Consider the following 132,212-nt stretch of genomic DNA (forward strand, 5'->3'; position numbering starts at 1 on the left):
CAGGCTCTTCGCTGGCCATGGCAGAACACTGACATTCCTGTCTTGCAGGAAATCACGCACAGAACGAGCAGTATGGCTGGTGGCATTGTCATGCTGGAGGGTCATGTCAGGATGAGCCTGCAGGAAGGGTACTACATGAGGGAGGAGGATGTCTTCCCTGTAATGCACAGTGTTGAGATTGCCTGCAATGACAACATGCTCAGTCCGATGATGCTTTGACACACCGCACCAGACCATGACGGACCCTCCACCTCCAAATCGATCCCGCTCCAGAGTACAGGCCTCGGTGTAACGCTCATTCCTTCGACAATAAATGCAAATCTGACCATCACCCCTGGTGAGACAAAACTGCGACTCATCAGTGAAGAGCACTTTTTGCCAGTCCTGTCTGGTCCAGCGACGGTGGGTTTGTGCCCATAGGCGACGTTGTTGCAGGTGATGTCTGGTGAGGACCTGCCTTACAACAGGCCTACAAGTCCTCAGTCCAGCCTCTCTAAGCCTATTGCGGACAGTCTGAGCACTGATGGAGGGATTGTGCATTCCTGGTGTAACTTGGGCACTTGTTGTTGTCATCCTGTACCTGTCCCGCAGGTGTGATGTTTGGATGTACCGATCCTGTGCAGGTGTTGTTACACGTGGTCTGCCACTGCGAGGACAATCAGCTGTTCGTCCTGTCTCCCTGTAGCGCTGTCTTATGTGTCTCACAGTACGGACATTGCAATTTATTGCCCTGGCCACATCTGCAGTTCTCATGCCTCCTTGCAGCATGCCTAAGGCATGTTCACGCAGATGGGCAGGGACCCTGGGCATCTTTCTTTTGGTGTTTTTCAGAGTCAGTAGAAAGGCCTCTTTAGTGTCCTATGTTTTCCTAACTGTGACCTTAATTGCCTACCGTCTGTAAGCTGTTAGTGTCTTAACGACCGTTCCACAGGTGCATGTTCATTAATTGATTATGGTTCATTGAACAAGCTTGGGAAACAGTGTTTAAACCCTTTACAATGAAGATCTGTGAAGTTATTTGGATTTTTATGAATTATCTTTGAAAGACAGGGTCCTGAAAAAGGGACATTTCTTTTTTTGCTGAGTTTATATAGGGCAGGTAATCAAGGAGGTGATGGAGTCCAGGTGAGTGTGATTATGCGCACATGCGCGTAACGATGGTGACAGGTGTGCGCCATAACGAGAAGCCTGGTGACATAGAGGCCGGAGAGGGAGCACACGTGACAGTACCCTCTGCCCGACACGCGGCTCCAGCCGCAGGACACTGACCAAAATGACGATCCCGGAGTTCAGGAGCGAACCGGTCACCTTTGCTAAGGCACGGGCACCTGTCCATCCGGCTGAGGCGCGGAAGCATGGCAACCTAGAGCGCCGGAGAGAGAGCATACGTGACAGTACCCCCCCTCCCCGGCGCGTGGCTCCAGCCGCAGGAACCCAACCACAGGGATAATCCCGGGGATCAGGAGCAGACCAGTCGCTTCCACTGAGGCATGGCAGCTTGTCGAGCCAGCTGAGGCATGGGAGCCTATCGATCCCACTGAGGTGTGGAAACTCGTTGAGCCAGCTGAGGCAGGGTAACCTGTCGAGGCATGGGAATCCGACAAATGGCTGAAGCCTCCCAGGTAGCTCCGGTTCTGACACCCAGACCCGACATAACCTCCAACACAAAAAATATATAAAAAACACTACCTGATGCTTCCCTTTGGTGAGGCGTCATTCTGTAACATGTGCTCTGGGAGTCGGGAAGCAAGTTCAGGGAGTGAATCATTTAATAAATAAATGAAAACCATACAATCCATGAACCAGAAACAATGACACCTGGGAAGGAACCAAAGGGAGTGACATATACAGGACAGGTAATCAAGGAGGTGATGGAGTCCAGGTGAGTGTCATTATGCGCAGATATGCGTAACGATGGTGATAGGTGCGCGCCATAACGAGCAGCCTGATGACCTTGAGGCCGGCTTGGGCCAGTGGCCGATAGGTCGCTGGTTTGGGTCCCTGACATGACTTGGTGGGAGATCTGTCAACATGCCTTTGGGTGGGGCACTTGACCCTGGTTGCTCCTTCGAGTCGCTCTGGATGGGAGTCTGCTAGATGATTGATGTAATGTAAATGCTGAGTGGCTTCACTGCAGGTGAAAAAAATCTATAAAAAATGTAAACTAAATAAAAAATACATACAGTTGAAGTCAGATTTTTACATACACCTTAGCCAAATACATTTCAACTCAGTTTTTCACAATTCCTGACATTTAATCCTAGTAAAAATTCCCTGTCTTGGGTCAATTAGGATCACCATTTTATTTTAAGAATGTGAAATGTCAGAATAATAGTACACATTCCCAGTGGGCCAGAAGTTTACATACACTCAATTAGTATTTGGTAGCATTGCCTTTAAATTGTTTAACTCGGGTCAAATGTTTCAGGTAGCCTTCCACAAGCTTCCCACAACAAGTTGGGTGAATTTTGACCCATTCCTCCTGACAGAGCTGGTGTAACTGAGTCAGGTTTGTAGGCCTCCTTGCTCGCACATGCTTTTTCAGTTCTGCCCACAAATTTTCTATAGGATTGAGGTAAGAGCTTTGTGATGGCCACTCCAATACCTTGACTTTGTTGTCCTTAAGCCATTTTGACACAACTTTGGAAGCATGCTTGGGGTCAGTGTCCATTTAGAAGACCCATGTGCGACCAAGCTTTAACTTTCTGACTGATGTCTTGAGATGTTGCTTCAATATATCAACATAATTTTTCTTCCTCATGATGCCATCTATTTTGTGAAGTGCACCAGTCCCTCCTGCAGCAAAGCATCCCCACAACATGAGTTTTAATGACTCCAACCTAAGTGTATGTAAACTTCCGATTTCAACTTTATATAAAAGTAGTAGTCAATGTCAATATCTATTCAATGTTAGGATCTACACATGGTGCTATGACTATATCTCAAAATACTGATATAACATCATCTAACCAAATCCAAATAAAATATTAAATTGAACTTGAATTTTTGTCAATATCTATATTTTCAGTAATTACCTTAACCGTTTGATATTATTACATAATTGCCTTGATTTTATGTATGAGCCCTAAAACCTAGTTATCCATTCCTTGAGAAACTGTAGCATGTGGTTCTGTTACATGTGGTTTTGTAGCTAGTGTCTGTCTGTTTGTTTGTCTTAAGAATGATCCAATGGGATCATCGTTTAAACTAGACTCTCCCCTTTAATCCCTGACAGTAACGCCGTAGTTGACCTGTCCTTCATTCTATTTCTCATATCGCTCCTTTCGCCTCTCTCAGAGGTACATTACAGTACATATGAAGAATTGTTATTATGAGTCATTGTTTTTCTAATTGAAAGGCAGCATGTTTGACTAGCCTGTAGAACAAACACACTGAGGGATTAATTAAATAGATTCGGTCCCCAGCAGTGCAGCGGTCCCGCTGGTCAAATCAGCACAAAGACTCAGCAGCTTCTTAGAAGATTAATTGCTGGCAACATTAAGCCATTAAAATCTTATCTCAGAGTAATCATCTATCAAAGTCTCAGAATTCATTTATGTCCCATAAAGACTCAAGCGTAATCCTGATTAGCAGTCTTTGCCTCCGACCGTCAGATAAGGGTCCATTGTGGAAGAGAGGCTCTTAACCATTGTCAAAAACAATAACTGAATGTCATTGTCAATTGAAAAGATGATGTTGTCATACCAGCTGTGTGGCAGATCATTCATAGCGAACCTAAAAGCTAAATATAACTGGAGAACCACTACCTGATTTGCTTCATCAAGAAAAAGCAACAAGACCTCAATGTCGGGCATCACGCCCACCTACAGCCCAGAATAAACATCACATGTTGCTCTTCCCCTTACAACACACGTGTATCATCTTACTTTGCAAGTCATTGTCTCTGACAAAGGGATAAAAAGCCCTTATCTGTTTCATCTGCACATTTGGTTGTGTCACTCTCTGACGAACGAATGAGACGTGCTGTTATATCTACTGGTCTACTTCTCTAAGGTAAACGGATTCTTACATAGCCTTGCGCTCACAAAGCGTCTTTGTCATTTGAGCGTGCACATTAAAACCTTGTTATGTTACATCACTGTGGGAAGGGGGAGGGGGGAGTGGGGGGGGGGGGGGGGGGGGGGTTTGTAGGGACGAGAAGCACACCTTAACAGTCCTACTGTACGGTCGCTGATGTAGCATTGTGTTACCTCTATCTTGGCTTCCCTTTGATGCCAGATTGCTTTCACAGGCCATGGAGCGCATAATAAAAATATTCCACTGTACACCTATACAACATGTACAGTTCAACTGTAGAGAGCTTTGTTCACTGTCGAAGAAAGCCACAACGGGACACAATTGAACACTTTGTGAAGGAATGATGGGTACAAAGTCATTTGATCTTCATGGGCTATCATGATGGTTTTAACTTCCTTTAAAGAGGTGGCTCAAGTTCGAACAATAAACAATGAGGAGCTCTGTAGACGCAGATTGACGTTGCCCTGGAGGCAGAACTCGGCGATTTCCCGCTAAATGGGCCAGCTGCAAAGTCAAAATTGTCTATGGCGTAAAAATTCACGAAAACTAAAATGTGCTTTGAATTTAAGGCTAGGGTTAGGCATTAGGATTAGCAGTGTGGTTAAGATTAGGGTTAGATTGTATGACTTTGTGGCTGTGCTAGCTAGCGAGTACTCTGCAGAGCTGCCTCCAAGTCAAGATTCATGACAATAAATGCCAACCTGCTCTGTAGAGCCCAGAGGTTGGATTCCACCTGAGACGTCCGGGTATCAGATCCTTATTGCCCTAACACTGTGGTTAGTGACTAACGTGAGGACAATGTTGCTTTCCTAGAGTCATTTGTAAATGTGAGGAGAAACAGTATGAAAAATGGAAACTATATTCTCCATGATCACTATATGAAGTCAATGTTTTAATTGAATTTAATTTAATTGCTTGTATGTCCTTAAATGGCACTGTTGGTTGCCAAAAGTAACGCACTTACAAAGATTTAGATAATTTACCATTTGTGAGGTTTTTGGACAGCGAATTCTTCCATTTTCTCTCCCATCTTCCCTTACTCCTAATCTTTTACAATAACTATTATCATAGGCTCAGTCAGCCAGGAATTCCTATATCCAGATATCTGATAGGTCAACATAGATAGACCCTAAAAGAGAAACATCCAGTGAATGTTTGTTTTCACAGTATTGTCTGTGGTACTCTGGGGGGGCTCCTTTGACACTTGAGAAAAAGAGGAACCAACCAAGCAGTAAATATTGAACAGCTTGAGCTGCTTGGGCTCTCCCGTCTTGTCAGTGTGTTCTGAGGCGTTCCCTAGACTCCTCCAGTCGAGGCTTTGCACCTTCCAGACAGCATGTTACCTCAGCGTCACTGTGCACCTCTATCTAGACCTCTGTCGCTAGACTCAAGGCTTGTTTTATGCAACCAGGCACAGGGATCTAATCATTGCAGATAGTGGATTTTCTGCACTGTACTTTCAGACAACTTTGCTGAAAGTGAGCTATTTAGTCTATGTCTCTTAACTATACTCTTCCTTTTAACGTTGTGTGTGTTAGTGTCTGAGGAAGTGTGGCACACACACACACTCACACACACGCGCGCACACACACACACACACACACACACACACACACACACACACTGATAGCATACATGGTGTCTGTATCAGGTTAATGGGCCTGCGGTCCAATAGCTAATCGGCTTTATTAGTGCCACTAAAACCAATCTGTGCTGATCAGACACACCAGCTGTCTACAGCCTCATTGTCACAGGATCTCATCTCATCTCAATCACCAAACGGCGGGAATGATCATTCAATTGATCCGTTAACCTGTGTATCTGTGACAGTGACTGAGTTTAGCCAGCTGGTTAGAGTTATTATATTACTGTACTCACGCTGCAGTAGGTAGGCTACACTGCCCTCTCTGGAGGGGTATTGTGTTCACTCTGACCAATAACAGATATTCTGATACCGTTAATGTACGATTGAATGACAGTGGCTTGATAAACTGATAATGGCTTAAATGATTCATTCGCTGATTAAATAAATGATATAAGTAGACAAATAACGAATGCTTGGAACTGCAAAAGGAATGTTGATTTTGCTTCGATGGACATTGCATGACCTAAGAAGGCTCTTCCTGAAACATTTAATAATGAGTTGTCATTTGTTAGCTAGGCCTAATCTCAGTGGGATTGTGGCAGACATGACAGCGTAGAGAACTGAACATGATACACTCTACCCATCTCTTTCAAAGCAAGATACACGACCCAGAGATATCCCAACTCACTTCTGCCAAATTACATAAACATGTCACCTCACATCCCATGCCTACGCACCGCTGGAACATCCGGGAGTTCAAGTGGGGTTCAAACCAACAACAACTAACCACATGTTTAACTATGATGACAAGCATGGTTCCCTCATCAAAACGCATCAACAGTCACCATATATCAAAACCAATGTGGCTTAGAACTAACTTGTGATCCCCCATTGGAGAAAAAAATTCCTTGATCCGCATCTTCAAAGCTGCGGTCAATTTCCTGTGAACACTAGTATGTGGTGGGCACACACAGGGGAGACCCCTACCAGAGCATGCACACACACACACACACACACACACACACACACACACACACACACACACACACACACACACACACACACACACACACACACACACACACACACACACACACACACACACACACACACACACACACACACACAGAGAGAGAGAGTACAAACAGTGATGGATGGGGTAAACCCAGATCCAAGTTGTCTTGAGAACAGCTGTCCGGTTCTACAACTCTTAGAACAGGACAGACTTGTGAGCATCACAGCTGGATAGAGTTAGCTGTGCTCTCAAATGGCATTGTGGTTTCCAAAACAAAGGCAAAACCGTCACAAGTTGTTTTTTGCACTTTCATGGGGAATAAAATGGTGTTTTGTTCTGTCATAAACACTTTTTAATTCACAATTCATGTGACACACACACCCAGTGACTGAAGATTTCAGAGAAGGGGTCAACATTGATAGGGTTCGACTTACCATGATGACATAAGATGTTCCTCAAGAAATGAAGCCTGTTTTGCCCCTGGCTCTGCAAAATCCACAGCAATGATCCATCCACGCAAATTGCACATTCATCTGCAGGACATGAAGCTTAGGGACGTCAGATGGACACTCATGGCATTCCTGGTCAGGGACTGCACCACACCACCGTCATGAACTGACTACCATCTACTATCCCAACATTACAGCAGACAACAGTTGGCTGCCGTGTTCATCTTAGTTTATCTTGAAACTGTGCGACTTCATCAAATCCCCATACAGTCTGGACTCTGATGACCTATAGAGCCAGTAGTGGGTAGACCCACTGTTTCAACACATTACCCTTCTGAACTTAGAATGGATTAACACTTAAAGTAACACATCATTTAACACTTGAACTAACACGCAAAATAGCCAAATACCACAAAGTGTGTACTACGCAAAAAAAAAATGCCGTGGGGCTAATCTCAGAAACTTTTGGGGGAATGTTGAAGTGATTTTGAAGTGAACAGACAACGCTCTACTCTATGTTACCGAAACATTGATCTTAGGTAAATATATATTTGCTATACAGATCCGATATCTGTAGGTAAAAGATATCCAGTTCTATGTGTGTTCTGACAGGCCGATGGACAGATATTTCCAATCAGAAGAGACAACAGAACCCCCCCCCGACACACACACACACAGTATTAACCCCTTCTGCATCGTCGCATAAGGTCAGTTCGATAAGCCCTGTGGATTTCCACACACGCCATGGTTCTCGTGAACTTGACCTCTGTCTCTGTCAAATTCATTACCAAAATACCTTCTGCTGGGGGGGGGGGACGGGGTTGAAGGAGGGTGAGTGGCATGCGAACAAAATAAGCCCCTCACGCCCGCTTCTACTCCCTCCCTGTCGATTAGCCTAATGTACCCCATATGTCCAGTCCAGTTGAAAACTGATGGATGAGGAGTGGACTGAGGAGAGGAGGGGGTTCATGTTAATGCCAGGCGTTTTATTAGGCATGCTGTATTGTGTCCACATCCAGTACGCCAACCTTGGCCAGGCCTCTCCGTGCATTTTTGGCCCTGGCTAAGACTGGACAAGGGACTGGAGAGGGAAGAAGGTCCCCTTTTAATCAGAATACGGCCTTAGCTGGGACTCCCCTCTCGACTCCCCTCCTGGCCGGTAGTCAGCAGATGCTACTGACCACTAATCCTATGCGAGGAACTTAATTGTATCTGCTTTAAATAACAGTTTGTCCCTCCGTCCGGGCGAATAAAACTCTGACGGCCACAGACGGTAGAGCTGTGATTAAGGACTGATTGCTGTTAATGGGGAAACCGCTTCATTCACTGGCCTAATAAAAGCTGGATAAGTATCCGTCGCCTATTGACTCACTGACTTGGCTCTCATCCGATGGAATTCCTTGATGCTACACAAGTGCTTTTTTGGGGGTGTTTGATTGAGATAAGTATGAAGCTTTGCCTCTTGCCTGGGTGACTGGAAAAGTCTCAAAGGCCATTTTTCTCTTAATCACCCTCTGTGTGTTTGGTTGTATGACAGGAGGGATGATATTCAATGCACATACTGTATCATGTGAATGTGCACTTCTTGGTGACCCACATAAAGTACCCAGAGTGTACAAAACATTAGGAACACCTGCTCTTTCCACGACATAGACTGACCAGATGAATCCAGGGGAAAGCTATGATCCCATATTGATGTCACCTGTTAAATCCACTTCAATCAATGTAGATGAAGGGGTGTAGACAGGTTAAAAGAAGGATTTTTAAGCATTGAAACAATTGAGACATGGATTGTGTATGTGTGTGATTCAGAGAGTGAATGGGCAAGACAAAATATTTAAGTGTCTTTGAACAGGGTATGGTAGTAGGTGCCAGGCGCACCGGTTTGAGTGTGTCAAGAACTGCAACGCTGCAGGGTTTTTCACGCCAAACAGTTTCCCGTGTGTATCAAGAATTGTCCACCACCCAAAGGACATCCAGCCAACTTGACACAACTGTGGGAAGCATTGGAGTCAACAAGGGCCAGCATCCCTGTCGAATGCTTTCGACACCTTGTAGAGTCGAATTGAGACTGTTCTGAGGGCAGGGTGCAACTCAATATTAGAAAGGTGTCGCTAATGTTTTGTTCTCTCGGTGTAGGACTATGTTGTGTACATTTCTGAAGACTACACTATTTATATCTCAATAAATAATCCTCTCATAACAAACAGACGTTGAGGATGAGTGCCTTACACATTCTGTATTCCACATTCTGTTGTTAAGAGTAAAGCCTGAATTCAAAATTGATTAAATTGATTTTTTTTCTCTCTCACAATCTAAACACAAGGCCCCATAATGAAAAAGTGAAAACATGTTTTTAGACATTTTTGCTAATGTATTTCAAGGAATATTACACAGAAATATCTCATTTACATAAGTATTCACACCCCTAAGTCAGAATCACCTTTGGCAGCGATTAATGCCGTGAGTCTTTCTGGCTAAGTCTCTAAGAGCTTTGCACACCTGGATTGTATAATATTTGCATATTATTATTTTAAAATTCTTCAAGCTCTGTCAAATTCGTTGTTTTATCATTGCTAGACAGCCATTTTCAAGTCTTGACGTAGACTTTCAAGACAATTTATGTCTAAACTGTAACTAGGCCACTCAATTCTATCTTGGTAAGCAACTCCAGTGTATATTTGACCTTGTGTTTTAGGTTATTGTCCTGCTGAAAGTTGAATTTGTCTCCCAGTGTCTGTACAGATAGCAGACTGAGCCAGGTTTTCCTCTAGGATTTTGCCTTTGCTTAGCTCTATTCCATTTTTTTTCATTTTTTAAAAAAAAATCTCTAGTCCTTACCGATGCCAGGCATACCCATAAAATGATGCAGCTACCACCATGCTTGAAAATATGAGGAGTGTTACTCAAAGCTTTGTATTCAGGACATAAAGTTAATTTCTTTGCCATTTTCTTGTTTTTGCAGTTTTACGTAATGCCTTGTTGCAAACAGGATACATGTGCGGGAATATTTTTATTATGTGAATACTTCCTTCTTTGCACTCTGTAATTAAGATTAGTATTTTGGAGTAAGTACAATGTTGTTGATCCATCCTCATTTTTCTCCTATCACAGACATTAAACTGTGTAACTGTTTAAAAGTCATCATTGGCCTCATGGTGAAATCCCTGAGCAGTTTCCTTCTTTCCAGGCAACTAAGTTAGGAAGGATGCCTGTATCTTTGTAGTGATTGGGTGTATTGATATACCATCCCAAAGGGTAATTAATAACTTCACCATGCTCAAAGGGATATTCAATGTAGCTTTTTTTTACCCATCTACCAATAGGTGCCCTTCTTTGCGAGGCATTGGAAAACCTCCCTGATCTTTGTGGTTGAATCTGTGTTTGAAATTCACTGCTCGACTGAGGGACCTTACAGATAATTTTATGTGTGGGGTGCAGAGATGAGGTAGTCATTCAAAAATCCTGTTAAACACTTATTGCACACTGAGTCCATGCAACTTATTATGTGACTTGTTGAGCACATTTTTACTCCTGAACTTATTTAGGCTTGCCATAACAAAGGGGTTTAATACTTATTGACTCAAGACATTGCAGCTTTTCATTTTTGATTAATTAGTCAACATTTCTAAAAACATAATTCCACTGATATTATGGGGTATTGTGTGTAGGCCTGTGACCAAAAATCTCAATTTAATATATACTGAAGAAAAATATAAACACAACATGCAACAATTTCGAAGATATTACAGAGTTACAGTTCATATAAGGAAATAAGTCATTTGAAATAAATAAATTAGGCCCTAATCTATGGATTTCACATGACTGGGAATACAGATATGCATCTGTTGGTCAGCGATACCTTTAAAAAAGGTAGGGGCGTGGATCAGAAAACCAGTTAGTATCTGGTGTGACAACCATTTGTCTCATGTAGCGCGACACATCTCCTTCGCATAGAGTTGATCAGGCTGATGATTGCGCCTGTGGAATGTTGTCCTACTCGTCTTCAATGGCTGTGCGAAGTTGCTGGATATCGGCGGGAACATGAACATGTCTGGTGAGTATGCAGGAACTGGGACATTTTCAGCTTCCAGGAATTGTGTACAGATACTTGCGATATGGGGCAGTGCATTATCATGCTGAAACATGAGGTGATGGCGGAGGATGAATGGCACGACAATGGGCCTCAGGATCCCGTCATGGTATCTCTGTGCATTCATATTGCCATTGATAAAATGCCATTTCTCTTCGTTGTCCGTAGCTCATGCCTGCCCATACCATAACAAAACACGACGCCATACACATGCTCTGCAATTTCTTTCAAATTATGTTGGAGGCAGTTTATGGTAGAGAAATTAATGTTAAATGATCTGGCAACAGCTCTGATGGACATTCCTCCAGTCAGCATGCCAATTGCACGCGCCCTCAATACATCTGTGATATTGTTTTGTGTGATAAAATTGCACATTTTAGAGTGGCCTTTTATTGTCCCCCAGCAAAATGTGCACCTGTGTAATAATCATGCTGTTTAATCAGCTTATTGATATGCCATCTACCTGTTGGGTGGATGGATTATCTTGGAAAAGGAGAAATGCTCACTAACAGGGACGTAAACAAATTTATGCACACATAAGCTTTTTGTGCATATGAAACATTTCTGGGATATTTTATTTCAGCTCAGCTCAGTTTAAATTCAGGCTGTAACACTAGAAAATGTTGAAAAAGTCAAGCGATGTGAATACTTTCTGAAGGCACTGTATCTGAATGTCTTTTGGCAAAGCCTGTTTCATATGAAACATCTGTTTGTAAAGCTTACCCTGCTCTAATATCCAACATGAAGTACAAACAATCAACTCACGCCAAAACATGAAATCATCTTTTTTTAAATATACATTTCAATGACCCAAAAATATGATACCGCACATGACTTTGTTTAACATATAGAGACAAACATATGCTTAGCAATACCTACTTACTTTGATATATGATCTGTAGTATACATTAATACAGTTTGGGACTCCCAGTTCAGCTGATGTTGTGCAGCTTAGGAAGATCTATGCTTCAGTGAGCTGTAACATTTTCAGAGGATTACGCTTTGTTTACTTGCTGGATGTGGCAGCATCCGCTATAGGGTAATAAACGCTCGTGCCTGAAGATCCCCCAGTCTAGACTCCGGTATTGCTTTAATGAGATTTCTACAGATTTACAGTTTGTTAAGCCTGTGGGCACAATAAGGGCAGCAAAATAGCTAGCTTTGCGGGACCTATAGTTATCCAACTGCATAGCCTCAGCCTGCAGCAGCCAAGTGATGCTGTGCTGTTATTTACGTGTCCTCTCTGGCCACTTGGCATTGCAACTGTCTGCCCAGAGAACCGTTACACAGCTATCACGTGTTGAGCGTGACCAAGCACATCAACAAACGTCCCAGACTGACTCATACATTATGACTTTCAGTACGGTGTCCATATTATGACATATTCACATGTCAATGGAAGTTGTTTCAGAGTCATTTAGAGGTATAAATGTACAGTTGAAGTCGGAAGTTTACATACACTTAGGTTTACATAAACTTGTTTTTCAACCACTCCACAAATGTCTTGTTAACAAACCATAGTTTTGGCAAGTCAGTTAGGACATCTACTTTGTGTATGACACAAGTCATTTTTCCAACATTTGTATACAGACAGATTATTTCACTTATAATTCACTGTATCACAATTCCAGGTGGTCAGAAGTTTACATACACTAAGTTGACTGTGCCTTTAAACAGCTTGGAAAATTCCAGAAAATGATGTCATGGCTTTAGAAGCTCCTGATAGGCTAATTGACATAATTTGAGTCAACTGTAGCTGTACTTGTGGATGTATTTCAAACTCAGTGACTCTTTACATAACATCATGGGAAAATCAAAAGAAATCAGCCAAGACCTCAGAAACAAAATTGGAGACCTCCACAAGTCTGGTTCATCCATGAGAGCAATTTCCAAACGCCTGAAGGTACCACGTTCATCTGTACAAACAATAGTACGCAGATATAAACACCATGGGACCACGTAGCCGTCATACCGCTCAGGAAGGAGACGCGTTCTGTCTCCTAGAGATGAATGTACTTTGGTGCGAAAAGTGCAAATCAATCCCAGAACAACAGCAAAAGACCTTGTGAAGATGCTGGAGGAAACAGGTACAAAAGTATCTATATCTGTCACGTCCTGGCCAGTATAAGGGTTAATTAGTATTGTAGTTTGGTCAGGACGTGGCAGAGGGTATTCGTTTTATGTGGTTCGGGGTGGTGTGTTTGTTAAAAGGGTGTTTGATTTAGTATTTCCGGGTTTTGGTTTATGTTTAGGTATTTCTATGTTTAGTCTAGTGTGTCTGGTTCTATGTTGAGTTAATTGGGGTTGGACTTCCAATTGAAGGCAGCTGTTTGGTGTTGCCTTTGATTGGAAGTCCTATATTAGTTGGGTGTGTTTGTCTTGTATTTTGTGGGTGATTGTTCTGTGTTGAGCCTATGCTTTGCCAGACTGTTGGTTGTTCGTTTATTCTCGTGAGTTCGTTTCGTTTTGATGTTCATTTAGTCTGTAAATAAATACACATGATGAGCATACACATACCTGCTGCGTTTTGGTCCTCATTCACCGACGACAACCGTGACAATATCCACAGTAAAATTAGTCCTATATCAACATAACCTGAAAGGCCGCTCAGCAAGGAAGAAGCCACTGCTCCAAAATTGCCATAAAAAAGCCAGACTACGGTTTGCAACTGCACATGGGGACAAAGATCATACTTTTTGGAGAAATGTCCTCTGGTCTGATGAAACAAAAATAGAACTGTTTGGCCATAATGACCATCGTTATGTTTGGAGGAAAAAGGGGAGGCTTGCAAGCCGAAGAACACCATCCCAACTGTGAAGGACTGGTGCACTTCACAAAATAGATGGCATCATGAGGAAAGAAAACGATGTGGATATATTGAAGCAACATCTCAAGACATCAGTCAGGAAGTTAAAGCTTGGTCACAAATGGGTCTTCCAAATGGACAATGACCCCAAGCATACTTCCAAAGTTGTGGCAAAATGGCTTAAGGACAACAAAGTCAAGGTATTGGAGTGGCCATCACAAAGCTCTGACCTCAATCCTATAGAAAATTTGTGGGCAGAACTGAAAAAGCGTGTGTGAGCAAGGAGGCCTACAAACCTGACTCAGTTACACCAGCTCTGTCAGGAGGAATGGGCCAAAATTCATTTATTTGGCTAAGGTGTATGCAAACTTCCGACTTCAACTGTACCAAGCATACTCAGTTTTTAAGCTCTCCAAATAATATACAAATACGTGTTAGGAGTCTCCACAGTCTCTTTTCCACATCCACCGACTCCACAGGACACCTCTACAGTATAGCATTATCCTGATACAACACATTGCTAGGAACATTAAGCAACTACAATTTAACAAAGACCTAATCTGATCGGCCATTTTATTGTCCAGTTTAATTCCTGTTCTACTTCTGTAGGGTAATTAAAAATGATCCATGGTGTGCGTCCTGCTAGAAGCCTGTCCTGGGTATCTTTATAAAGTGCGTAGGCCTGGTTAAGTAGGGGTTGAGGCCCTGGCATGCTGCCCAGCTCCAGCCTCAGCTCCAGCCCCCTACAGCCTGTCCAGTTTAAAGAGGTGCTGGATGACACGCTGTAACGAGTGGAATGCCTGCAGCCTGCAGCTGGCGTGGCAGAGTCAGAGCAAAGAGAGGGAGAGAAAGCTCTACACACACTGTGGGACTACAGCCTCTCCTCTTCTGAACAGAGAGAGTGAGAGGCAGAGGGAGAGACAGAATAGAGTGAAAGGGGGCAGAGAGAGAGAGAGAGAGAGAGAAGAGAAAATCAGTGGCAAAAAGCAGCCTTAGTAAACCTGCACCCAGAAGGGCTCTCTCCAGGGTGTGTCCCCAGCCCCCAAGCCCCCATGGACCCCCAGGCCCCCGGGCACCAACCACCACGCCACAGCCTGCTGCTCACACCCACTCTGTTTACAGTGCAGGTTTATAACATCCACAGCCAAATACTCCACATTCTTATCTCACCCATTCATATCCTGAACTGGAGACGGGCTGAGTGCATCTGCATTTATGTATCACCTCTTCTTTTCTTAGGCCCAGACACATGTTTCCCTTTTAAAGTCACACCGGGGGAAACAATTTTCTAACTTAACATCAACATTTTGACATCTCCTTGGGAGGTTCTGACAGAACGCTTCTTCAAAAATTGGTCCAGTAGTATCAGGGAGGTTTCTATGAGGCGCCTGCTGCTCGGTAGAGAGGGAAAAAAGAGTTTGAGGAGGAAAGGTTCCCATTTCCCGAAAAAAGAGCCATAAAAATGTAATGGTATCCAAACAGTGGAGTATCTGGTGTCAAGGGCAGGTCAGAGGAAGACTCAGTATCTAGAGCTGATAGAATCTGAAACCTACAATGTGTTGTCTCACAGAACAGCAGATACTCCTAAATACATCAGCGACAGCATTATGTCTTGCAAAGGCCCTGGACAACATCAAGCCCCCTCTCAACACACACATACACACACACATGCATACACAGAGAACCCAAACCAAAGGCCACGGTCATTGAGTGCTCAGCAAACACACAAACAGTGGCACATGAGAGGGTCAGGGTCTGCCAGGGGTCAAGTAGAGTGGGCTGGAGAGGGGCCAGAGATGGACTGATAACCCCCAGAACTGCTTTGGAGAAGGCTTTACTTCCAGGCCTGATCTCCCTGTCGATATGGCCCGACGCCCAGGTCACTTCTCTCAGGTTACTCGCTGTGCGCCGTGTCCTGTTTGGTTCCCACTCCTATCATCCATCCCAACCCCCACGTCTCACACCCTCCTAGCCATGGACATGGTCCTTGGACATGGACTTGAGAGTTGAGAGATGGACTTGGTCCAGGCACCAAGACAAAGGTTGACCGTGGGCAATCCGCTGGTGGTGGTGGTGGTGTGTTGGGAGCAGATAGAGGCTTTATCTGATAGAAGGGATCTGTTTTAGCAAGACGAGGCACAGAACAGAACAACATCTCGATCACAAGAATCGCTTATACGTAGTTATTTGGGATACAAGGGGATTTGTAGATTCTAAATTCTGATGACGGTAGTCGATCTCAAACACGTGCATTGACTCTGCTGTGAGGCTAGTCAAGGCAGCTATTCCACAGCCTCTGAGAGAACAAAAACCTGGAAAAGTATGCTGCGCTTTCTTGTTTGCTGTTGTACTACTTTCCCAACAGACCTCTTTTAACAAAGCAATTCACTGAACTTTAGAGGCAAGCACTGAAGCACAAACGCTCAGTGTAGGCCTATTGTCCACATGTTCTTGCTCTTCAAAGACAATTCTACACAATATGCAAAGAACACAAACATTTCCATGACAGACTGACCAGGGGAATCCAGATGAAAGCTGTGGGGGATGCAACGAAGAAGAAAACAAAAGGGGGTGCAACTCAATATTAGGAAGGTGTCTTTACTGTGTTGTACACTCAGTGTATCCAGTGCATTCGGGAAAGTATTCAGACCGCTTGACTTTTTCCTCAATTTGTTAGGATACAGCCTTATTCTTTTTTGTAACAGTATTTTTATTGGAGTTTCACAATTTTCACCCATATTAAGAGATACAACAACAAGGACAAGGCAAAAAAAAAACGCACTCACTTACACATATCCGTATGTATGCATGCACCCACACACACACCCACACACACCCACACACATACATACACACCCACCATTTCCCTCTCCCCGCTCAGCGCTTCTCTCACCCCATCCCCCCCATTGCGTCTCTCAATACATACATTTAATCAAACATGAACAGAGAAAAAAAAAAAAAAAATTATAATAAAAATAAATAAATAAAATACAAAAAAATTAAAATACATGAAAATAAAGAGCTCAGTTTAAACCAAGAAGTTGAGTTCCCCACATGGAACGTACAGTGTAATTCTGAAATACATAGATCACCATTCTAAGAGAATCCTTGCAGCATAATAGCTGACACTTCAGGTTCTAGGTAATTTAGGTAAGGTTCCCATACTTTGTAGAACTGATCTGTCTTAGAATGCAATGTACATGTCAGATATTCCAGCGGTACCCATTCAAATAGTATCTTATGCCAATCTTTAATAGAGGGAACCTTATCACTAATCCACTGTAAAAGTATGTTTTTCCTTGCTGCGAAGGTGAGGATGTTGTAAAGCCTCCTCTTACCCACAGAAGTTACATGCCTACTAGGTAGACCTAACAGTAGAGAGACTGGGTCCAATTCTAGATCGACCCCTAGGATCTTTTCAATTTCTTGCAGAACACCAGACCAATATCTTTGTATTTTGGTACATGACCATAAACAATGTGTTAGGGTGCCTGTATCAGTTTTACATTTAAGACATTGAGGAGAGGAGGAAGAGGGGCTAAAAGCATGTCTGCGATTTGGGGATATATGCAATCTGTGTATTATTCTTAATTGAATTGCTCTAGTACGATTACATATAGATATTGTTTTTGCATATTTCCAAATGTCCTCCCACATCTCTTCATCAATAGTAACAGACAGTTCTTTCTCCCACACTTGTTTCACCCTCTGTGTATCGACAGCGGAAAAGGACCTTAAAGCATCATAAAGCAGACTTACAGACATTTTCCTTTGTGGGAAAAAAAGCATTCTTTCAATGACAGACATATCAGGGTTGCCAATTAAGGTGGTGCTCTTCAGAATATAATGCCTTACTTGTAGGAAACGGAAAAAGTCCTGCTTTGGGAGTTGATATTTCTCGACCATCTGCTCAAATGACAATAAAATCTTATCTGCAAATAAGTCATTTAGTCTGCGTATGCCCTTATTAAGCCAAACGTTAAAGCCAGCATCCAGCAATCCTGGAGCAAAATCTGGGTTGTTAAGAATTGGGGTAAGAGCAGAGGTTAGTTTGGACCTTCCCAGGAAACGTTGAACTGACTTCCATACTTTGAGTGTGTTAAGTGTAATGGGGTTGTTACAATGATCTTTTACAGACTTGAAACTTGTGAAAAACAGAAGATCCTGTAAAGGGTATTTTGAAAGAGAAGTCTCAATGTCTAACCAAATAGAGGAGTCATCGTTTGTGATCCAGTCTGAAATATAACATAGGTGGGCACACCACTGATAGAACCTGATATTGGGCAGATCCAAGCCACCCATAGAATTTGGCAGCTGCAATATTGCCATCTTAAGTCTTGGCTTGCGTTTACTCCATATAAAGGAACTTAGCCATCCATTTACATCCTTTATTACCTTATTGGAGAGTAATACTGGGATCATTTGGATTGGGTAGAGTAGCCTAGGTAAAATGTTCATTTTCAAGAGGGATATTCTACCCAACCATGAAATCGGAAGAGAGTTCCAGCGCTCCAGATCCTGTCTTATTGTGTCGAACAAGGGAACAAAATTGGCTTTGTACATTTGTTGGAATTTAGGAGTTACAGATATACCCAGATACGTAAAACCTGAGGGAGACCATTTAAAAGGGAAGGGGGGAGAAGTATTAGGCACAGAGTGAAGGTTACCAAGTGGCATAGCCTCTGATTTAGTTAGGTTAATCTTGTAGCCTGAGAATTCACTGAATAACTCAATAATATTAATAAGAGATGTGATTGAAGTCTCGGGATTAGAAATGAATATCAGGACATCATCAGCATACAAGCTTATTTTATGGTGAACATCGCCAATGAGCAGCCCCTGATACAGCCTTATTCTAAAATTGATTAAATATAATTTTTTTCTCATCAATCTACACACAATATTCCATAATGACTTAGCAAAAATAGGTTTTTATTATTCCAAATGTATTACAAATAATAAAATGAAATATTACATTTACATAAGTATTCAGACACTTTACTCACTACTTTGTTAAAACACCTTTGGCAGTGATTACAGCCTTGAGTCTTCGTGGGTATGACGCTACAAGCTTGGCACACCTGTATTTGGGGAGTTTCTCCCACTCTGCAGATCCTCTCAAGCTCTGTCAGGTTGTATTGGGGAGCGTCGCTGCACAGCTATTTTCAGGTCTCTCCAGAGATGTTCGATCGTGTTCTGGCTGGGCTACTCAAGGACATTCAGAGACTTGTACCGAAGCCACTCCTGCGTTGTCTTGGCTGTGTGTTTAGGGTCGTTGTCCTGTTGGAAGGTGAACCTTTGCCCCAGTCTGATGTCCTGAGTGCTCTGCAACAGGTTTTCATCAAGGATTTGTCTTTGCTTATTTGAGCTGTTCTTGCCATAATATGGACTTGGTCTTTTGCCAAATAGGGCTATCTTCTGTATACCCCCCTACCTTGTCACAACACAACTGATTGGCTCAAACGCATTAAGACGGAAAGAAATTCCACAAATTAACTTTTAAACAAGGCACACCTGTTAATTGAAATGCATTCCAGGTGACTACCTCATGAAGCTTGTTGAGAGAATGCCAAGAGTGTGCAAAGCTGTTATCAAGGCAAAGGGTGGCTATTTGAAGAATCTCAAATATAAAATATATTTTGATTTGTTTAACACTTTTTTGGTTAGTACATGACTCCATCTGTGTTATTTCATAGTTTTGATGTCTTCACTATTATTGTACAATGTAGAAAATAGTAAAAATAAAGAAAAACCCTTGAATGAGTAGGTGTTCTAAAACTTTTGACCGGTAGTGTCTATATATATATAATGTATTCAGAAAGTACTCAGACCTCTTACATTTTTCCACATTTTGTTACATTACAGTCTTATTCTAAAATGGATAAATTGTCATCGTCCCCCTCCCCCCCATCAATCTACACACAATACCCCATAATGACAAAGCAACAAAAAAAATGTTTCTGTAAAAGTATAAAAAAAGCAACAACTGAAATATCACATTTACATAAGTATCCAGACCCTTCCTAATATTGAGTTACACCCTCTTTTGCCCTCAGAACAGCCACAATTAATCGGGGTATGGACTCTACAAGGTGTCGAAATCGTTCCACAGGGATGCTGGCCAATGTTGACTCCAATGCTTCCCACAGTTGTGTCAAGTTGGCTGGATGTCCTTTGGGTGGTGGACAACTCTTGATACACATGGGAAACTGTTTGGCGTGAAAAACCCAGCAACGTTGTAGTTCATGACACACTCAAACCGGTGCGCCTGGCACCTACTACCATACCCTGTTCAAAGACACTTAAATATTTTGTCTTGGCCATTCACTCTCTGAATCGCACACATACACAATCCATGTCTCAATTGTTTCAATGCTTAAAAATCATTCTTTAACCTGTCTACTCCCCTTCATCTACACTGATTGAAGTGGATTTAACAGGTGACATCAATAAGGGATCATAGCTTTGACCTGGATTCACCTGGTCAGTCTATGTCATGGAAAGAGCAGGTGTTCTTAATGTTTTGTCCACTCAGTTTATGTAGTATGTGTACTGCAAACAACACTTTGCATTGACTAAATACACTTTGCAATGACTAAATACAAACGGAAACTTTGCAGACATCACCTTTGGCCTTTGAATGTTGACCTCTTGTGAATAATTTGCTGATCTATCTATGGTATGTTTCTCATTCCTAAAGTAATCCAGCCCGACAATCTCACATATTCCACCAGTCACTCCCTCATCTGATATCAGACAACATTGTCCAAAACTGTTGATGTGGAACCAAAACTTCTCATTGGCATCTTGAGAACGGAGGAGGGGTGGGCAGCCTGAGCCTGTTTATTCGACCCACACTGGCTGCCTGGCCCGGGCCAGACTTTTATGACATGTCAGAGTAGTGTTATAAACACGGGGGTGCCTCTTGTCATCAAGGGCATCCGTCTGAGAAAGAGCTCGCCCGCCGCCTGTCATGAACTTCAAAGAGGTTCCAGAGGAGAGCCAGAGGAGGGCCGTGTGAGTCTGATTCATCACCACTAACGTGCCGTGTGGGAAGAGAAGAAGAGAAAAAAACAAAAGGGACCCTGCTAACCTTTCCCTCCACTCCCTCCACCCCTCTGTCCCCAGTCCCCTCCACTCCCTCCACCCCTCTGTCCCCAGTCCCCTCCACTCCCTCCACCCCTCTGTCCCCAGTCCCCTCCACTCCCTCCACCCCTCTGTCCCCAGTCCCCTCCACTCCCTCCACCCCTCTGTCCCCAGTCCCCTCCACTCCCTCCACCCCTCTGTCCCCAGTCCCCTCCACTCCCTCCACCCCTCTGTCCCCAGTCCCCTCCACTCCCTCCACCCCTCTGTCCCCAGTCCCCTCCACTCCCTCCACCCCTCTGTCCCCAGTCCCCTCCACCTCCACTCCCTCCACCCCTCTGTCCCCAGTCCCCTCCACTCCCTCCACCCCTCTGTCCCCAGTCCCCTCCACCTCCACTCCCTCCACCCCCCTGTCCCCAGTCCCCTCCACTCCCTCCACCCCTCTGTCCCCAGTCCCCTCCACCTCCACTCCCTCCACCCCTCTGTCCCCAGTCCCCTCCACTCCCTCCACCCCTCTGTCCCCAGTCCCCTCCACTCCCTCCACCCCTCTGTCCCCAGTCCCCTCCACTCCCTCCACCCCTCTGTCCCCAGTCCCCTCCACCTCCACTCCCTCCACCCCTCTGTCCCCAGTCCCCTCCACTCCCTCCACCCCTCTGTCCCCAGTCCCCTCCACTCCCTCCACCCCTCTGTCCCCAGTCCCCTCCACCTCCACTCCCTCCACCCCTCTGTCCCCAGTCCCCTCCACTCCCTCCACCCCTCTGTCCCCAGTCCCCTCCACCTCCACTCCCTCCACCCCCAGTCCCCTCCACTCCCTCCACCCCTCTGTCCCCAGTCCCCTCCACCTCCACTCCCTCCACCCCTCTGTCCCCAGTCCCCTCCACTCCCTCCACCCCTCTGTCCCCAGTCCCCTCCACTCCCTCCACCCCTCTGTCCCCTCCAGCTCCACTCCCTCCACCCCTCTGTCCCCAGTCCCCTCCACCTCCACTCCCTCCACCCCTCTGTCCCCAGTCCCGTCCACCTCCACTCCCTCCACCCCTCTGTCCCCAGTCCCCTCCACCTCCACCACCTCCACCCCTAGAGATTGAGAGGCCAGACTGCAGATTCCTCCGAGCAAGTAGAGAAAAAGCTCTCTCTCCTCTCTCTTTCTCTCTCTCGCCTCAGCACAAAGTTCATTGCTGGCATTTGTTTTCTCTTTGTAACCCCTTTGTCTGTCTGCACCAGAGATTTGCCCGTTATTATCCCAAAACAAGAGATACAAAGCAGGAATGTAAGAGCCTCGCGGCACTCGGTGACGGTATGCATCCTTTTGTCAACTTCAAATACCACCGTCGCTTCATTTCCTTCGAAAATGAATTCTTACTGCAGAATAATTCCAGACGTGTGGTCGTACAGAGCTCCAGACAGACAGAGTAACCTTGCGGGTCTACTTTAATGCATACTACAGCAAAGAGCAACAGTGGATTTGCAACATCAAAGTTTAAGGAAAGTTGGGGTTGATGTAAATAATGTTGAAAGGAAATTCCTTGATCTAGCGAGTCTGTGGAGAATCACGGGAAGGACAAATATGTCTGGGGCCGCCGGCCACCGCCGGACAGAAAGTGACTTATTTTCCTGTCTGTGTTGTTGCTTTTACAGACATCCCGGTGGAGGATTAAGATGTTGGTATGCAGTCCACTTTATTCGATGACATTTCAGAGATGCTCCAGCAGTCTGGAATGCAGTACGAGGCCATCACATGAAGTTCAGCCTGTACCACACCTAATTCCACTGTCTGCGTTCCAAATGACACACTATTCTCTATGTAGTGCACTATATAGGTAATACGGTGCCATTTGGACCACAAACACTAAATAAGACAAACACTGGCTGGCTAGGGCGGTTCAGACTCCGATAGTAACCTTTTTCTGGTATACGTGCAAAAGTGAGTGTGTTTCATCATCGTCAATATCATCTTTATCATCCCCATCAACTGTGACATCATCACTATCCTCATCATCCTAATCATCATCATCATTAGTGCCATCATCATCCTCCAATCTTTTCAATCAGCGATGCTGTCTCTTTCTCTGTGGTGTCAGGCATCAAACTGCAGGGTGTGAAAAGTGAGGCGTGCAAATCAGAGCCAACCAAAGGTTAGACAGAGGTGAGGGAGAAGACCAGGGATTAGGGCTGCGGTTTAATCTTCCCTCTGGTCCCTCTGGTCTCTGAGGCCTCCTCCATGGTGCTGGGCCTGGCTGTGGGGGGAGGAGCCATATTACGGGACGTCCCTCCGCTCTCACCTTTCCCTTCTCTTCTCACGTTCCTCCTCCGGCCTGTTCACAGAGCTAACAAAGAGCACCGCTGCCATTGATCTCCCAAGGCCACGAATGATGCCAAGTAAACAAAGGCTGATTGAAATATCAGCATCTGAGAGGACAGCAGGCATCCATTGTCCAGTCTGGGTGTGTATGTGTGTGTGAGAGTGAGTGAGTGAGTGAGTGAGTGAGTGAGTGAGTGAGTGAGTGAGTGAGTGAGTGAGTGAGTGAGTGAGTGAGTGAGTGAGTGAGTGAGTGAGGAGGCAGTGAGTGAGAGAGGCAGTGAGTGAGAGAGGCAGTGAGATAGAGAGAGAACATGAGAGAGGGAGGCAGTGAGAGAGAGAGAGAGAGAGAGAGCATAAGAGAGAGAGCATAAGAGAGAGAGAGAGAGAGAGCATAAGAGAGAGAGAGAGAGAGAGAGAGAGAGAGAGAGAGAGAGAGAGAGAGAGAGAGAGAGAGAGAGAGAGAGAGAGAGAGAGAGAGAGAGAGAGAGAGAGAGAGAGAGAGAGAGAGAGAGAGAGAGAGAGAGAGAGAGAGAGAGAGAGAGAGAGAGAGAGAGAGAGAGAGAGAGAGAGAGAGAGAGAGAGAGAGAGAGAGAGAGAGAGAGAGAGAGCATATGAGAGAGAGAGAGAGCATATGAGAGAGAGAGAGAGCATATGAGAGAGAGAGAGCGAGCATATGAGAGAGAGAGAGGCAGTGAGAGAAGGAACAGCCAAGAATGAGAAAGAGAGAGAAAAAGAGAGGAAGGGAGAAAGAAAGAGAGTGCCCTGGGCGCTTCAGTGATAATAGGTTGTGACAGCCAGGCCACGCTGCCGTTCCATTGTGACAGACAGAGATGAGCAGCACAGTGGGATGGGAGTGTGTGTGTAGGGGAGTGTGTGTATGTGTGTAGAGGAGTGTGTGTGTCAGGGAGGGAGGTCAGGGCTCCGCTGGCTGTCAATCTACTATGCTGATGATACTATGGACAGGGGAGTGCGGGAGTGGGGGTACAGAGGGTGGGGCATGGGAGGCGCTCGTCAAACCCCCCCCCCCCCTTCCTTCCCTCAGGGCTATGCTTCCCGTCACGTACACCGAAACACAGGGGGGTTATTAGCCTGTGGGGTGGGAGTCACTCATCACCCCAACCACAGTCCACTGGTTCACACCAAGACTGATCTGGCCAAAGAAAATGTAACATGAATGTACTGTTACATGTTATCAAGTGGCTCTCTGTTCTTACTATCAGGTGATTATCTCAGCTGTTCCTAATATATCTCCTTATCTTCTTCAACAAGTATTTACCAGTGATAATTAAAAACATGCTCTCTCTCTCTCTCTCTCTTTCCCTCCCCTCTCAGTCTCTGTGTCTCCCTCCTCTCGCTCTCACCCTGTCTTCCTCTGACAAACTGTGAGATGACACAGATGGGAAACATCCTTTCATTTTCAAATACTTCCTTGGTTAGTGACGTGGTTGGTTCATGCATGTCCTCTGCTGCCAATCCCAGCCTCCCTCTTGTATTTGGCCTGGAAGGAAGGCTGTCCTCCTCTTCTCCTCCTCTCCTTTCCTCCTCTCGCCTCTTCATCCGGCACAATGCGGGAGGTCAAGGAAGGGAGGGAGTAATTTAGTCTCAGAGTGTTGGGAAATAAATCAGGCGTCTTTAGACAAGGCTGGTTGGGGGCCCTGACCACCAAGGCCAGGGGCCAGGGGAGGGGACCCATACGAGAGTTAACGGTCAAAGGTTAGACACTCTCATGTTGGAAAACCCTTCACAAAGAGGCCCAGAGAGCAGGCTGTAATGAGGAGGGTGGGGAGGGAACCCGGCTGTAATTAATACACCTGTCACAAGTAAATATGGGGGCGCTGGGGTCACAGAGCAATTTGTTTAGTCATAGGGGTCTCGAAAACATCACCCCAGAGGTGTACAATGATCCTATTTATGTCAGGGGGGTTCCCATTGGTACACAGGTACCTTGGGAAACTGTTGAGACACAGGACATTGTGCATTCATGCCCATTAATAACAAGGGGGAACTGTAGGGTTTCTTTCAGGACTGAAAGAGAAAATGCCATTCTCCGAAACAATAATGTTGTTGGATTTCAACCAGGGTGACCTCGAGAGATGAACTATCAAGTCTCTCAATAGTTACACCTGTTTTTTCCCCCCCTCTCTCACACAAATAGACACGTACACACTGAAAAGTTAGATCAATCAATTATGAAAAAGTTGTCATGAAGGATATTGTTTCCAAGTTAAAGCAATGCCCTTGCACAAGAGTGCTTTACGGGAGAGTGGGGCAAGTCAAGCGAAAGGGTTAATTGAGCCACCCCTTGTTTCTAGGAAACCATACACAAAATGAATCATGTGACCAAATATTTAGGACGAGGTCAGCATTTCATGGAGTCTGTGAAGGAAGAACCCACATGGAAAAAGTGGTAAGCAAGATAGGTCCAAAAAAAACGGATTTTCACAAAGTCAAATAAATGTATTGTGTTATGGGTTTCATGATGCTTCCCACTGGGCACACACTGGTTGAATCAACGTTGTTTCCACGTTATTTCAATGAAATTACGTTGACCCAATGTAGAATAGATGTTGAATTGACGTCTTATCTAAACCAAAGTAGATAGTTAAAAGATTGTTTTATACATCAGTTGGGGTCTCTATAAGCTACAATATGAGGTCTTAAACCTCCAGTTGCATGAAAGTGCATCCTTGTAGCTGTGTGGGCTAATGTTGTCAAAATGTTTGCCTTGGGGTAAGTTGAGCCAATAGCAATGAGGTAAATTGAGCCACTGGCCACCATACCCCATACCAATGATGATTGCATTTTGTCCGTTTTATGCATAATATGCATATTATTTTAGCAATGTGTCATGCATATGAACTTAAGATGGTGTATTTGTATTGTCACAGAGCAGACATCATCATGTCCTGTCTATCCAAATGTCAACCCCTCCCCCTTGAGGTTCTTGAAAGAGCAGCCAAGGAAGTCCGAGAAGGGAAGAAGCACATAAGAGCAGCAGCAAGGGACGAGAAAATAGACTAAATGACACTGAAAAGGTACATTGATAAAAAGGAAAACGAACATGTAGCGGTGTGAAAGAGAGTCTATGATAGAGAAGCAGAGGCGCACAAGTTCACATCTGACGACGTGGAGTCTGAGCTTGCTAAACACATCAAGAATCTCGCAGACCTGCTTCATGGGCTTAGTAGCCTCACATGTGGAGAACACATCGAAACAACATCCCTGTCGCAGACTTAAAGGCTTCAAAATCCTTCTTTAACCTGTCTTCCCCCCTTCATTTACACTGATTGAAGTGGATTTAGCAAGTGACATCAATAAGGGATCATAGCTTTCATCAGGATTCACCTGGTCAGTCTATGTCATGGAAAGAACAGGATTCACCTGGTCAGTCTGTCAAGGAAAGAGCAAGTGTTCTTAATGTTTTGTATACTCAGTGTATGTCTGAATGTCTATATATTAAAGGCATACATTTAAGATATACAATATACCACTCTCCCATTCCATCAATTAAACTTTGACCTACCAGCACCATCCCCCACTCACACAGGACACCATCGCCCACTTACCCCACCATCGCCCACTTACCCCACCATCGCCCACTTACCGAGGGTAAGTTAATGAAAGAGACCACTTTTTTTGACCAAATATGCTTTCAAAACTGTTATGTTTATATGAATTTGGATTATTTCCAGGAATAAACAACATCCTGAAATATATGTAGATATCTTTGTTAGGAAGAATAATATATTTCCCTTGACGTAGTGATGCTGAATGTAAAAAATGGCTCAACAGTGCACATACGGTGTATTCGGAAAGTATTCAGAACCCTTGACTTTTATCACATTTTGTTACGTTACAGCCTTATTCTAAAATGTATTAAATGTTTTTTTTCATCATCAATCTACACACAATACCCCATAATGACAAAGCAAAAACAGTTTTTTTTTTTATGTTTGCTAATTTATAAAATAAAAACATAGAAATGTCACATTTACATAAGTATTCAGACCCTTTACTCTGTACTTTGTTGAAGCACCTTTGGAAGCGATTACAGCCTCGAGTCTTCTTGGATATGATGCTACAAGCTTGGCACACCTGTATTTGGGTTGTTTCTCCTATTCTTCTCTGCAGATCCTCTCAAGCTCTGTCAGGTTGGATGGGTAGTGTCGCTGCACAGCTATTTTCAGGTCTCTCCAGAGATGTTTGATCGGGTTCAAGTCCGGGCTCTTGCTGAGCCACTCAAGGACATTCAAAGACTTGTCCCGAAGCCACTCCTGAGTTGTCTTGGCTGTATGCTTAGCTTCATTGTCCTGTTGGAAGGTGAACCGTCACATCAGTCTGAGGTCCAGAGCGCTCTGGAGCAGGGTTTCATCAAGGATCTCGCTGTACTTTGCTCTGTTCATCTTTCCCTTGATCCTGACTAGTCTCCCAGGCCTTGCCGCTGAAAAACATCCCCACAGCATGAGACTGCCACCACCTTCCTTCACCATAGGGATGGTGCCAGGTTTCCTCCAGACATGACGCTTAGCATTCAGGCCAAAGAGTTCAATCTTGGTTTCATCAGACCAGAGAATCTTGTTTCTCATGGTCTGAGAGTCCTTTAGGTGCCTTTTGGCAAACTCCAAGCGGGCTGTCATGTGCCTTGTATTGAGGAGTGCCTGGCCATTCTACCATAAAGGCCTGATTAGTGGAGTTCTGCAGAGATGGTTGTCCTTCTGGAAGGTTCTCCCATCTCCACAGAGGAACTCTGGAGCTCTGTCAGAGTGACCATCGAGTTCTTGATCACTTCCCTGACCATGGCCCTTCTCCCCTGATTGCTCCGTTTGGCTAGGCGGCCAGCTCTAGGAAGAGTCTTGGTGCTTCCAAACTTCTTCCATTTAAGATTGATGGAGGCCAACTGTGTTCTTGGGGACCTTCAATGCTGCAGATATTTTTTGGTACCTTTCCCGAGGTCTGTGCCTCGTCACAATCATGTCTCAGAGCTCTAAGGACAATTCCTTTGACCTCATGGCTTGGTTTTTGCTCTGACATGCACTGTCAGCTGTGGGACCTTACATAGACAGGTGTGTGCTTTTCTAAATCATTTCCAATCTATTGAATTTAACGCAGGTGGACTCCAATCAAGTTGTTGGAACATCTTAAGGATGATCAATAGAAACAGGATGCACCTGAGCTCAATTTCAAGTCTCATAGCAAAGGATCTGAATTCTAATGTAAAATAAGGTATTTCTGTTTTGTATTTTCTATACATTCGCAAAAAATTCAAAAACCTGTTTTCGATTTGTCATTATGGGGTAATGTGTGTAGATTGATAAGGATCATTTAAAAAAAATCAATTTTAGAATAAGGCTGTTACGTAACAAAATGTGGAAAAAGTCAAGGGGTCTGAATACTTTTCGAATGCACTGTATCCACTAATTTATTATAATTCTATTTCAATAACATTTCATAATGCTCCTGTAAATGGATATGAAAAACGTCTCATGAACATGATCATGTTGTGTATCTAGAAATATCATAAATAATCTGTTTCTATCATAACACAGAAGACATCAAGTTCAATGTCTTCTGGTTGCCAGTGTGCTATGGCTCGTTACTGCTCTCTAGTGTCAATAAAGTTGGCTCCAAACTGCTTTTTCCACACAGAGTATTTTTTTATTTATTTAGCCAGGCAAGTCAATTAAGAATAAATTCTTATTTACAATGATAGCCAAACCCTAACGACGCTGGGCCAATTGCGCGCCGCCGTATGGGACTCCCAATCACGGCCGGTTGTGATACAGCCTGGAATCAAACCAGGGTCTGTAGTGACGCCTCCAGCACTGAGATGTAGTGCCTTAGACCGCTGTGCCACTTGGGAGCAAATGTTTTATGTACTCAGTGTTTATGGCCAATTATAGCTACATACTAAATTATTTTGATGTATAGTAAGCCTCTCTATATTTCAATCTAGTAATCAACAAATGGTTTCTCTTTGTAAGTCCTTGCAGTTAAAGTTTCGGACTTACCTTGTGATAGCATCATTGGTGGTCATGCTATGATGGCTAGCTGTTGAATGGGCCTCAGAACTCAGACCATAACCAAAGCTAAAGCCAACTCAAATCTCCATAACTTCTCCTTAATAGAGTCAACAACGCATAACTATTAGACTATCCCTAAGGGTTGACAGATGGAAAGGCACTGACTGAAAATATTCAATTAAATACTTTCAATGTATAGTTTGTAGTTTATTGTTAGGCCTACATGATGAAACAGTTTGCTTTATATAAGCACCAGTGTGATGAGCATTTTTTGTTAGTTTGATTCTTTACTTTAAATCGCTCAGTGTAAAATACTTGTACTACACTACACTTATTGAGTTATGTCTCCCCCTACAGCTCAAAATATGCAATAACAGTGATACCTAGTGTGAAGAGACAGGTGCAATTTGGGACATTCCTGCATGTGGGCATTCCTGTATCTGCAGGAACCCCTCTTTATACTTCTATTGGTCCATTTTTAAGCTTGACTCCGGTACACAGGCGGGAGGCGGGGGCACTCCAGTACAGTAGGTGGCGGTAATGCACCATAGCGTTGGATGCCAACCCCCGATAAACCCCACCGAAGAAGAAGAAGAGGCAATGACAGGCTCTTCTTTCCCGCAGTTCTGTTAACGACTGCATATGTTCTTTGCTTCCGCCTGCCGAACACTTGGCATCGGCGTCGTTCACAGAACTGTGTTTGATAGCTAGGACTCCGGTAAACAGCAGGAGGGAGACAGGGGCGACACCGGTAGGTAGCTAGCTAGCTAGCTAGCTAGGACACGGGTAGGCAGTGTCCTTTCGCCACCGAAAAACTCAGATAATACTTTGATTTTCCTTTATAACCCACATTCTAATTGCATCGACAATCACGGGAAATCCAGAAAATCAAAAGTGCCACACAAGCGTAATGAGGTCGTGCTCGAGGGGGGGCGCTCATGCAGGAACCAATGGGATGCAAGAACGCCCCGAATTGCGGGCCGCAATCACACACTATTGCGTGTGAAGATTTTTTTTTAAACATTACAAGTTTGGACACGTTGCGGTGAAACTGCCACACAGTTTAGCTCGGGTTAGCTCGGTGAAACTGCCACACAGTTTCACCGCAGAAATGACTTCAAACAACAAACACTGTCTTACTCCCTCGGACATCATTGCACACGCCACAGAACAGAAGAGTATGTACTACCCCTATTAAAAAACAATAACGAATGTGCCTGGCGTGACCAGTGGCAACGTTTCACCTTTCACAGATCCCAGCTTTAATTATGCAGTTCTACAAAACACTACACTATACTATTACATTACACTCAGAGCACCACCAAGAAGTGCCCTACCCAATACCCTGCAGTCAGAAAATGAGGTAGACTAGTGGAGTCTGCAGCCAATCTCTAAGGGCTCACAGTGGAGTCTGACTGGATTTGGGGAGACTCATACTCACAGCAGTGTGTCTGTAGAGTGATGTCACAGGGTTAGCTCTGCCGCCGAAAGGATTCCTGATGCTGTAAGCCTCTCAGGACGTGCAACTCTCCTCTCGACAATGAGCAGCCGGAAGATCTCCCACTGCTGCGTGGAAGCCGTATCCCCACGTCGGCCCGCACAATGACCAGAGACCTGTCTTTCTCTACAGGCTTTAATCCCCTTTCTCTCCCCCGGGTCGTTCCCTCGCTGTGGACTCGCCTCGCACCATACAGGGCCTGGCCCCTCTGCCGCCACAGCCCACGATGCAGCTAGCTTCACACAATGGCGCTAATAACGCCAGCGAATTTCCCATCCCTAAAACAAGTCTCTGTCAAATGGCCTGCGGTTCAAGTTCTGTGTCCTGTGTCTGCTCAACAGAAGAGCTGCTTATTCATATCAAAGAGAGAGTGGGCTGTTGTGAATGAATGCAGGGGGAGTGGCAATTGAATAAATGAAGACAAAATGAAACAATGAGGCGTTTATTGCTTTCCTGAATGTGACAAATAAACACTTATTGAATTAGCAGCACACAGGCCTAAGCCTGGGACAGAATAGAGAGGAGGGAGTTCACTGGAAGCTCTGGGCACGCAGGCCTTTTACTGAGTGTTTATGGGGGCAGGACAAGGACTGGAGCGTCTTAGTCCACTGAGACGTGACTGGACCAAAACAAAAGGACTCATCTGGATCACTTAAGTGTGACTTTCCCTTTTCCCTGGTCCAGTGTGGTGTCTCAGACTCTCAGTCAGGATAACAACAGTGACATGGATTGTCTGGTGGTCGCTGGTTCTCACACTGAAACACGTGTATGCAGCGGGATGAGACAAGTGGTCCAACGTGTTGCCAATGCATGTGAATGAATAAACAGCCTTCTGGGGTATCACGGAGAAACAGACCCTCTGTAGTACTCGAAACAGACTCTGTCTGTAGTACCAGGAACAAAAGAGCACATAAGAGGGGCTGGGTCCATCAAGAGGTAGGCAACAGGTGAACATGATGCCATCATCAATCTATGCATGTGATCATGGTTCCTTTCTAGGTTTCTTCTTAGGTTCCTGCCTTTCTAGGGAGTTTTTCCGGGCCACTATACTTCTACATCTGCATTGCTTGCTGTTTGGGGTTTTAGACTGGGTTTCTGAATAGCACTTTGTGATATCTGCTGAGGTAAAAAAAAGTGCTTTATAAATACATTTGATTGATTGATCATTATAAAACTACTGGCTGAGAATGACATCATGACCATGGCATCATGGATATATGACAGCCACAATACTCTAAGACAGTCCACACCTCAACTATGGTGTTCAAGTATGTTTAAACAACAGAAATGCCACTGAAAATGCCTGGTGGTTGCCGTCACAGTACATACACAAGAACTAAAACGTTGTCCTACTTGGTGCTGGTCGAAGATACAGTATGAAGGACAAAGTGCCATCTCACGAGTACATCATAGAATACAACAGTTCATACAGTAGTCCCTATCTTGTCCCTGCAGACTACAGTCTCAACCTGGTCTAGCAGGCTGAAAGAGAAGACAGAAGGAGAGGAGACAGAGCGTGTGTGACAGAGCCCAGGCCAGCCAGGCTGAGTCAGTCAGTCGGTGTGTCAGCGCCTATTGTCTCTGGTCTCACTGGGCTGGGCCTGCCGTCCCTTGTCCTCGTCCCTCAGAGTGGCAGCTCAGCCCGTCCTGGCGTGGCGCCAGCAGACACACTCAAGGGGGAAACAGAGAGTGCTCTCTGTGATCTGTGGGAACTGTAGGGCTGGTAGGAAGCTGAATAGATGATGGCAGCGGAGGGCATACTCCTTTCACACCCCTGAGGACACCAATGCGTCATTTGTGTCTTCGTTGCGGAACGCCCTGATCCGGAGGTTTCGTAAGAATAAATCTGAATCCGAAGTTGAGATTTCTGTGCATAATGTGTATTAGTAGTCTGAGCGTCATGATCTAATTCAAAATACATCATGAAAGTGTGCTAATTGCGTTCGACTTTACAAAAGAGGACAGAACAGAACAAAATAAACCAGACAGTGATTGATGCGTTCATTCCTCGTGTTTTTGAACCACCTTAAAGAATGTACCCATTCAGCAGATTTCACTATTCTGTATCTTGTTTTCACAGTGACGTAACGTCATCCCAGCCTGGTGAAATGATACCACACAATGAAATGGTGCTGTGCTGTGGGTCTGCTGCATGGTGGATCAATCTCAATCCTGTACCAGCGTTAAGGTCAACAGTGTGGCTCACTCATAACAAACATGGCTGAGTCTGGGCTCTTAATCAATCACCATGGAAAACGTACAGGTCACCTGGGGTCAAGTAAGACAGGGTGTTATTCATGCAGCCAGGCAGCATATCTGATACAAAACACACTCAGCCAGGGCGTGCGTGCGTGTGTGCGTGTATGTGTGTGTCTTTTAGGGGCACAAAGAAACCTCTGCGGATATTAAAGGTCAGAGGTCATCTAGCATGTGTTCAGGATCTAAGGTTACTGAAGGTTAAACTCTACCCATCCATCAGGTAAATTAGCCAAGATTCATTACAGATTTACGTCTTTGATCACAGATCCACCTTTATTTCATTTAATTGCCATTTTTCTATGTGAATTGGAACATTTAGGTTACGTGTTTAAAGGACTGAAGTTATCTTCTGAATAGCCTTAGCTATCGAAGACCCACTTTAAAATGTCCAATTAAGTCATTCAAATTGCAGCAACCGTACATTAACTTCACTGTACTGTACACCTATTGCCATTAGTGTCCTTTCTCTGTGTACTGTGAGTGATTGTAATACCACTAGATGGAGACTTACTAAAGGATTTCATTTCATAGAACTTATAATAGTCTGTCTGGATTCCTGCTGCATTACTAAGATAGCTCATCTAACCCTTTCACCCTCTCACCATGGCTTCTAAAAACGATCACTCTAGGCTACCATAATGGACAGTGCCTTCGGAAAGTATTCAGACCCCTTGACTTGTTCCACATTTTGTTAGGTTATAGCCTTACTCTAAAATGGATTCAATCATTTTTTTCCACTCATCAATCTACACACAATACCCCATAATGACAAAAGCAAAAACAGGTTTTTAAAGATTTTTGCTAATTTATTGAAAATAAAAAACAGAAACCTTTACTCAGTACTTTTTAGAAGCAGCTTTGGCAGCAATTACAGCCTGGAGTCTTCTTGGGTATGACACTACCAGCTTGGCACACCTGTATTTGGGGAGTTTCTCCCATTCTTCTCTGCAGATCCTCTCAAGCTCTGTCAGGTTGGATGGGGAGCGTTGCTGCACAGCTATTTTCAGGTCTCTCCAGAGATGTTCGATCGGGTTCAAATCCGGGCTCTGGCTGGGCCACTCAAGGACATTCAGAGACTTGTCCCGAAACCATTCCTGCATTGTCTTGGCTGTGTGTTTAGGGTCGTTGTCCTGTTGGAAGGTGATCCTTCACCCCAGTCTGAGGTCCAGAGCGCTCTGGAGCAGGTTTTCATCAAGGATCTCTCTGTACTTTTCATCTTTGCCTCGATCCTGACTAGTCTCCCAGTCCCTGCCACTGTTAAACACCCCCACAGCATGATGATGCCACCACCATACTTCACCGTAGGGGTTATGCCAGGTTTCCTCCAGACTGGACACTTGGCATCCAGGCCAAAGTGTTGAATCTTGGTTTCATCTGACCAGAGAATCTTGTTTCTCATGGTCTGAGAGTCTTTAGGTGCCTTTTATTGAGGAGGCTTCCATCTGGCCACTCTACCATAAAGGCCCGATTGGTGGAGGGCTGCAGAGATGGTTGTCCTTCTGGATGGTTCTTCCACAGAGGAACTCCAGAGCTCTGTCAAAGTGACCATTGGGTTCTTGGTAACCTCCCGATTGCTCAGTTTGGCCAGATGGCCAGCTCTAGGAAGAGTCTTGGTGGTTCCAAACTTCTTCCATTTAAGAACGATGGAGGCCACTGTGTTCTTAGGGACCGTCAATGCTGCAGAAATGTTTTAGTAGCCTTTCCCAGATCTGTGCCTCGACACAATCCTGTCTCGGAGCTCTACGGACAATTCATTCGACCTCATGGCTTTCTTTTTGCTTTGACATGTACTGTCTTCGTACACTGTCAACTGTGGGACATGTGTGTTTTTTCCCAAATCATGTCCAATCAATTGAATTTATCACAGGTGGACTCCAATCAAGTTGTAGAAACATCTCAAGGATGAGCAATGGAAACAGGATGCACCTGAGCCCAATTTCGAGTCTCATAGCAAAGGGTCTGAATACTTATGTAAATTAGGTATTTATGTTATTTATTTTTTTATACATTGCATAATTTCTTAAAACCTGTTTTAGCTTTGTATTGTGTGTAGATTGCTGAGGATTTGTTTTTATTTAATCCTTTTTAAAATAAGGCTGTAACGTAACAAAATGTGGAAAAAGTCAAGGGGTCTGAATACTTTCCGAATGCACTGTATATTAATATACTGCTCAAAAAAATAAAGGGAACACTAAAATAACACATCCTAGATCTGAATGAATGAAATAATCTTATTAAATACTTTTTTCTTTACATAGTTGAATGTGCTGACAACAAAATCACACAAAAATAATCAATGGAAATCCAATTTATCAACCCATGGAGGTCTGGATTTGGAGTCACACTCAAAATTAAAGTGGAAAACCACACTACAGGCTGATCCAACTTTGATGTAATGTCCTTAAAACAAGTCAAAATGAGGCTCAGTAGTGTGTGTGGCCTCCACGTGCCTGTATGACCTCCCTACAACACCTGGGCATGCTCCTGATGAGGTGGCAGATGGTCTCCTGAGGGATCTCCTCCCAGACCTGGACTAAAGCATCCGCCAACTCCTGGACAGTCTGTGGTGCAACGTGGCGTTGGTGGATGGAGCGAGACATGATGTCCCAGATGTGCTCAATTGGATTCAGGTCTGGGGAACGGGCGGGCCAGTCCATAGCATCAATGCCTTCCTCTTGCAGGAACTGCTGACACACTCCAGCCACATGAGGTCTAGCATTGTCTTGCATTAGGAGGAACCCAGGGCCAACCGCACCAGCATATGGTTCCACAAGGGGTCTGAGGATCTCATCTCGGTACCTAATGGCAGTCAGGCTACCTCTGGCGAGCACATGGAGGGCTGTGCGGCCCCCCCAAAGAAATGCCACCCCACACCATGACTGACCCACCGCCAAACCGGTCATGCTGGAGGATGTTGCAGGCAGCAGAACGTTCTCCACGGCGTCTCCAGACTCTGTCACGTCTGTCACATGTGCTCAGTGTGAACCTGCTTTCATCTGTGAAGAGCACAGGGCGCCAGTGGCGAATTTGCCAATCTTGGTGTTCTCTGGCAAATGCCAAACGTCCTGCACGGTGTTGGGCTGTAAGCACAACCCCGACCTGTGGACGTCGGGCCCTCATACCACCCTCATGGAGTCTGTTTCTGACCGTTTGAGCAGACACATGCACATTTGTGGCCTGCTGGAGGTCATTTTGCAGGGCTCTGGCAGTGCTCCTCCTGCTCCTCCTTGCACAAAGGCGGAGGTAGCGGTCCTGCTGCTGGGTTGTTGCCCTCCTACGGCCTCCTCCACGTCTCCTGATGTACTGGCCTGTCTCCTGGTAGCGCCTCCATGCTCTGGACACTACGCTGACAGACACAGCAAACCTTCTTGCCACAGCTCGCATTGATGTGCCATCCTGGATGAGCTGCACTACCTGAGCCACTTGTGTGGGTTGTAGACTCCGTCTCATGCTACCACTAGAGTGAAAGCACCGCCAGCATTCAAAAGTGACCAAAACATCAGCCAGGAAGCATAAGAACTGAGAAGTGGTCTGTGGTCACCACCTGCAGAACCACTCCTTTATTGGGGGTGTCTTGCTAATTGCCTATAATTTCCACCTGCTGTCTATTCCATTTGCACAACACCATGTGAAATTTATTGTCAATCAGTGTTGCTTCCTAAGTGGACAGTTTGATTTCACAGAAGTGTGATGACTTGGAGTTGCATTGTGTTGTTTAAGTGTTCCCTTTATTTTTTTGAGCGGTGTATATTCCATTTAGCAGACACTTTTCTCCAAAGCGACTTACAGTAATGGGTGTGTACATTTGAATTGCACCCACTACTGGTATTGCAAGCGCCATGCTCTTTCAACTGAGCTACAGAGGACCAGATACTGAAGCAGTAGTAACGCACTCAAAAACAGAAATATGGTTAAAGAATATCTCAGTAAGGGTCAACGTATCAACAACAGGAGACTCGCTGCCGCTATGTGGTGTAATATGGAATAACAAGGTGTACGTCTAGAAATTAGAACGAAAACGGAACATTTTCCGATAAAAATACTTATTTCGTCATGTTTCATTCACAAGAAACAATAGTATTTAAATGTATCATGCAGTGCTAGAAACCCTTTTTGCTCACCATCCTCATTTTCATATTGTTTTCCAATACATGCAAAAAAAAAACACAAATGAACGGACTTTGAAAACCCACAGCTGCACGCAACAATGACTTCATTGGCTCATTGGGAATGTGTGAGATCATACGGTAAAAATCTCACAAGTATGATCTCACAATAACTTCACTGTGCAACCATCAACCACACCCCAACTCTGACACCTCTTTGCCTCTTCCCTCCCAAGGCCTCTATCCCTCCTCTCTCTCGTTTTATTTTCTTCTGATGACAGGATGCCAAGATACTCATTCAAATTCCTGTCTTTACGATCTTCTGGCACGAGAACAAGGCGAAAGTCACTTGGTACTTGTGAACAAACCTTTAAAAACAGGCATGGACACACAGTGCACTGCTATGGCCTCTGTGAGTTCTAAAGTATGCCCTGTGGGTTGTAGAATGCACCGATCTCCACCATGATGGATGGGGTTACTTAGAATACATTGCATTTGATTTCAAATGTTCTGCACTGTAAACTACGGATGCTCTAATTGCCTAAGGTAGACCTATTGACAGCTCTCTAAATGTCTTTGTCCATGCAAGTTATCCATCTCTCCACTAGATGTCATTATTTTATATGAAATGACCATATTCAGCCTTGCTAGTGGACTATTGGTTAAATATATTAATTGGTTAATATATTGGTTAATATATTTTTTAAAGAATGAGGTATGAAGGTAGCCTAGTGGGAGCCTACCCTTGGGGTTAGAGCGTTCGGCCAGTAACCGAAAGGTTGCTGGATCGAATCCCCGAGCTGACAAGGTAAAAAAATTAAAAAAAATAAAAGCTCTCGTTCTGCACCTGAACAAGGCAGTTAACCCACTGTTCACCGCTAGGTCGTCATTGTAAATAAGAATTTGTTCTTAACTTACTTGCCTAGTTAAATAAAGTGACAGACCGTAGGCCTACCTTTATGCTTGTTTTGGAACACAGACAATTTTAGACTGGAACTAGTCTGAATGGTTAGAAAGGAAAAGTTCTGTGCTGTCTGCAGCAATCACGGCAATTACTGGAAGAGGGCCTTCCAAAATGTGTCAATGACCACCAGGCCTGTACACAATAAATACAGTTCTGCCATGTAAATAAAACATGTCAATGGTCTAAGAAGCAATGGACATCATACAATTTGAGTTAGAATCAATTCTAGAAATTACATAAGCCTATATTCTCCAAATGTCCAATATCGTTAGTTCGATTGATTAATAACCGCTCAACAAAACACATAATCCAAACGCAGGTGCTCTAGAGAATTGGGCAAGACAACATGCCGTGGATGAATATGATTGTCCAAATGAATACATTATTAATAAATTATAGTAAGACTAAATACCTATGGCATACATTAGGGTAATTATCTTGTTATGGCAGATTTTGTTTCTTGGCTCCAATATTCCAAATAGGCATTAATGATCATATTTGTTATAATTTATGTAATTAATTGAATGAATCGTTAAATAGGGCTACACACGTTTCAGTGTCTGCACTTCGAGGTAATAAGAATGGCTGGAATTCGGGTGGTAAGGACGTTGGTTGTTTACTGTTGAGGATAAATGAATTGCATACATTTCAGCTTACAAAATGACTCAAGTTTATTCATTTATCTAAATGTAATGTTATTATTATGCAATTATTTTCGTATTTTTAAGTCCTATCTACACATAAAATATCCTACATATACAAACTAGTATAATATGTTTTAAATATATAAATATAAGTATATTTAAAACATGTCTATTTTAATTGGCTGAGACACTAACACCTTTTGGGGAGCTTGGATGCAGGTCAAACTCCTAATATTAAACAATGGTGAAACTTTACACAACTTTTCCCTAAACCTTGAGCCTTAGTTGGTTTGGCTAGCCCGGCCCATCTGGTACAGCAAATGGAAATACTCACCAGAGAGCTAGCGAGGAGTGAGAGAAGAGAGAGAAGGGGGAGAGAGAGAATGAGAGGGACCAGATTGAAAACATATCAGCCTGGCGTCTCAATACCACATTTCTGACGAAGAACGAACCACCCTCAAACCTTTTAGACCTCTTTAGGCTACAAAGTTCGATATCGTGCAATGTTTTCTTAGTAAGGGAGGATCGATTTCAAAAACTTGTTTCGTTTATTCTCGGTGATGGATTGTAAAAAGTTGAGTCGACACACATAAACTCTTACGGTGAACTTTATGAGAAGTTGGGAAGAGGATTGTAGTTAGTCTTGATCGTGTTTAGGCTACTAGAATATAATTTATGGATTTCATTCTTGCATTGGAAGGAGTTTGTTACTTCTTGCTTTTTGACCGAGAAAGTTTGACCTAACGGTAATCTTCGATCGCGTTGCTGAAACTTGTACAAGTAGTGGGCAAACAGAACCGAGGGAGACGCACCGGGTCAGACCATACCGACCCGACCACAGGCATCACCACTGAGGTAGGTGGACTGGACATGCATGTGATGATGAACTCTGGAAATCATATTTCTTATTAATTATTAGAATATTATTCTTATTATAAATAGGCTAGTCAATAATTTGAAATATTCATTTTGGGGCAAATTTGAAATTGTTACTTTGAATTGCCTAAAAGGGTATTTTAACGTAACCTATTAAAATAGCGTTTTCTGTGGAACGTTGACCATACAGAATAAATAAAAACTATGAATATTGTGAACATGAATCATATAGATATAGACAAAACTGCCCATTCGGAATTACTGGAAACGTCTCCACTTTCAACTTAACTGACTTGACATTGGAATGTCACAAATTCCGCGCTGCAACTTTATCTATTTGTCAGTAGATGCGCTCAAAACTGTGCAAGAGACATCATAGCCCTATTGTTGCTTAGCGAGAATCCTTAGTTGCTACATACATTTTTTTACTTAAAAAATGTATGATATACCAATAGATTTTTGAAGAATATAAGTTTAGTTCAACTGTCGTACCCCGTCATAACTCCAAATATAAGCTTGTTTTAGTATAATATTTAGTCCCTATATTTGTAAACAATGTAAATGTAAACAAACGCTGTAAAACCTCAGAACATGGTTCAAACTCTAATTTTGATATCATGGATGGTCAGTCCTTGCATCCATAGCTATGTATATGAATTTGAGCGTGGTTACATTTCTCCAGGCCCATCCCTCAGCTTTTTACCAAAACAGAGTCTGGATGTTCGCTTTGTTATTGTTTCAATTAAGGATTCCAGCTTTAACTTGAGCTTTCGTGAGTTTAGCCTACTTGAATGAAAGATACCCTTCCTAAATACCCTGAATCTGAAAGGTATCCAACTAGCAGAAAATGTGTGTGTTTACTACTGAGAGTCATTAGCAGTCACACTCAATGCAGAAAATCTACATTGCTGTGCATTTCAATATTCATTGTTAATGTTTCCCTGGTGTGTTATTAATGTGTGAATAAATTACAATCAAAAACATGAAACAACATTTGAATATGCATTTGCTAATAGTCTTGTTTTTATTTGAGAGAAAATAAGCTAGGGGTGGTTGTTAATAGAGATAAGCATTATAATCAAAATGTACGAAGATTAGTAATATTAAAAAAGGTTGTAAATAAATCAATACCTTCCTCTAATATGTAACCACTCTCTGTTTCCAAACGGAGTTGGTTCTGGCCTGGGACGTGTGTTTTTATGTGAATGTCCTGTTGGTTGGTTTAGTTCATTTGCATTAGAAAAACGTTTTAGTGCATTTGCTATTGTGCAGAATGAAGAGTTCCAGCAGTCAGGCAGCGAAGAGTTGAAAAGATTTAAAGAAATGATGGGCCTTTCACATTATTCAAAGGGGACTGAGGCTTGGGGCTGCGGTCATCAACCTACCCCCACTTTCATCTCAGCCTCTCAAATGGCATCCTATCCAGCCCAGATCAAAAGCAGTGCACTAGATAGGGAATATGGTGTCATTTGGGACGTAGACACTCACCAAGCAGAGCCATTCTGCAGCCGTTTTCACACCGCTGGCCCACTCCACGAATGCCTTTATTGATTTTGCTGGCTTTTCTCTTCTCCAGAGAACACAGACAAAAAGAGAGGGACTTCCTGGTTTCTTAAGTGTTTGAAAAAGTGGAATAGAAGTTGAGTCTAGTATTCAGGAGAGAGAGAGGAGCAGGGGAGATGCCTGAATGAAAAGTGAGTCAAACTCCCCACTGAGAGGATTGAAAAGTATCTTATCCCCCATAAACAAGAACACAGCACCAATTAAACTATCTGGCCTAGGAAGTCATTCAGGCAGGTGAAGGGAAATGCCACTGGCTAAACACTAGAAATAACATGTTGGTTAAGGCTTAAACCGTTGGCATTAACATGTAGTGAAACAAGCTTTCGAATTGGATGCTACCTTATTCTTATTTCTGCCTGTTTGAAAAGATGAGAAATTACTGTGAGATACCTACAGTATACACGGTTATCGTTAATTTTATTCAAATGTTAAATGTTATCTGATGTCCAACTGTTAAGAAGTGGGAATTTACAATCAAACTACACTAAATCACATCACATGACTAACCCCTTCCCTTCCCTCTCTCAAATCAAATCAAATCAAATGTTATTTGTCACATGCTTTGTAAACAACAGGTGTAGACTAACAATGCTTACTTACTCTCCCCCCCCCTCTCTCTCTCTCTCTCTCTCTCTCTCTCTCTATCTATCTATCTATCTCAGAGGTTCCTTTCTTCCCACACAGCAAAGAGTAGTAATTGCTGCCATACCCTCCATAAAACTAATATTTTGGTTTGTTCACAGAGGCCCCTGACCACAGCAGTCTGCCCTGGAGGCTGTGTGTATGTGTGTGTGTGCATGTGCGCTATGGCTCTATCAACAAAGGCAGCATTAACTGTCTCTGTCCTAAGGGGACAACACTAGAACCACTAAAAAACACTGGCTCACCTCACATATTTCTTATGGCATAGTCCTTATGGATTACATCATGTGAAGTGAGTCGATTTTGTCAGGTTGTGTAAACTATGCTTTCCTCTGATTCAGAGGAAAAACTCTGACCGCAAAGTTTGAAACTGTCAGTTTTAATGCCATGAATTTTCACCTTCGTCTAAATGGTATTATACAGTTATCCAGCTTGGCTGTTTCTACAGCTTTGGCTCAGACAAAGGCGTGAACCTTGTTGTACTATTCCTCTCAACACCACATCACATCTGCCTCAGGTCAAACCAATTGCTATCTTTGGAGGGAATTTGAATATGAATCAAACTTTGTTTAATTCCATTGTTTAACTTAGCCTCCATCAACTATTTATCTGCTCGTTACACTGCCTTGTCTAATATAAGTTTTGTTTAATTTGCAAAAATGTTAACGAAAAAGAGGCCAATATCCCAGCCAGCACATAACATTCTGAGAACCATATGTTTGTTAGATTTTTTTGAGAGTGTGGTTGTCCTATGGTTATTTTGCATACAACCTTCCCACAACTTTCTGGGAATGGTGCAGGGTACCCAGCTAGTGCATAACATTCATGTTTCTTAGGTGTGAATTTCAGTACTTCAGCATAACTTTTCTTACACGTTTCCTTACGGTTCTATTTAAGTAATGTTCTCAAATTGTTCCGAGAACGTTCCTCTGTGGCAATTTTAGTAATTCAGCATAACATTTTCTATAGGCTTCGTCATGGTTCTATTTAAAGTCATGGTCTCAGAACATTTAGAAAACGTTCCATTAAAACCACAAGAAATAATTAGTATCATTCAAAGAACATTCTAAGAATATTATTTAAAAACATACTTTCCGTTCTCAGCGTAAACAAATCTCTCTATCCTCTATCTTGTTAAATGTGTTCAGGAGTGTTGGCCACGCCCACTAATTGGCCACACTTGATCTTATAAGTGCTTGTTTCCTTTGAAATGAGGTCTGTTTGAATAGACAAAAATGACCAGCTCTGTATGAGTTAAAAAAAACACATGGCATGCTAGCTGAAGATTATAGGTTCAAATCTCCCTGAAACCGTTCCACAATAAAAAATACATGTGTTTGCATGATTAATACCTAAGCAAATTAACAGTTTTGAGCTCCGACAGAAATTAACTCAAGTTAGCAGTATTTTTAAGTCTTATTGAAATATGTTCTAAGAACGTTAAATGATTATCTTCAAATAACCAACAATATTCGTTCTCAGAACATGAATAAAACCTCCCAGGAAAACTTTCAGGGAACCACAGTAAAACGTTCTAAGAACTTCCCTGCAACCTAAAAATTTACTTTCCCAGAACAGGCCAAATTTTCACTTCTGTTCTCAGACTGTTCTCACTTCTGTTCTCAGACTTTTACCAGTCAGGAAACTTATGGCTTCATTCCCAGAATCAATGGAAAACCAAAAACATACGTTCCCACAACTTCCAAGGAATCAAATGTGCTAGCTGGGATGTATCTGCATTATAAGACCATCTTAATAACATATAAACATTTTAGCTTTTAAGAGTTTCAGCTCAACCACTGTGGATATCTACAGGTCATATTTATTTAATTTCTTTAGATCAAACAAACAGTGAGTTGTGTTTTCTCTCTCAACTCCAGAATCAGTTTGGTCTCACAGCTAGACTGCCCCTATTATCTTCTCTCTCTCTCTCTCTCTCTATCGCTCTCTGTCTCTCTCTATCGCTCTCTCAATTTCAATTCAATTCAATTTGCTTTATTGGCATGACGTAACAATGTACATATTGCCAAAGCTTACCTTGGATATTTACAATATGAAAATAATAAGAATCAAAATTATCAACGGGACAACAGTAACAACAATAACCAAGGGTCAAAATAACCATACATTCAACAATAACAATAAGCATACAGTAGAGGACATGTGCAGGTTGATTGGTCTGTCAGACACTGTCCCTCATCTTATGGCAGGCAGCAATGTAGTGCGCTGCCAACCCACAGCTCTCTGCGTCCTCCCCCAACAGGACGGGTAGCCTATCCTCATCAGAGAGGTCTTTGAAACCTTGAATAAGGGTTTCAAATTTGGGGAAATGACACTCTCTAATTGTTTTATATTTTTGACATTTTGTCAGGAAATGCAGCTCTGTCTCAGGTTCTGCTGTTGTGCAGTGGTTGCACAGCCTTTCCTCTACAGGGATCCAGATTTTCCTGTCTACCCTTCTCAATGGCAAGGCTGGGCTCACTGAGCCTCTCTCTCTCCGTATATATATATATATATATATATATATATATATATATATATATATATATATATATATATTATATATTTCTCTTACTCTATTTCTCTCTTTCTCTCTCTTTCTTTCTTTCTTTCTTTCTTTCTTTCTCTTTCTCTTACTTTATTTCTTTCTCTCTCGCTCTCTCTCACACATATCTTTGTTTTTGCAAATCTAGATTCTAATTGTTATTAATCAATCCCAACCAGTTGTGCCCCTCATACTAAGATACTATATCATATGCAGAAAATCTGTTTTAACATAAATGCAATTATACATGATGAAAACAGAGCTCCGTTTCATGCAATGGCATCACAGATTACACACACACATAACAAGACATTACACACAGACCAAGAGACATCACACGCACGCACGCACGCACACACACACACGAGAAATCAAAGGTCCGGACCAGAGGGCCACAGGGGACATGGGCCTCTCTCCTCCTCTGCTCCTCGTCCTCAGTACTGTTTTTAATGTAGTGTGACTCTTAGTTCCCATGGCTCTGCTTTGATTCACCAGTTAATTCATTCCTGAAGGGACGCTATAACCCTGATGATCTCTTCTGACTCCTTTTGACAGCAACAGGGAGTGTGTGTGTGTGTGTGTGTGTGTGTGTGTGTGTGTGTGTGTGTGTGTGTGTGTGTGTGTGTGTGTGTGTGTGTGTGTGTGTGTGAGAGAGATATCAGTAATCAAAATGTCCTCGTGCAGTGAAAAGAAGTAAGCAGAATCAACAACATCAGCCATTTCAAATGCAGCCTAAAACCAGTGACTGGTGCCAGGGAGTCAGTGGAATTTGAATGGTGTCAGAGGGTAAGGGGTAGTTTTGATTTAGCATAAAGAAATGCATTCATGATTTGGCCATGGCAAGGGAAGAAACTTGAGATGTGATAACTTATTTGTCAGCGCTGAATAGCTTCAAAGCAGGCAACCCAAATCCTGCCTGTAGGGGTTCTGTATTAGATCAGGGCGACAAGTGATGAAATTGGAAAAGAGCTGAAACCTTGCCAAGCCACAGACTCCTTACTGACAGACTAGAGAACCCAGGACAGGGCTTGTCTTACATGTGGTGTACACCCAGCCCATGTGTTATCCCTTAGCAATCAATCCCCTTTACCGTCTTCTCCCCACAAGGCAGCACACTCAGCTCCCAGCTCCTACAATCAGGCGCAGGGTCAGGACCTGGTTGGGGCTCTCCGTGGGCCCTCTGAGGCCTCGCTCCTCCCTGTAGAAGGCAAGGACTGCATCCTAAAGGGGCGCCCTATTCCCTATTTACTACTTTTGACCAGGGCCCATAGGGTAGCGCACTATATAGGGAGTAGGGTCTCACTTTGGACGCAGCCAAGGACTGTCAGAGGCAGTAGCAGTCTTCATCCTGTGGGCCCTCATGCCTTCACACTGAGCACCAGAGCCTCGCTGGGGTCACTGGGCCTTCCACTGTGTCAGTAGCCTTTAGTACTGCATGGATTTTAAGGTGAGCTGTGTGTGTTTCACTCTGTTATGCCGCTGTTTGGCAGCTGTGGCTGGTGGACTGGAGTGTGGTTACAGCCATGGCTTAAGGGTGTTTGAAGAGATCCCTCTGGCTGTGGTGTTTCCCTGTCATGGCGACAACTTCCTCTGAGCGGGAGCTTACTGGTTGGTTAAGAGGTTAATGTTGTGCTACATGGAGAGATCAGAGCGTTGCTGATCAGGGTGACGTCTTGGTGATGAACAGTTACTCACCTTTTTAGAGCCTCAGCTGCCAACAGCAGAGACGACGGAAGGAGTCCAAACTGTGGCTGTAAAACATGAGGTGTGTAACACAGTTTAACACACCATCTGGCCTCTGGATGAACAGACATAGTGGTGATACCAAGCGCTTAATCAATGCCCACATGCCACTTCACTGTTGCTCAGGGATATGAAGGCCCAGGGCGTAACCCTCGTTGCTCTGGGCAATACACATAGCCGAGCGAGCCCTGTTTGCTACTGTGAATCTGTGTTTAGAGACGAGCGCCTCCTCCTCTTTGCCTGAAGAGGCCTATCTCTCTAGCAGACGAGAGAGGAGCAGTCATTTTTGGGATGAGTCACGGTGACAGGCTAAATCCTCTAGTAGGTGATTTCTCCTCTGAAGTGGAGTTGGAGCCGTAAGCTCATCGTCTGTACGGCATTGCCAGGACCTGAAGAGATCACCCACAGGATACTGCACTTACAGGCAGGGGATGGGTTCTTATCCACGGGGCTCCTCTCTTCGTCTCGCCTCCTCTCTGCTTCGTCTGTCCACAACAAGCCAACCAACCAATCTCCTCTGATCCGAGAGAGAGAGAGAGAGAGAGAGAGAGAGAGAGAGAGAGAGAGAGAGAGAGAGAGAGAGAGAGAGAGAGAGAGAGAGAGAGAGAGAGAGAGAGAGAGAGAGAGAGAGAGAGAGAGAGAGAGAGAGAGAGAGAGAGAGAGAGAGGAGAGAGAGAGAGAGAGAGAGAGAGAAGCATCACTGCCCCTCAGGACCACTCAGTCTCAGCCATTCTCTGCATGATGACTGTGACTTTTAGGATTCTTAACTAAATCATGCTTCGTTTCTCTATTGTTTCACTTCACCAATTGAAGTGAAATAATCATGATATGTATCGTGTGATAGTGAATAGCGGTGATTCAGTGTGGATTCCCAGGCTCCGGTCTGCTCTTATGCGGTAGCGGTGCGTGGGTAAAGTCACCGGGGAAGCCAAGCCAGTGAAAAAAGCCAAATTACAACCTGCTGTATGTGTTGTGATAATAGTGTTGTTTGCTCTATAACCTGTTAGTTCATATGCCTTGACACTGTGATATATAGGCCTAAGGCTGAGACAATAAGAAGACACAGTGGCTGTCACGATTGTCGTAAGGAGTGGACCAAAACGCAGCGGGAAAATGTATACTCATCTTCTTTTTTTATTTGAAGAAGGAAAAACAAAATAAACACGTATACAAAACAAACGACTCCAAACAGTCCCGTCAGGTGCAACAAACACTAAACCAGGAAATAACTACCCACAAACCCCCATAGAACAAACACCCCTATAAATAGGACCTTCAATCAGAGGCAACGAGAAGCAGCTGCCTCCAATTGAAGGTCAACCCAATAAACACCACATAGAAATAGACCAACTAGAAATAACATAGAAATACACTAACATAGAACATAACCCAAACAACCCCGAAACACCCTAAACAAACACCCCCTGCCACGCCCTGACCAAATTACAATAACAAACAGCCCCTTTACTGGTCAGGACGTGACAGTGGCAGAATAAATTCAACCACACCTTTGTTTCATCACATAACCGGAGAGCAACCTCTTTTCGGTGAAGTCCACAAAGCATATTGCATGTAACAAACAGTTAGATGACCTACAGCATGGTCAAGCAAGCTCATGTTTTTGGCATTTTCGGACTCCTAAACAACTATTGATTTAAAACCACGTAAAGTTACCGCAAGTTGCAAAGAAAACATGAGCTGCCGCCACTATTCCAGCACCATTTCAACTTCAATATTTCGACACCATCAAATCACCTATGCTTAGTCTAATACAGTGACATCTAAAATATACCAAAACCTATTTAGTCCAATCAACGTAAGCTAAATATGATGTGGCTGTCCATGGTTCTGATTTGTGTGTGTGTGTGTGTGTGTGTGTGTGTGTGTGTGTGTGTGTGTGTGTGTGTGTGTGTGTGTGTGTGTGTGGTGTGTGTGTGTGTGTGTGTGTGTGTGTGTGTGCAAATAGAAAAAACATGTTGACTCACCCTACTTGTAGAGAAATGCCAATACCATCTTCATGTTGACGGAACGATCTATGACTCTACCATACAGTAGACACATTTATTTTTTGTTGTCCTAGGCTACCTGGCTAAAATGCTTGCTCGCTAGCCTAACTCCCTTTTTATGGGCAGTGTTAGCTAGTTAACATTAGCCTTCTACATCTAGCTACATATTGCACTTCCATCCTCTCAGGCCAGGGGCACAATGTATGAATTTATGGTTGAATCAGAATCAATGTTATAATCATTGGCCAGTATGGAGAATTAAGTAAAACCATAAGTCTAAATCCCTATCTCCATCCATGGCTAATTTAGAAAGGGACAATTTTAGTTAGCTAGCTAGCCACCGGACAACAACACAACGAGATGCAACAATTCAAGTTGATTCTGTCAATGACGTATGCTCTCGATGTGATTGGAGTGAAGCCAAATCCAAACTGGCTTCCCTTGCCACTTTTTTGGGGGTTTCGCCAGGACCATTCACGTTTGAGCTCTCTCAAATTAGCTCAACGCTGGTTGGCTATTATTATTACATTTCTTTTATCAAGGGAGGCCAAATGCTCGCTGGCTTCCCTTGAATTATACGCTACGGGCGGCAACAATGTCCTACTCTTTTTGACCAGCCAGCATCAGATAGATGGCCTACACATACAGAGACAGAGGGGCGCTGTTTCGCTCAATCGGATGCTTTCTCCGGTGAGATTACATTCAGCCTCTTGCAAATTGAAGGAATATTATGAAACACGGAGAGACGAAAGAAACATTATTTTATGGGGTTTTTCTAAATTCTTTCATGGTAAATGTTTTGGGGATGCTTGGCTTCCCTTGGCATCCATGAATACACGCCACTGCTCTTGTGTCTGTGGTAGCCCTTGTTGTAATAAAATGTTTCTAGGCTAGAGACTCATCCAGTGACTAATACACTCCTCTGAGTGTGTTCTCAGAAGATCCTTGGTGGGCCTTTTGAGAGGGAAATGATTCACCTATTCAAATTGTTTGGTCTCCATTGTTAGGCACAACAACCCTGTTTAACTTGAACATTTTCTGCATGTAGTCTATGTTGCAAACATACAGTACTCCAAATAATAAAGAATCTTCGTATTCAAACGCCACCAGAAGTGATCTCCCTACTTGTGCTAATATTCATAAACAGTATGTGGGCTGCTTTTACGAGATTACAATTTTTCAGAAGAGGGTACACGTAACCATAAATTCAAGAAAGTGCCCGAGTCCCGTGCTTCACTCCCTTCAGAGAGAGGCTCAGTAGTGGGCCTGACTCTGCTCTGTGATTTTACTGCACTACTGTGACCTTTCAGTGTTCAGTCACAGTCATTTGTTTGGCTGACAGCTCGCGGTGTAATAACTAAGCGTGGTGATGGTTTGTGGGAAGCTGTAAGTAATACTCTGTGATGTGCCAAACTGCACTCTGCTCTGGTAAAGCAGGAAACCAGCACCTGGAATGCAGAGACATTCATTTTTCAAGACACTGGGAATACCCTTTTCTCTCACGGCAGGCCATTTTGAATCCTAGGTTTTATTCTGGGTTTCTCACAAGAAAAATACATGTATGTCAGAGTAACTCAGAACTACAGTTAATACACCCAGAAATTTTTGTTGCTCATAATTAACCATATGATACAATAGTTTTTGTCCAAGACTCTTTTTCATACAGCTATGTCTAACGGTCTAACTATCATGGCTAATGTTTAGTTCATATCTGCTCTTGGAATTAAGAGCTTGTTAGTGAAAAGAGGATTCGAATAACAAGAGGAAAGTCTCCATTGGTTTAGCTATGAGGGTTGAAGCTGTGTTTTGCCTACTTGAGTTTGCACACAGGAAGTGGACTGTACAGTGGGCTAACTAGATAACTGTACTCAATCACTTCTCAGTCTCTTAGGGATGAGGAACATCTTTCCATTCCTATCTTATTCAGACAGTTTCCCGATTATTATACTGCAATGACTCATAACTACCGAGGCCATGTTAAATATACAGTTGAAGTCTGAAGTTTACATACACTTAGGTGAGTCATTAAAACTCGTTTTTCAACCACTCCACAAATTTCTTGTTAACAAACTATAGTTTTGGCAAGTCGGTTAGGACATCTACTTTGTGCATGACACAAGTAATTTTTCCAATAATTGTTTACAGACAGATTATTTCACTTATAATTCACAGTATCACAATTCCAGTGGGTCAGAAGTTTACATACACTAAGTTGACTGTGCCTTTAAACATCTTGGAAAATTCCAGAAAATGATGTCATAGCTTTAGAAGCTTCTGATAGGCTAATTGACATAATTTGAGTCAATTGGAGGTGTACCTGTGCATGTATTTCAAGGCCTATCTTCAAACTCAGTGCCTCATTGCTTGACATCATGGGGAAATCAAAAGAAATCAGCCAAGACCTCAGAAAGAAGTTGGAGACCTCCACAAGACTGGTTCATCCTTGGGAGCAAATTTGCAAATGCCTGAAGGTACCAAGTTCATCTGTACAAACAATAGTACGCAAGTATGAACACCATCGGACCACACAGCCGTCATACCGCTCAGGAAGGAGACACGTTCTGTCTCCTAGAGATTAATGTACTTTGGTGCGAAAAGTGCAAATCAATCCCAGAACAACAGCAAAGGACCTTGTAAAGATGTTGGAGGAAACAGGTACAAAAGTATCTATATCCACAGTAAAATGAGTCCTATATCGACATAACCTGAAAGGCCGCTCAGCAAGGAAGGAGCCACTGTTCCAAAACCGCCATAAAAAAGCCAGACTACGGTTTGCAACTGCACATGGGGACAAAGATCGTACTTTTTGGAGAAATGTCCTCTGGTCTGATGAAACTAATATAGAACTGTTTGGTCATAATGACCATCGTTATGTTTGGAGGAAAAAGGGGGATGCTTGCAAGCCGAAGAACACCATCCCAACTGTGAAGCACGGGGGTGGCAGCATCATGTTGTGGGGGTGCTTTGCTGCAGGAGGGACTGGTGCACTTCACAAAATAGATGGCATTGTGAGGAAGGAAAATTATGTGAATATATTGAAGCAACATCTCAAGACATCAGTCAGGAAGTTAAAGCTTGGTCGCAAATGGGTCTTCCAAATGACCCCAAGCATACTTCCAAAGTTGAGACAAAATGGCTTAAGGACAACAAAGTCAAGGTATTGGAGTCACCATCACAAAGCCCTGACCTCAATCCCATAGAAAATTTCTGGGCAGAACTGAAAAAGCATGTGCGAGCAAGGAGGCCTACAAACCTGACTCAGTTACACCAGCTCTGTCAGGAGGAATGGGACAAAATTCACCCAACTTATTGTGGGAAGCTTGTGGAAGGCTACCCGAAACGTTTGACCCAAGTGAAACAATTTAAAGGCAATGCTACCAAATACTAATTGAGTGCATGTAAACTTCTGGCCCACTGGGAATGTGATGAAAGAAGTAAAAGCTGAAATAAATCATTCTCTCTACTATTATTCTGACATTTCACATTCTTAAAATAAAGTGGTTGTCACGACTTCCGCCGAAGTCGGTCCCTCTCCTTGTTCGGGCGGCGTTCGGAGGTCGACGTCACCGGTCTTCTAGCCATCGCCGATCCACCTTTCATTTTCCATTTGTTTTTCCGCACACCTGGTTCACATTCCCTCATCTGGCTAAATGTATATTACCCTCTGTTCCCCCCATGTCTGTGTGTGGAATTGTTTGTTTGTTATGTGTGGAATTGCGTGTTTGACCCGTGTGTTTTGTTTATTGTACCGTTTGTGTACTTTGGGGGTTATCGCTGTTTTCCTTGGGCATGAATAAAGTGCGCCTGTTATCACTCATCTCTGCTCTCCTGCACCTGACTTACCTTCAACCAGTTGCGTACATTGTGACAGTGGTGATCCAAACTGACCTAAGAAAGGGAACTTTTACTAGGATTAAATGTCAGGAATTGTGAAAAACTGAGTTTATATGTATTTGGCTAAGGTGTATGTAAACTTCCGACTTTAACTGTACGATAGTTGAAGAGTAAGAACAGAATAGAGCTCATTAAATCTTTACCTTTGTAGATCTAGCAGGGTGGGGTTTAGAGACACATGGGATATACAAAAATGCTTGAGCTTCTTCTTCTCTCAGCGCTCCTGAAAGGAAAGGAGAGCCGAACCGTATTGGAGGGAACTTCAGTTAAAGACCGAGGTGCTAAAACAAACAGGCATGGGTTTCAACACAAAGACAGAGGCTGAGTGAGAAAGTAGTTTGAGGAGTTGTTGTTCTTCTGTCATAAATAACCTTTTTGTTACGCTTTGCATTGTTAGATTTTCACGGTTAAATTGATCATTGTGTGTCGTTTTTAAAGGTAATGACGGTTAACAATAGGAGGTAGAGGTTCATTATTCCTCACAGCTGCGTATCTAAATCTACTGCTGGGTTTATTATCATGGTAATTACCATCTCCTAGCTACTAAAATAATACTAGTCTATTCCCTCACATTTATTTATTTAGCTTTTCAACTTTAATAAAGGAATGGTTTATTGTTTCTACCATCAACAGATTTAACCATGACTCTCAGAGATAAGACATTCATATCTTGACACAAAGGCACACACAAAAACACACTCAGGAACACGAATGCACGCGCACACACATGCACAAACACACACACTTGGCATGAACTGAACTTTTTGTGCCATTCTTGAGAACCCATTTTGTTTTCACAGACTGAGTCACAAACAGTTAACAGGGTGAAACAGTTAAACAGGCTGGACAGACAGTGAGTTTGTAGGTCTACATTGTTAAAACACCGTTTACTGCCCCTTGAACAAGCTGGGAGGGTTGGCAGGAGGTAAAGGCCTGATGGACAGCTTTGTCTACTGTCTTTACTGCTGTGGTTTCTCTTTGAGACAGTCTTGCAAGTGTGGGGGGGGGCCAGGGGCCCTTTTTCTCCACCGACGCTGCTTTGTGGGGAGGGTGGTAAATGTGGCAGATGAGAGCACTAGTGTAGTGTCATTCATTCATGCCCCAGTCAGCCAGTCCTTTGGTGTATTTTGGTTTTCATTAGTAAACATCAGTCAGGCAAGAGTTTTTAGCTGCTCAATCCCCCTTCTGGTCATTCATTACACCCTAGTAATAATATGTGCCATTCACACATTTAGGTGAGGTTGGGATTAGTGTCACGGAGTGGTGAAAGCCTTTTAACTACCGGTGGATCTTATTGACATGCCCTTCTCATCAGTGTCATGGAACGGGGGGGGGAGGAGAGGAGAGGAGAGGAGAGGAGAGGAGAGGAGAGGAGAGGAGAGGAGAGGAGAGGAGGAGGAGAGGAGAGGAGAGGAGAGGAGAGAACTTGAGGGGAGAGGGGAGGAAAGGAGTCAAGGAGAGGAGAGGAGAGAACAAGAGGAGTCGAGGAGAGGAGAGAACAAGAGGAGTTGAGGAGAGGGGAGGAGAGGACAGGAGTGGAGAGGAGAGGTCCCTGGTGACCAACAGGAGAGATCAAGCGTGCCCCTGGTCATTTGTTTACCTTGGTTTCCATCTGTCAGTGTGGTGTCTGACACCTGTAGCGTCCCATAGCCCTGGCTCTTCTGTCTCCTCTGTCTCCCGTCCGTCCGGCCAGTCTCCGCTGGGGGAAGACACGACCATGTGTCGCAGCACTTCAGAGGAGCAACAGTTTACCGCTCCTCCTCCCCCATCTCCACATACCCCCCACATACCCCACACATACCTCCCACATACCCCACTTACACGTAGTCTTGGCAGGAGTCTTATTAATAAGACAGCCATTACGACCTAGATACACCACTGAGCTGAGCCCAGCCTGCAGTGTGCAAATCTGACTGTCTCTCAAACAGCCATCAACGTGCTCGAACAGCCATCTAAACGAAGAACGACTTGGCAGGCAGCGCGCCGCTTGTTTACCTTTGTTGAACCTAGCCGCTTATCTTTGGTTGCAGTGCAAACATGTAGTGGTTTTGTCCTGAAAGAAATCTCATTTGAGTTGCTGCTTTCTTCCAGGGCCCCAGTGATTCATGCTACGGTTTGCTGTCTCCAAAGGGGGTTTAGCGTAACCTAGCCTGGCTGGCATCAAAGCTTATTTAACTGTGGATCTTTTTATCGGCACTATTTGAACTGATTGTTCAGCCTCGCTTGCTAAGAATAATACACCCTTATCTTCAAACGTGTTGCGGGAAAAACAGTGGATCTCTTCAGAGGATGTGGCCTACAGTATAATGTGGCCTACTGTATACAGATCATTGGCCTACAGTATAATGTGGCCTACTGTATACAGATCATTGGCCTACTGTATACAGATCATTGGCCTACTGTATACATGTCATATAATGATATGATAATGACAATGCCACCTCATGTCGTTTCCTTCAGAGCTTCTGATGTCCAGAATGGAGACCACTGCCCCCACGACCACAGAGAAGAAAGGCTCTGGTCTGGATGGAAACGGCTTCACTGACCTCCCAAAGAAACTCTCCCCTTCAGCTGTCACCAGAGGTACTGTACACTTTTCTTCAATGACTTTAAAGAAAGGGGGGAAAAAACCGTTTTAGTTTTACTGTAAGGATAATGGTCCGTCTCTATTCTTTTGTGCACCTCCACTCCAGGTTTGTTTGAGCACTTCTCCTGCTGATACAGGTTTTACTGTAAGGAAAAGGGTCCCTGCATCCCTTACTCCCTTTCATACTGTAAGACTGTCACACAAGCCAAGGTCTTACAGAGACCGATAGGGCCGGGGGAAGGAGGAGGTTTGAGAGAGAACATGCACATGAAATATACATATCAAAGATAAAACGCTGTCTTGGGAGAAGTTGCTCTGGGCTCTAATCGTCCCTGATAAGGCTCTTCCTGGAGCACCTGGAGCAGTCAGAGGTGACTTACAGTAGAGCTGATAGGAATCAGTAATGTAACGCTGCGGCCTGTTAAAGAGCATCATTAATACTGAACAGGTACTGTAGCATAGCAGTGTGTGTGTGTGTGTGTGTGTGTGTGTGTGTGGTGAGTGTGTGCATGTGTGTCTGTCACGGGGAGAAGTTCATAAAGACTAAAGACAGTGACATGGCTCGATTTGGGGGCATAATCTCTGATTAATGGTTCGTATAACTACATGGGGCTGGCCTGGGAAAGGTCAAATGGCTGTGTTTGTTGAAATTAATAAAAAGTAGCAGTGTACCTCTTTCATCGGGCGGTCGGGAGAGACAGAGAGAGAATGCATGTTTTAAAGATGTCAGTGAATGTGTGATGAAAGGCCAGTATAATGAGGTTGAAAGACCTTGTTCTTACCTCCAGAGTATCACACTGATAAATTACTAAAAATGTCTGGTAGAGCAGAATTGCAGTGGGCGACATGGCCCTTCCTTCAGAGATTGACAGAGATGCAGATTGACGGCTACCTTTGAAATGGTAATACAACTTCTTGTGATTTAGTGACATTTTTACTCTTTAATGAAGGGCTTGGTGGCCTGCCATGATAAAGAAATATCCATGAATTGTTTAAGGAAGAACAAAGATAAAAATAGGCCATTCATTTTTTTGGTCCCTAACGATTGACATCAGGCCCAATTCTTTTAGAACTTCTATAGACCTCAAGTTTGTTTTCATAGCCTTGTGGAGTTTGAAGAGCACGGCCCATTAGTCCAACAATAATTGAATGATTTTGTGTGAGAATATGGAAAGACAATTTGAGTTGACAAAGAGTTCAAATAGTAGGCGTCTATAAGGGCGATTCTGTGATGTCTTAAAACGTCTACTAGGAATTCTTGCTACAGAATCCAGTAGTTTTTCTCCTAATTTAATTCAGAGTGAATCCTAATTCTTTAACCTATCAGAAGGGCCAAAGCTAATTCGTTAATTAGACCAATTTCAAGATGTCACTGATATTAATACACATGTATGAGGACACTAATAACACGGATAGTTTTGTCTTTGAAATGACGTTCAAGACTAGTGTCAGACAGACAGAGAATGCATGTTTTAAAGATGTCAGAGAATGTGTTATGAAAGGCCAGTATAATGAGGTTGAAAGCCCTTGTGCTTAACCTCCAGAGTATCACACTGATAAATTACTAAAAATGGCTGGTAGAGCAAAGCTCCGTGGACAACATGGCCCTTCCTTTAGAGATTGACGGAGATGCAGGTTGACGGAGATGCAGGTTGACGGAGATGCAGGTTGACGGACGGAGATGCAGGTTGACGGACGGAGATGCAGGTTGACGGAGATGCAGGTTGACAGAGATGCAGGTTGACAGAGATGCAGGTTGACAGAGATGCAGGTTGACAGAAATGCAGGTTGACGGAGATGCAGGTTGACGGCTACTTTTGAAATGGTTATACTACTTGTGATTTAGTGACATTTGTATTATTTAATGAAGGGCTTGGTGGCCTGCCATTATTAAGAAATGAAAGATGAATTGTTTATTAGGCTAAATCAATCTAGGACGTATTTTACATACACTATAAATGGGACATGAATCAAGTGGGACTTTGTTTTCAACAACTTGTTTCATGTCGACATCTATATCGTTAATTCAATTATATTGACCTACCATTTTATTTCCAGTTAACTCACTCATTTTCTATTACTCTACAATTACTTATATCATATGACTGGCCATGAATAAGCATTTTTAATATGGAGCTTGGAATGTCTGAACAATGGTTCTTTTGGCGTGAAGGAATATGGTTCCAGACCTGAGCCTTCTGGCAATTAAGAAAACGTTTGATCGCCTACGAACCGAAAATCCTAATCTGTTAATGTGATCACCCTCTCTAATTTAATCTCAGTATGCCTTCCTCAATGGAGCCAATTCACACACGCTGAGGTCACATGTTGAAATACTCTCGGCCGCAGCGAGCGATAGAGAGGCCCTTCTGTTGGGCCAATCGTCTTCTGTGGATAAGCCCCCTCAGCCCCGTAGGAGAGAGTCTTTAAAGTAGGTTGATTTCCCTTTCAAAGGGGCCTGGAGAGAGGTAACAAGGCAGGCCCCCTGTGCCACCCCACCCTCTGTCTCCTCCCTGCCCTGCTATAACTATGCTTTCCCCTGGTCTGTAATAGCTCAGGTTCTGCTGGGTCTCTACCTGGTGCTGTGTTCCAGGCTTGTGTTGCTCTGTGTCCCCCCCCCCCCCCCCCCCCCCCGGCTGCGGATCTAAAGTGGAGCTGCGGTTTTAAACCTGCATCCATCGGCCTCTCTCTTCCCATAACTCCTTTACCCTATCACTATTAGAATAATGTCACCGTCCATATTTTAATCGTAATAACACCAGACACTCACACCCTCAGTCCAATAGAACCCGGTCTGGGTAGAACCAGCTGATAGAGTTACAGCTTCATAGGTCTAAAATCTGCCAGCACACCAAGACAGGGCAATTACTTATCTCAATAATATGCATTATTATTCCTGTTTGCCAGACACAGATAAGTGAATATGCAGTATGAAGCGCAGCCAAAAGAGACAAGGTCCTTGAACTTAAAAGCACATTCCCGAGCAGAATCGCCTCCTGCTTTGGAATGAAAAGTAGACAATTGTAATATAGTGCCTCTGTTCCGGCGCTGTGGCTTTATTGTCAGTGTGTAGTTTACTACGGGCTGGTGGATTCTTGTCAGCTAAGTCGTGCCCACCTCAGAGGACCAGACATGGCCGACCAGCTCCATTATAGAACACCCCCCCCCCCCCCCCCCCGTTTTATTCTCCTGTCTGGGTTATTTATTCACAACAATATCTTCTCTATCAGAGGACAGGGCTAATGCAGAGTTTTCGTATGTTATTTACACATAAAAAACAAAACAAGCTCTCTATGTGTGTAGACCGGAAGGGTGGGGGTGTAATGAACGGGCCGCTCCGCGCTCCCATCTTTTATATCAGAGTTTAACAATCTGGATTGTTAATAGAACCATTTATCATGGAGCGGTCATTTATTTGATGTGAACATGCAGGCAGCTCAGGTCTGGTCTCCTATCCCAGAGGTCTATGGAAATGGGGGGGGGGGGGGGGGGGGGACGCGTGCATACATTGAACTCAAGTAGGAGTCACTTTTGTTTAAAATGGGGGCCCAGGTGCACCGACCGACCAGCCTGGTCTCTGTCTGGTCCTGTTGATGATATTCCTGCGTGTGTGTGTGTGTGTGGGGGGGGGGGGGTTCGGGCTGCTTCTGTCCACAGTCTGTATTTTATATTGGTGGAAGGACCAGGGAGGTGATGTTAACTGGACCTATAAAAAGTCTGGAGTTCAACTTCTGGACTGCAGCCCACGTTGTTTATTGAAGCATGGCTGGGCTCACTTTCGTGTGTGTGTGTGTGTGTGTGTGTGTGTGTGTGTGTGTGTGTGTCTGTATGTGTGTGTTCATTGGTAACTGCTGGGCCTGGACACAGCACAGCTAACCCTCACCACTGGGCCGTGCACAGGGTTTTGGTTACCTTTAATGAATTGAAATGAGCTCCTGTATTTCCTGTGACAGCCCGCATCTGTCTGGTTAGCGGTTCTAAAGGCTGCCGGCCCGGGTAGACCCGGGTCTATAGGTTTATGCATGACTTTTATGATTTCAAATCCGTTTCATAATTTGGAAGGCATTTACAGATGTCATACATCGTCGAAATTGTACTGAGATTTTCGGGAAGAGGTGAATATTTGCCTTATAATGTTATTCAACTCTTATTGATATGTGTTGATAAATATCATTTTGTTCTTTGAATTTCCCCCCAAAAAGTTGTATGCTGGTGAAATATAGGAAGGTCTGTAACAGGGGTTGAGAAAGCGGGAAAGGGCAACGTTTTGTTTTCAAAGGATTAAGCTATTTGAATACCTTTCTCACCTCTCTATCCATGCTTTCTAAACTAGGCCATGGGAACCAGAGCTGGTGCTATTCTGCTGGTAATGTTTGATTCACTGGCTTTGGTGGCTGGTGACATACATCTTGCTGAGAGTGAGTTTGTCATTGGAGAGGGTGATTGATGTGGCGCGGAGAGAGCCTCTCGGCCCCCTGGTTCTCCCCTGCAACGCTCCGGCTCTTTCTGCTGAGTCGGGCCGCACGTAGGGAGGATGCCAAGTACTTAGCACCTCCCAGTCTGGCCCCCTGGACCCAGGGCCAGGCCTAAACAGAGTCCCACAGCCCCCACAGGCCAGGCCTAAACAGGCTCAGAGAGTCCCACTGCGCCAGAGGAAAGAAGCGGAGAGGGAGAGGAGAGACCAGGGACAAAACAATGAGATATATTTTCCTCTGAGCCTGTTTCCTCTTACAGACGATGACTTATACCTATGTTATTCTTGAGGTAATGAACAGAGGTAATGATCAACGACGGACGGCACTGTTGTAGCTATCTTTACTGGGCTAAACATTTCTGGCTGTTAAAGTGCTTAGGTCCTATCATGCGTTAGTCGGTATGAAGGTGGCTAGAGCTAACGTTAACATTATTTAGATTGGATAGGAGAAATGGAATCCCAGACCCTGGTCAATGGGTCTTCTGCTAGATGGATGGAGATGGAGGATGGGTCTGGGCTGTGTAAATAGTGTTTTAAAGAGAGGTGTGTTAGCGATAAGGACGCTTTCTTTATCACCTCCTTGATGTCTGGTCCTAGGGCTGGGGGCTGCCTGGCTACAGCAGGGAATAATTGATGGGGGCTGAGGCTGGATCGAGGATGAACGGGCCCCAGCCCCCGGCCCCCACCACTGGCCCCCTCTGCAGCAGCAGGACGTGAGCTACTGGGGGACAGGCAGGGAGCACTCGGGGGTCAGGCCGCTGGCAGAGAAAAATGCAGCAGAAAAAGCCTCTGCATCCCCCAGTCCACCTCTTCCTACTAGTCCAAAAGGACGGCCACTAATCTTCCTGAGAAGGGAATTTTCTTTTCTTTTTTCTCTCTCTCTCTCTCTCTCTCTCTCTCTCTCTGTCTGTCTAAATGAGGCCTTCTCAGGGAGGGTTCACAGGGCTTTGGAGAAACGAGGCCCCTGACACTGGGAACTAAGGTTTACTTACAACTCAGGCAGACCGGGATCTCTCATTCTGAACAGCCTTGTGGCATTTTATACCCAAAAAGTCGGATATAAAATGCAATTAACAGTGAACTGTAACATATACTGTGAATTTGAGAGAGGATAAAGAAACAGGAAGGCCTACTGTTTAAAAAAAATGTTTTACCTTTATTTAACTAGGCAAATCAGTTAAGAACAAATTCTTATTTTCAATGATGGCCTAGGAACAGTGGGTTAACTGCCTCGTTCAGGGGCAGAACGACAGATTTGTATCGGTGGTGTCTAATATGAACATGTATTGATGAAGAAGTCAGTGGAATGAATTACAGTTGCGCATTTTTAACTGCATTTCCTCTCGTTCCAGTTAGGTCATTTGTAGCTACTGTGCTCTCAGGTAGTAGTGGCCGTAGTCTTTCAATAGAGCGTACAAGTCTTTCCACATGGAAACACTCGGTTGTTCTGAGGACAGAATAATCGGGCTTGGTAATGGGATTTCTTTCTGCACAAATACATTTCTGTGGCTTTTTTTGTAAACATTTAGCTAGTTGGCTTTCCAAGATGCCATCTTCCTTCTCCCTTTTATCTGAACTTGGACGACTGGCTAGCCATGAAGATTAGGTAGACTAAGTGAAAACAGAAGTGTTTTCTTGTTTTTGTCGTTGTCCATTTACAGGCAGGGCAGTTGATTGCCCAGATAAATATCTACTTAAAATCCTCTTCTCTCTCTCTCTCTCAAGAAGTTGTTTCTTGTTGTGCTGGGATATGCTTGTGATTAGAGCGAGTTAAAAGTTTAAAGATGAATGGCCTAGATACCTCAAGCGATACAGCTAATGGAAATAAAACCATAGCCACTGCAGCTGTATTGAATAGCTACGACTGTGAATTATTTCAAAAGGTGGGACCTCTGTTATTAAACTATCACTATACCAAGGTGACTATAGTAAACTATCAGTCTAGGTATTGTTAGCTGTTAGCTTGGTTTTCCGCTTTATCACTCTGAATCAAGAGATTTCTAGACCTTCTAAACAGTCCCTGTAATAAAGGGTATCAAGCAATACTTGTCCCATTGGTTTACTTCTTTCCAAGTTCAAAGTCTAATGTAATAGTGAGCTTTGGGCAACAACGTCTAGAGACATGAATCTCTCAAATCCATCAGACTGAGTTAGCATGCACTGAGCACCAAAAACAACATGCTACATTCCTGGAGATTTACAAGTGTTGGAAGAGAGGTTTAGAGAGATTGAGAGAGGTTGAGAGAGATTGAGAGAGGTTGAGAGAGGTTTAGAGAGATTGAGAGAGGTTGAGAGAGGTTGAGAGAGGTTGAGAGAGGTTGAGAGAGGTTGAGAGAGATTGAGAGAGTTTGAGAGAGATTGAGAGAGGTTGAGAGAGGTTGAGAGAGATTGAGAGAGGTTTAGAGAGATTGAGAGAGGTTGAGAGAGGTTGAGAGAGTTTGAGAGAGGTTTAGAGAGATTGAGAGAGTTTGAGAGAGGTTGAGAGAGATTGAGAGAGGTTTAGAGAGATTGAGAGAGGTTGAGAGAGGTTGAGAGAGCGATATATGGATGTTTCAGGGGATTAAGAGTCTGACTCCCCCACTTCTTTTTTCCCTTCTTCTTCTTCTTCTTCTTCAAGAAGCGGCATACCATTCCCAGCAGGTTCTGATTTAGCACTGCTTTCCCCTGCCGTGTGTTGTGTTGTGTTCTTATCAGTTCAAATTACTCCTCAGCCCAGCCCAGCCCCAGACTGCCACTGTTAGCTTACTGTCTGACAGTGTAGCCACAGGGCCTGTGGATTACCCAAACCATAATAAACAGATACAGGGGAAGGGGAGCACGTGAGAAGGGAGACGGTACACACACACACACACACACACACACACACACACACACACACACACACACACACACACACACACACACACACACACACACACACACACACACACACACTCACACACATACACTGGACCGGGGCAGCTAGCGTGGTGCACTCCTTGTGTAAACAGATCAGGGCGTGGGACCCTAGCGAGGGGCAGACGGGTCATCTGGGCTCAAACCAGACTGACTAAAGTTCTCATAACGGACCTCAGCTTAGACACATCTGCCCTCTGCAGAATTAAAACACAACACGCGTGTGCGAGTGTCCGATTAGCTCGTAACCTCATACGGTAAACTGAGGTTCACTTTACCGTGACTCTGTGTGTTTATCCGGAACATGGAATCTTCATTGCAGTGGGGCGGGTCAGTTGCTCAAAGAAGAGACAAGCTGAGGCTACACCTCTCTCAGCCTCTCCCCAGACAGAGCCTCTCAGAGCTCCCGCTCCGCCTGTTCGGTCGTTAACTGCTAGGGTCAGGACTGGAGCACCAGGCAACAGGACAGCAGATGTACTCATGTGGTACTGATCTGTGATACTCACCCATCCAGAAAAGAACACATCAAGAGTTATTGAGCATTGCAGATCACTGTGGCTGCAGCAACAGTCTGTGTTTCAGGCGCTTTTGTCGTGTGCGGGTGCTCGCCCTGCTGCACACCGTGCTCATTTGCATGATGAGGGGATGATAAACGGGTAAAGGGGAGGAGAAGAAGAAGCGAGTGAGAGGGAGGAGAGGAGGAGACAAGAGGACAGCCTTGGGTGAGTCCTGACTGGGCCGTGCGAGACACCATCAGAGTATTTATGTTGTGGTGTAATATTGCTTTGTCTTTCTCTCTTCCTCTGTTTTTCTTCACTCGTTGGTGTTGTGTTTTGTAGACATTACCCTGCCAAGAGTAGTCTGGCTGGCAGCCAGTTATCCCTGGGCTCCAGGTGAACCCTCCCTACCTTCATTAGTCAGTCAGGCAAGCCTCACCCTGCTGGGGGAGACGAGGAGAGGAGACTCCCAGGCGTCTTGGCTCTGTGAGGGCCGTCACGGCTGCGCCAAACCCCCAAAACAAGCTCCCGTCCTCCCACGTCATTCTGCCTGGTGGTGCTGGTAGGATCAGTCTGACAATGCTAAGTGTGGAGTAGATCCGTTCACACCTTCATGCGCCCTACAAACATTGAGGTTTCTACAGTACAGGGAGGGGAGGAAGTCCTTCATGACTAAACATATATAGACATGTGTATCACATTAATGCAAGTAATGAATTAGGGCTCCAGACGTTTTGTTAACTGGACCTGAAATAGTTTCAATTCACTTGATAACTAGGTACTTTGAATAGTTTGTGGCTTGACCCAAGTCGTTGATTAAATCCCCCAATTATTTTTCTAAAATGAAAATGAACAAATAAGAAATGCTTATTCATTTAAGCAATGATAATAAAAGGCCCAAAGAGTTGATGTGGAAATATTGCCCATCCCAGCATGGACCCGTTCCTAACTCAATCTGACAAAAAATAGAAGGAAGGAGGCGGCAGGACATGAGAAATCTGTGGGCTGAAGCAGAGAGGCAGAGAGAGAGACACAGGAGACTGGATGGGTGGGTGTGGAGCAGGGTGGCAAGTCGGAGGGGGTTCCGTTTGGATCAACAATGAGACCCCCTCACATCTATTCAGACCTCCTGCTTCAGTTGTCCATCATAATGACATGTGATTCTGTTTGGATTTAAGACTGGTTAGTGGTAACACCAGCATTTCCCATGCGTATTCAGCCCCATACAGTGAGGAAAATGTGGCTTCTATGAGGCAATTTGTCTTTGTAATGTTATCAAAAAGGAAAATATGAGCTATGAGGTGGGATATTGGATATTTCATTAAATAAATAAGGTCTTTTTTTGGAGGGGGACATTTATCATCAACTCCTAGCCACTTCAGTTCCCTCAAACTCATTTTTTGAGGCATTACCATTCATAGGAAAATAAATATTGTAGCAAAGAAATGTGGGGGACCGTTTTTATACAAAATAATAATAATTTGTCCCCTTTTGTGTTTCAGTTGCAACATTTAACTGCTTTAGTAGTAGTGCAATAAAGTTGACCTATTATCACACCGCTTAAAGGGATTTGAAATAAGAGAAGGCGGACTAATTGCCTTGTAACTACGGAGACAAACAGCTGGAGATGAAGCAATAACATCTCATTAAGACTGTTTAGTTTAATACACAAATCAAAGCTCAAATGAGGATGAAACACCACAGCAGTGTGTTTGTCCGTTAATTATGAATCATTACAAAAAATACCAGGCTACAGTACATTTATGCATTTGAAATCAAATATTATAACAGTGAAACCTTAGGTGTTCCACCTCTGTTAAAAGGTCTTGTATTTTTTTTACTGTAAAACCTATAACACGTCCAGTCCACACATCACCAGTGGCCCATGGCCAACTGCTAATGACTAAAAACAAGTGCAGGTGGTTCAATTCCCTGATTGAGCCGTATTTTCCCTCATAAGCACAGTGAAGTCAATGGGCCCCTATTAGCACGCCTTATTCTCTCTCTGAGAGAACCAGAGAGAATTAAAAAGACTCCAATAAAAGGCTCTTAGTTGGAGTAGGAATCCAGACCAAATCCAAATGCATATTTACTATACATTTCTTGAGCATACAATTCAATACAATTCAACGCTCTCACTTACGTGTATAATGTACACTGATCATGTGAAAGCAATCATCAAATAGTTTAGCTAATCAGTCGCGCTATAGTCCATAAAACACAGAACAAGAACACCCTTGCAAGTACTGGAACTTCAAGTCAGTCAGTCTCCACAATTACAGCTAGACCCCAGTAGAGCTGGGACGTCCCACCAACCTCCAGTGGAACTGACAAAACTAGGCCCAACAAAGGTGACCATATTCCCCTCCAGGAATGAACGTCTCTTCCCCTCAGGGTTGACGAAAGACCTGCCTCTCAATGAGACCCTTTGTACTTCCCCCAAATGGGGGTTTCTCTCTCTCCCTCTCTCCCTCTCCTCTCCTCCTCCCATCACTGCCACTTCTCCTGATCCCCCATCATCAGTCAGTCTGCCTGCCTGCCTAGAAAAAGGCCTGAGACGAGAAGGGAAGGAGATTCCAATGAGAACAGAACAGACATGGAGAAAATCTAAATACCCAGTGGCCCTTGAGTGAAGTGGCAGGGAGGGCAAACCGAGGCAGAGGGGCATCCCAAAAGGCAGCATTTTCCCTATTTAGTGCACTACTTTTGACCAGGGCCCATAGGGTAGTAGAGTGCCATCTGGGTCGCACAAAGGGTTTCCATTGACGGCGGTGAAGTGGAGGATGTAGAAAGTCAGAAGGTGAAAGGAGACTAAATAGTGAGAGATTGATCTGTTTACACTAGCTAATGACTTGGCAAGTAGTCCTGCAGATTTCACTGAACAGCGTGCTAAAAACAGGGGTGGGATGGATGGACCTTTTCTACATTGGCTTGAGTTCAAGATCAATTACCGATACGCATATTTAACAAAATAATTTGGCCAACAAAATCTGCCTGATTTAACTTACTTCATACGCTAGCTTTTTCATTTAAATATTATCTCCTCTCCATGTGGTTAGAACTCAACTAAAAACACAGCGGGAACACAGTTTGGAAAGACTCGTCTCTGAGCTGTGGGTGTCATGACACATTTGTCATTGAAGGCAAAACTCAATCATATCTGACAACCTGTCAGCTCTATTACCTTGTAGTGGTTGGAGGTTGTAGTTGTACAGAGCCGGCCCAGCGTCTGGGGTGTAACCAGAGTAGAACTGATGGTCCTGCACAGCAGCACTCTCTCTGCTTTGGCCCCATAGTCATGCACACACACGCACGCACGCATGCTCGCGCACACACACATTCGCGCACACACACACACACACACACACACACACACACACACACACACACACACACACACACACACACACACACACACACACACACACACACACACACACACACACACACACAGGTGGGATGCAGCAAGCAGGGTTTAGGGAGCCTCAGCTCTCCACCCCAGCAGGACCCATGCTTGGCCCCTCATATCACAATCAAGGGGATTCCTTCCTCTCTCAAATGATGCTGGAATCACTGAGCTCTACTCCATGTAATTATGAGTGCCGAGTACCCAGGCTTGGTCAGATTGATAGTAGCTGAGTCTGAGGACAACTCACAATCAGGGTCTCAGTCGGTAAAAACCTTCACTGTTCTGTTCTTTCTTTTGAGAGTGCAGCTCAAGATTCTAGTATTATATGGAAAACTTGGATGAGGCTACTCCATTGTAGCCCTTTACTGCAGCCAATGACCAAAAGCGCCCTCTTTGGCCTCATGGGTGGAATGTTCTTCATATTTTTTTATAATTTCATAATTATAAAGATATTTTTTTTAAACAACGAAAATCCAGTGTTTCTATGTCAAACCGTTTTGTTATATTTCAGCCTCCTGTGATGTATATAAAGTGTAATATTGGGATGCAGACTCAACTCTATATCTGACATGATAAAGGTGTCTTCTTTGTTTAACTCCATAACCATGTGTGTGAGGTGTATACTTCTGTTTCAAAGTAGATTTGTTTAAGACTACCAAGAAGCTCTCTGGGTGACCCTGATTCAGCCCACTGCGGTGAAAGGTTAAAGCCTGAGCAGCAGAATTCTGAGTGTCTTTTATTTGACTATGGGATTATACATGTCGTTAATGTTCTTTCTGTACGGTATGTATGTTAATTAAGGTATACGACAAATGGATGAAAGGAGTGTAGTGTTTGTTGTTACAGTCTCTGATGCTCTCAGTAGGCCAATGGTCTTTCTGTAAACGAATTGTTGGTGTAACATGCTTTGTCTTCCACCCGAAGCTTGAGCGTGTACACACTAATTAACTAGCTAAGCAGGCCCAGACGAGAATAAGGTCACGAATCATGTTGTTCATTTATCCTTTTCTAATTAAGGAATTTCACAAGTCATGGATACATGGTCTAATTCTAATTACTGAAGGAAGAGGTTTTCAACAATGTCTCACTTTAATGACCACACAATGATACAGTCTATCATACTGTATAGCTTGTCTCATGGGCAATGGATGGCCATCATGTTGTTTGCCTCGTGATCTCAAAGCACTAACCTTTAGTTCAGGGCTAGGCAACCCTGCGGGACTTCATGTTTTTGATTTAACCGACCCGGGGAGACCAGGTGTGTTGAATTTAGGCAATCACTGAACTGATCAATTAGCTCAGTTGGTCAGGTGTGCTGCCTAGTTGGAACAAAATCCTGGAGTACCTGCAACACTCCAGGAACAGGGTTGCCTACCGATGTTTTAGTTGACTGCTTAATAAAACTAAAATTCAAAACTGTGATTTTTCCATTGATTGAATTCCTTGTTAAAATATCCCTTATCTGATTGTGAGTTGTTGGAGATCTCGGTTAATCTTATACTCAGTTAGATGAGAGGTTTGAGTTTCGTGTTTGACTGTGTACTCTTCGCTCTTTGTGTGGGCAACGACTTTCACAGACTAAGCAGTTTATCATTACACACTGCTCTATTTGCCTGGGTTTTTGTGCCCCTGCCATTGGTATTCAGCCCCTGAATTACGGGGGTCAGGGGTGTCCTATTGGGGATGTGTAAGAGAGGGAAAGAGAGAGGGAGAGAGAGAGAGGGAGAGAGAGAGAGGGAGAGAGAGAGGGATGGCTGGAGAGGGTGGTGGAGTCAAGTCACTGCAGCAGTCTTAATAAAAGACTGGCCCCAGCCTCATCCAGGCCCCTCAGCCGACGACGGGCGTATTGTTGCAAGTGTGCACAGGGCTTGTTCAACAATATTTGCCAGAACGTTAAAGAGGTTTTGAATAGTCTAGTGTGTGTGACCAAAGGAAAGCTAGGCGGGATGTAGCTTACTGACACACAGAGACAAGCAGCTGCTACTGCAGCCAGACTACAGAACATGTCAAGGGATGTGACTGAAGTTCTTGGCCAGGGGTCTGAGACTAGAGTGGAGATATCCTCCTGGCTGAGCCCCTTTGGCTGTTGCAATATGTGGCCTGGCCTGCTGCTTAGCGCGGAAGTGTGAGCGACAGCGGTGAGCGCGACATAGGCAGAGCTGGAGCAAAAATGGAGCAGGCTCCCGTCGCAACGTCGAAAGAAAGGGGGATGAAAGAAAGGCAGTGGAGGAGCAGGGTCAGGGGAGTGATATTTGTTCCTAGTCAGAAACACTGGTCTGGGATTCACAGGCTAGTGAGGCTACAGGCTTCACAGACTCCTGCCGTCATCTCTCCATAAAAAGCCTGGCTGTATTGTGTTTCTTTTCTTCTGTTCATGCAAACTCTTTTGTGGCGACTTTCACATGTTAGGGAAAAAAATACTTGAGTAAAAAATGTTTTGGCATTGGTCATCTTTAATACAACAACAGCCGTTCCTCATTAACTGTTGTGATGGCAACAGCTGACGTGTGGTGCAGGCCAGCCTCTTTTTAGTGCCAATAAAATAGTATGTTTGTTTTTAACAGAGTTTTGTTTCTCATTAACATTGTGTGTTTATTGTCTTTACTCTGTCCTGTTTGTTTGAAAACGTTCCATGAGGGCATTAATTCTCTTTATTCTCCTGTTCCTTATCAAGGTTGTTGTTATGAACTTGGAATGTTTCCATTCTATGTTCAGTTACGTTCATACCTTCTAATTGTAAACTGGTGTGATATTCTTCTGCTGAGAGGAGAGGAGAGCAGAGGACAGCACCAAGCGGAGATCTAGGAGGGGCAGCCAGCTGACCTCTGGACCTTATTCATATTATTTGGGCATCACGCGCCCCACCCCGGGGGTACCAGCGGGAGTTGCGTTATAGGGTGATCTGGGAGCAGAGAGTCAGAGGGGTCAGGGCCACAGATCGTTATCTGTACCTGCCATGCACACTAGGGGCCTCTGGGACCCGGCCGGCGCCCCACAGAGCACAATGCAGGGACAGAACTTGTGTGAGTCAGCATTCCAAGGCCATTCCTCTCACTTTGTAGTCTGACAACATGACGGACAGGCCCGTCCCCACGACGCAGGAAATGGCCCCACTCCAGCAGGCCTGCACAATGCCACAGAGTATTGTGATTTAAGAGGAGTGGTTATTTGAGGGTATATGCTTTGTCTCAAGATGGCGAACGCTTGTTTTTACCTTTCCACTCTCTGGTGTCTGAGCTTTATTTAGTTTTAGAGACTAGCAAAAAAAAGAAGAAATGTAATTGTGTTCTAGAATAAGGACGGTAACTTGACTGATTTATCGTATTAAGTCATTGCTTTTCAATTGAAAAGACGATTTAGTCCTACAGCCACAGCGCATAGTTACTGTAGTGTTCAGTAATGCAGTGTACTGCAGGGCTTGGTCTTCTACTGGCGTTTTACCACAGAGTGGGCCTTTAAAGCTGTTGTGCGAGTGACTCATGCTTGAGTCATATTCCCCCTCTGAAGTGTTCGTCACGGAAACATGCCCGGGGTTCTGTTTTAATTGACCGAAAACACCATAAAGCAAAGCACACCTGACATTCAAAACTCCAGCAGACAGGCAGGCAGGCAGGCAGGCAGGCAGGCAGGCAGGAACAACAATAATGCTCCACAGCTGTTTTAAACACAACATGCTAAAACAGAGGAGCGTTGCTGCTGTAACTAACTGACTCCCATCCCCTCAGCAGATCACCGTCCGTCTTCTCCGTAGTCTGTAGCAGTGGATCTATCTGACCGGCCTCTGTGTATCTTTCTCCCCTGTGTGTGGGACAGGCGTTTTCCACCGTAGCGATGTTTTGTCACCAGAATAATAGCCCTCTTTGTGTGACTGCGCAGGATGGTTGAGTGAGTGCGAACCAAAACAGGCTCATTAAAAGTGTAGGCCAAGTTAATGCACCATTAATAATGGTTGGGGGTGAATTACGGGAGGGGATAATAGGGGAGAGAGGGGTTGAGGGGTCGAGGAGGGACAGGAGACAAAGAGTAGCCAGGACTGGGTCACCTAAACATGATGGAGCGAAGCGGCTCCCAACACCCACACCGTGATGTGGCCCCACTCAACACTCACTGACCTATTCCGGAAAAGTGACTTTACTGTGAGAACGGAGGATATTGATCTTTCACAATGGAAACTCACATTGACAGTTGTTCATAAGTATGACAAAACACATCAGTAATGTTTTTATCTGACCTGGGCGCCTGTTTTTAAACATAAGACTCGGATTACTTTATATAAGTTTGCTCGAATCAAATCACACATGAAAATGACTGCGAGCTGCTATTTTAATTCCACAAGGTCCATATTAGCCACTAATTCCATCCCTTACGGATGCCTGCTATTACATTTCTCACATGTCAACAAAAGGCTTCACCACTCGGGGGGACGTTGTATGTAGTGCAGCCCTGAGAGAGCCCTGAGGCAGGCAGAAGAGGCAGCATGGGCGTCCTGAGCTAGTCAACTCAGTGGACCAGTTGGGGGATTGACCAACCCTGAGCAGGGTTTATTCTATCACCCAGACAGGTCCATTGTTCACACGCAGCGGGGGAGAACAAAAGGCGAGCGCTCTGGAGAGTTCAGGAGGCTGCATGTGTTCACCTGATTCACTGACTGGGTCCAATCCCCCCATGGGGGGAGCAGTGTTGGAATGTCCCGGTGCTTAGGCCCTCACATCTATTAGTCTTTGGGTGATAACATTTGTTTTTACATCTGGTGGAGCACCGCAGCAGGCCCTCTCACTTTCTCATAGTCACACACACACCCTTCCACACATACACACACACATGCAGAAACACTGGCTTCTAATGGGACCGTACTGTACATTGCATTGCCTGAACTGGACTGGCCTGGAGGACTAAACACATTCGATGGTGAAAAAAACGATTTAAAAAAACCATTCCAACTCTTCATGCTATTTCACACAGAGATCCACTCAGGGACATTCCCACAATTATACGGAGTGGAATCCTTTCTGTGTCTGTCTTTAAGTCAGAATATACTTTCATCAGGTGTTGACAGTCCTATTGCTTTTCTGTTATACAGGCAAAAATAACATCCCTCTTGTTTCAGGTCCAAACTGATCCCAGATCTGGATGGCTTAATGTGCTCACAGGATATCCTGAAAGGAGAGACCTCAGCAGTGAAATTAAAAGCTTTTCTGTCTTACTAGCAGAATGACAGGGGAAATTAGCCTCACTCAAACAGGAAATACCTCCAGAATAATCTGCCTGGGGTCCTAACTATAAAACCCCATGCCAACTGCTGCTACACACAGGGCCTCGTGCTGCACGGCACTCTGGGAGATGGCAGGGGAACAAGCAGCTTTAGATTTTCAGATTGGCTTTCGGAATAGCTCTCAGTAGCCTCTCAATTTAAAAGCTTTTAACATACAAATGTGATTATAAGGAATTACACCAAAAGCTCTACACCAAAAGCTCCACCGTCCTTCCTATTACTGGTCAATTTGAATTGTTAACTTCAGTGTAATATTTACGGTACCCCACCATGAGCTGCGTTACAGGGAGTGGAGGGTGAAGATATCAGCATTCGTCAGCTAGGTCCTGAGCCACCTACCAATAACCGCCACGCATCACCGTGCAGAAGGTGAGCATGCTGCATTGTGCTGGTGGCTGCCTGGCTGGCGGCTGCCTGGCTGGCATTAACAAACATCCCGATGGGCCTCCTCTGTCGTCCTCCACGGCCCCGCGACAAGCACCGTGTTGTTAGCATGCTGTTTGTGTAATGTAGCTACTTAACGACCGCAAAGGTCTCCCAGAGACTGATTAGACCGTGGATGTAATCACCCAGAGGCATCACACCATCGCTACAGCTCTGATTTATCACCTCACCGCTTAATAGCGCTGCTTAACACACAGGTTTGTCCTGATTAAGTAATTACCTTAAACCAGAAGTTTATTATCTGTACGACTGAGCCCAGTGATAAAAAAAAGGAGGAGGCTGTCGAGAAAAGCCAAGGAAGATTGTGTACCTGGTGAATGAGGGACATAATTAAAATACAATTAATTAAATATGGCGCTGCCGCGGCTGTCAGAGCGCTGCCCTGCTAACATTCATTTTACCCCGCTGGAACACTTTACGGGGGCGGATGGGATTATACCTTCAGTGAAGGGTGTAGGTACCGGCTGAACGGAGGCCCATTAGATCTGCAAATTAAAACAAGGTCCTTGATCATCTCAAACAAAAGGGGGGAAAAACATTTTTTGGAGCTCTGAAAATAACACCCGAAAACGAGTGACTGTTTTACGGCAAAGACTGTATATTAGCTGTGACCATATCAGCTGATTTAATGGTGTTGTGTGAAGTGGAGCCTTGATACAGTTGGATCTCACGTCTGGCAATCTGAGTATTCTCTTTCCGTGGTGTGGGATGTTACTAAAAGGAGGGGGAACTAAATAACGAAGCTGGGACTGTTTATGAATGATGCACCATTCTTCTCTTCTTCTACTCCTCATTGTATACAGCCCTGTCGGTGATGGATGGCTGTAAGCCAGAAATAACCAGCGTTTCCTGCCTCCTCACGCTTCTCTAAGCTCCTCTCCTGCTTCCTAGTCTGATCCCTCTAACAACGCTAAAATAGAAACAGTCTTCCAACAGCCCTGTCCTTTCAGCACTTTATAAACAGTCCCTTCTGACTCGATGGGACGCTGCCCAGTATCCATGACCTGTCAAGTGAAATGTGCAACTCTGTAACTTCTGTATTTGCAAACAAGGAAACGGTCTTTGTGACACATATCCCGTGACCTTACTACTGCTGCTGCCTAGCGGTTTGACTTCTCACTGTTTGTTTGTCCGAGGTACTTTACTGCTGGTTGTGATGTAAAGCAGGTCCCCTCTCGCTGGCTTTCATACAGGGATGTTTAGAAAGAGCTCCAAGTCTTCCCAAAAATGGGAAGCTCCACTACCACGAAGCCTTTTCAAACAGGCCAACAGTTGTGGTCGCTACAGAAACCACTCTGTGGTGGTGGGTGGACAGAAAAGCTCCTATTTCAGCCCAGATTACCAGAATGCTAGTATAATATGTTAGGCCTGACTCCTCTCCGCCCACATTGTCCTCTGACCTCTGTGTCCTTAGCTTATACAAACTCTGCCCTCTCTATACAAAGAACTTGTTCAGCTCCTCAGGAGTAACCTGCCTGCCCAGCACTCTCTCCATTAAAGAGGTGTGGTCAGGAGAGAGACAGAGGGGGGGCTTTAGCTTCTTAAAGTCCTCACTGAATTCCATTTGATCACCCTCAGGCCAGAGTCATCGAGGGTTGCTTTCGAAATCGCTACTATGAAACACAGCAATGCTGTTGCAGTTGACGCAGCATAGCGTTCACTTCAACAGGTTCTGGATGGAGAAACAATCTCAGTCAGGGAGTTTCTTGTAAAACATAAATTAGGGCCAGCTGCTGCGCGGTGCGGCCTGCAGAGGGATGCCTCCTGTTGGTTTGGATCTTGGACCGACCGGTGTCTTAGTATGGGGGGGGGGGGTTCTCGGTTGGAGACCGGCCTTCTCCTTGACCGTCTGCTTTGGGGCCCTCAAATTTGTCTTGAAATGCCTTACATCAAAATGTTTTCTAAAAAATGACCTGAGCCTCATAAAAGCGACATTTCATTTCTTGCTTTTTTCAATTTTCCATGCGTGGCCAGCTGTGCTCTCTTGTGTTTCCGGACATAAATAATACAATTCCTGTGTCCCTGGGTCTGGTTTTGGTTAAGAGACTGTAAAGCTGTTTTCAAAGCATTCCCGTTTCATGCTAACCCTAATACAGTAACATGACATTGAAAAGTACCTTAAAATGATATGAGCGTCTTACACAAAAGTTAGCGCATCAGGTCTCTTCCAACAGCCTTGCTGAGAAAGGTGCTTCAATTACAAAGCATTTACTATATTTTGTAAATGTACTAATATATCTTAAGTCAATTAAACTAGAATTGATTTAATGTGTGTTTCATTGGGCTCTGACTCTAAGCCTGTAATCCTGTATAACCCTGAATAATGATTTCTCTCACAGCTAAATAATACTGTGGCATTTCAGGAATTTGATTCGACTAGACTATAGTGAGACTGAGTGAGAAGCTGGGTACAGTATACTACCCTGTCAGTGCTGTCTACAGTGTCTACTGTCTACCACCTGCTCAGACGTCTGACGAGGGCCGTGCTGTTACTGTTTGGATGGGTAGTGTTGTTGCAGGGGGCTAGAAGAAGAAGCCTCTTCCCAATGCTGTCAGGCCTGGTTAGCGTCGGGGCTCCAGTTCTCCTTGATGCAGTCCATCATCCCCCTTAGTTCAAAGACTGACTAGCTGCAGGTCTTTGTCAAAAGCCCAGTTGGAGATCTTTTATGTTCAAGATGTAGGATTTCTTAGGATGACTTTGATTATTTATTTATTCCACTCCTCTTGTGTGATAGTGCCAATATTTTAGGCGAAACTGCTCAGCTTGCTCTGAAATTCATGTTGCTTTATTGTAGCCCTGTTTTGCCTTTGAAACGTAGCTTTTGAAAAGCCCAGCTCTTATTTTTAAGTCTGATCTATTTTTCTCTCCGTCTCGCCCTCTTCTTCTCTGTCCTGCAGCCCCTCACCACGTATTCCCGACGTTCCACACGCCCATCCCGATTGACATGCGTCACCATGAGGGAAGATACCACTATGAACCACACGCCCTACACGCCCTACATGCCATGCATGGGTAAGTCTTCTTCAGGCTGGTTTCTACTGTATACACAAGCTGTTTACAATAGATAGCAATTAGCTATTAGATAGCCTTGTTTCAGCCAACATTTAATTTATTTTAGCTTTATTTAACTAGACAAGTCAGTTAAGAACAAATTCTTATTTTTAATGACGGCCTAGGAACAGTGGGTTAACTGCCTTGTTCAGGGGTAGAACGACAGATTTGTACCTTGTCAGCTCGGGGATTCGAACTTTCGGTTACTAGTCCAACGCTCTAACCACTAGGCTACGCTGCCGCCCCATTTAAAGGGCAACTTTGAAGGATGAGAGTAAATGTGTTGCCCAGATTTAATATCACAGATTAAATATTATTATCTTTAAAAAGTACAAATTACCATTTTTCCTCACATCCCTCATTTCCTATAACAGTTGATGATTATGGGGGACAGCTTTGCTTTTTGCCAAGTATCAACCTACTAGCCTGTGGCCAGCCAATACACATCCTCTTTCCATTAGTTAGCTATACAGTGCTGGATCCATCACAAATTACATGACACACACACACACACACACACACACACACACACACACAACCTTTTCCCCTCTACCTACAACAGTCCTCTACATTCATTACTGTGTTATAGTGGTCCTAATCGGTTTGGTCCCAAGAAAACAACATCATTATGCTCTCACACAGTACAGAGGTCTCCAATACAGTGTAGTAATTGGTTCTATGATAGTTACATGTACATTCATTCAACTTTCAGGTTACTGTGCAGTCCGTTGGATGATTAGCTTGGTTAGTAGTGGCCATGATTGGTTTGGTAGCAACATCTCAGTCCTTTAACAAGTGAAATTGAACCAGAACGTTTTTGACGTTGCTATAGTAAAGACTTTATCTTTATCTTAAAAACGATAGTAGTAAAACACAAAAAAGTCAATAGAATTCTGGAAATAGTGTTCAGCTTAATTTCCATTTCAATTCAGTAGATTTGATGGTGATACATACTGTTTGCCTGGCTTCAGCAGGGCTATTTATCACAGCACTAGGGAAGTAGAGGGGGTAGAAAAACCTGTCTCTACACACGGCCACCTTGATTAATGTGATTTGATCTTGACAGTGGACCCCTAATTCATCAAGACCTTGATCTAGCTGTCTTTCCCGTGCCTGTGCCAAATTCACTCTAATTACAGGAACATTGCACAGCAAATTAAGTGTGGTGTCATTTGTCGAGGAGACGCGCCAGTCAGGCCCACTTTATTATACGCTGGTGGCTGCGTGTCAGAGGTCCCCTGCTTGATTGTCTAACATGACATCTCCATACAGTCCCCTTTATCATTGTTTGCATATAACATAATGAGAGGGCTGGTTATTTTGTCACAGCTGTCATAAATTGGGGAGGAAGCGGCGGCAGTGGGAGGAAGTGGGAAGAGGAAGAGAAGCTTAGAGTCTCTTCTTCTGAGGTTTTTCTACTGTATGGAGGAGAGATTTGTAATCACTGTCAAGTGAGAGGACAGGAGCAGTCCTGGGCTCAAAGCAGTGGTTCAGCTAGAGACAGAGAACAGTAGGGATGGGGATACTAATCTCCTTTGCTGTGCCGGGTAGCTATGCAGGAGCTTGGACTGAAGCTATGATATAAACCACCCGCATGGAGTGTGTGCGTCGACACAAACTGTCCCGGCTTTCATGACACTATGACAAATCATGGCTGTTCTAGAAACTTCCCAAAACTTTTTACGAGTTTAGTTTTTCACTCGAAGACCTGTTGTAAGAGATATCCACAGCTACAGCATAGTTAGGTACTTTCCAACGGATTACAATTCAGAGAGAATATGATATCTTTTTAACATGCATTATTCCCAGAGAGAATCATTTTTTACCTTTATCACTATGATCATTCAAAAACAAAGTGCACAAGTTGTGGCCCGAACAGATATTTTTGCTCCCATCCTGAGTATCTCAGACCAAGGGGGAAAAACAACACTGTGCCTGTCTGCCCATTATTATCTATGAGGAGGAGGAGGATTGCGTTAAGTCTACCAAACAGCCCAGGGCTATAAGAACAGATCAAGTCATTGACAGAGGCTGCCAGTGAGTGCAACATTCCCATTAATATCCTAACACTGTAGCTTCTGGCTCTGTTGCTCTGTGACTTCAGTTCTAACGACTCTATAATCGCTGTCTCATTCCCATTTCCCATCTGTTTGTTTAGAGCTGTCAGGAACAACTCTGCAGAGATTACTTGTTTGGTTGATTGGTAAAGTCGTTGTCAGCCCAGAAGGTACATATTTAAGAGGCTAATCATGTAGTTTCTTCCCGTTGTGGATCGCTATGTGTCAGGTAAGCAAGACTATTTATAATGTCATTACGGCAGTACTGTTTCTACAGTTGTACCTGTCAGCTGTAGTTTTAATGCTACAGGTTGGCCAGCATTCCTAGTAGGTAGCAATCAGTGGAGGCTCCTCAGAGGAGGAAAGGGAGGACCATCCTCCTCAGTGAATTTAATAAAATAAAATGTTTAAAACATTTAAAAAGTTACTTTTTAGATAAAACTATACTAAATATATTCACATGTCAACAAATAATTGATTAAAACACTCTGTTTTGCAATGAAGGTCTACAGTAGCCTCAACAGCACTCTGTAGGGTAGCACCATGGTGTAGCCAGAGGACAGCTAGCTTCCGTCCTCCTCTTGGTACACTGACTTCAATACACCCCCTTCCATAGAATGCAGAATGAACTGACATGTTGTCCACCCAATCAAAGGATCAGAGAATGAATCTAGTACTGAAAGCATAAGCTACAGCTAGCTAGCACCGCAGTGCATAAAATGTGCTGGCTAGTTGACTCAGAGAGAGAGAAAATAGTTGAACAATTTTTAACAAATTAATTTTTCAAAAATGAAGGAGAAGCAATGGAGAGAGAGATTTCGTCTTTTTTTTTCACTTTCAGTTTTACTTACTTAGCAAATGCAGTTGGCTAATTTAGCCTACTCAAACACCTGGCTCAAATAGAGGGATGCTATGGTAGCTGGCTGGCTATGACTATCCAACACAGCACTGGAACTCTTCCAAGTCAAGGTAAGCTTTTGGTTTGATGAATTTATTTCCACCGGGGCCTGCCGGTGTAACTGCTAAACTGCTTACAGTGACTATACACTGTAACGTTACTGCATATTTGTATCGGGTTTACTAACGCATTAGTTCTATTAGCTATGTTGACTAAGATGTTACTTTAGTTAATATGGGGACAACGTTGTAGGCTGTGTGTAGAGATGATACAGCTGATGTGTTGTTCATTGAAGTCCACAAACGAAGGGAAAAGGTGAGAGGAGGAGAGAGCATAGAGGTGAGAAGGAATACAACGTGGATGCTATGAAAGTGAACTGTGTTTACGCGTGATCAGGGGTGTATTCATTACGGTGATTCTGTTGAAAAACGTTTTTTTAAACGGAAGCAAAATAAATACCTGAATTTGTCCAATAGAAACTCTCGTTTGCAACTGTTGGACTAATGATTACACCGTAGTTAAACTCTCTCGACCTGTGTGCACCTACCTTTGTGTAAAAAAAAAAGAAAAACGTCCTCCCTCATCATAAACGGCACTGACTGCCACTGGTAGCAATACTGAGCTGACCAGAGTCAACAAAGGATGGTTGTGTCCACGGAAATAGTGATATGTTAACATTCCGATGTTTCAAACCCTCTAATCCAATGAACTGTTTGTTGTAAGTAATTTCCCCCTCTTTCTGCATATGTGGAACTGCTGAAAGTATTGCATGTGAAGTTTAAGCCCAAACCATCCATATCATGTTGCAGTCCAGGCCCATATAAATCTACAGCAGTTCATTCTAGCCCTGAAGTGGACGATGTGATTTATCTAAATCACAGCTCCAGCCCTGAGGTAGCTACAGAAGAGACACCGTCACATTGTAATTAATCTCTAGTGTCGCTCACCGTAGCGGCCCAGCGCAGATACATGACACACAGAGACAGGCACACACAAACACACACACACACCAGCCATACATGCACCACACACACACACACACACACACACACACACACAAAGCATACACACACATATAGTTATCCACACCTCATTATACAAATTATATCTCATATTGAGCACACTTTAAATCCAGACAGCCTATATAAAACCACCGTCAACTGAACACTTACAGTAGAGTAGAATTAGGTAATGTCTGCGGAGGAGAGGTGTAAATGAAATCATGTTCAATTACCCAAAGTGTTTCAGACAGAACACTAAGTGGACTAATTAGAACAAGTATACATCTGCTCCAGCTTTAGCGCTCTCTGTTGGGACTGTAAAGGCTAGGCTAGCAACTCGTCGGTCTAGTCCTGCATTGTGCGAGCTAACAGCCAAGGTAGGACTGGAGGTGCCTCCTGCTCAGCAGGGCGACTGAGAACTCCACAGCCTCCTTGATCTCACACCCGCCCGGCGCCAGGCCCAGATACACTTCACGGCCAGGCAATGTATGTTTGAAACTTCGGTCGCATCTGAAGCCCAGGCCTCCGCATAGTAATGATGAAACCATTCCACTGAAGGGCCTTATAAATTTGAATATTGTATTACTTATTTAGGGTGCTGCTCTCTCTACATCCTATCATTTTAAGTAAAGGCATACTCTTCTTTATGGAAGAGGGTTTTGTTTAAGCTAACCATTTCTCGTTTTTGCATGACTGCTGGCTAAAGAGATCAATATTTATGTGATTCATATTTAAAAGTCATTAGTTACATCTATTCAGGTCTATGATCTTGTGAAGGGACAGATGCCTGATGTAGGTGCTTGCTATTATTATATACGAACATCTCAGGTCCTATGCAAATAGCTTACTGTAACCCCGGCAACCCTGGCAATGGCGGTTCTAGACCATTTCAACTGGGGGGGGGGCAAGCTGGGGCCAGTTGTACTGTTAGAGGGGCCAGTTACATTAGACGTTATTGTCGTCATATCGTTTTCTTCACTGCATTGCAGGCATTAGCAGGCAAAAGACCGTGTTCATAATCATCATCGTTGCCACTGTCTAATAACGGATGTAAAAAAAGAACGATAGCAAAAATTTGTTATGTAAAAATTATTCCATACTCCACATTTAGGGGGCCCCCCAGAACCGCGAGTGAACCCTGGGGTATTCTATGACAAGGTCTTGTCAGTTCATGTAGATGATGTGTTAATAGTTAATAGTGGTGCGAGGGTTAATAACCGTGAGGCATTTTAAATATCAATCAGATCGTTATCTCCGTCAAATCAAACAATTGGTCTTGCTTCACTCGTGACGCAATCACAATGTTTTGCTGCAATAAAATACGACCATCGTTTTCTCTTTCCCGTCGCAATGTTACATGGACTACATGACCAAAAGTATGTGGACACCTGCTCGTTGAACATCTCATTCCAAAATCATGGGCATTAATATGGAGTTGGTCCCCTCCTTGCTGCTATAACTGTCTCCACTCTTCTGGGAAGGCTTTCCTCTAGATGTTGGAACATTGCTGCGAGGACTTGCTTCCATTCAGCCATGAGCATTAGTGAGGTAAGGTACTGATGTTGGGGGATTAGGCCTGGCTTGCAGTCGGCATTCCAATTCGTCCCAAAGGTGTTCGATGGAGTTGAGGTCAGGGTTCTGTGCAGGCCAGCCAAGTTCTTCCGCACTGATCTCAACAAACCTTTTCTGTATGGACCTCACTTTGTGCACAGGGGCATTGTTATGCTGAAACAGGAAAGGTCCTTCTACAAACTGTTGCCACAAAGTTGGAAGCACAGAATCATCTAGAATGTCATTGTATGCTGTGAAGATTTCCCTTCACTGGAACTAAGGGGCTTAGCCTGAACCATGAAAAACAACCCATTATTTCTCTTCCACCAAACTTTACAGTTGGCACTATGCATTGGTGCAGGTTCTCCTGGCATCCACCAAACCCAGATTCGTCCATCGGACTGCCAGATGGTGAAGCGCGATTCATCACTCCAGAGAACTAATTTCCACTGCTCCAGAGTCCAATGGCGGTCGAGCTTTACACAACTCCAGCCAACACTTGGCATTATACATGGTGAGCTTAGGCTTGTGTGTGGCTGCTCGGCAATGAAAACCCATTTCATGAATCTCCCGACGAACAGTTCTTGTGCTGACGTTGCTTCCAGAGGCAGTTTAGGACTCGCTAGTGAGTGTTACAACCGAGGACAGATGGTTGTTACGTGTTACACTCTTCAGCACTCGGCAGTCCCGTTCTGTGAGCTTGTGTGGCCTAACACTTTGTGACTGAGCAGTTGATGCTCCTAGACGTTTCAACCTCACAATAACAGCACTTACAGTTGACCGGGGCAGCTCTAGCAGTGGCGAAATTTGACAAACTGACTTTTTGGAAAGGTGGCATCCTATGACGGTGCCACGTTGAAAGTCACTGAGCTCTTCAGTGAGGCCATTCTATTGCCAATGTTTGTCTATGGAGATTGCATGGCCATGTGCTTGAATTTATACACCTGTCAGCAACAGGTGTGGCTGTAATAGCCGAATAATTTGAAGGGGTGTCCACATACTTTTGGCCATGTGGTTTATCTGTTTGGCTCTCTGGACCTAGTAGACTCCTTCCCATGGTACAGGTAGGTAGACTCAGGGAGATGAAAAGGTCTGTGGCTAAAGGCCCAGAGAGCGACGGACTGAGCTATAGGCAGACAAGAGCATTTTGCAGCCAGGTTCCAGTCCGTAATATCAGGTTGACGTTTTAAGTTGCCCAGTAATCTAAAGGCTTTCTGTGAATGGAATATCTGTTTCTTCTCAGGCCTCAGACAGAGAGCCTTTTATGGTCATCCGTCAGCTAAGGCCCATGGCAGAAAGTTGGCCCATGGCAGAAAGTTGGCTTTGAGACAAGCTTTGGTCGTCTGGGGGGCATTTACTGGAAACGGAGTGGACTCACTTTGGGTCAAGCACAGACTAACCGGCCCCTGGAGACAGACAGTACTGGGGATAACTGAGCGATTGAGGTCAACCTGGGTCTGTATTCAAAAAGCATCTCACAGAAGGAGTGCAAATAGACAAAGATTCCAGCTTCAGACACTAAACTGTTCAATAGTTTCTCATTGGGTAACTAGAGAAACTCTTAAGCATAAGGTTTTGTGAAATGAAGTTGTTTTCAACCATTTTTAAGTCTTCAGTCAGGGTATACCTATATTTGAATGGAGATAGTATGTGCTAGTTTCTGGTGTGCTGAAGGAAAATGAGTCTGGTGTCTCCTGCATAGTGTGTACTCTGGCTTTCCAGACTCATGGCTCCACCCCCAGAGGTTCAGACATACAGTGTCTGTAGTAAGAGACTACCTGGTGTGTGCTGCTGCATCCTCTGATCTTCAGCCTGTCAGAGGATCTGTCTGTACAGCTAGCAGTAACCAAGCAGGACACACACCTCTCATTGACATGTTATGAGTTCCTCCTCTCCATGGGTCAGGTTAGAACTCATATCAGACACAGTGTGACTATCTTCAGTATCATTCCTGTCTGGGGTTAAAGGAACAATGACAGATCAAATGCTGAAATCAGCTACAGTGCCAGAGGCAGAGGCAGGTTTTATGTTGAGGGCTGAACTTTTTGTCTATCTATCTATCTACAGTTGAAGTCGGAAGTTTACATACACCTCAGCCAAATACATTTAAACTCGGTTTTTCACAATTCCTGACATTTAATCCTAGTAAACATTCCCTGTCTTAGGTCAGTTAGAATCACCACTTTATTTTAAGAATGTGAAATGTCAGAATAATAGTAGAGAGAATTATTTATTTCAGCTTTTATTTCTTTCATCACATTCCCAGTGGGTCAGAAGTTTACATACACTCAATTAGTATTTGGTAGCATTGCCTTTAAATTGTTTAACTTGGGTCAAACGTTTCGGGTAGCCTTCCACTCCAATACCTTGACTTTGTTGTCCTTAAGCCATTTTCCACAACTTTGGAAGTATGCTTGGGGTCATTGTCTATTTGGAAGACCCATTTGCGACCAAGCTTTAACTTCCTGACTGATGTCTTGAGATGTTGCTTCAATATATCCACATCATTTTCTTTCCTCATGAAGCCATCTATTTTGTGAAGTGCACCAGACCCTCCTGCAGCAAAGCACCCCCACAACATGATGCTGCCACCCCCGTGCTTCACGGTTGGGATGGTGTTCTTCGGCTTGCTAACCTCCCCCTTTTTCCTCCAAACATTATGGCCAAACAGTTCTATTTTTGTTCCATCAGACCAGAGGACATTTCTCTAAAAAGTATGATCTTTGTCCCCATGTGCAGTTGCAAACTGTAGTCTGGCTTTTTTATGGCGGTTTTGGAGCAGTGGCTTCTTTCTTGCTGAGCGGCCTTTCAGGTTATGTCGATATAGGACTCGTTTTACTGTGGATATATATACTTTTGTTCCTGTTTCCTCCAACAGCTTCACAAGGTGCTTTGCTGTTGTTCTGGGATTGATTTGCACTTTTCGCACCAAAGTACGTTCATCTCTAAGAGACAGAACGCGTCTCCTTCCTGAGCGGGGTCATACTCGTCGTTGAAGGGGGACCAAAACGCAGCGGGTAATGTGCTCATCCTCTTATTTATTGAAGAAAACACTTAATCAATACAAAACAAACGACGAAAACAGTCAAGTAAGGTGCATAGACTATATAGAAACAACCACCCACAAAACCCAGTGAAAACAAACACAACTAAACATGGCCTGCAATTAAAGACAACAACAACCAGCTGCCTCTAATTGGAGGTCATTGACAAAACTCACATAGAACTAGAAAAGCTAGATAAACATAGAAATAAGAAAACTAGAACCTAAACCCACAATACCCAACAACACAAAACAAACACTCCCTGCCATGCCCTGACCAACTACAATGACAAATAACCCCTTTTACTGGCCAGGACGTGACAGTACCCCCCCCCGAAAGGTGCAGACCCTGAATGCACCTCAAAACAAAACCCACAAAAACAACCCCAAACCTAAAGGGAGGGAAGGGAGGGTGGCCACCGTCAACGACAGTTCCTGTGCTTCACCCCCCCCCCCTTCCCAATCCTCCCACCACGGAGGTGGCTCTGGCTCTGGCCGTAGCTCCCGTTCAGCAGACTCTGGGCTGCGCGGCATCGCTGGAGGCCCCGGGCTGCGCGGCGTCGCTGGAGGCCCCGGGCTGCGCGGCGTCGCTGGAGGCCCCGGGCTGCGCGGCGTCGCTGGAGGCCCCGGGCTGAGGGGCGTCGCTGGAGGCCCCGGGCTGAGGGGCGTCGCTGGAGGCCCCGGGCTGAGGGGCGTCGCTGGAGGCCCCGGGCTGAGGGGCGTCGCTGGAGGCCCCGGGCTGGGGGGCGTCGCTGGAGGCCCCGGGCTGGGGGGCGTCGCTGGAGGCCCCGGGCTGGGGGGCGTCGCTGGAGGCCCCGGGCTGGGGGGCGTCGCTGGAGGCCCCGGGCTGGGGGGCGTCGCTGGAGGCCCCGGGCTGGGGGGCGTCGCTGGAGGCTCCTGGCTGAGGGGCGTCGCTGGAGGCTCAGGGCTGAGGAGCGTCTCTGGAGGCTCAGGGCTGAGGAGCGTCTCTGCAGGCTCCGGACTGTAGGCCGTCTCTGCAGGTTCCGGACTGTAGGCCGTCTCTGCAGGTTCCGGACTGTAGGCCGTCTCTGCCGGTTCCGGACTGTAGGCCGTCTCTGCCGGTTCCGGACTGTAGGCCGTCTCTGCCGGTTCCGGACTGTAGGCCGTCTCTGCCGGTTCCGGACTGTAGGCCGTCTCTGCCGGTTCCGGACTGTAGGCCGTCTCTGCCGGTTCCGGACTGTAGGCCGTCTCTGCCGGTTCCGGACTGTAGGCCGTCTCTGCCGGTTCCGGACTGTAGGACATCGCCGGAAGCTCTGGACTGGGAACTGTCGCCGGAAGCTCTGGACGGGGGACTGTCGCCGGAAGATCTGGACGGGGGACTGTCGCCGGAAGATCTGGACGGGGGACTGTCGCCGGAAGCTCTGCACGGGGGACTGTCGCCGGAAGATCTGCACGGGGGACTGTCGCCGGAAGATCTGGACGGGGGACTGTCGCCGGAAGCTCTGGACGGGGAACTGTCGCCGGAAGCTCTGGACTGGGACTGCACACTGGAGGCCTGATGCGTGGGGCTGGCTTAGGAGGCGCCAGACTAGTAACACACACCACAGGGCTAGTGCGAGGAGCAGGAACAGGACCTACTGGGCTGGGCAGGCGCACTGGAGGCCTGATGCGTGGGGCTGGCTTTAGAAGCGCCAGACTAGTAACACACACCACAGGGCTAGTGCGAGGAGCAGGAACAGGACGTACTGGGCTGGGCAGGCGCCCTGAAGGCCTGATGCGTGGGGCTGGCTTTGGAGGCGCCAGACTAGTAACACGCACCTCAAGGCTAGTGCGGAGAGCAGGAACAGGACGTACTGGACTGGGCAGGCGCACTGGAGGAAGAGTACGAGGAGCAGGAACAGGATACACTGGGCCATGAACCCTCACCGGCGGTCTGATGCTTGCAACTTGCATCACCGGTCCTGGCTCGATGCTGGCTCTAGCATGACACCTGTGAGGAGCTTTCACCAAGCGGACCGGGCGTATCTCCGCATAGCATGGTGCTTGCTTGCTCCGTCGCTCCCCATAGTAAGCACAGGTGCTCCTTCGTGCCCTTTCCGCCAGTACCTCTCTCCGGAATCTCGCGTCAAGCTCCTCGCTTGATTCCTTGACTGACTCCTCTTTGCTCCACGGCTCTCCCCTGTACGCCCGGGAAGTTAGGTCAGGGCACCCCCCTGACTCAGCCCAACTCCCCGTATGCCCCCCCCCAAAAATGTTTGGGGGCTGCCTCCTCACCTCCTGAAATGGAGGATATAATGCCTCATACCTCCGTCGTTCCCTCTTAGCTTCCTCCAGCTCCTCCCTTGGGCGCTGGTACTCCCCAGCCTGCCTCCATGGTCCTTTACCATCCAGGATCTCCTCCCATGTCCAGGACTCCAAATAGCTCTCTTGCTGCTCCTTCCTCCGCTGCTTGGTCCTTCTTTGGTGGGTGGTTCTGTCATACATACTCGTCATTGAAGGGGGACCAAAACGCAGCGGGTAAAGTGCTCATCCTCTTATTTATTAAAGAAAATACTTAATCAATACAAAACAAATGTCAAAAACAGTCCAGTAAGGTGCATAGACTATACTAGAAACAACCACCCACAAAACCCTGTGAAAACAAACACAACTAAACATGGCCTGCAATTAAAGACAACAACAACCAGCTTTCTCTAATTGGAGGTCATTGACAAAACTCACATAGAACCCCCTGCCACGCCCTGACCAACTACAATGACAAATAACCCCTTTTACTGGCCAGGACGTGACAAGCGGTATGACGGCTGCGTGGTCCCATGGTGTTTATTCTTGCGTTCTATTGTTTGTACAGATGAACTTGGTACCTTCAGGTGTTTGGAAATTGCTCCCAAGGATGAACCAGATTTGTGGAGATCTACCTTTTTTTCTGAGGTCTTGGCTGATTTCTTTTGATTTTCCCATGATGTCACGTAAAGAGGCAGTGAGTTTGAAGGTAGGCCTTGAAATACATCCACAGGTACACCTCCAATTGACTCAAATTATGTCAATTAGCCTATCAGAAGCTTCTAAAGTGAAGACATCATTTTCTGGAATTTTCCAAGCTGTTTGAAGGCACAGTCAACTTAGTGTATGTAAACTTCTGACCCACGGGAATTGTGATACTGTGAATTATAAGTGAAATAATCTGTCTGTAAACAATTGTTGGAAAAATTACTTGCGTTTTGCACGAAGTAGATGTCCTAACCAACTTGCCAAAACTATAGTTTGTTAACAAGAAATTTGTGGAGTGGTTGAAAAACGAGCGAGACAGAGAGAGCAACAGAGAGAGCGAGACAGAGAGAGAGATCTATCTACCTACCTACCTACCTACCTTATGTTACAGTGTATTTGTCTGTGGATAAGGTAATTTAGGGTAAATGCCGTAGGGATGTAATATCATTACATTGCATGGTTGCATTCCATACACCCACTCACATACACACACAGTCTGCTCCATGACCCCATCTCACAGGAAACCTCTGTCGCTAACGTATTTCCAGATCAAAGCCCTGATAGGATGAGGAATGGACTGCGTCCCAAATGGCACCCTATTCACTATGTAGTGCACTGCTTTTGACCAGGGCCTATAGTTCACTAGGGGATAGGGTGCCCTCTGGGACGCGGATCATGATATTAGACGTGATCTCATTCCAGTCTATATACACAGAGCAAGGAGACAGAGCATATCAGATTCACCTTAGATTCATTATTCAGGCTTAGACCTGGCTGGCTGACACACTTGGCCTGCCTGCAGAGTTTATACAAATGTCTCAGGTGTGTGTGTGTGTGTGTGTGTGTGTGTGTGTGTGTGTGTGTGTGTGTGTGTGTGTGTGTGTGAACGAGTGCTCTGACTGCATCGTGTAGCACGGTCTGCACCCGTCTGTAGTATCAGATGGGAAAATGGTTAGGCTATGTCATGTAAGGACTTAGGTCAGGTGAGATACAGCAAAGGGTCCCATTGTTTTACTTTAATTTGTAACTGTTTTTCTTTCCCTTGTAACTTAAAGAAAATCACAGGAACTTGAGAACTTCTGGATAAAAGAAACCGTTCAAAGGTTTCCGTCTGTCACAAGAGACAAAATACGCCATGAACCACAGTGTACATGAACTAAGATGATAACGCCCTCTCTCTCTCTCTTCCTCTCTCTTTCGCTCTCTCTCTCTCTCGCTCTCTCCCTCTCTCTCTTGCTCTCTTCCTCTCTCTCGCCCTCTCTCTCTTTCCCTCTCTCGCTCTCTCTCTCTCCCTCTCTCTCTCTTTCCCTCTCTCTCTCTTTCTCTCTCTCTCTCTCTCTCTCCCTCCTCCAGTCCTGGACTAGGTGGCAGCCCGGTCATGTCAGACATCTCTCTGATCCGTCTGTCCCCCCACGCGGCCGGGACAGGGGAGTCTCCCTTCAGCCCCGCTCACCCGTACTTCAACCCTCACATGGAGCACTACCTCCGCTCCATTCACAGCAGCCCAACCCTGTCCATGATCTCTGCAGCCCGCGGACTCAGCCCTGCAGACTGTGAGTTCAACTGCATGTCTAGATTGTGCACATCCAAGGTCATTCACTGCAATGAGCATCACCTTACAATGTGGATCCCAACAGAAGGAATTGTTTCATTGATCTATTACTGAAAGCTTGGTGGAGAATTGAAGGATTCTAACTTCAGAGGATTTGTTTGAGTGGGCATACAGATTAGGTTAGACATGTAGAGCCGGTGCTACATCGTTGCATGAATTAGTCTTACATGCTACATATTGCTTTTTGTGAAGCTCTGACCTCCCTCTTCTCACCACGTGTTCAATATACCAAGGGGGTTATTGGAAAGCCATGGAAATTGATCAAACTAAACAGTCCCTATGGAACTCCCCCCAACTTTCCCCCTTTTTACCTCAGAGCGATGTGATGACAACTCTTTTTCAGAGCTGAATTAAAATAACGGGTGGAGGCGAGGAGCCAGAATAGGAAATAAATCACCTTTTACAGTCTGTCAACAGTAATGTGGTCTTGCTTTTAAAGTTAAATAAGCAGTGTAGGGTTGGAGATCTCGCAGTGATAAAGCCATGGGAAAGAGGGAGAAAATGAAGGTGGCTATTTTCGGTTGAGGGAACGCAAATAGGTGGTTCGGAGAGAGAGAGGAGAGACGGCCTTGGATTTCATTGAGAGACGGCAGACGTTTAGTTTGACGTTTGATGTTCCCACGTGACCCTTTTGAAAAACAACTGTTATATCTTCTAGGACTTGTAATAGGACTACCTTGTTTCAGGATGGATTTTGTTCTGAATTCCAAGTTTTCTATTAAAACTGATTTAATATGGAATACTATTAATGGAAATGAAATGGTTTCAGGACATTCTCTTCTTTGTCGTTGGCCAACACATAGAACAGAGGTATAAACAGGCAGAGGTTCTGCTGCTCTTTTCTTAATGTCGTTTCTGCGCTACATCACATTAGCATGACATTAGCATTGACAGGCCTCAGGATTCCTTTGGGCCCAGTCCGCTGTGTTCTATTCGTCATTCACATTCTCTTTCTATGGACTTTCTGTTCATTTGATTGAAAAAGAAAGAACAGTTGTACGGCAGGGACGGCTCAGCTCTGCTCTGGCCTTCATCGGACTGCTTCAAAAGACATGTTCCTCATTGTGCTGATCCAAAGTGACTCCCTCCATTTAAGTGGTTATGTGATCCAGGAGAGAGAGAGAAGGAGAAAATAAAGGTCTGGTTCTGCTATATGAAGTCAGTACAAGCACACGTCTGTTCTCTTTTAGCGCAGCACGGCCTAATTGTGTCTGAAAGATCACTTCCAGTGGGAGAGGTGACACATTAGGGGGAGAGAGCGAGGGGAGCAAGAGAGAGAGGGGAGAGAGAGAGAGAGAGGGAGAACGAGAGCTCCTCTGGAGCCTGACCCAAACCATAAACAGAGCAGATATTTCCTCCTAAATTCCTGGAGAAACAGATGGACTTTGGAAGCCTCTGGGACAGAGTGCTGCTATTCAACAGCAGCTATAGGCCATATCCCACTCTTATTGCCCCTGACACTTTTAAAAGGGCTTTACTGGGTGTAGTTGTTAACAGACTAACACCGTAGGATTCAGGGTGCTCCTTCAGGGTGTGTGTGTGTGTGTGTGTGTGTGCGTGCATGTTATCAAAGAGAGAAACCCCAACACTACTTTGTTTCTCTCTCTCTGTCTCTCTCTCTCAATCTGTCTGTCTGTCTCCTTAATCTGCAGGACTACTGACACGCCTCACTGCACATCACAAACCTCACTGCCCAGCCAGCCTGGCCCTCCCATGCCCTCCCATTCCTCTGGTCCTGCATCAATGACTGCATCCCAAATGGCACTATATTCTCTATATAGAGCCCTGGTCAAAAGTAGTGCACTATGTAGGGAATAGAGTGCCATTTGGGATGCAGATAATGTCTCCCTAGGACAATGCCATCATGTCGCCAGTCCTAACCCTAACCCTTTTCAAACGGCTCCGGCAGCATGTGGTGAGACCAAGTAGACCAACCGGGGCTGGAATCTGGAATGTCTTTCTCCCCCCCTCACTCATTCTCTCTCTCTCTCTCCCCATCTCATTCATCCCTCATTCCCCCTAAACCTTCCTTCCTCTCCCTGTAATGTTCTTGTCTTCCCTCGCTCATTCTCCTCCTTCCTCTCCCCCATGCAGTGGCACATGAACACTTGAAAGAGCGGGGTCTGTTTGGGTTGCCCCCTCCCCCTACTGGAGCCAGCCCTGCTGAGTACTACCACTTGATGACCAGCCATCGTAACCCCTACGGAGAGCTGCTGATGCAGGGGGGTGGGGCGGCAGCTGCACACCTGCCAAACTACATCACCCCCATGGAAGGTGAGTTAGACTGGGACCACATAGAGGCCCACCCCACTTTACCGTAAATCTGTTGTAGCCACACAACAGGTTGATACTGTCTGTGTGGGAAGGGGTGGAATGCATGGGAACACAGTCCCAAAAGGGGAAACATTTTTACGAGTATTTTTGAGCTAAATTCCTGGTGATTTACAGTGGTGAGTTCTCAGACTCCACCAGTTCCCAGACTTCCACCCTTGGACGTGTGTGGGTATGAATTGTAACATTCATTTTAGGGGAAAGATTTTATTTGTGTCCCCTGCCCCTTCCTCTGTTGGCATCAGTGTGTACTCTAGGACTATAACACGGTGGCATTTCTTTTGGAAAGTATGTAACTTTTAAAAGCAACATTGAGATTGCAACAACCTCACCGTAGGAGAATGATGAAACCCCAGATCAATGGACCTGTAGACAGCAGAACATTAAAAAAAAGGCTTTTTATACATTTTTCATTTCAAACAACTTCAAAGGGCGGGCCAGAAGCCCTCAGGTACTGTAACCACAGTATAGGTTCAGTAAGTATTTTCCCTCTCTCAAGTCTGTGCCAGGACATTCCATAAACAACAGACCTGATTGTACCGAGATGACATTTACTGGAGGAGGTTGCTCATTCAGAGGGGAGGAGGGGACAGGGGGAGGAGGGGTGAGACAGAGGGCGCCTGGGCCAGAAGTCTGTTTAATGTAATGAACGCCTACTTTCATCCTCAACTACCTCTGTCACCTTAAAAGGGTAGTGGTGTCTAGGGAGAGACGCATTATTATACACAGGGATAGTGTTACCGTGCAATAGCGTTACCCATTAGGCTATAGTGTGGTGTGAGGGAACACGACATCAAAAGCACCCTATACTGAAGCTTGGGTATCAAACGAGTTGACTGTGTTCATGACTGTGTTCATCATAACAGATGGGTTCAGATTAGGACACCCACTGATATTCACTTGCCTTTTACTGTATTGCTGCGTGACATTTATAGGAATCCCGACAGACGTTAAGGCAATGGGAGATACAGGCGGCCCTTATCCGTCACCGTACGAGGCTCGCGGCTACCGGTGTTCCTACAGTAGCTGCTACCACTACTGCTTCCTCTGCCGATAAAACACACAACTCACCCAACAGGTGTCGCCTCAAGCAGCTCACACTTCGCTCCAAACACTCAGAGAAAGAGAGATCGGGCCCCTCTGCCCCAGGTGAAGGGTCGGGTTTGATTTGACACACAGACAGTGAGTTTTGCTACCCGTCCTGTACAAGTTCAATTATTGCTCTGACGCTAGTCGGTCTACCTGGGTGTACATTGAGAGTGTAAACGTTGTCCTCCAGTTTCTGAGTTGTACAGCATCCAGCAGGCCCGGGTTCTGAATGAGCTGTTGTGTTGCATTGTGTCTGGGCCAAGCTTCTGCTTGCTCAGGCCAGCCAGGGGCAGGCAGCCAAAGGCCTCAGCCTGCTGTGCGTATAAAAACTGTCATAACAACTCCCAAACAGTGAAATACACTGTGCAGGCCTCTCTGTAGCCCAGCTCCCAAGACAAAGGCGGTGTACTGTATGATGCAGTTGGCTTGTTAGTAGTGTTATATCTATGCTACACAGAGAAACAATGGACCTTAACTACCAGGAGAAAAAAGTTGAAGCAAGACCACAGCCACTTTGGCTCATACAGCTTCTCCACCACTGAAATCATAGTCCCCCTCATAGTGAAGTTAAACCCAGCACAGATAGATACATCCCTCTGTTTCTCATAGTGAAGTTAAACCCAGCACAGATAGATACATCCCTCTGTTTCTCATAGTGAAGTTAAACCCAGCACAGATAGATACATCCCTCTGTTTCTCATAGTGAAGTTAAACCCAGCACAGATAGATACATCCCTCTGTTTCTCATAGTGAAGTTAAACCCAGCACAGATAGATACATCCCTCTGTTTCTCATAGTGAAGTTAAACCCAGCACAGATAGATACATCCCTCTGTTTCTCATAGTGAAGTTAAACCCAGCACAGATAGATACATCCCTCTGTTTCTCATAGTGAAGTTAAACCCAGCACAGATAGATACATCCCTCTGTTTCTCATAGTGAAGTTAAACCCAGCACAGATAGATACATCCCTCTGTTTCTATTAGTGAAGTTAAACCCAGCACAGATAGATACATCCCTCTGTTTCTCATAGTGAAGTTAAACCCAGCACAGATAGATACATCCCTCTGTTTCTCATAGTGAAGTTAAACCCAGCAGATAGATACATCCCTCTGTTTCTCATAGTGAAGTTAAAGCAGATAGATACATCCCTCTGTTTCTCATAGTGAAGTTAAAGCAGATAGATACATCCCTCTGTTTCTCATAGTGAAGTTAAAGCAGATAGATACATCCCTCTGTTTCTCATAGTGAAGTTAAAGCAGATAGATACATCCCTCTGTTTCTCATAGTGAAGTTAAAGCAGATAGATACATCCCTCTGTTTCTCATAGTGAAGTTAAAGCAGATAGATACATCCCCCTGTTTCTCATAGTGAAGTTAAAGCAGATAGATACATCCCCCTGTTTCTCATAGTGAAGTTAAAGCAGATAGATACATCCCTCTGTTTCTCATAGTGAAGTTAAAGCAGATAGATACATCCCCCTGTTTCTCATAGTGAAGTTAAACCCAGCACAGATAGATACATCCCCCTGTTTCTCATAGTGAAGTTAAACCCAGCACAGATAGATATATCCCTCTGTTTCTCATAGTGAAGTTAAACCCAGCACAGATAGATACATCCCTCTGTTTCTCATAGTGAAGTTAAACCCAGCACAGATAGATACATCCCTCTGTTTCTATTAGTGAAGTTAAACCAGATAGATACATCCCTCTGTTTCTCATAGTGAAGTTAAAGCAGATAGATACATCCCTCTGTCTCTCATAGTGAAGTTAAAGCAGATAGATACATCCCTGTTTCTCATAGTGAAGTTAACCAGATAGATACATCCCCCTGTCTCTCATAGTGAAGTTAAACCCAGCACAGATAGATATATCCCTCTGTCTCTCATAGTGAAGTTAAACCAGATAGATACATCCCCCTGTCTCTCATAGTGAAGTTAAACCCAGCACAGATAGATACATCCCCCTGTCTCTCATAGTGAAGTTAAACCCAGCAGATAGATACATCCCCCTGTCTCTCATAGTGAAGTTAAACCCAGCAGATAGATACAGTACATCCCTCTGTTTCTCATAGTGAAGTTAAACCCAGCAGATAGATACATCCCTCTGTTTCTCATAGTGAAGTTAAACCCAGCAGATAGATACATCCCTCTGTCTCTCATAGTGAAGTTAAACCAGATAGATACATCCCTCTGTCTCTCATAGTGAAGTTAAACCAGATAGATACATCCCTCTGTCTCTCATAGTGAACTCAGCCCAGGAAGCCTGGCCAGAGCAGGCTGTGAATGTGATAGCCAGCCTTACCTAGTGACATGGCCACTCAGGACTCAAGGCCAGCCCAGCCTCCGGAGGAGGAGGAGGGGTCCACTCCACACACACAGCCTAGCAGTTGGTCGTCCACACACACAGCCTAGCAGTCGGTCGGTCGCTGCCTGGTGCCTAGCTTGCTGACATAAATCACCGGGGAAAAAGGAGGCGAGGCGCTGCGAGAGGAGGGGGGACGAGGAGAGGTGAGGTGAGCGCCAGCCCCGGCTTTCCATTACCTCATTTATCAGGGGAAGTGGCACATTAATAAACACATCTCCCCTGAGGTGAGCCGCTAACACAGATAAATAAGGCTGCCATTTCTGAATGGCTTGTCCCAGTCACTGAAACTATAGAGCCAGTAATGCAATGTAAATACTAAGGGCTAAATTCACCTCAGCTTTTCTTTTAGGATGAACCTGAGTTAGTAACTAGTTAACTACCGGTAAATTACAACACGTATTCTCCAATGCGAACCCCCTCCCCCGATCGTGTGCTCAATGTCTTTAACAGCTCATGTAAGAAATGTATTTATATTAAGTCTCACAGCAGAAATATCCCGAGAGACAGTGGTGGAGTCCCTTTCAGGGCTGGGGTCAATTTGAATTTAAAAGTGATTTTAGTTAAAAAAATACTTTTTAAATAAATAGCATCTACTCATCAGTTTATTGAGAAGTCATTGAAAATAGATGCTAATTTAAATTATTGTTGTTATTTAAGTTGAATGCCTTCAATTCGAATTGACCCCAGCCCTGGTCAATATCTCCCAGGACATTTCGAAAAGTCCCAAAGCACTAAAACTGAGCACCACGTGTGTTACTTATGGGACTGTATTGGAGAGAAAATTTTGAAATGACAGTTAGCCAATAGCTTCTGCTAAGAATAATAGCTCAGGAAGCAAGAATGTTATTCTCTGTGCTGGTAGCCTGAGTTTAATCAGCCGATGCACTGTTTGTGTAGAGCTGCTGGTGCAGTGCCTGGTGTTGGCACCACATGTTATTGAGCCATTATGGACATCCGGTTGCAGTGCCTTTGGTTATTACCCCACAGGTCCTAATGGCACTGTTGCTCTGGACTGGCTCCACTAACACCACTGCTAATGTCTAGCACCTGCTGAGCCCTGAACAACTGGCTGACTGGCTCCCCTGCTGACATCACTGGCCCCCTAGAGCAACAGACTCCAGAAACACACCGGTTACATATCATAGGAAATTAGAGGATAACCAGCTTTATGAATTTCATCTGTGATTTGGTGTTTTAAATTTTTTTTTGACAAAATGCCATTACCCATACAGATTAAGGCTTTTATTCTTAAAATATGTTTAAACAGCTGGTTACAGTAACTGCTGTACCTGGCTGGTAGTAGATTATACATAGTGGCACTTTTTCATTAAGTAATTATTGGATAGTTATTACGTAATTATCATCCTACATCTTTCAAAGTAAGACCAGGTAGCTTAGGGACTTTCAAAAATAAACTGTGACAAAATGTACATTATAAACCATGGACATAAGAGCGATCAAAAACACTTTGCATACATTTCAGTTGAAATCAATTCTCTAAATTGGCCTCATTTACCAAAGTGAAGTACAGAATGTTTTCGATCGCAGTGAGATTTTTATCTGTTTAATTAAAGTACATTATTTAGGCTTAGATTTATTATCCTTTACACTGAATCTTAACGAGGTCACCATGGCCTATGGATGCATCCCAAATAGCACCCTATTCCCTGCATAAGGCTCTGGTCAAAAGTGGTGCACTATGTAGGAAATAGGTTGCCATTTAGGATGCATCAATTTTGAAAGACAACAGAGCTAAGATCTTTTCAAACGGAATAGAAGCCGTTTGTTTTGCGCATTTTGTTTTATTTTAATTTTAGATCGTGTACATTGAAAATGTGTGTCACTAGGGCACATTAAAGAAAGTTGTTTGAGGATTGTTGTTTTAGTTTTTTTTAGTTTCCCGTATCCATCCTCTGCTTTACTTCCTTCCCCTGCTATAATTCTAGCACCAGATAAGAGATGAGTTTATTTTACTGCAACAATATCTTCTGCCAGGCTCGGTTTCCATCACCTCAGACAAATTGTTTACTGTATTAGCTGGGAATCAATCTTGAGCACTTATTGATAGTGCTGCTCTATTTCCAGGGGGTTTGGGTGTCGGAGGGAGGCTGCGTTAGCATCCATCACCCAGTCCCAGGCTGGGCTAGATGCTAGGCTGCGCTGGAGCTTTCCTCTAGGTCTGTCTCTCTCGCTCCAGAAATAGCACAGAGTTGGGCAGGGTATGATGGGATGGGGAAATTACAAAATGATAGTGAGAAAGAAAGATTGACTCGATATAATTATTTTTGCCTGTATGAAATAAATACAAATATTTGAAAACATTCTTAATATCTCACAGTGGTAAAGTGGGTGCCCTCGCTTAAGGAGAGAGAGAGAGAGACACACTCGGCTTTTGACTTGGCTTGGAGTGAGTGATAGTGGAGCTAGGAGTAAGGACAGAAAGCAGGTTAAATGCATGGCATAAAAACTTAAACTGATAGCCATTATAGATCATGCATGGTGTGGGATATAAATATATATGTGTGTATGTATATATGTGCAGTACCAGTCAGAAGTTTGTACACACCTACTCATTCAAGGTTTTTTTTTTTTTTTTTCTATTTTCTACGTTGTGGAATTATAGTGAAGACATCAAAACTATGAAATAACACATAAGAAATCATGTAGTAACCAAAAAAGTGTTAAACAAATCAAAATATATATTTTTTGAGATTCTTCAAAGTAGCCACCCTTGGCCTTGATGACAGTTTGCACACTTGGCATTCTCTCAACCAGCTTCATGAGGTAGTCACCTGGAATGTGTTTCAATTAACAGGTGTGCCTTGTTAAAAGTTAATTTGTGGAATTTCTTTCCTTCTTAATGCGTTTAAGCCAATCAGTTGTGTTGTGACAAGGTATACAGAAGATAGCCCTATTTGGTAAAAGACCAAGTCCATATTATGGCAAGAACAGCTCAAATAAGCAAAGAGAAATGACAGTCCATCATAACTTTAAGACATGAAGGTCAGTCAATATGGTACATTTCAATAACTTTGAAAGTTTCTTCAAGTCCAGTCGCAAAAACCATCAAGCGCTATGATGAAACTGGCTCTCATGAGAACCGCCACAGGAAAGGAAGACCCAGAGTTACCTCTGCTACAGACGATACGTTCATTAGAGTTACCAGCCTCATAAATTGCAGCCCAAATAAATGCTTCACAGAGTTCAAGTAACAAACACATCTCAACATCAACTGTTCAGAGGAAACTGCGTGAATCAGGCCTTCATGGTCGAATTGCTGCAAAGAAACCACTACTAAAGGACACCAATAAGAAGAAGAGACTTGCTTGAGCCAAGAAACATGAGCAATGGACATAAACCGGTGGAAATCTGTCCTTTGGTCTGATGATTCCAAATGGGAGATTTTTGGTTCTAACCGCTGTGTCTTTGTGAGATGCAGAGTAGGTGAACGGATGAGCTCCACATGTGTGGTTCCCACCGTGAAGCGTGGGGGTGCTTTGCTGGTGACACTGTTGTGATTTATTTAGAATTCAAGGCACACTTAAGCAGCATGGCTACCACAGCATTCTGCAGCGATACGCCATCCCATCTGGTTTGTGCTTAGTGGGATGATCATTTGTTTTTCAACAGGACAATGACCCAACACACTTCCAGGCTGTGTAAGGGCTATTTGACCAAGAAGGAGAGTGATGGAGTGCTGCATCAGATGACCTGGCCTCCACAATCATCCGACCTTACCCAATTGAGATGGTTTGGGATGAATTTGACCGTAGAGTGAAGGAAAAGCAGCCAGCAGGTGCTCAGCATATGTGGAAACTCCGTCAAGACTGTTGGAAAAGCATTCCAGGTGAAGCTGGTTGAGATAATGCCAAGAGTGTGCAAAGCTGTCATCAAGGCAAAAGGTGACTACTCTGAAGAATCTAAAATGTATTTTGATTTGTTTAACACTTTTTTTGGTTACTACCTGATTCCATATGTGTTATTTCATAGTTTTGATGTCTTCACTATCATTCTACAATGTAGAAAATAGTAAAAAAATAAAGAAAAACCCTTGAATAAGTTGATGTGTCCAAACTTTAGCCTAGTGGTTAGAGCATTGAGCCAGTAACCGAAAGGTTGCTAGATCAAATCCCTGAGCTGACAAGGTAAAAATCTGTCGTTCTGCTGCTGAGCAAGGCAGTTAACCCACTGTTCCTAGGCTGTCATTATAAATAAGAATTTGTTCTTAACTGACTTGCCTACTTAAATAAAGGTAATAAAGGTTAAATAAAAAATAGTAATACTGTATGTAATGCATGTGTTACAGGTCCCAGTTTTGGGACTCGTGCAGCAAATAATAGTTCCTGTAACACAGGATAAATGATGAAATAGGAGAACATGGCTTCTCTTTCAAAGGTTCTCTCAATTATCTTACTCAACATTCTCTCAAGTGCAAATCGTATTTTTCTGTCTTTTCATTGTATTTACATTTTTTGTTTTGTTTTCTTTAAAGTGTATTTAATCATTTGTCTCATAAATCCCTGACATATTATTTTATAAACATGTAAAAAATACATCAATTCACACAACAAAAATATTCAATTCCAATACAATTCACATCCTAAAATTCCTTACATTTATACCCCAAACACATTTACTCTTAACTGTAATTCACCTGTTTAGGTTATAATTATGTAGTTGACTGTTGCCCATTATAGCCCCATAGGAGACTCTAAAACATGAAAGCCTTTAAAGACTGGTATTATCAGGAATCAAGGTAAGACCCAGATGCAGACATAACGAATTGACAATGGCTTAATATTCCAACAGGGGCAGGCAATAGACAGGTCAAGGCAGGCAGAGGTCAGTAAACCAGAGGTGGGGGAATGGTACAGGTCGGCAGGCAGGCTCAGGCTCAGGAAGAGTGGTTAGGCAGGCGGGCTCAGAGTCAAGACAGGCAAGGGTCAAAACCAGGAGGGCGAGAAAAAGAGACTGGGAAAAGCAGGAGATGAGAACAAAAACGCTGGTTGACTTGATAAACAAGACGAACTGGCAACGAACAAACAGAGAACACAGGTATAAATACACAGGGGATAATGGGGAAGATAGGCGACACCTGGAGGGGGTTGGACAGGTGAAACAGATCAGGGTGTGACAGGCATAACTCATTAGAAGTCACTTTATACCCATGCTCAAAACACATTCACCCAGTGTAAGAAGGGCTAATAGAAAGACAAGAATATTGCAACTGACATTGATGCACATTTTTTTTTAATTACTGAACAAGCTAGCATAGCGCTAACCGAAGCTAGCAACCAACTGACAGGAGCTAGCAAACAGCTAACTGGAGCTAGCTCTAAGCTAGCGACTTTTCTAACATTTACAGTACAACAAAGTTATTAAACATCACAGTTACAACATTAAATTCTCTAAATCCTTAGGATAATGTCATGAGTGTTTTTTTCAACAACAAAAAAATTTTCAGGAGTTAACAATTCGTTTTTTTCTAAATCAAAGGAATTCACCGCCATCATTTCACTTTACACATGACATGCGGTTTCTATCTAGTACACAGTTACACAATTACTATGTTGTTCAATACCATTACATTCACTTCAACAAGTAAGTTACAAAACTATATTGTGGTACTTAATGTATTTTTGGACTTTACTGACCTGTAACACAGGATAAATGATGGAACAGGAGAACGTAGTTTCTCTTTCAATGGTTCTCTCAATTATGAGAACACACAAGTGCAAGATCGCATATAAACCATTGCGAAGTAAACACATCTCACTGCCCCCTACTGGCCAACAGTAGTATCAATGCATCGCAATGGTGAAACCTTGGAGGACTGACAATTCAGTAAAAGCATTCTTCCCCAATACAAAGAAACAATACATAAACACAAATGTGACCAACTACGCCAATAAGTCTCCGCATACTTGAATCAGATGCAATTATGCCAGGAGGAGAAGCTGAGAGGAGAAGTTCAGAGGTTGTCAGACTAACGGTCTGTATGTGTCTGTGTTTTTCTTTTCCACAGTGTCACGGTTCCCCAGTCCCAGAATGACCCCCAGGCTGAACAGAAAGCGAGCCCTGTCCATCTCGCCTCTCTCGGACGCCAGCATCGACCTGCAGACCATGATCCGTACCTCGCCCAACTCTCTGGTGGCCTACATCAACAAGTCACGCTCCAGCTCTGCAGCCAGCAGCTCCTACGGACACCTCTCTGTTGGAGGCATCAGGTACCCTAGCCAGTAACTAGTCAATATGTAGTAACGAATGATTGTTAAACTATTGATTTCAGATGCTTGGATAGGGTTAACTGATATACTGGTAACATGAATATAGACTCCATTTAAGTCAAATAAAGTAATACATGCCTCTGGAGTGGCGCAGTGGTCTAAGGCACTGCATTGCAGTGCTAGAGGCGTCACTACAGACCTGGGTTCGATCTCAGGCTGTGTCGCGACCGGGAGACCCATAAGGCCTAGCCCATAGGCCTATATATTTTGATCAAGTTTGTATCACAACTAAAGTGGCCAAAAGACGTCATAAAATGAAGCACATGAATCCGCTTTACAAGGGGTGTGGAGCCTAACTGGCATAGTTTCAAGTTTGGGGAAGATCATTTTCACCATAAAAATGCACCTTTCTGATAAGAAGCATTACATGCATAATCACATTTGTGGTCACTTTTGGGAATGGTGTTTTCCTGCTAATGGAACATTCACGCGTATAGCCTACTGCAGTGTGCACATTGCTGCACTTATAAAGTGCCTTTTTTAAGCTAAACGTTTTCAGTTTTTTTATGCTAGTGTCCAAGACTATGGAATATATATTTCTTGCACAGAATAGAATATGTCAACTTTTGTACTATGGGGGATAGTAGATTGACATAGGCTAGTGCTTTTGCTGTTCATTATTACTCGTTAGGCTGACGAAAAGTAAATGTGGACAGTTCTTCCAATATCTTCAATATGTGCCTCGGAATTGGATAAGGACGTGCGCAGTTATGTCCCCGATGTGTCTGTCTTCACTTGTAGCCTGTGAGAAAGACCTGATCACTTGACAGAGAGCCATGTGAGTGAGAGGTGCTACAGCACGCAGCCGGGAGAAGGGAATTATAATTATTATATTCAGCCCAACGGCACAACGGCCACTTTGGGCGCAAAAACGAATGGATTTGTTAGGGGGCATTACGGCCACACTAAGAGTATGCAGCCGGGAAATTTAAGGCATTATCAAGTTCTTGTCAAATTGTGAATGAGAGACTGATGACGTGTGTATATCCTGCGTAAAAAAACAAAGCAGAGCTCATGCCTTTCACGCAACTTTTTTCAAATCATCAATATCATGCTATATTGTAATTACTTTGCCACCACGGCCTATTTATTGCCTTACCTCTCTTATCCTACCTCATTTGCACATGCTGTATATAGATTTTTGTACTGTATTATTGATTGTATGTTTGCTTATTCCATGTGTAACTCTGTGTTGTTGTATGTGTTGAACTGCTTTGCTTTATCTTGGACCGGGTCGCAGTTGCAAATGAGAACTTGTTCTCAACATGCCTACCTGGTTAAATAAAGGTGAAATAAATAAAAAAGTTGCATCATGCAGCCTTAGAATGTATTAAAAATCGAAACAAACACATTTGTACCACAACTAAAGTTACATTAATAACTCTAAATTAAGCATATAGGAGTACATGTTTCTTTGTTAATCACTCAGCACAGAATAGCCACATGTGCGCACTCCCTCAAATCCTTTGGAGAAAATATCCTTTCTATTTTATTCAGCTTTGTTCAATTATATTCTTCATACTATTAAATAATATAAAATAATGCCATGGAATTCTAAGCAAATCTTGTCTGCTAAATGAACTAGTGTAGCCCACAGCCATATGGCATAGCCAGATCAGGGCCTAACATTAGGACAACTCAGATTATACTTTTCTATTCTACTTTTTCTTCATATCAAGTTTCTTTAGACCTGTCTAAAATAAATAATGGATTTATTGTGATAATGTAAGCTACATTTCATGGATTTAACAGACTTTTTAAAATGTAGATGTTCCAAAGGTCTACATCAGTGGCTTGTAGCCTATTCGTGGAAGACAGGAGATGCTAAATGTGTTTATGTTAATTCATGTTCAGTTACCGTGAGACCGACAGTTATTTGCTTGAAAATCACTGGCTGACAGAACTTAGTAAAAGCCTTATTCTTGGCTGACAAAATTTCATGACCCCCCCCCAGCCTTATACATGACTAACATTGAGTTCAGGTGAAAAGTTGTGACTTACATTTCAGTCATTTAGCAGACTCTTGACTCACAGGAGCAATTAGGGTTATGTGCCTTACTCAAGGGCACATTGATATATTTTTCACCTAGTCAGCTCAGGGATTTGAACCAGTGACCTTTCAGTTACTGGCCCAACACACTTAACCTCTAGGCTACCCGGGTTGAAAGTAGAACTTTGTGTCACAATTGGAGATAAGAGACACATCTCTTATGTGCGTTAATGTCTTGTGTTCCAGTCCGTCCTTTACCTTCCCCCATCACATCAACCCCATGGCCTACCAGCAGCTCCTGTCCCAGCAGAGAGGCCTGAGTGTGTTTGGCCACACCCCTCCTCTCATCCAGCCCCCACCCATCTTCTCCAGTCGCCAGTCTGCCCTGGGTCTCTCCTCTCTGCCCCCCTCCTCACACAACCACAGCAATGGCTCACAGTCAAAGGTGAGACTGCTCTTCTTCTTTGGTAACGGCGGTATGCAAACCAGCTTTGATGTGCGAAGACTTTTTCCTTGAGTTTGTTCATCTTCTTCCTGAACTGTGCCTAAATTGTTTGGTACGAGGTAGATCTTCTCATTATCCATAACCGCCAAATGTGAGCCTTGCCCTGTGGCCTTCTGGAAGTTCTGATATTGTGTGGGATGCTCAAATCCAACCAGCATGACGTCTATAGCCGTACAATTTTCTTCTGTTTGTTTGCATTTTCAGAAAAATTGTTTTAAGATGATTTAAAACATAAGTACTGCTGTCTCCTTCCCTCATCCATTGTTTACATCCACTGTGGTTTGTGGTTCTCTCTGTGGTTCTTATCATACCATTCACTGAAATGCCCCTTCGTAAGGTAAACTCCATACCCATGAATAAGGGGATTGGGGACGTTAAACCCTCATTGTCCAAACACACACGATCCCAACCCCACGGTTCTGTTACAGACCACAGTAAACACAGAGGGATACTGAGGAGAAACAAAGTCTTCCTCTGATTAGGAACACTTTGCTGTGGTTTAGTGCAATCCCAGAATCACAGTCTAGCATGACTATTAAAGCCAACTGCCAGATACTGCCTGTGTCAGCTTATTGTGAAGTATTAACTGTGTAGGTGGTGGGGTGTGCCTACTTTCGTCTCCAAAGTTTCTCCAGGAGTCACCTGAGGTTTACACTGAAGCCCCAGGCAGTGGGCTCACTCTGTAGATGGATGGGATGTTTTCATACTGTACTCCACCCTCTCATCACAAAACACTCGAAATTGTTTAGTCTCTGTGGTGGCTCACCTCTGATGTATGAATGTCTATTTGACTCGAGCCCTGCATTAACCCCGATCTTTTCTTCTCTTTTATTCTCTCCCCTTCTCTCGTCTCCTCTCCTATTCTCTCCGCTCCTCCACTCCAGAACACATCTGGGGACCTGGCAGTGAGCAGTACAGTCAATCCCATGATCACCAAGAGGTCAAAGGTGAAGACAGAGGTGGAGTGTCCGAGGCCGCTGTCCCCATGCTCTCCGGTAAGAATCGGATTAGGATCTACTACTTTATAAATCAGTTGTCATGATGAACCTTGTTGCCCTGTACAGTAAGTGAGACGTACGGGTTGATAGGATCTAAAGAGAATGATGTGTTTAGGGCAATTAAAAAATGATCAATCCTCTGCAACTGATGATGGGGGGAAGAAAACAACAGTTTCCGTTGCTTCCTTTCCTCTGCCATTTCCCCCCAAATACTCCTCCGTCCTGAACTGACACAGACCCCTGGGAACCAGCCAGTCCCCTGACCCCCTTTCTTTCTCTGCTACGGCTGAAAGAAGAAAAACTCTGTGTGATAAGAGCTTTGCATCCATTCGTTTGTTCCTCCGGCTCTTCTTTTCTCCCTGGCTGCTGTAAACTGTGCCACAGCACTTCATTTCAATGAAATATTGGCCAGACGTTATTGTCATCTGAGGTGCATTTCTCTCTCTCTCTCTCTCTCTCGCTCTCTCTCTCTCTCTCTCTTTTGACAAATTTGCGGAGCCCTCCTCTCCGACTCAAGAGGCAGGTTTGGGTTTGTGCCTGATGCATGGGGATGGCGGTGTACACAGTCGTCTTGGGGCCAGTAGAATTGATGAAGATAGTGGCGCGGGGCAGAGATAAACATGCTGCAGTCAGCACATTGGAGCAGGGAAGGGTGGGAGGCCGGAGCTGTGGAGAGAGAAAGAGGAGACCAGGGGATGGGCTGCACGTCACACAAACATACATACACACACGCGCGCACACAGCCTGCAGGCCTGGGGACTGTCTTAGACATGTCAACGAAACCCTGCCTGGACAGAAAAAAAATGATGTCTGTTACATGTACATTAGTCACTCTGTTCCTCCAGTCAAGTCAATCTGGGCTATCTCGGATAATGTCATGGTGTCCCCTCCCCACATCAGTAACAGTTAATAGTTGAACAGGGATGAAAACTGGTGAGGGCCCAAAAAAGTGACACTTTTTTTTTGTTGCACTGAAACATGCAAAAAATCCCTGCTAGGGAGAAATGCAGGTTTTAACTAATTAAACAAAGCATATGATCTACATGATCAGTCTCGTGAGTAAAATAAAAAGTGGTTCATGTGATCCTAACTTACAGCTAAAAAAATGTAAAGAAAGAAATCCAATGTTATTTGTTGCCTAGACTTTACTGCAAATGACACTTAAGTCTTGAGAAAAAACAACACACTAATTTTGCAGTTAGCCATGACAGCCTTTATAATAGAACGCTTGTGACCGCACACATCTAAATATTGCACTTGGGGGAAAAAATTCTTAAAGTAGAAATAGAATGAAACAGCTATTCTGTTTTTGTTCTATTATAGTGGCCACTATAGTAGACATCATCAAGTGCACAAGGCTACGTGTGCAAAAAAAATAACATAAAACATTTAATAATCCCCCCTCACTCACACACACGTGTTACTGTCAAATTCAACACAACAAAAGTAATATCTTTGGCCTACACTGCACATTATTACATTGTACACTTTCTGCCTGTGGACATCTGTTCTACAATGTGCCAGCAGAGCATGATACTCTTTGTTGGCATAATTGATCTCTTTCAGGCAGAGAGTACACCTGGCATACCCCTTTTTTAGCCACTGTGTGTGGTGTTCCTTTCACCACAGTGGCATCCAACTTAAGCCTGGCCCAGCTCCAGCTACACCTGATCCCTGAATCCACTTGTTTAACAAGCAACGCCTCATTTTCACCTAATTCTCTCATTCTGAAAATTAACCACAAACTATAGAGGGTAAACATTAGTTCACAGATAGTAGTTAGTTCGTTAGCTAGTTAACATTTCACACAGATTGCCAGTAAGCAACTAAGGCGTTATAACTTGAGGAACGGCAAGGAGTCGTATACCAGTTAATACTAAAGCGAATTAGTTAGGTCCACGAATGTTAGCTCATCTGATGTTGAAACGTTAGCTGTCTGACTTTATTAGCAAGCTAATTTTCACACCATAAACTCAATTATTTGATCAGATAAGTTGGCTAATGTTGCTCAACATTTCTCTGGCTAGATAACGAAAAATTCGATCCAGCTAGCAAGATACTTCACAATGCTAACAATACTTGTTCCACCACACTTTCTCCCTCGCCACAAACTTTCCAAATGCCAGTTGTTTTTCGGTTACAGCTCATGAAGTACATCTTCTCACCCCCATCTCCGTGGTCAGGCTTCTCACCTAACGTTACCTCTTCATTGTCGTTCAGGGGACGCGCGCCGCTGTAACCGGCAAGCTGCCTTTCCACTCTCCGCTGATGCTGTAACAAGCGCGTTGGTTGTCTCTTCTCTCTTCAGTCGCCTGCTGCGCTGCATTCTGTTGTTATGTGAACGATAGGCTGCGCCTTGGATACAGACAGTATTGCGCCAAACGCGCATCACTCGTTCGATTACAGCCAGTAGTGATCCAAAGCCCCCCCCCCACTCCTCCCCTACTAAACTTTTGTCATCGGATCCACACGAATTCAACAACGGCGACTTTCGCCCGAAAGGTGACTAGTTTGCATCCCTGGTTGAAGTGTTGTTGAGTAGAATTTCGTCAGGAGTGTTAATGGCTTGTGGTGGGTTAAAAGAAATAAGACACATTTCTTAGACTGTCAGAGAGAATGGATCATAAAGTCTTCTTCTCTTTTCTAACTCTAACAGGATCACCTAGGTGGGATGCTGGACCTGAAGGAGGACTTGGATAAAGATGAATGCAAGCATGAGCCAGAGATGGTGTATGAGACAAACTGCCACTGGGTGGGATGCTCCAAGGAGTACGACACGCAGGAACAACTGGTCCATGTAAGGAGGGGACGGGGGACAGGAGGGGACAGGGACAGGAAACAGGGATCAGACAAGCATTTCCTTTTTCTTTAACTAGCTCAGAAAATGTTCCAGCGTGTTTCAAAACAACCAACCTGGAGCCGGTTTCCTAAAAGCATCAACCTGGGCCAAGAGCAGAGGAAGGTCGCTATCTAATGGGTGTGTGGTGAGAGAGAGGAGGTCTGCCTGTCAGTGCAGCTGGAATAAGTCCAGAATAAATCCCACAGACCTCTAGGTCTATATGAGCTCCCTAACCTCTGACCTCTGACCTCTGAAGCCCAACATAAAGCCGTCCTGCCAGGAACACTAAACCCTTAACCCCTCCCTGATTTAGTCTCCACAGTAACCTCTAACAAACTAAGAGTCCATATTTTAGTGCTGCCTAAGACTGAGGCTTGTCAATGGACTTCAACTGGGGTCCAGTTTTATTATGCTTCCCTCCAGATAGATACCGAGAGTCAGATGATTCATTGGTTGTTCACATAAGTAAGCTTAGCTAAGTGTTTAGCTTCCATGAGACTGGGATTGTTTTACTCTATTGGACTTTTTGGCATGTAGAGTCTTGGTCGAGCAGGGGCATTCCAGGCCGTCACTGAAGCAGAAAGAGAGGGGGACAGACAGAGGGAGACAGAGAGAGAAAGAAAGAGCGGGGGGGGGGGGCAGAGTGAGAGAGCGAGGGGGGAGAGAAAGAGCGCAAGAGAGAGAGAGTGATAGAAGAGAGAGACAGACCGAGAGTGGAAGAGAGAGTGGAAGAGAGAGTGGAAGAGAGAGTGGAAGAGAGAGTGGAAGAGAGAGAGGAAGAGAGAGAGAGCGGAAGAGAAAGAGAGAGAGAGAGAGAGAAGGGGGGGCACTGTAACAGAGGAGCTCAGACTATGGCCTCCATTATCTGTCCTCATTGTTTCACTCAGTCACCGACAGTTACACTCCAGCTGAACGTGAAACCTCCGAGATACTTCCTAATGATAGGCACACACACACAAACACCTTCCTAATGATAGGCCAGGATGGTTTAGGTTAGGCAGTTACGGACAAAGAGCTGCTTGTCTGAGAGAGCAGACAACGCACGCTCAACCACCATGTGTCTTTGGCATAATTATCATGGGCCAGACATTAAACCAACAAGTAGAGAGAGTAGCCTAAGGAATATGTTGGCATTTAGCTACTACAATGATGGTCCTTGTCACCGAAGAGTGTGTGTGTGTGTGTGTGTGTGTGTGTGTGTGTGTGTGTGTGTGTGTGTGTGTGTGTGTGTGTGTGTGAATGCATATATGCTTGTTAGCGCTATACTCTTGCAAGGACAAAAGTTACTTTAGTTGCTGCATGGTTGAAACCCAAGCATCCTATTGGTTACCTTGTTGTTAGTCATTCCTGATGTTCTCAGGGTATTAAGTCCTTTTCTGCAGATGTGTTCATCAAGGGATGATCCCTCCACACTCACTGGGCCCCTGCACTCAAACACTACAGCCCTAATGAGAGAGGTGCACAATACCTGTCCAGACCCATTCGTCCTAGGCTATGCACGCCAGCCAGTGGGATGCCAGATCAATCTTGGATAAGAGAGTTGGAAATCCGTCACGGGGCAATTCCATTAAATTAAAGTGTTGAGAGGCTGCCCCTTCAGACACAAACAGAGCGGAGCAAAGGAGCATTTGCCTGTTTGACGATTGATTTTAATTTCCCTAACCGTAGAATCCCTCTTGTGGAAAAAGTAGACTAGTGGAACTCATCTAACAGAGCCACACTGCAAATTGTGTGTCCCAACAACACAATCACGTCTTTTTTCTTCACTGTCTGACAAACGGAAAGTTAACGGCAAATTTTGATTGATGGCGTTACTCCTAATTTCTTTGATAGGCAAATGGCTGCTCTGCCTCTGTCACAACCTGAAATGTACTTGTTCTAATATACCTCTGTCACAGAGAAAACCTCTGTCTCCTGGTGACAGTGTGTTCTCTAAGTAGTACAAATACACTCAATGACAGACAGAACAGAACACAGCTAGAGACCTAATAAAAAAGACAACCTCAGAGGGACTTCTGTGGGGAGAGAAACATCAAATCAGATTTTATTGGTCACATACACATGTTTAGCAGATGTTATTGCGAGTGTAGCGAAATGCTTGTGTTTCTCGCTCAAACAGTGCAGTAATATCTAACAAGTAATATCTAACAAATTTCACAACAATACACACAAATCTAAAGTAAAGGAATGGAATTAAGAATATATCATAATTGGACGAGCAATGTCGGAGCGGCAGAATAGAATATACAGTATATACATTTGAGATGAGTAATGCAAAATATGTAAACATTATTAACACCTGGAGAAGTTACAGGCCATGCACAAAAAGAAAACCTAGCCCCTTATGTAGATTTAAAATAATTACTACAATTGAGTGACTGTTGCTTTACACCTATCCAATCCCTTAGATCGACACAAGTGTTTAGGGAGTAAGGGGCTGGGGGTTGTTACTGGAGATCCAGAAAGGCATTAACACGTCTCATCCGGGCGTGTCTCCCTACAGCACATCAATAACGACCACATCCACGGGGAGAAGAAGGAGTTTGTGTGCCGCTGGGATGAGTGTTCCAGGGAGCAGAAGCCCTTTAAGGCACAGTACATGCTAGTGGTTCACATGAGGAGACACACAGGGGAGAAGCCACACAAGTGTACCGTGAGTAACTGATCGTCGCCAGGCTCGGCCTACGCTGAGCATTTGCCTCTCTAAACACGTGTCGAGTGTCACACACACACACACACACACACACACACACACACACACACACACACACACAGGATCACACACAGATATGTGCAAGCTTGCACACACACACACAAATCTAGAAATGCTGTTTGGGCTTTTCTCCATTTTTCACGTGATCATTCTTGAAAAGGAATAAAAATAAGCTTACAGTGTGATTACATTACACATTCGCATAGAGGATGTCCCTAAGCTGGTTAGTAGGGTGTATGTTTGTAGTTTCAGTAAGGGCAATGGGTCCTTCTTACAGTAAGACCTAGATATATCCTCTACGGTACTGTATTGTAAGTCGCTCATGTACAACATCTAAGACTTTTCTCTCTTCAGGCCAAATCCTTAACTTTTCACATAAATCATGCACTGATGTCAAGGGGAGATTTGTTTCTGAAGTTAGGATTGGTGACTATAAACAGTGCATTCGGGAAAGTATTCAGACCTCTTCACTTTTTCCACATTTTGTTACGTTACAGCCTTATTCTAAAATGGATTAAATAGTTTTTTTTCCCTCAATCTACATACAATACCCCATAATGACAAAGCAACAACTGATTTTGACATTTTTGCAAATGTATAAAAAAAATGTAAAACTCGAATAACACATTTACATAATTATGTAGACCCTTTACTCAGTACTTTTGGTATTTCATTAGACTCTTCCTGTGGTCCACATGAAACATGATACAGAATGACATAATACAGCACATCAATAGACAAGAACAGCTCAAGGACAGAACTACATACATACATTAAAATGGCACACGTAGCCTACATATCAATGCATACACACAAACTATCTAGGTGAAATAGGGGAGAGGTGTTGTGCCGCGAGGTGTTGCTTTATCTGTTTTTTGAAACCAGGTTTGCTGTTTATTTGAGCAATATAAGATGGAAGGAAGTTCCATGCAATTAGGGCTCTATATAATACTGTACGCGTTCTTGAATTTTTTCTGGATTTGGGGACTGTGAAAAGACCCCTGGTGGCATGTCTGGTGGGATAAGTGTGTGTGTCAGAGCTGTGTGTAAGTTGACTATGCAAACAATTTGGGATTTTCAACACATTGTTTCTTATTAAAAGAAGTGATACAGTCAGTCTCTCCTCAACTCTTAGCCAAGAGAGACTGGCATGCATAGTATTTATATCAGCCCTCTGATTACAATTAAGATCAAAACGTGCCGCTCTGTTCTGGTCCAGTTGCAGGTTAACTAGGTCTTTCCTTGCAGCACCGGACCACACGACTGGACAATAATCAAGATTAGACAAAACTAGAGCCTGCAGAACTTGCTTTTTGGAGCATGGTGTCAAAAAAGCAGAGCATCTCTTTATTACGGCCAGAACTCTCCCCATCTTTACAACCATTGAATCTATATGTTTTGACCAAGACAGTTTACAATCTAAAGTAACGCCAAGTAATTTAGTCTCCAACTTGTTCAACAGCCACACCATTCATTACCAGATTCAGCTGAGGTCTAAAACTTAAGGAATGATTTGTACAAAATACAATGCTCTTAGTTTTAGAGATGTTCAGGACCAGTTTATTACTGGCCACCCATTCCAAAACAGACTGCAACTCTTTGTTAAGGGTTTCAGTGACTTCATTAGCTGTGGTTGCTGATGCATATATGGTTGAATCATCATCATACATGGACACACATGCTTTGTTTAATACCAGTGGCAGGTCATTGGCAAAAATAGAAAAGAGTAGAGGGCCTAGAGAGCTGCCCTGCGGTACACCACACTTTACGTTTGACATTAGAGAAGCTTCCATTAAAGAAAACCCTTTGAGTTATATTAGATAGATAGCTCTGAATCCACGAAATGGCAGAGGTTGAAAAGCCATAACACAAAAGTTTTTTCAACAACAGGTTATGGTCAATAATATCAAAGACTGCACTGAAATCTAACAGTACAGCTCCCACAACCTTACCATCCTCAGTAGCTTTCCATCTAAGTTGTCAATGCCTGGAGGTTTGTCATTATTGATCGATAACAATTTTTCCACCTTTCCCACATAACTTTACAAAATTCAAACTTGCAATGCTTTTCTTTCATTATTTGTTTTCTTATTCATGAATACAATTGCTTACTGTTCGCTGATGGCATTTCCTGCCTACGTTTGCCCACTTTGCCAATGAAATAATCATAAAAATAATTGGCAACATCAAATGGTTTCGTGATGAATAAGCCATCTGATTCAATGAAAGATGGAGTTGAATTTGTCTTTCTGCCCATAATTTCATTTAAAGTACTCCAAGTTTTTTTCCCATCATTCTTTATATCATTGATATTGGCTTCATAATACAGTTTCTTCTTCTTTTTTTGAGTTTAGTCACATCATTTCTCAATTTGCAGTAAGTAAGCCAGTCAGATGTGCAGCCAGACTTATTAGCCACTCCTATTGCCCCATCTCTTTCAACCATACAGGTTTTCAATTCCTCATCAATCCATGGAGCCTTAATAGTTCTAACAGTCAGTTTCTTAACAGGTGCATGTTTATCAATAGTTGGAAGAAGCAATTTCATAAATGCATCAAGTGCAGCGTCTGGATGCTCCTCATTAATCACATCAGACCAACAAATATTTTTAACATCATCGGCATAAGAGTCACAGCAAAATCTTTTGTATGATCTCTTATACACTATTTTAGGTCCAGCTGTTGGAACTTTGGCTTTCCTGGATATAGCCACTATATTGTGATAACTGCATCCAATGGGTACGGATACAGCTTCAGAACAAAGTTCTACAGCATTAGTAAAAATGTGATGGATACACGTGGATGATCTTGTTCCTGTAATGTTTGTAAACATCCTGGTAGGTTGATTAATAACCTGAACCAGATTACAGGCACTGGTTACAGTAAGAAGCGTCCTCTTTAGTGGACAGCTTGATGAATACCAGTCAATATTCAGGTCCCCAAGAAAGTAGACCTCTCTGTTTACATCACATACACTATCAAGCATTTCACACATATTATTTAGATACTGGCTGTTAGCACTTGGTGGCCTATAGCAACACCCCAAAAGAAAAGGCTTTAGATGTGCCAAGTGAACCTGCAACCACAACACTTCAATAACACTTGACAAAAGATCTCTAAGCATGACAGGGATATGGCTCAATATATACAGCAACACCTCCCCCATAAGCATTTATGTCTCTTCTACAGATGTTATATCCTTGTATTGCTACTGACATATCATCAAATGAATTATCTAAGTGAGTCTCAGAAATGTCTAATATATGAATGTTATCTGATGTTAGCAAGTTACTGATTTCATGAACCTTATTTCTAAGGCTACACATATTAATATGGGATATTTTCAGCCCTTTCCTGGGTAGCTTAACAGAGATAGACATAACACTGAAAAGAGCAAACAAAGTAAGAGAAAAAATTATACATTCAGCAGTCCATTAATCAATTGGTGTGTGTGTGTGTGTGTGTGTGCTGCGTTGTTGAAGCTACGAACCCATAGGCTTGGCTCTCTCATCCCCTCCAGGCTTCTGGGAGGGAGGGTGGACAATGAGCCTGTCATAGCGGATGTAAGCAATGTCCCCACACGCTCTGGCAGCTTTCATGGCTGGGATCAGTTATTTCCTCTTCTGGCGCACAGCTACTTTGTTGAAGCACCTTTGGCAGCGATTACAGCCAAACTCCAAGCGGGCTGTCATGTTCCTTTTACTGAGGAGTGGCTTCTGTCTGGCCACTCTACCATAAAGGCCTGATTGGTGGAGTGCTGCAGAGATGGTTGACCTTCTGGAAGGTTCTCCCATCTCCACAGAGGAACTCTGGAGCTCTGTCAGAGTGACATATCGGGTTCTCGGTCACCTCCCTGACCAAGGCCTTTCTTCCCCCGATTTCTCAGTTTGGCCGGGCAGCCAGCTCTAGGAAGAGTCTTGGTGGTTCCAAACTTCTTCCTTTTAAGACTGATGGAGGCCACTGTGTGTTCTTGGGGACCTTCAATACTGCAGACATTTTTCGGTACCCTTCCCCAGATCTGTGCCTCGAAGCTCTACGGACAATTCCTTCGACCTCATGGCTTGGTTTTTGCTCTGACATGCACTGTCAACCGTGGGAACTTATATAGACAGGTGTGTGCATTTCCAAATCATGTCCAATCAATTGAATTTACCACAGGTGGACTCCAATCAAGTTGTAGAAACATCTCAAGGATGATCAATGGAAACAGGATGCACCTGAGCTCAATTTTGAGTCTCATAGCAAAGGGTCTGAATACTTGTGTAAATAAGGTATTCTGTTTTTATTTTTGAAACATTTGCTAAAAAAAAATCCCAAAACCAGTTTTTGCTTTGTCATTATGGGGTATTGTGTGTAGATTGATGAGATTGTTTTTTAAATGTAATCAATTTTAGAATAAGGCTGTAACATAACAGAATGTGGAAAAAGTGGGTCTGAATACTTTCAGAATGCACTGTATATGCCTCCACACAAGAGTATCATTCATTACACAATAATTGCAAAGGACATCTTTATAGAAATTAAACAGGAATGGAAAACAAGGATAGATGTAAAATACACTGTACAAAGATCCTGTGTTTGACTGCTTTGGTGTTTTCCTTTCTCTCTCTTGCAGTTTGAGGGCTGCTGTAAGGCCTATTCTCGCCTGGAGAATCTGAAGACCCACCTGCGATCTCACACCGGGGAAAAACCATATGTGTGTGACCACGAGGGATGCAACAAAGCCTTTTCTAACGCCTCGGACAGAGCCAAGCATCAGAATCGCACACACTCCAACGAGGTGCGCTCACGCGCACACATACTTCAATGAGGTCCTACTGGGGCTGCCTCCCAAACACCACCCTATCCCCTTCATAGCGCAGTACTTTCAGGGCCCTGGTCAAAAAATAGCGTACTATGCAGGCAATCGGGTACCATTTTGGATGCTGTCAAGCTCCCACACTGCACACACTGCACAGCACTGCAGCTCCATTCTGCCCTGCCAAGACTTCAGACAGACTCACTTATAAAATCCATTAGATATTCTCTTAGACAGACATCCGTAGGATCAATACTCTTCTACCTTTTGTGACTTACTGTAAGGTCCTGGGCCAAAGGATTGTGGCATCAAGAAAATACAAACTGACGTATGTATCTTCAATCTGTTGTCTGCTAGCCTTTTACATATTCAGGCTGAAATGAGATGTGTGGACTTTTTCTCATCACGCACGGTGATTGCTCTTGAACGTCTATACTTGCCGCATTAAACCACGGCCGTGTGTGTTGTGTGTGTGTGTGTGTGTGTGTTGTGTGTGTGTGTGTGCGCGTGTATATATGCGTGTGTGTGTGCATATATATATATATATGCAGGCGTGTGTGTGAGTAAATAATGATGTACGGAACTAATGAGCATGGCAGCCACACAGTGCATTAGTGTGAATCAAGCGTAGGCATCCCTTATGGAGATCCAGACCACCTGCAGATCACCAATACAAAATGAACCCTGGAACTGTTCCAAGCCTCCTACTCGCCTATCCATCAGGAGATAGAGGAGAGAAGTGTAGGGGGAGAGCACAGCATCCCATGGATCCACACGCACACGCACACACACACACACACTACCCCTCGGGATGAAAAACAAGACTGGATCCATCCCACCAGTATAACTGTAACTTTATTACTGGAAACCACATAAATCTTTGTGATATTCTGTGGCTGTAAGCAGAACCAACAAGTCACTGGTCTTACATACATAATTTATACGCTCTAATTGCGTGTTTACAACAACAGCTAGTCACAGCTAATCTGAGTAAGTAGGAGGGGATGGATATTCTAATTCCCAGGCATGTATTTGAATGTTATTAAACAGAATATGAACTGGATGATATTAATCTCACTCTGGATCCTGTGTGGCTCACTTGGTAAGAGTGTGGTGGTAACAACGCCAGGGTTGTTGGTTTGCATCCCGCTGGGGCCACATTTAAATGTATACACTCACTGTACTGTAAATCGCTTCGGATGAAATATACACTACCGTCATTTAGAAATGTCCTTGTTTTTAAAAGAAAAGCACATTTTTTGGTCATTAAAATAACACCAAATTGATCAGAAATACAGTGTAGACATTGTTAACGTTGTAAATGACTATTGTAGCTGGAAACGGCAGATTTTTTATGGAATATCTACATAGGCGTCCCGGGGCCCATTATCAGCAACCATCACTCCTGTGTTCCAATGGCATGTTGTGTTAGCTAATCCAAGTTTATTATTTTAAAAGGCTAATTGATCATTAGAAAACCCTTTTGCAATAATGTTAGCACAGCTGAAAACTGTTGTTCTGATTAAAGAAGCAATAAAACTGGCCTTCTTTAGACTAGTTGAGTATCTGGAGCATCAACATGATGCTGGCCTTCTGGGCAGAGTTCCCATTTTCCCATCTTAATTTTTTCTTTTTATTGGCCAGTCTGAGATATGGCTTTTTCTTTGCAACTCTGCCTAGAAGGCCAGCATCCCGGAGTCGCCTCTTCACTGTTGACATTGAGACTGGTGTTTTGCGGGTACTATCTGTTTCTCAAACTAGACACTCTAATGTACTTGTCCTCTTTCTCAGTTGTGCACCGGGGCCTCCCACTCCTCTTTCTATTCTGGTTAGAGACAGTTTGCGCTGTTCTGTGAAGGGAGTAGTATACAGCGTTGTACCAGATTTTCAGTTTCTTGGCAATTTCGCATGGAATAGCCTTCATTTCTCAGAACAAGAATAGACTGATGAGTTTCAGAAGAAAGTTTTTTGTTTCTGGCCTGTAATCGAACCCACAAATGCTGATGCTCCAGATACTCAACTAGTCCAAAGAAGGCCGGTTTTATTGCTTCTTTAATCAGAACAACAGTTTTCAGCTGTGCCAACATAATTGCAAAAGGGTGATCAATTAGCTTTTTAAAATGATACACTTGGATTAGTTATCACAACGTGCCATTGGAACACAGGAGTGATGGTTACTGATAATGGGCCTATGTATGCCTATGTAGATATTCCATTAAAAATCAGCCGTGTCTACGACTCTTTCTGATCAATTTGATGTTATTTTAAAAACAAGGACATTTCTAAGTGACCCCAAACTTTTGAACGGTAGTGTGTGTGTGTGTGTGTGACATGTCTCTATTGTAAAATGTATTTTATCTCTCGGAGTATAACCTTTCTAAATAAGGTGAAATAAATACACTTGTATCCACAGAAACCCTACGTGTGTAAAGTCCCCGGGTGTACGAAGCGCTACACGGACCCCAGCTCTCTCAGGAAGCACGTGAAGACAGTCCACGGACCAGAGGCCCACGTCACCAAGAAACAGCGCAGCGACCTGCCGCCCAGCAGACCCGTGCCACCCAAAGAGAATGGAGAGAACGAGACAGGCCGGGGCATGGAGGAGAAGATGGACAGCACCTCGAGAGGCATGGAGGACTACCTGCAGGTTAAGTCGATCAAGACGGAGAAGTCTGTGGTAAGAGATCATTTGGTGTTACAGCCTATCATCCGATGAGAGATCATTTGGAGTAGAAGTGGAGATATAATTCAGCAAACACAGACAGTTTTTAGTTTACCATACGGTTATGTGTGACCTTCCAATCGATGGTTTAGCCACTTTATAGATTTGTGCAATCAGATAAGGGGCGGCAGGTAGCCTAGTGGTTAGAACGTTGAGCCAGTAACCGAAAGGTTGCTAGATTGAATCCCCGAGCTGACAAGGTAAAAATCTGTCGTTCTGTCCCTGAACAAGGCAGTTAACCCACTGTTCCTGGGCTGTCATTGTAAATAAGAATTTGTTCTTACCTGGTTAAATACAAATAATGCCCTTCTATTTTCTCAGTCTGAGCCCCTACTAACAATGGCATGCAAATCTTACCTAACAAACTTTTATCCTTTCTATCTAACACTCTCTGCACGTTTCCTTTCCATTTCTCTTCTCTTTGGACATTTCCTTAAGGACAGACATTACTAAGGTGAGCACAGCTTCAGTTTGAGCTTCAGTTCATTACAGAATATCTTTCATAATATCTCCCGTCATTTCATCATCATGTACTACTGCTGTATGACAAGCCATAGCCAGTAAGGAACACAGTCCAAACGTTTGTATAATAGTTATTACAGAATTTTAAGTCCTCATACTGTACACTATAAAGAGGGACTGGGGAGCCCAACAACCCAGAGAGCCACAGATTCATAGCACCGTATGCTGGCCTAGCATGTACTCAAGCGTCCTTTCATCTCTCCCATTTCTAATTCACAGACAGTCTAAAGAGAGCTGTAATCTGTAGCCACCCCAACCAACACTCGTTATTGACAATTAAAGTTGTGGAGAAAAGATTTTGCATGATTCGCTGTACATCTCCTTATGTTGTTATGTTATCACTGTTCTACTTTCTCTTCGTTAGATGGTGATCCCTTTCCTTTTTAGATAGTTTATAAACATGTTGTCTCTCTCTGCCTCGCTCTCTCCCCTTCTCTCTCTCTCTCTCTCTCTCTCTTGCTCTCTCTCTCTCTAGATGTATCAGTCCAGCCCTGGTGGTCAGTCGTCATGTAGCAGCGAGCCATCGCCACTTGGCAGTTCCACCAACCATGACAGTGGAGTAGAGATGGCCCTCCATAGCGGCGGGGGCAGCATGGGGGACCTGACTGGGCTGGACGACCCCTCGGGGCCCCTCATGGAGTCCTCCTTCTCTGGCCTCTCGTCTGGGACAGCAGGGATCGGGGTGGGCCTCCACCTACGTCAGCACCTAGGCACCAGCCACATCCACAGACTAGAACACCTGAAGAAGGAGAAACTGAAGACGGCGAGGGACTCCTGCCAGTGGGCCAATCATCATCCAGCTCCTCCAGTCCAGAACACCAAGCTACCGCCCATACCAGCAAGCGGTGAGTGACCATAAAAAGAAAGAAGTAACCAGTGTTTTCAGAATTACCCTTTTTGAGTATTCAGTACATTCAGAAATCTATTCAGGCTATATTTCTCCTGTGTGAAATCAATTCTTCTTCGCTTCAGGGTCCCTTCTGGAGAGTGGAAATATGTGTGGTGGGCCTGGATCGTTCAGCCTCAGTGAGCTGTGTTCCAGTAAGGTGACTGTCCTGAACCAGCTGGACTATCTGATGGAGCGCAGGGACAGCACCACCAGCACCGTCTCCTCTGCCTACATCAGCCGCCGCTCCTCTGGCATCTCTCCCTGCTACTCCAGCCGCCGCTCCAGCGACGCCTCCACGTTCAGTGGCCACCGCCACCACAACATCAGCTCCACCGGCTCCTACGACCCCATCTCTGCAGACCTGTCCCGGAGGTCCAGCGACGCCAGCCAGTGTGGAGGTGGCGGAGGAGGGGGACGGCTGCCCAGTCACCTCAGCCTCACCCCCGCCCAGCACTACCACCTCAAGGCGAAATATGCGGCGGCTACAGGCGGAGCCCCACCCACACCTTTACCCAACATGGAGAGGATGAGTCTGAAGACCTCCTTGGCCCTCTACAGGGATGCTTCCCAGGGAGACTCGTCGTCTGGTTACTCCTCCTTCAACACCATTGTCCCCAGTGGGGTTCCCAGGCGCTGCAGCGGCGATATGGGAAGCTATAACGGCCGCAGCATGATGCCCCACGAAGCTCCGTCCAACATTCCCCGTCGGGCTAGCGACCCCGTCCCCCGGCGGCCGTCCCTGGACCCACTGTCCCCGCTGTCCCATCAGCCTCAGGTGCAGCGCTACAACAGCACGGGCAACATGCAGAACCTCCACCCACACGCCTCCCAGCCGAACCAGGCCCTGCCTGCAGCCGAGCGGCGCCACCTGGCGCTCCAGAGCCACCAGCCGCGCTCCGACGACAGCCTGCAGCGATACCCCTACTGCCCCCGGCCGCCCAGCATCTCTGAGAACGTGGCCATGGAGACCATGGCCGGCGATATGAGTGGTAGACGCAACAGCAGCGAGGAGGAGATGATGGTACTTCCTGATGACGTCGTTCACTACATCACCTCTCAGGGCGGAGCTGGAGAGTCAGACTGTGCCAACGGGTACAACCGACAAGCACAATGTGGTTTCCATGGAAACGCAATAAACCTTAACCCCCAGCAACAACAGCAGTTTTACCACCAGCGAAGGGTGGCCGTGGTGGACGCCAATATGAGTATGAACCCTTCGTCTGCACCACAAAGCATGCGCCTCTCCTGTGCCCTAAGCCCAGGCCATCCGCAGCAGTCTTTCCCCTCCTCACTCAGTAAGACGAGCACCATGCCGGTACAGTGGAACGAGGTCAGCTCAGGGACTGTGGAAGCTCTTCACAACCCAACCCAACATCTGCCGTTCGGTCGAAGCAACTCAAACCTCGCCATGGTCCAACAGAAACAGAACTTTGTCTCGTTCCAGAAGCAGAATCTTAACTCCAACCAACACATTGCACAGATTAACCACAACCTGGCTCATGCAGCCCAGCAGGGGAGATACATACAGCAGCAGAAGGCTGACTCCAGGCTGAGCTGTGTCCAGCAACAGAGCCTACAGCAACAGCAGCCCGCTAATGCTAACCTCAATGAACCAGTGAGCCTCGAGTATGGGTTTAACCAGGGTCTCGGTCCTAGCGATGCTAACGCTAACCAGCGGTCCTCCTGTAGTAGTATGGCAGTTGGTGGCACTCGGAGTATGTTGAGCCAAAACAGTAAACAACAGCAGACAGTGCACACTGTAGACACGCAGAACAGCCAGCTGAGGACGCAGGTAGGGGGGAGTCAATCGTCTCAAGTCACATTTAAGGATAGCGGTGTGAACTCTTCGCGGATGATCTCGCATCAACAGAACTATAATATACCGTCCCAGGTTCAGCATCCCATCCAAAATGGAGGTCAAATACTCATCCAGCCAAGACCGCCCACAGAACGTAAGTCTCTAAGCAGACAGCATTCAGGGTCAATGACAATCCAGCGACAAAACTCAATTGGCAATCACTGCAGCAATGGCAACAACACAGACAACAATGTTATGTTCTACACAGGACAGATACACGTGTTTGAGCCAAACGGGAACGTCAACATGCAGATGATGACATCATCAGTAGTGGACGTTTTACAATGTCCCTCAGACAGCACTGAGACCTCCATGACCTCACCGGGAGTAAACAACCAGGTCTCCAGTACGATGGATTCGTCCAATGGGACAGGGGCAGAGGAGCCCCAGATTGACTTTGACACCATGCTGGATGACGGGGACCACTCCAGCCTGATGTCAGGCACCATCAGCCCCAGTATCCTCCAGAGTCTGTCCCAGACCTCCTCCAGACTCACCACCCCCCGGAACTCAGTCACCCTGACCTCCCTGCCCCTCCCTGCAGGGGGCAGCAACATGGCCATCGGCGATATGAGCTCCCTGCTCACCGCGCTTGCAGAAGAGAACAAGTTCCTCAACATGATGTCATAAGGATGATCCCGAATACACTGAAGGCAGACACAGGTAAAACACACGGTACCTACCTTGGTGTATTTGGCCCAGGACGTGTGTTAAAAGAAATGACCTATTGTAACCCAAGCTCTAAGAGCGATAGTTTATCTACCACCAAGAGTTTAAACTGACTGTGTGAATGACAAGAGGGGAACCTACCAGTTAACTTTGTTGCAGAGGTCCTCCTGACCATGTGATTGAACACTAAGCACCTCATTGGAGAACTTTGACGGCCACCAGAGACTAAGGGACCTATGGGATTCTGAAGACTTCATGCTAAAACACCACTATGTTTGTGCTACTTATTGTATTATCGTGTACAGTATCATTATGGAGCTAATATGGCGATTTCATATCTATTGAGAAGCCATATTTTGCCTTAGATGAGTAAGTAAGTATAATGTAATCTACAGCACAATTATGTTAATGTTGTACATGAGATAGTGTACAGTTCAGCAGTAAAACAAGTTTACCAAGTGCCTGGCTATGCCGCAGAATATGCAAGACAAGCATATGACACAGGTCACGTTGAAATGCAACCAGGTCCTTCTGTATGATACCGATTTGGGATTTTTCTATCATTTAGATATTTAAAGACACACATATATGTAAATTGTGTAAATGACTTGATCTAAAATGATTTGATTATTTCTTTTAGATTTTATTTGAAACTCATTCATCTGTGCAGATTCGATTTTTTTTCTGTCAGTGAAGTTGCAGCAACAAAAAGAAATATGGGAGAAAAAATGATTAAATCATTGAATAGAGTCAGAAGAAATCGTTTTGTAATCTATTTAGTCATGTCAGGTCTATTTCCATACAGTGTCTTCGATATGAGCCATTGTCTTATTTGTCTGTTGAGTTGGACTATTGAGATGAACAGTGACGTCTCAGTGTCGGGGACAAGTTGTGACTGGAATTAAGCGGCAATTTCTAAAGAATATGCAAATACTTGATATGATACATATTCTGGGGGTGATAACGTTGCCATTAACTCTTGGTGATGAATTAGGAAAAATCTAAAAGGGAAAGAGAATCCTCCTTTCAATGTCAAATGACTTTTTCTCCAGTACAGCCCTTGATGATGACGAGGATACTAAGATATAATAGTGTATTAGGAATCAACATTTTTTTTTTGTACACTACCATGCAGCTCTGTTGGATATGTATATATATATCTTTTGTACATTTTTATGAAATACAATATCGTTTTCTTTTTTTTTTTTTTTACTTAATTGCTGTCTGGTGAGTTATTTCAAACCATGGGTGTTTTTTCTCATGGAATATAATATGTTTGAAATTAGGTTGCGTTGTTTTAGGTCTCCAATATACAATACCAGGCCGGTTGAATTCAATTGGCCTATAAATTCATATTACACTTCACTAGAAAAGAAAAGTCCCATGTACAGAAATCCCCCCCACACTATAAACGGTACGCTGTTATATTTCCCACTCCTTGGTTCAAAACTGAACATAGAGACAGTAGACACAATAGACAGTAGCCAGTACATCAGAGAGTTGAACTGTTCTTTGAAAACCTCTCCTTTAATCTTAGAAGTATATGAATGTTGATTGCTTAAATAATTCAGGAGAAAAACTTTCTTCTTTGAAGCCACACAAGTTCTCTCTCTCCTTGCTGCCAACAAAGCATTTTTCCTCCACGTTGAATCCTATCATATCAGACATTTATAAGACACTGGCCATCTTTCAAGGTAATTATGGAGGCTTTGAAATAGTTTCTTCTGACCCCGTCTTGCCCCTGTTTGTAATGTTGGCCTGGACACAATGCTCGTTTCACTCCAGAAACAGATGAGAAAGGACACACTTGTAAAACCGCAAAGTGCGTACAGAGCAGTTGCTAAAGTTAGCCTGTGTTTAGTCCAACATTACCAGTGGCAGATTGGCCCAAAGGAAATGGCTGTTGAAACCACATAAAACACACACACCAGTTTGAGAGAGAGAGAGAGAGAGCGAGAGAGAGAGAGAGAGAGATAGATAGATATCCAGGGAGGGACAAAGCATCAAGCAGAGTGTTAGCGCTGAGGAACAAATGATAAAATTCTGACAGGGAATTCAGCCGAGAATACGTTTGATCTGAGGTTTTTGAGAGCTTTCGCCACTGGAATTCCTTATTCTCTCAGAGAATTGAAAGGGAGAAAATAGCCTGAGGATATGAAATCGTATCAGTAAAGGGGTTAGTGAGACTCAAGTCATAAATTAGCAACACCTCAATGTATTGGTTCTGTAGATCTAATAGGATGATAATAGGCAGATGTACTGACTTGCACAGCAGCTGCATGCCGACTAACACTGGCACTGGTCTGGACTGGTCTCCACCGCTGGTAACCACTGGACCAGGAACAACTCAAATGATACATTGGCAACATCCACAGTCTGATGAAAGACTAACCCGAGATACACCATCTCCATCCAGTCAAACCTGTGGGACATGGGACTAGTGCTAGAGCAGTGTACTGAGCCACAGGCCCATAAGAGGACCACAGTACTAATGACGTTCTAATATAACGCTGCTGTCCTCTGGAACAGGCCCTTCACTGATTGGATAAGCAATGAGAGCAGGGCAAAGAGCTGCAAGCGCCATGCTGTAAAATCAACCAATTGGCCAAGTAGGCAGATCCAGGCTGGCTGGTTTACAGGGAGCAGGCAGTTAGGCCCCCCTAATTACCACACAGGGTTAAGTCCTTACATCGCTCAGCATGGGGTCTAAAACAACCACCGTTGGGTCATTGAATAGAACAACAATTGCATTTGATCATTCAACAAATGAAAAATTGCTAAAGATTATGTATGTAATGATTTGTCATTTTAACCTCAGTAAAATGGTGCTGTGACAGTTCCCTAAACCATCCCTGCCTGATAAAAATTCTGAACACCTAGTTTGTCTTCTGCAGCAGCCCAGACCTTCATCAGAGAAGGCTTTCATCCTGTGTCCCCTAGTCAGAACATCACCATCCACGGTGGTGCATCAGATCAGCACACACACACACACACACACACACACACACACACACACACACACACACACACACACACTTCCCCCTGCGGAGGGGCCTACACATGTCTGTTAGTGGCCTGCCGGAGATCTGAGGGTCTCTCCGTTCTCACCAGGCCCCCGTGAGAGCTTCCAAGAGGGGCAGCCAGCCCCTACCCCGCCGCTCCACTCTGCTGATGCTCGCTCTCATTTAACTTCCAGAGTGAAGAGTATTTGCTGCATGAGACACACCCGGGCCAACACACTTGAAGTGCCTCTCCTACATCTCCTGGATGTTGTTAATTAGATATAGCACAATACCAAAGCTCTCCTCTCCCAAAGTGGTGTCAGGGGCTTTTGTCAGAGAGACAGAGAGAGAGAGAGAGAGCGAGCAGCCACAAAGTTGTCAGCACACGCACTCCCAATGAGGAAGAGAGGGGGAGGGGAGGAGATGATGGTTTTCCCTGCATATAGGATGTAGCAGTGCCTGGGCTGGTCCTTATTGGGGAAATGATTATGTTCGAAATGGGATTGTCCCATGCCTGCTCGGTTGGAACAGCACATTTTATACATGGGCAACCAGTCTACCCGACGACAGTGTTGCTCACTGTTTGACTGGCCGCACGGGGACTCAAATTGATTCATAAATGAACGTTGTCTTTCAGTGGCAAAGAGGCCCGGCTAGAATTCAGAGAAATGTGCATGATATTATTTTAATAAAAATGAATGACCTATCAGGGATTTATGTGCATGATCCATCAAGGATGGCATCACAAGCAGGAACTAAGGCTGCGGGGCTATTTGTGGGGAAGATTCGGCCTTGTTAGCATGTAATATGTAATAATATGTGTGATAATGCACGGCTGGGGCTATAATGGGGTAATGTAGTGTTTGATAAGCAGCACAAGGGAGTGTAAGTGGGGGGGGGGGGGGGGGCTAGAGGACATGCAGTCTCCTTCACCATCTCCTTTGTGACAAAGTAGATTTTCTTTGACTGACAGGGTGGATCCGGTGATCATTGGACCAGCAACACTTCAATCATTCACATAATCAGAATTTTCCATCGGTCAGAGACACCATTCAACCCAACAACTAGCATTGGCTTTAAGTGACACCACGTCTCCTTGATATCCCTGGTTATTATATGATCGCAATGATGGTTAAACAACCACATTACAGGAATAATCAAAACAGCACATGAATATACAGTTGAAGTCGGAAGTTTACATGCACCTTAGCCAAATACATTTAAACTCAGTTTTTCACAATTCCTGACATTTAGTCCTAGTAAAAATTCCCTGTCTTAGGTCAGTTAGGATCACCACTTTATTTTAAGAATGTGAAATGTCAGAATAATAGTAGAGAGAATGATTTATTTCAGGTTTTATTTCTTTCATCACATTCCCAGTGGGTCAGAAGTTTACACACACTCAATTAGTATTTGGTAGCATTGCTTTAAATTGTTTAACTTGGATCAAACGTTTCAGGTAGCCTTCCACAAGCTTCCCACAATAAGTTGGGTGAATTTTGGCCCATTCCTCCTGACAGAGCTAGTGTAACTGAGTCAGGTTTGTAGGCCTCCTTGCTCGCACACACTTTTTCAGTTTTGCCCACAAATTTTCTATAGGATTGAGGTCAGGGCTTTGTGATGGCCACTCCAATACCTTGACTTTGTCCTTAAGCCATTTTGCCACAACTTTGGAAGTATGCTTGGGGTCATTGTCCATTTGGAAAACCCAATTGCGACCAAGCTTTAACTTCCTGACTGATGTCTTGAGATGTTGCTTCAATATATCCACATCATTTTCCTACCTCATGATGCCATCTATTTTGTGAAGTGCACCAGTCCCTCCTGCAGCAAAGCACCCCCACAACATGATGCTGCTACCCCCGTGCTTCACGGTTGGGATGGTGTTCTTCAGCTTGCAAGCATCCCCCTTTTGCCTCCAAACGTAACGACGGTCATTATGGCCAAACAGTTCTATTTTTGTTTCATCAGACCAGAGGACATTCCTCCAAAAAGTACGATCTTTGTCACCATGTGCAGTTGCAAACCGTAGTCCGTCTTTTTTTATGGCGGTTTTGGAGCAGTGGCTTCTTCCTTGCTGAGCGACCTTTCAGGTTATGTCGATAAAGGACTCGTTTTACTGTGGATATAGATACTTTTATACCTGTTTCCTCCAGCATCTTCACAAGGTCCTTTGCTGTTGTTCTGGGATTGATTTGCACTTTTCGCACCAAAGTACGTTCATCTCTAGGAGACAGAACATGTCTCTTACCTGAGCGGTATGACGGCTGCGTGGTCCCATGGTGTTTATACTTGCGTACAGACGTTTGGAAATTGCTCCCAAGGATGAACTAGACTTGTGGAGGTCTACAATTCTTTTCTGAGGTCTTGGCTGATTTCTTTTGATTTTCCCATGATGTCAAGCAAAGAGGCACTGAGTTTGAAGGTAGGCCTTGAAATACATCCACAGGTACACCTCCAATTGACTCAAATTATGTCAATTAGCCTATCAGAAGCTTCTAAAGCCATGACATCATTTTCTAGAATTTTCCAAGCTGTTTAAAGGCACAGTCAACTTAGTGTATGTAAACCTTTGACACACTGGAATTGTGATACAGTGAATTATAAGTGAAATAATCTGTCTGTAAACAATTGTTGGAAAAATTACTTGTGTCATGCACAAAGTAGATGTCCTAACCGACTTGCCAAAACTGTAATGTGTTAACAAGAAATTTGTGAAGTGGTTGAAAAACTAGTTTTAATGACTCCAACCTAAGTGTATGTAAACTTCCGACTTCAACGGTATATTTTAGTGATAAGTGTTTTGTCAACTGCACAGTTAACGTGAAACGCTTAACTTGCATGCTCTACCTAACAGTGCAGTAATCAATATAACAAATGGATAACTAATAAAAAAAATATATATATAATAAAGACAACATTAGAAAAAAAAAATATGAAGCTTTGGTGGTTCAATGTAAAGTGAGCACTGTCTTGGAGTCAAACACTAGATACAAGTGTTTTAGAGCAGGGTTCCACAACTGGCCCCCATGTTCTCTGAGCAATAAAAAAAAGTTAATATTTTTTATTGTTGGACATAAGACTGTAAAAACACCAGCAAATCCACTCCAAGTGATTTCAATTTTGGAAATATGTTCCAAAGTATTCCCAAGCGTAATAGAGATATACATGTATGTGCTCGTAAACAAAATGTAAGCAAGGTTTTAAATTATTTTGTTTTAGTCAAATAGGACATCTTGTCAAGGTGTCAGTGTGCAGCGGGTAGGACGGAGTCAGGCGCAGGACACAGAACTGAGTAAAAACGTACTTTACTCGAAATATCACAAAATAATTCCACTCAGGGAAAATACTCCAGCTCACACAAACAAAGCAACCACTTAACAAAGAACAAACACGCACAAAACCATGTGGGAACCAGAGGGTTAAATAGGGAATAAATAATAACGTAATGGAAACCAGGTGTGTACAATCAAGACAAAACAAATGGATAATGAAACGTAGATCGGTGGCGGCTAGAAAGCCGGTGACGTCGACCGCTGAATGCCGCCCGAACAAGGAGGGGCACCAACTTCGGAGGAAGTCGTGACACATCTGTTTGGGCTTCTTACGGTCAATTTGCAGTCCACAAATTATTTCAAATTGAGTTCTGGCCCCCTGACCCTCCCCTCAAGAAAATAATTGTCCCACGGCTGACAGTCCAAAGAGAGAGAAAGATCTCATTGAATAGTATTCTCCTGCAGCACTGAGGTGAGCGGTGAAGCAACCTGGAAGTCATAAACCCTTCTGAGGTGGTTTATAAGGAGTATTAAAAATATATTACTAACTCATGGTGATGTCCTACTGACTTCCTGACTTCTGATCTGCTCATTACAATAGGACCACCACACAGCCAATAGGAGGAGAAGGGCTAGGAAGAGCAGGATGTCAAGGGCCATGTCTCTATACCTGGTGAATATTAACAATGCTTCCTGCATAATCTACCTCTGCTGAAAGGTTACAGAGTGGAGTGGGAAAGAAAGACACCCCCTGGCTGAGTTAGTGAGGGAGAGGGAGTCACTCACTTCAAAAGCTGGTGTCTTACTCATGATAAAGTGTTGTACAATGGCCAAGTTAACAGATTTAAATAGCTGCAAACTTGTAAACTCAGCAAAAAATAAATGTTCTCTCACTGTCAACTGCGTTTATTTTCAGCAAACTTAACATGTGTAAATATTTGTATGAACATAACAAGATTCAACAACTGAGACATAAACTGAACAAGTTCCACAGACATGTGACTAACAGAAATGGAATAATGTGTCCCTGAACAAAGGGGGGGTCAAAATCAAAAGTAACAGTCAGTATCTGGTGAGCCACCAGCTGCATTAAGCATTAAGTACTGCAGTGCATCTCCTCCTCATGGACTGCAGCAGATTTGCCAGTTCTTGCTGTGAGATGTTACCCCACTCTTCCACCAAGGTACCTGCAAGTTCCCAGACATTTCTGAGGGGAATGGTCCTAGCCCTCACCCTCCGATCCAACAGGTCCCAGACATGCTCAATGGGATTAAGATCCGGGCTCTTCGCTGGCCATGGCAGAACACTGACATTCCTGTCTTGCAGGAAATCACGCACAGAACGAGTAGTATGGCTGGTGGCATTGTCATGATGGAGGGTCATGTCAGGATGAGCCTGTAGGAAGGGTACCACATGAAGGAGGAGGATGTCTTCCCTGTAACGCACAGTGTTGAGATTGTCTGCAATGACAACAAGCTCAGTCCGATGATGCTGTGACACACCGCACCAGACCCTCCACCTCCAAATTGATCCTGCTCCAGAGTACAGGCCTCGGTGTAACGTTCATTCCTTTGACAATAAACGCAAATCCAACTATCACCCCTGGTGAGACAAAACCGCGGCTCGTCAGTGAAGGGCACTTTTTGCCAGTCCTGTCTGGTCCAGCGATGGTGGGTTTGTGCCCATAGGCGATGTTGTTGCTGGTGATGTCTGGTGAGGACCTGCCTTACAACAGGCCTACAGTCTGAGCACTGATGGAGTGATTGTGCGTTCCTGGTGTAACTCGGGCAGTTGTTGTTGCCATCCTGTACCTGTCCCACAGGTGTGATGTTCGGATGTACCGATCCTGTGCAGGTGTTGTTACACGTGGTCTGCCACTGCGAGGACGATCAGCTGTCCGTCCTGTCTCCCTGTGGCGCTGTCTTCGGTGTCTCACAGTATGGACATTGCAATTTATTGCCCTGGCCACATCTGCAGTCCTCATGCCTCCTTGCAGCATGCCTAAGGCACGTTCACGCAGATGAGCAGGGACCCTGGGCATCTTTTTTTTGGTGTTTTTCAGAGTCAGTAGAAAGGCCTCTTTAGTGTCCTAAGTTTTCCTAACTGTGACCTTAATTGCCTACCTGTTAGCTGTTAGTGTCTTAACGGCCGTTCCACAGGTGCATGTTCATTAATTGTTTCTAATTCAGTGAACAAGCATGGGAAACAGTGTTTAAGCCCTTTACAATGAAGATCTGTGAAGTTATTTGGATTTCTACGAATTATCTTTGAAAGACAGGGTCCTGAAAAAGGGACGTTTCTTTTTTTTGCTAAGTTTATGTTATATGTGTTTGAATGTGTGCGTCTACCAATACTGTATGGCCGTGTGTGTGTGTGTGTGTGAGTTTGAACTTGTGTGTACTGCGAGCACCTCTGTCACACAGTCATGCGGTAAAGCTTTGTGGGGAATGTCATATCAGATGGCATGGTTTAAAGTTGAAAGATTTACTGAAAATGGATTCCAGATGCAGGTTCAACAACACCAAGTCCCAGTTGTGATGCTCTGAGCAGCTCAGCAGAACTCTGGTGGCAGACAGCCCCTATCCAAACAGAGGCTAAGCAGAAGGCACCCTCATACAGAAAGCCCACCTCCTCCTCAACAGAAAACACCAGCTCTGCGCCCCAATACAAGTTCATTTCTCCGGCAGCGTGTACTTGTTAACCTCACTTCATGGATTTCAGAGAAAATGACTGGTGGAAGAAATAGGCTTTTAAAATTGTGGTGAGTAGTTCAAGAATGCAAGAAAGGACAGGTTATTAATGGGCCCATCAGTGCCCATTATGATCCCACAATCAACTGCCCAAAAACAGACTCGTTCACCTGGGACCCACCTATTTACACAACAGTCTGTCAAGAAGGAGTCTCTCCGCTCTGCAGCTTAAATGCAGCGGTTTTGGGGAACTTATTCATCATAAATCCTAGACAATAGGGGTGGGTAGAAAGTGTTAAAGGATGCAGGGGGCGTCAAGTGAAGTTGTTGTCCGTGTTAGTCACTTGATGGAAATGAAATAAGTACTTCAGTTCTGATTTTTTTTCTTCTTATAAATCAAATGTGATAGAATATGATAATACACTTTTCCAACAAAAGCAGTGTTGGGTTTAATTTTGATTTAAAAAAAACATTAGAGCAAATTTGTACAAAATATTACATCACAAACATTACAGCAGAATTTTAAATAATGTATATCACTATAATCCCGGATATGTATCCCAGTATTTCAAAAACTGTTGAGAAGGCTTATCCAATCGGTTGCGAGGCCATCAGTGTCATTAACTAATATAACATACATATTCATGATGTGTTGCTATGCAAAATAGCATCTGTCTTTCAATAGCCTACCATCTGTTTAAGGGACTTTGTAATATGAACTGTTTATTAAAGAAATACCACACAATAAGGCATTTGGAAAACAATTGTGATGCTTATTACCTTGAAAGTTTATACACAAAAATAGGTATTAGTGGTATTTTGATGCGTAGTAATTTGTTGATGTGGATGATGGAATGTCCCCTTTAGTATTCGTTCAAAAAGGAGAGGAGAGGAGGGGAGAGGTGAGGAGAGGAGGGGAGAGGATGAGGGGGCAGTGTGGTGAACCTGAAGCCAGGCTATGTTTTTTTTTAATGAGTGCTTCCTGAAGCCCCAGAGAGGGGGGACCTGGAGGTCCTGTGAACAGCAAGGTGGCATTCCTGACCTCCCTCTGCTGCTTCCACTACCCTGGCTTCCTGACTCTCTCAGACCCTGCTATCTGCAGAGTTTTAATACACTCCATCTCTCCCTCGTTGTCTCAGCCTTGAACTTTCCTGAAATGCTACTAAGGGCCTGGATATTAGAGTCCAACAGCTGATCACTAATTGAGCATGACTGCAGTGGGACTGGGCTAGAGATGCTAGAGGTGCTTTGACCGTGGTCCTACTCTCCCTCCCTCTCTCGCCCTGCTCTACCCAGGATGTCAAGTCATGCCTCATGCCAGAGATGTTTTCCCACCTAAAATTATGAACACCTTTCAAGTGCTAAAAGCGGAGGTTTTGCTGTTACTGTCAGGTTCACCATTCAACTAAAAGGGTATCCAGTGTTTTACCACTCTCTCATCGACAGACTAACGGTGGATGGTGATGTTTATAGGGCCAGGATGGTGATAGTGTTGTATCACTAGCAGGGGAGAGACCAGGGCTAATGCCCTTGATGGTGTGATTGTCCCTGGACTGTGATGAGCATGGACACAGTAGTAACAAGGCCCTGCAATGGAACTAATTCAATGAGCAGAACTGATACAAAATCAGTTGAACTTTCATTTAATTTGAGATACTTGCAATCAAGACAGAGGATTTTACTTCTTTGTTTGAATGTTTCTTACTTTTTCATGAATAAATCTATACTGAAAGGGATGTTTCATAAGGCCTCAATAAAATAACTTCCATATAACCTACATCTGCCATACAGTATAAGTCTGAGCAGTACATTGGTTTCTACATCTAGTGCTGGCTTGAGAAGGTGAAGTAACAAAGGTTTGACTGGGAATGCAGTTGAGACACAGCATATCTTAACCATGAAGCTGTCAAGACAATCTCTCCCAGAACAATCATACCCACTTACCCCATAACGGAGCAACGGAGCAAACCTCCCCAAAACACTGAAGCGTTCACTCAGAGAGCAAAGACCCACACAAGAACCATCCCTCTTTGATCTGCATGGCACACGAGGTCAACAACGTAACGGTGGTTTGGTTCAAACATAAATAATACATTTCTACATCTTCACAAAGAAAAGCTGGTTTGAAGATTGCATTTCGTTGCGGTCTGAGAAGACAGGTTCTCCTGAAGGGAAGTTCATCTCAACCCAGAATTTCAAAACAAAAATGTACTGTAGCTAAGGCCCAAAATAACAAAGGAGTCCTGTGTTGGCTACATAGGGTGAAAGTACGTCTCTGTGATGGGATTGTGCTCTTCCACTGGCAAAGACTATACTGTTTAAAGTAGAGTTAAAACTATTGTAGCCATTGAAAATAGATACAGTTTGTCTCCGTGAAAATGATCTTATTTCTGAAAAGGATTTAACAGTGACTAAGCTACTGATATCATTGATTTACAGACTGATGCAATAACTCCACAGTAACACATGCTAATGGTTTTCCCAGTGAGAAAATAATTCACGCCTGCCAAAATCTATCAAGTAAAAAGGCTCCAAATCATTATTATTTTCCTCTTTTTTTGAAGAAGAAAACCTGCAGTCCTTCTCGGTTTATAAATCACTGTGGCTATTAACACGCCTTTTCAATAAGCAGGAGAATGCAACATCATTTTCCACAGCAATTAGACAGCCTGATGTAAAGTAACTTGGCTGAGGCACCAGGCATGTTGTATGGCTCCTTCTAGCCTTGCTGGAAGGACTTAACAGGGCTACAGCGGCTGAGCAGCGCATGCTTTGGCTGGGAAAGCAGGACTGGAGTTG

At 44.2% G+C, this 132,212-nt stretch overlaps 1 protein-coding gene across 3 annotated transcripts; it reads left to right on the plus strand.

Annotated features, from left to right (window-relative positions):
• The first annotated feature begins 39,193 nt into the window (after positions 1-39,193).
• LOC106574262 (zinc finger protein GLI2) lies at positions 39,194-121,663 on the plus strand. Of its 3 annotated transcripts, XM_014150041.3 has the most exons (14): positions 39,194-39,714; positions 54,589-54,711; positions 74,605-74,719; positions 87,614-87,813; positions 89,967-90,146; positions 99,683-99,884; positions 102,181-102,379; positions 103,324-103,434; positions 106,094-106,234; positions 108,780-108,929; positions 113,604-113,768; positions 116,200-116,463; positions 117,506-117,875; positions 118,003-121,663. In XM_014150041.3, exons 2-14 carry the CDS (start codon positions 54,597-54,599, stop codon positions 120,405-120,407), a joined length of 4,617 nt encoding a protein of 1,538 aa, XP_014005516.3. In that variant the 5' UTR covers positions 39,194-39,714; positions 54,589-54,596; the 3' UTR covers positions 120,408-121,663. The 3 variants fall into 3 exon arrangements, with proteins under 3 accessions (XP_014005516.3, XP_014005517.3, XP_014005518.3); XM_014150042.3 differs by lacking the exon at positions 108,780-108,929; XM_014150043.3 differs by lacking the exons at positions 39,194-39,714; positions 54,589-54,711 and adding an exon at positions 71,403-71,631.
• Positions 121,664-132,212: the final 10,549 nt, after the last annotated feature.

Source organism: Salmo salar, chromosome 16 (genome assembly GCF_965601325.2).
Source record: "Salmo salar chromosome 16, fSalSal1, whole genome shotgun sequence".
NCBI classification, from domain to species: Eukaryota; Metazoa; Chordata; class Actinopteri; order Salmoniformes; family Salmonidae; genus Salmo; species Salmo salar.

What these genes read in the sequence shown, in the direction of transcription:
- LOC106574262 (XM_014150041.3), top strand. Translation starts at nt 54,597, where the DNA reads ATGTCCAGAATGGAGACCACTGCCCCCACGACCACAGAGAAGAAAGGC. An exon ending in CCCTTCAGCTGTCACCAGAG is followed by an intron (nt 54,712 to 74,604) that starts GTACTGTACACT and finishes TCTGTCCTGCAG; the next exon opens with CCCCTCACCACGTATTCCCG. An exon ending in ACCGCCCATACCAGCAAGCG is followed by an intron (nt 117,876 to 118,002) that starts GTGAGTGACCAT and finishes TCTTCGCTTCAG; the next exon opens with GGTCCCTTCTGGAGAGTGGA.